Genomic DNA, 144,179 nt, shown 5'->3' on the forward strand with positions numbered 1-144,179 from the left:
CCACGGGGCTCGAACCCGGACCTTCTTGCTGTGAGGCGACAGCGCGAACCACTACGCCACCGTGCCGCCCCACAAAAATATTATACTTCGTCATTTATTTACTGAAGAAAATTATCCAATATTACATATCTGCGAGTGGCAAAAGTATGTGAACCTCCAGGATTAGCAGTTAATTTGAAGGGGCACCCTGTTTTATTTAAAGAACAGGGATCTATCAAAGTCTGATCTTCACAACACATGTTTGTGGAAGTGTATCATGGCACGAACAAAGGAGATTTCTGAGGACCTCAAAAAGCGTTGTTGATGCTCATCAGGCTGGAAAAGGTTACAAAACCGTCTCTAAAGAGTTTGGACTCCACCAATCCACAGTCAGACAGATTGTATACAAATGGAGGAAATTCAAGACCATTGTTCCCCTCCCCAGGAGTGGTCGACCAACAAAGATCACTCCAAGAGCAAGGCGTGTAATAGTTGGCGAGGTCACAAAGGACCCCAGAGTAACTTCTAAGCAACTGAAGGCCTCTCTCACATTGGCTAATGTTAATGTTCATGAGTTCACCATCAGGAGAACACTGAACAACAATGGTGTGCATGGCAGGGTTGCAAGGAGAAAGCCACTGCTCTCCAAAAAGAACATTGCTGCTCATCTGCAGTTTGCTAAAGATCACGTGGACAAGCCAGAAGGCTATTGGAAAAATGTTTTGTGGACGGATGAGACCCAAATAGAACTTTTTGGTTGAAATGAGAAGCGTTATGTTTGGAGAAAGGAAAACACTGCATTCCAGCATAAGAACCTTAACCCATCTGTGAAACATGGTGGTGGTAGTATCATGGTTTGGGCCTGTTTTGCTGCATCTGGGCCAGGACGGCTTGCCATCATTGATGGAACAATGAATTCTGAATTATACCAGCAAATTCTAAAGGAAAATGTCAGGACATCTGTCCATGAACTGAATCTCAAGAGAAGGTGGGTCATGCAGCAAGACAACGACCCTAAGCACACAAGTCGTTCTACCAAAGAATGGTTAAAGAAGAATAAAGTTAATGTTTTGGAATGGCCAAGTCAAAGTCCTGACCTTAATCCAATGGAAATGTTGTGGAAGGACCTGAAGCGAGCAGTTCATGTGAGGAAACCCACCAACATCCCAGAGTTGAAGCTGTTCTGTACGGAGGAACGGGCTAAAATTCCTCCAAGCCGGTGTGCAGGACTGATCAACAGTTACCGCAAACGTTTAGTTGCAGTTATTGCTGCACAAGGGGGTCACACCACTTTTGCCACTCACAGATATGTAATATTGGATCATTTTCCTCAATAAATAAATGACCAAGTATAATATTTTTGTCTCATTTGTTTAACTGGGTTCTCTTTATCTACTTTTAGGACTTGTGTGAAAATCTGATGATGTTTTCGGTCATATTTATGCAGAAATATAGAAAATTCTAAAGGGTTCACAAACTTTCAAGCACCACTGTATGTGTTGATTTGACACGCAACCTGATTCTGTGGGCAAACCGTCAACATGCCAAAGTGCTCACAGGTCAATCCAAATTTAGCACTCGGCCTCCAGGATATGCAATAAAAACACACGGCACCTCACAAGGGAGACGCAAAAAGGACTGATAACCTCACACCTCCCTCAATCCTTTCAACTCAACCCAGGGTTTAGAATTACTCTAATGAGTTACGTGTCGAGATGTCACAAAACAAAAAGTCATACATAATCAGCTTTTCCTCGGATACTGGAGACTCCTTCTATAAATGTTAAACACCTCCTTTACAGAAACCACACCATACGGACAACTGTACAGATATATAATTTTTTCTCTCTCTCTGTCAACGTACACACAACTTGTACTGCTGTTCACCAAAACCTTCTGATAAATCAGACTCGAGAGGATCATATTTTCTGCCGGACTTTCTGAATTCCACACAGCTCCTGAGTTTACATAGTTTTAAATAATTATTTTTACACCCCAAAAAAATATCCACGTTATGTCCATTAGAGAGCTTTAATCATCATTTTGCATAAGATTAAAACTAGATTAACCAGCTCGAGTTCTCTCAGGGGATTATTTTTATTCCTTGGTTGAATTAACACTTTTTTTTTTAATTAAAAAAAAAAAAAAAAAGGTTCCAACCTTTTTGGAGTGGTAGAGTATTAAGAACACCAGCTCGGTTTACATCTGAGATTACAAAATGAAATTATTTATATTAAAAATGCTGTAAAATGTTTTGCCAAAAAAAAAAAAAAAATCAGAACCACTAACATTTGATTCAAGTTGCTGTAATTCTGGAAATATTTTATTTTAAGCACTTCTTGGGGAAAAAGAAAAAAAAATTAACCATTTCTCAGATCAACCTTGTTCATCCAGAGTCAATGTTAGATTTAAAGCCATGATTTAAAGTTAGTTTTATAGCTACACGTGATTTAGGATTGTTAAGACTTTATGATTTAATATTTTAGAGCTTTTTAAGATCCTTTATTCTAAGAGTGATTTTAAACGATCCCTGTGTAACCTGACCTTCCTCCAGTGGAGAAGACACACACTTCTTTGCTAAGACTAAACATAGAATTGTCGTAAAAATATCTCGCATGCTTTGACGTGCATAAATGCTGAAATTGCTGAATCGCTGATATGAATATTATTTTGCTTATGATTGAAGGTTTTATTCCTTTGTAAGGATAAATAATTGTAAATATTTATTCTTGACCAAGAAGGCAGTAATTCTTAATACTGTCGTTAGAATGCCAGCTAGAAGGCATTGAATTCTGTGTAACTTGTAAGTTACTGTGTGACCTTCTGTCCAAGCTAGCCACATTGCTCGAGACGTGTTTTGGAACATTCTATCAGAACATGAGGTAAATGTTGATCTGTTAGAACATCTGAAAAGTATACAGGATATATTTTCACTTACACACATACATATTAAGGAATTGGAATTAAGATGTGATTTGCTGACTTAGCACAAGATATCCACACACACACATGCATTCGACAGACACTACTGAGGTATTTCACCCACGTGACCAAGTCATGCGATGCTGCCATTTTGGACGTCACGGCTCGAATCAGTTTGAATGCGAGGAAGGCGACGAACGAAAAACATAAAAGAAAAAGGAGCGAGATGCAGAAAACACCTTCACTATCCAGCGACGTAGGGCATTTACAGGGCGAGCAGAGGGAGAGGGATTTGCAAAAATTGAGTGTAAGAGACCCTACGTGTGGGTGGAGCACAGAGGACGGCAGAACAGAGATCAGGTTTTATAAAGGGCTTTATTGCCACACTTTTCAGTATAACAATGACAGACACACAACCGGCGTCTGGTTCAGGGCTGAGCTCCTTCTGCTCTCGCTCTCCCTCCTGATATAGGGCGCAGTCACTGGGAAGACACACAAACAGGTTAATTGCTCTCAGGTGGCGTGATTCTGCCACTTACCTTCCCTGACTCCGCCCTCCTGTCACAGACCGGCGCTTGACCACGCCCCCGCTGCCACATTGAGGTTAGCAGGCTTAGAGAACGACGTTTACCTGCTTCCACCAGGATTGTTCACTGACATACGGAAGTACACGAAGCCCTCGTCTTTACCTGACTTCGGCCCACATGATCTGTATACCTATGTCGTTAAAAACCCATCGCCATACACAGGTATTGATCTGAAAGCGTATAAGAGTTTGGACGCCTACAAATATTTTGTGTCAGGCTGGGTAACATGCCTACATCAGCGGGTCGTCCCTGGAGCCGGTGGTCGCCATCTTATTACAGCTAAGGTTTGTTCACATTTTCATTTACTTTCGGTCCTCAGGATAAACAAAATGTTATTAAATGTCATTGAAATAACTTCTTAGTCTGTTGAGACATGGCCCGTTATAAATTTGCTGTTACCAGGCAATGACCAAGAACTGTATTATTAGGGTCGGTGTCTGTGTTGTAGCAGTGTACTAGCAGCTAGCTGTTAGCACTAGCTAATGTCAACAACATCATAGCTGGTATGTTACTGTAGCAATGTTTACGTTCAGTCATTTGAATGACTGTTAAAACCTTTCAGTCTCAAGTTTTTCCTTTACTGGATTTACTAGTTTACTGAGCTAGCGCGCTCGGGCAAGCTGGGAGCCAGCGCGCGCTAGCCAGCCTAGCTAGCTTGACGTTCAAAATGGCGGACACCGGGGTGTCACGTGACCCTGTGACGTCAGGTGAAATACCTCAATAGACCCCTTTCACTGACGTCACCCGAAACCGGAAGTAAACAAACCCTGCGCCATATTGGAAGACCAACAAACTCGTGATTAGGGGGAAATAACGGCACCGCGCGGAATTTAAACCCACGAGGCACTTGGTTCATCAAAAACCTACGATGGTAAACTTTTGTGCTGTGTTAGGGTGTTCCAACAAAGCTGATGGGAAAGGTGAAAAGAAGTCTTTCTACAGAATACCAGCTGTGATTGAGACACAAGGGGAGCAAACCAAGGAGCTTTCTGCCGGGAGACAGAGAGAGGATTTAGCTGCTTTATGCAGAGCGGATCTGAATACTTCAAGTCTTCAACAGTACAGAATATGTTCAGACCATTTTGTTACTGGTAAGTCACTAGGCTAGAGTGTTGTAGAACATTTTTTTAAATGTTTACTGAATAAAAACATCCTTAAATTTATCACATTTATGTTATGCATTTCATTTCTTTCTTTTGTTTTAATTTTCCTCCCTCCATCCCTCTTTGGATTTTAAATATAGTTTTCCCCCCCCATGTCCAAATAATTCAAAGATATATAAATAAAAAGAGATAAGTAGTAAATTAAATATAAGTTATGAAATAAAAAAAAAAATCCACAACAGCATGAATACAGATTGCAATAGTGGTCAAGTGCTGTAATTTTTTTTTAACATGATAGTGGAGAATTTCATTTCATCTGCACTGATTATTATATGAAATATAAATGAACAAATTCTGGACAGGTCTTTCATAGAATGGAACAACTGTTAATGTAGTAAAGAAAACACTTAACATGTTAATAAAAGAAAATTTGCTGCTACATTTCAGGTGTAGTTTGTTTTATGTATGTATGTACTTGCATAGATGTGTACTTGGTCTTCCAATATGGCGCCCTAACAAAATCTCGCGGTGCAGTGACATCACGCGAAAGCCCTCTATGGACCCTTTTCACGTGACGTGACGACAAACGCGGCCGCCATTTTGGACGTGTACTACCAGTAGTTTACCACAGCCAGCATTGAGGAACGGCAGCAAAGAAAGTGTTTATTTTCAGCAAGACTTCCATCATGCCACTATATTGTTGTGCACCTGGATGTAGTAACCATCAACAAACAAGGCAAGGGTTATCATTTTATCGGATCCCGGTAGATGCTGACCGACGGAGAAGATGGATAGCAGCCATAAACAGGAAAGCTTGGCAGCCCTCGGCATACCAGCGCTTGTGCAGTGACCACTTTGTTGGAGGTAAGACGAATAAAATTAGCCAGAAAAGGCATTACATTGCTGTTAACATTCTGTGGCGACGAGTGTGTAACCAAATAGGCTAAAATAACCCATTGTAACCTCTTTGTTCTTCTGTAGTAGCTATTAGCTAACGACATTAGCTAGCGTTGTGTTCCTTTGCTGTTGGTAGACTGTAGGACAGATCAGAGGCAGTGTCCTACAAACAGCGCTTAATTTGAGGGGGAGCAAGCCGGAGCGCGCTCCGGAACCTCGGGCGTTGGCTCCGGCAGCTATTTACACTGGATCCGGTGATCCGACACCTCTTTTGACTATGTAACAAAAAAAAACAACCAAATAATTAAATAAAAAAATGCAAGTTTATTTAGTGTTCATGTCTGATTTTGATATCTGCCTTGTTGGTGATTTCTCTCATGAAACGACATCCACAAAATATCTGCAGATGAACTTAATTTGCAGTGTTATTACAAAACATGCCCAGAAGCGCAGTGCCGCGCCCCCTCCCCCCCTCTTTTTTTCCGCACCGCAGCCGCTCATCCTCTGCGCCCCGGGACCTCCCACTTTACAAATTAAGCACTGCCTACAAATAAGTGTTCAAAACAAGAGGAACATGTATTTGTCTCTTAAATCCAGGCCGTTCCCTGTAATCTGTAACAACGGTTGGAGAAAGTAATGGCAAATAGTGAGTGCACAAACCATAGAAGGTAAACTGTACACAGCGCCAGGGCAGTGTGATGGTATGTCTACTTTTAGATTGTGTTAGCTTATCAATGAACACACTCGTCACTCGACGAGTTTCACGTCTTTATGACGGATACTTAAATGTGTGTTAGGTATTATTGTTGCAGTCTTCGTGGCTTCGTGTACTTCCGTACATCTGTAAACAATCCAGGCGGAAGCAGATAAACGTTGCTTTCTAAGCCTGCTAACCTCAATTTTTGCAAATACCTCTCCCTCTGCTCGCCCTGTAAATGCCCTACGTCGCTGGATAGCGAAGGTGTTTTCTGCATCTCGCTCCTTTTTCTTGTATGTTCTCCGTTTGTCTTCTTCCTCGCATTCAAACCAATTCGAGCCGAAGTCCGCTACATGTCCAAAATGGTGGTCGCGTTTACGAAGGTCACGTGACTGAAAAGGGTCTATAGGCCGTTTAGAGAGATTATAATGTGTTATAAAAGGTGTTTGTAATATTTCAGCTTTGGCGAGAAAACTGTGAATAAACAGCAGTGAAACCAATTCTCTGTTTTTTTGCGGTGTTTTTTCGCCCCAGAACTCTGCAGGTGGCACGAGGGCATTGGTCTCGAGAAGTTGACCGTTCCAGCTGGGGGAACACTAACAGTCAATCAGAGCAGCACAAGAGTGGTGTTCTAAAGTATTTATTCGATTGATGCGGTCATGTTTTTAAATTGCAAAAAATACATACTGCAGCTTTAAACAAGGTAAACTATTCTCCAATACAATAACTCGACCCTCTGTGTAAGAAAATGTTCATTTCTCATCCAAAACCAGCTCAGAGACTTCCGACATTGCTTTCTTAGATTTCTCAGCGTTCCCAGATCCACTGCGTGATCAATTTCATCCCGGATCGCTCGGAAATCTCATCCCTGATCAACATAAAGCATATTTAAATCAAGATTATAAAATGGATCTCTGGGCCATGCTTTTGTCAAAATTCTATCCAACTACAAGTAGTTACTGGGAAGTTTCGGTTCCTAGCAACTCGATTACCTTTTAAGGAAAAGAGGTGGAGCTAAAATGTTCTGTTCTGAATAGGGGTGGGGCTAGGAAACCTGAAATAAAGAAGAGTTGACAAATCTATTCTACGCATATTCCAGCTTTTTAAGATCTCTTTGGAATTATGAGCACATGACCTTTTTTTTTTTTTTAAAGTTTGTGATAAACATAAAAGACCCACTTTACATGATGCTTGCTTGTATTCAATCAAACCCTGGATTCATCTTTAAGCTGTATAACAAAACAAAAAGAACTGATATGCAGTCTTGAATAATGGATCAAAAAAAAAAAAGCCGCGCGAGATTTTTTTTTCCCCCTCCGAAAATAGATTTAACGACCTTCCCACAACAGAACTTGTTCTAACATGTTGGAAAAAACTAAAATCCATGAAAAAAAACATCCTGATGGAGGAGATTTAAGTTGCTATGGCTGAAAGATGTTCTGTTTTCCCATCATGCGAAGTGAGAATGCGTTAGTTTTAGCGCCCTGAAGGATTTCGTTCCAATTTGCCAGCAAGAACACGAGTGACACGCCATGGCTTACTTTTAATCCGTTTTCATGATTTTGTGATGTGCGTGTTCGGGCAGCTATCAAAGATTCGTTCCCTTTTACAGTCTCTTTTTTCCTTCGTCTTAAAAGCTCAGCTTGTTACTTTACTGCAAAAAAAAAAAAAAAAAAGTGTAAACACTGGAGACTCCTTCCAAAACTTTCATGTCTCCTTCCAGAAAACTTCACATTTATACATTTCTCCTTGTTAAAAAAAAAAAACGTCATTATTATTAGCTTTACATTACACGCAGTATCCGCCGTCCGAGTCCTGTTCCGATAGAAACGGGAACTACTAATCAGAGCTGCTGTTCCAGGAAATTAATCACATTCTCACCAAATAAAATCAGGAAGTCAGCAGTGCTGCGTTATAAACATAACATCCTCATCCTAGAGGCCATTCTTGTTTCGCATCTCGCGTTTTAACTTCTCTGAATACTTGCTAGGATTAGCACGCTATTTCCAGGCTAGAAGAGCGTGTGACGTTACTGAAGTTTGGGATCCACCCACTGACCCACTCATCTTCACTCTGTTCAACTCCTTCACCGAAAACTACGCTTGAATAAAAATACCCTCCCTTTCGATTTAATACTTGCCCGTCTGTGCTCTTGACTTATCGGGGTCTCCACTGTACTGTGGATTGTTAAAAAATAAAATAAAATAAAATGCGCCAAACGAACACACTATGAAAGCTCACACAACCTGTAACGATGCCAGGATTGTCGTTAGACTCCGAAAGCGATTCGAATTCTTCACGATCGTCAAGAATTCCCGCCCGCGCAAAGACACTCTTTCACAGGTAGGGGGCGATGTTGATGTTTCGATCCTCACCTCACCTCAAGAGCGGAACGAGATTAACAAATCGTACAAAACCTTTACCGAAGCGCAAAAACCCTTTACTCGTTTACTTCATTAGAATTTTTCTTAAATAATACCCCAAACACCAAGACTTGCATGAGGAAAAACGTTTGGAGGAAACCTGAGCACAGAAACAAACCGTACGGCTGATTGTTGAAGACGACTGACTCGGTTGCCACATACTACTCCGTTTCAAAGGATTTCTAGTTTTTTTTTTTTTGTTCGAACAAAATCAATTAAAAAATAAGTAATAATCTTTACCTTGTGCACCGACTCAAAAATCTATTTCACTGTTTATATCGCAGCGCTTTTAATTATGAACTAAATGTGGATGCCATTTTGTTTATGTTCATTAAAAATACACCCAAATTAGGGAGGGGAGGGGGGGTTTGGAAGTAATCTGGCAACTCGAGTGCTTTTTGAGTGTGTGAACTACTTCTGAAATTATTTGTACTGGTTTATAAATAAATCACTTAAGTTTCTAATTTATGTTACATGCGAAGCACGTGATCATATTCCAAATTTAAAAATGACAAAAAATAAAATAAAATAAAATCAAGGATTGGTTTAACTGATGGTCAAGTTTTAAAATGTTTTCGACACAAACATTTTCAAGCTGTGCTCCAACTCCATCCTGGCATCCTTTTGCCGTTGGACCAAAGTGCTTTTTATATTTATAGAAGGTGCTAAATATACAAAATCCCACCAGAAGGAAAAAAAAAAAAACAAAAAAAAACACACATTACAAACACTGAAAGACGGACAATCTGGCGTTCTCTAAGTCGGTATGAGGAGAACCTGCGCCTTCCCATAAGGCATTGCGGCTTCAGGGCAACAGCTGTGTCTTTGAAAAGCGGCCAGCGGACTCAGGTGTGTGTGCGGGAGAAAAGGTGACTGAGGAGAAGCGAGGAGATCGGGAGAGGAGAACCAGGAGAACGAGGTGATGTTCTGAGCGCCGCACACGTAAAGCTCTGATGCCTGGGCGTCTGAATGAACGAGAGTGGAGAGGAGGGAGCTCCACAGGGAGAGGGCGGAGTTCGGATGGAGGGGAGGAGCAGAACTCGGGCCGTGACGGTGGCGGCGATGGTGCTGGTGGAGATCTGGGGCGTGTTCGGGTTTTTGGGTGGCGTTGGCGAGGACGCAGCAGCGAGGATGGAAGAGTGCGGGATTTACGGGGTCGGCGGCCAGGAGGTTGAGCTGGTGAAGAGCCGCGGAGGTGGCGAGGAGACCGGTGACGCTCGTTAGGTACAGGAGACCGAGCATACATGTGACCTAGAGAGAGAGAGAGAACATCTTATTACTGAATTCCTCTAGTTGCAATTTCATTTCATTCCCAATTCTGTTTTAAGCAATTGATTTTAACATATAAAATAACATACACCAAACACTGCATGCACATTCTCTGACAAGACCTTATAATAAGGCTAATCATTTCTGTATATATTACATTACATCATGTTTCAGGTCAGCTTTTCACTCCAGAACGATGGCACGATTATCAGTCGTACCTTGGCGAAGTGTTGGTAGATCGCGGCGAGCGCGTTCCTCCAGTTGGCCTGCTCCAGCAGCACACACAGGTCAGTGTACGTGTACCAGCCACGCTTCGTACCCTGCCGCTCCGCAATGCTGTCAGGACGACGCAGCAGATTCATGAAACCAACAGCACAGACCAAAAATTCATGAATTGATTTTTATTGGCAGCAGATCCACATACAGTACTGCGCAAAAGTCTCGGGCACCCTATCTTTTTGCTTCATCGAAACTTACATGGGTGCAAGTAGAAAATTTTCAAATCAGACGTACATGGTGCAGCCATGCGGGGGGGGGGGGGGGGTTTACAAAGGGAAGTGAGCCCCCCCTTAGGGCTCGAAAAAAAATTTAATTTCAAGTTAAAATGGTTGTCTCTCATACAATCTCATGCAAACATTTATAATATTAATAGTTATATGATTTGCATATTCACATCAAATGTTTAATACATTTCATCAATTCATCTGAAATAATATTTCAAGTACAAGGCTTGATATTTCAAAACATCTAGCAACTAATTTCAATGTTGAAACAACCGTTTTTAATATGCCTTTGCTGCGATACCTTTTTTACAATATATACACTGGAACAGCTGTGTTGATTTGGTCGAACAACGTGCTACATGCGTGAAACATGACACCACACTAGTCTGGCTAACGCGACTTCAAAGCTCTCCGAGCTATTGGTCTGGCCAAGATATTCAGCCCAACCGTTTCCCAGAGCCCGTGGTTGACCCGCCTCCCTGAAATGCCTCAGTTTGCTACTGGTCGAAGCCAGAAAAGGCTGTGACGAAGCTTAAACCAATCACATCACTCTTTCCTCTGACGTATGTGACGCGACGGGGCTAACTGGTAGATTAAACTCTTACCGAAGCCGGTCGGGAGCAAGGCGAAAACGTCCTTCCTTTCAATAAATACCTCCAGGGCTGCTCTTTGCTCCGTTTTCAATGAGAACTTGCTCCATGTTCGTAATGTTTCTAGTGAATGAAGCGCTTCCGGCATAGATTCTGTAAACAATCTATGGCTTCCGGTCGCAGTTCTACTACGTCAGTGCCTTGAACACGCCTCTACCCAGGGCCGTTGGAGATGCTCAAAGCTGATTGGTTCCCGATTTTTCGGGAGCTTGGAAGAGCTGGAGATAGCTTGCCTGGCCAGACTAAGTTTGCAACAGGCCCTCGTGTTGCGTCACGCTTAGGATGGGCGGGCCCAGGCTAACACCACACATGTATAACACCGTGAAACAACGGGCTAGTCAGGACCGCTCGTCGGTGAGCGGCGTATAAATTGAATGAGGTTTGTGGCGAAGACGAGATGAAAAGATTTGTCTCGTGCAGAGACTGTACCGCTGAGAGTAGAGCCAATGATTTTCCGTTTCAAAATCTGGCTTTTTCCGTTTCGGACAATGAAAATTTCCGTTTCACAATTTCAGTTCAAAATTGTTGTGTTTGGCTCCAATTTAGTAATTCTGGCTGGCATAATTTTACTTGGGTTTCAAAGTATTGCATCTCTAGACACAAATGGTCCTTTGCATGATGGTCATTCATGAAAAAAAGCATCTAATAAAACAATTACACTCAGTGCGTTTACATGCACATAGAGAAAATCGAATTTCTGCCGTTGCTCGACTGAAATCGAAGTTCTAAATGCCATGGAAACACCTTAGCTCGGCTGAAATTGAACCGAACTGGATTTCTCGTAATCGAGCTACGCGACCTAGATTATGCGATTTTTGCCGAGCTACTTAGTGCATGTAAACCCTATCGAGCTACGTAGTCGAGCTACTTACTTCAGCACTGCGCCTTCCGGAAGTGACGAGACCACAAGCGGGAAACACAACAGCCTCAGTTGGGGAAAAAAAAAAAAAACCCAGCCTCGGTCGGCATGACACTTCAGATCAACTTCAACTTAGTGCCCATTTTATTAGGAACACGTCTGTTCCTACATACAAACTACAAACACTCCTTGTGAACACGGAACTGATAACTTTGCTTATACTCTTGAACAATGTTGCCAGATACTGCTGACGTTTTCCAGCCCAAAATATGTTCAAAACCCGCCAAAATGCACTTAAAACCGCCCAATCTGGCAACACTGCTCTTGAATAGCTCTTCTTCATGACGACAACCGGAAGTGTACCAACACGATGGGGCGTGTAGCGCCACCTGTGGCTCGGGTGCATAATGTACCTCACACAATAGCTCGATTTCCTTGTGTGCATGTAGGACTGGATTTGTCTGGCACCCCTGCTGGGACCCTTAGCTCGATTACCAACAGCAGCTCGATTTGGATGTGCATGTAAACGCACTGACTGACAGGAAGCTGATAAATTGCATTAATAAAAAAAAAATTAAAGTGGGATCACAGATTGAGACAACTCAAAATATTTTACTTGACATACTGATAACAGATAAATCAAGAAACTAGGATCACCGTGAACTTAAAACCCAGTGTTTCCCACAGACCAGGTAGCAATTTGTGGTGCTCCACTGTGCCGATGAGGGAATCGTGCGCGGTGGTGTCGTGGCGGTTGGTGGAGTCGGTCATTGGGGTGTATGCAAAGTGTTTACAGCGGGCGGTGTTCAAACACACAGTATTTTTCTTCAGAGTCACCTGCTGGGACTATTTTAAAGCTACAAGAAGCATTTGAGATTATTCAGTTCAATCTCAATTCTTTTAAGTTCTTTAAGAGAAGACAGCTAAAACAATTTTTACCAGAACCCTGCCTGGTTTCATTCCTCGACCCAACTTTACATTACAGTGCAGGCCATTAGTTTGCTGGGCTTGATGTAGGTGGAAAACCTGTCTTTTAAATTTATGAAAATTACTCACCAACATTCAAGTTTTTTCACCTTAGTTTTTGCCTTTTTGGTGGCAATCTTTCAATCATTCTTTAGTTGACATTCAAGGAATAAATTGCAAAAAACAAGCTGGAGGTTTTTATTTTAAATATTGAACTCAACACTTACCACAACCAATACTAAAATGAAATAAATAGTATAATGTAACAACAAAATAATAAAATATCATAATTAGATGTAAGAAACCACTTAAGGTAACACCAAGGCAACTAAAGCTAGCCGCACACTATGCCGATCCAATCCACGCGGTACCAAACCGACCCATTTCAGAGCCGACTCCTGACAGGGCGCACATATCCCCCGACTGTTGACGAGTGCAGTCGCGATTGAAGCGACACCAAACGAGATTATGCGAACCAAGCATCATAAACATTCTGCTAAATATCACGTGACAACTTAATAGCTTTGTGATTGGCTATTGGATATAGTTACTGTTAAATCCAACACTTGAAGATGCTACAGGCTGAATTACAAATGACACAACATGGAATATGTAGCGCACTATCTAGGCTGCATGAGCTATTATTCCCAACCTTAAATAGTGCACTTATATAGGGGAGTTAAAGCGATTTGGAATTCAGCCACACAACTTGAGCAGAGTGGCTTTCCAGCCCACTGTGTCTATGGATAAAGCTTCAGTCTATGGAATTACAGTATATACCTGCATTAGGTGCTACCAACACGTATTTCTCGCACTAGAAATTGTGTTTAATGATGTCACGTGTTATATGTGAAAAAGATATGATTGGCTATTGCTAGCAACTCTCGCCGATCAGTCTGGCTCCCCATTACTTTTTCGAATAGGCTGTGAGATGAGTCGGTACCATCGAAAACTAGTCTTTACGCCTGACTTGCGACTTCAGTTGGCTCAGTACGCTGAAAATCGGCGTAGTGTGCGGCTAGCTTAACAATCAGACCCTCCAGGATTTCGCAATGTTGCGATTTGCAACTTCAACCAATCCCCGCGAATTCAGGGCGGTGTTGCAATTATATCCAATCACCGCAACTTTCCTGCAAATTTGACCAATCGTTGGCGTCGTCTTGAGGTGATGTCGACAAACTACCTTCCGCCTTACTTCCGTGTATACGTTCAACAGAAGCAGCATGTGCGCAGTGTTGCCAGATTGGGCGGTTTAAAGTGCATTTTGGCAGGGTTTGAACATATTTTGGGCTGGAAAAAGTCAGCAGTATCTGGTAACACTGCATGTGCGAGTCAGTGTTTATATAGTCGGTGTGTGCGCGTGAACGAGAAGAAAGAGCACTATGAATGAACGGAACGATACGCAACTGATTTTTTTTTTTCAAAATCGCAAGTCTGTGTGGCGATAGGAATCCATTGTGTGGCGCTGTGCCACACAATGGTCTATGTATGGGAAACCCTGAAACCCATCTCGTATATAATATATGCAGTATAATAGCATATATAATCTCAATATAATATTGAGAGTACTGATAAATTAATATTCAGTAATGCTTACTGAGCCTGTAATGACAATACTCATAACTGACTGTTTAAAAATATTACTCTATATCCATCTTTTTTAGTACACCACGAACTCATGAAACAATGTTTCCTAACAACACAGAACACACTCTCAAACAGACTAGAATAGTTTAACTTTGATTGTAATGACAGTCTTGAATATTCCTTGCAGATCAATCATTGCGCGCGCTCAGAGTTCCTAGAAACGCTGCTCGATATCGCCATTATGATAGAGCATCATAAGTTGTTTAGTGTCGGTCTCCGTGAGACTGAATCTTGTGTCATGTAGATGATGTTTATACATGGAAAAGGAGCGCTCAACGTCCACACTCGCCACTGGCAACCATATGGCGTCCTTGGCCACCAGAGCATTCGTTTCTTTTTCGCGGTCGCCATTCTGGTTGCGACGCGGGGAGCGAATCTGTAAACAAGCAGCTCATTGGCTGGCTCGGTGTGCCACAAGCCAATCACAATCACCGACAAAGCTGCCTTGACCGGAAAGGCATGTTGGCTTGGGCGTTAGCGGCGGTTACGCAGAAGCCTTCTGCGGCAGGTACACTTTGACACGCAAGCAATGTTTCACTATAAAAATTCCGTAATTTCCGTCTGTTTTCCGCGATTGTGGAAAATCACTGGCCCTATGAGAGTGAGACAGCCCCCCCCCAAAAAAAAATCTTAACGGATTTACACGATTTGGAAAAATGACTTTCAGAACTGAAAAAACCGGAGCTTCCGGCACATGCCGGAAAACTTGCACCCATGCTTCTACATTATCAAGTCAGTACAAAAGCGTTTTAGGAGTTCCAAATGTCTGTTTTCGAGCACAAAATTAACGTTACAAGAAAAAGAAAAAAAAATTTGTATCGGAGCAGCAGAGCACATAATGACGACTCCTGGGTTTTGGTGCAAAATGAAGGAGCGAGTCCGACACTCCAAGTGTCCAGAAGAACCGGGGCTGGTTCTGGAAGACGTTCAGGAAAACCTTCAGCTCGTTTCTGCATAAGGCGCCGTTTACACATACCCGGGTATTTTTAAAAACGCAGACCTTTGCCTTCGTTTGTGCCTTTCGTTTATACACAAACGGAGTTTTTTCCTCTGAAAACGATTCTTTCGAAAAACCCCGGCAAAAGTGGAGATTTTTTGAAAACTCCGTTTTGCGTTTGTGTGTAAAGAGACCAAAACGGAGTTTTAGGCAATCTTCGCGCCACAAAAGAGCGACCATTGTACATATGACAAGCATGGAAACACTCAGAGTAGCAGCATTTCTGTTATCAAGAGCTTTATTCGCCTGTTTGCTTTTGAGAATAAAGCTCATTGACCAGCAGAGACGCATTAGGGCTCGGAGGGCAACAATTGCGGAGCTTCTGGTGACCAAAAGAGCCCGACCGTACCACCGCCAGCATCGGCGATTTTGGGTTCGACCTGGACGGACTGCTATCTGGTGGGAGAATTTCGAGAATGGCGTTGTCGTCCCGGAGGGATGGCAGGAAAATTTCAGAATGTCGCGATCCTCACTCCTGTTACTCGCAGAGTTGGTACGTCCGTACATACAGGGTGAGTGTACTCACGTGCGCGCTTCTGTCGATGTCATCAAAAAAGTTGCCTGCACACTCTGGCGTAGTTTAACAGCTCTTGACAGCGTATTTATGCGGATCGATATAAACGTAATTTTTTAAAAAAAACGCAGCTGTGTGCACGAAGTTATTTTGGAAAACGGAGTTTAGAAAATATGCGTTTTTAAAAATACCCGGGTATGTGTAAACAGCGCCTAAAACTGCACTCACTGGACCTGAGACCAGGGCTTTGAACCGGTTCAAGGAACGAAAACCGGGAACTTTTTCTATTTCACATGGAACAGAAACGAAACCAGAAACTTTATTATTTTTTTATGCTCCGGAACAGAAACGCTTATTAAAAAGAATGGTAACCGGTTAATACCGGTTTTTATTTCGTTCCTCAAAGTTTCCGTAGCCTACAAATAAAAAAGGTCATTCTTCTCCTGCGCAAGTTTCTATGACCCGCTGGGGTTCACTTCCTGTGTGACGTTCGCTGACTGAATGGAGAGAGCGGGAGGGTGGACTACTATCACGTCTCTACATCTTAAATAAGAGGTAAATATTGCAGTCTATCGTTATTCAAAAACGTCAATTTCAAACACGATATCAATATATTTGTCCACGTTAATGAGAGGCTCGCGAACATTAAATGACGTTAACCTCTGTTAGCCTATCAATGCATAGGGCCTGACTAGCCTTTGGTAACACACTAAACGAATTAGCTTTCAGTTTTGGCACTTTTTCTGTTTGTGTAGATGGGAAGACATACTGAGAATCCAAATCGCCAACATTTGAAATAATAATTGTTTTGAATTATTTCTTGTCTTATTTAATGAAGGTTGTAATAGAATTAGCCTACATTTGGCTTAAGCTGGATGAGACAGAGACATAATTTTATAGCCATTTGTTAAACAGCTGGCAGGGAACGTAATTAACCGTTCCGGGAACGAAATTTTTTTTGTTCTAACTGGTTCGGGAACGTCTATTTAATGGTGGAACCCAAAACCGGAAACGTTAAAATTCCGTTTCTGTTCGGAACGAACCAATAGGAAAAAAATTCTGGTTCAAAGCCCTGCCTGAGACTATTTTTTTTTTTTTTTTTTAAACCAAAGGGGTCATCTGACACCAAATATTGACTAATCTTTCATTTATTTTTTTTTTTTAAACATTTAAACATTTCATTTCAAGCCATTTTTGGTCGACTGCATTTCTTTACACGTGCCCAAGACCTGTGTACGTACACAACAGTGCAAAATATCTAAATCAATCAATGAGGCTTTATATACAGTACATAGTTATAGAAATAATATCCTTTAGACAATATATTCAGCGTTTTTAACAATTAAAAAAAAAAAAAACTTCTTGGCTAGTTTAGCTCGTTTGAATTTAACCTTTCTGCTCTAAATGTAATAACATGGTGACGTTTTCTGACCAAAAAATAAAATAAAATACTAACCAGGTTTCGAGTTGGCTGAGCACATTAAAGAACTCCCTGGGCTCAGCAAACAGGCGCCAGTCCTAAAAAACACACACATTCAGGAGGTGTTAAAAAATGGTGAAAGATATATTTAAAACCTGTGAAGTCCTTGTTTAATAAAACAGGAAATGTTGGTGTACTAGGGGAAGGATGTTTTAAGTCGTTCACATACGATGGCACTGAGGAAGTTCAGCTCGAGCATGTTGACCGTCTGGACATCCAGCTTTCCAGCGGCGCCCCATTCGTCATTAAAAACTTCCTCCTCCTCACCTTCATCGTACAGATATTTACTGGCAACCATCTGCATGGGGAGGCGGAAAAAAAAAGACTTCATTGACGTTACTGATAGCAGGAGCGAACTGGTTTTGTTGATGTAAAACAACTGCTAGAAATTTTTAGAAATGTATTCCTTTTGTCTAGCGTGCTGGCAAAGCTATTCGGCACTGTGGACAGAATCATCTCACCATGGAGATCAGGAAGAGGTCAGAGGACGAGATCTGCTGCAGGTACTCAGGGTTTCTGTGTCGGAGTCTTTCGATGTAAACCAGGGCCAGCATCATCGCACAGGGGGAGATGCACGCTTCTCTGAGAGGAGGAGGGGGGGAGGGACATTTATACAACTTAAACGTACAACAAACGTATGAATGCGATATATTTATATCAAGTTTCATCGAGCTCTCATCACGTTCCTTATTCCACTACAAATGAAGTTTGATGCTGAGGGAAGTAAACACGCACTCACCTGGCTACATGGGCTGCGTACTTCTTGCGGAGTTTCCGTATCGGGCTTGGGGCTGATTTCTGGAGAAGTTCGACGGCGATATCTAGCGTCAACCACAAACAAACAAATCTCGTGGACCCAGAATACCCACAATCCTCATGCTTCACTTTAACAACGAACGTGGTCCAAAATAATAAAACACCAGGTTACGCAATATACAACCCCGATTCCAAAAAAGTTGGGACAAAGTACAAATTGTAAATAAAAACGGAATGCAATAATTTACAAATCTCAAAAACTGATATTGTATTCACAATAGAACATAGACAACATATCAAATGTCGAAAGTGAGACATTTTGAAATTTCATGCCAAATATTGGCTCATTTGAAATTTCATGACAGCAACATCTCAAAAAAGTTGGGACAGGGGCAATAAGAGGCTGGAAAAGTTAAAGGGACAAAAAAGGAACAGCTGGAGGACCAAATTGCAACTCATTAGGTCAATTGGCAATAGGTCATTAACATGACTGGGTATAAAAAGAGCATCTTGGAGTGGCAGCGGCTCTCAGAAGTAAAGATGGGAAGAGGATCACCAATCCCCCGAATTCTGCACCGACAAATAGTGGAGCAATATCAGAAAGGAGTTCAACAGTGTAAAATTGCAAAGAGTTTGAACATATCATCATCTACAGTGCATAATATCATCAAAAGATTCAGAGAATCTGGAAGAATCTCTGTGCGTAAGGGTCAAGGCCGGAAAACCATACTGGGTGCCCGTGATCTTCGGGCCCTTAGACGGCACTGCATCACATACAGGCATGCTTCTGTATTGAAAATCACAACATGGGCTCAGGAATATTTCCAGAGAACATTATCTGTGAACACAATTCACCGTGCCATCCGCCGTTGCCAGCTAAAACTCTATAGTTCAAAGAAGAAGCCGTATCTAAACATGATCCAGAAGCGCAGACGTCTTCTCTGGGCCAAGGCTCATTTAAAATGGACTGTGGCAAAGTGGAAAACTGTTCTGTGGTCAGACGAATCAAAATTTGAAGTTCTTAATGGAAATCAGGGACGCCGTGTCATTCGGACTAAAGAGGAGAAGGACGACCCAAGTTGTTATCGGCGCTCAGTTCAGAAGCCTGCATCTCTGATGGTATGGGGTTGCATTAGTGCGTGTGGCATGGGCAGCTTACACATCTGGAAAGACACCATCAATGCTGAAAGGTATATCCAGGTTCTAGAGCAACATATGCTCCCATCCAGACGACGTCTCTTTCAGGGAAGACCTTGCATTTTCCAACATGACAATGCCAAACCACATACTGCATCAATTACAGCATCATGGCTGCGTAGAAGAAGGGTCCGGGTACTGAACTGGCCAGCCTGCAGTCCAGATCTTTCACCCATAGAAAACATTTGGCGCATCATAAAACGGAAGATATGACAAAAAAGACCCAAGACAGTTGAGCAACTAGAATCCTACATTAGACAAGAATGGGTTAACATTCCTATCCCTAAACTTGAGCAACTTGTCTCCTCAGTCCCCAGACGTTTACAGACTGTTGTAAAGAGAAAAGGGGATGTCTCACAGTGGGAAACATGGCCTTGTCCCAACTTTGAGATGTGTTGCTGTCATGAAATTTAAAATCACCTAATTTTTCTCTTTAAATGATATATTTTCTCAGTTTAAACATTTGATATGTCATCTATGTTCTATTCTGAATAAAATATGGAATTTTGAAACTTCCACATCATTGCATTCCGTTTTTATTTACAATTTGTACTTTGTCCCAACTTTTTTGGAATCGGGGTTGTACATTTTATATAAGAAAATATACAAAACAAAAAGGTTACATCATAAACCAGGGTCCTAATAGAGGAGGCGTGGCCTATACAGCAGTCCATCTTCGTGAAGACATGACTTTTGTACCCATCCATACTAATGAAAGAAAGAGGTGTGGTTTCTGTGCCAGCTAGTCCTAATAAAAGAGGCATGGCCTATATATCAATGACTACCAGTGAAGGAGGTGTGGCGGCTTTGCCTGTCAGTCCTAACGGAGGTGTGGCCTATACATATATCAATTAATCCTTGACTGGCAAGTGACGTCAAAGCGAAATAGAAACCCGGATGTCGGCCATGTTGGTGGAGGTACAAACGCGGGGTCAAGCGACATTCCATACAAAACGGTCACGTGTGCGCGACTCTGTTTTTCCGCTGCTTTAAGCGTTCTTTCAGCTCTGCCATATCTTTGTGCTGGTCACAGCAGTACTCGAGACCGTGGCATGTTCCAATTTTTTCGAATTGCGTCCGTGATTCAGAAAAAGGGCGAGGAAACTCTGAGGCTGAGTACGGAGAGGCTGAACAGATCTAACAGAGGCTAAAACCAAAACAGCTCATGTTTGCGGTCATCGTTTTATCTTAGGTGAGATTCAAAAGCTCTCTCGATAAGATCATGGAAGCAATTTATTTCGTGCTGCTAGAATTTTGCTATAAAATGAGCGAGCTCTTGTCATGGTTCACTGGTTCACTCTAGAGATGAAAGTGGAGCAAAGAAAAAAAATCCTGAACTTTTGAAAGTCAAACTAAGATTTGTGTGTGTGTGCGGGGGGGGGGGAATGTCCCTCGAAAAAATTTTAATAACATAACACGCAAACCCCTGCCTTCTAGTGCATTTTAGTACTTATTTTCACTAAAACAAGTTATAACTTTTAAGCCTTTTTCTTTCATGTTCATTAATGATTAACATGTCAAAAATACCAAATTTAATTCCACTAATTAATGAGTAATTTTCAGGAGTGCATTTAGAAAACGCAGTGATTTTCCTGCTACACAGTTCATTACTTTGAAAAAAAAAAAAAGACAGTTGAAGGTAAACTCAGCAAAATCCCAAAACAGTACTGTTAAAAAGTAAAGGTCTGGCCATTATTAAAAAATGTTCTGTTTCCGGTCCACCGGCCGGGTGAGTGCCGTTTGTGCGGTTGAAAATTTTTTTTAACGCCGGTTTTTCGACATTTTTTTTGGGTTCGTAAACCTAAAATCGAACTTGACATTTCCGCATTCCCAGGGCGATTGATCAGTATGGGAAGGTTTTGGATGTACAAATCGTTTTGAACAAAACAGACATCAGATTTTTTTAATTTACCAAAAGTAATTCATCGCTGGTGGCGGCACGGTGGTGTAGTGGTTAGCGCTGTCGCCTCACAGTAAGAAGGTCCGGGTTCGAGCCCCGTGGCCGGCGAGGGCCTTTCTGTGCGGAGTTTGCATGTTCTCCCCGTGTCCGCGTGGGTTTCCTCCGGGTGCTCCGGTTTCCTCCACAGTCCAAAGACATGCAGGTTAGGTTAACTGGTGACTCTAAATTGAGCGTAGGTGTGAATGTGAGTGTGAATGGTTGTCTGTGTCTATGTGTCAGCCCTGTGATGACCTGGCGACTTGTCCAGGGTGTACCCCGCCTTTCGCCCGTAGTCAGCTGGGATAGACTCCAGCTCGCCTGCGACCCTGTAGAACAGGATAAAGCGGCTAGAGATAATGAGATGGATAATTCATCATTGGGGGAAAACTAGAGAGATTTCTAAATGTAGAAGGGGAAAATGGGGGGGGGGGAATTCAGCAGGACTCTGTGTTGAACGGAGAGGGCTCACTTCATTTTCATGAAGATAAGAATTAAAAAAATAATTCATTTCACAACTGCAGCGCAGTGCTCATTCTTATACAGTGACGTGAACATGAGCAACACAGCAGCTCTGCAGAGCCTCACCTTCACCGAGACTTAAAGCAGATACGCAGAGCCATGGCCTCACTTTCGTTTACAAACGCCTTGAGACCTCAAGAATGGCACAGGAATAGTTTTAAGCGTCAACAATAAATCTAATATAGTCATTTTTATGATTAAAGTGATTTATATACACTGGAGATCAAAATTAGAGAACAACTTATAAAAACTTGAATAATTTTGAAATAATACCATCTTCACTGCTCAACAGTTAAATGACATTTTATTGTGTCCATATCATGGTTCAACAACATTTTTTTCACAAAATGACTAAAGGCATTTCACAAAAAAAAATATTTTTCAGAAAACGCACTGATCAAAATTAGAGAACACACTGATCAAAATTAGAGAACAACAATCTGGAACAAAAATCTGAAGGTTACAACAGTCAGCAATTAGTAAGAAGTGTACAGGCCTCTGCTGTGAATGACTTCAGCACATCTGCGGCCACAGGATAGCACTAGTCTCTCACACTGCTCTGGTGTGATTTTGGTCCATTCTTCTTCCAGCCTCCTCCACAGTTCGGTGATTGTAGAGGGTTTCTTGACCATAACTTTGTCACCAAGGATTTTCCAGAGGTTCTCTATTGGGTTGAGATCAGGACTCTGGGCAGGCCATGCCATTAATTCAATGTTTTCACCTTCAAGGAAATTCTTTACCCGTTTTGCTGTGTGACATGGAGCATTGTCCTGCATAAAGACTGCAGGCTGATCGGGCGATGAACGCAAGTAAGGAACCATGTGCTGTTGAAGAAGGTTCTGATACACATTTACATTCACTCGGCCATGTAGCTGTACAAGAGGCCCAACTCCCGCAGCAGAAAACATGCCCCAAACCATGACACTTCCTCCTCCACCTTTCACTGACTTCTTTACACACTTTGGGTTTAGTCTTTCTCCAATGTGTCGCCGAACATAATGCTTCCCATCAGACCCAAATAAATTAAATTTGCTTTCATCACTGACGTGAACCCTGGACCAGTTCTCCTCTGTCCACACAACATGCTCCTCAGCAAAGCTCAGTCTAGCTTTTTGATTTTTTTTGCTAATGAGAGGTTTGGTCACTGCAGTGTGGGCCTTCAGTCCAAATGCTCTTAAACGGCGAGCCACTGTATGGCGAGACAGATCCTTACCATGTTCAGCACTGAACTGGTGAGCAATTCCACCTGCAGTATGGAAACGATTACCCATTGACATCCTTCGCAGTGACCTGTCCTCTCTTGCATTTGTCTTCCGTGGACGACCAGCCTTCTTGGGCGACTTGAATGAGTTTGTAGTTTTGTAAAGATTCAATATTCTTGAAATCACAGATTTGGAACGATCAACTTGTCTTGGTATGGCTGATAGGGTCATCCCTTTGGTTTTCATCTGGACAACCTGCTGCCGGAGGCTTTCAGTCACTTTAGAACGACCCACCATCTTGCAAAGTCAATGAAACTGGCAGTTAGAATGCCACTTAAATAGGGGTTGACTGATAATCAAGGAAATTAGCACCATGTGCTAGATTAGCACCATTAAGTGGGAGGCACCTGAAAGTGTTCTCTAATTTTGATCAGTGCATTTTTTGCAAAATGCAGGTTTTTTGTTGAAATGCGTTATCCATTTTGTGAAAAAGTGTTGTTGTAGCATGGTATAGACACAACAAAATGTCCTTAAACTGTTGAGCAGTGAAGATGGTATTATTTCAAAATTATTCAAGTTTTTATAAGTTGTTCTCTAATTTTGATCTCCAGTGTAGGTAGCGGTCTGAGTGAATGACCTTGACGTCCGTGACGTCACAGCAGGAAGGCTATCGGTCTCATCGCCATTTCCGCTAGACTAAAACACAGAGCTGGCTGCAACTCCGATCCTCCATTCTGAGCTGATTTATCGCCGTGCCACGTAGATGTGTTGCTGGCGGGTGCAGCAGCACGACAGAAGGTGGATGTACGTTACATTCATGACCCAAGAATGTTCAAACTGCAAAGATTTGGACGCGTTTTGCAAGAAGTTCACGGGCACATTGGGCGCCTATGAAGTGGTCTCTCCTCTGCTCTGCACATTTTACTGAAGACTCGTACGAGACCTCTGATCTGTTGAGGAACGTTGGCTATAAGCCCGTATTGAAAGAGGGTGCAGTACCAACAATTAAAGGAAAATAAAACTACAAGAAAAGGAAAGTATTTATTTAAAAAAAAAATTTTAAAAAGGAAAGCAAGTTCAGTTGCACCAGTTCTCCCGGAGTGTGAGCCGAGGGTTGTTGCTAAAACCCGGGACGGAACGGGACGTGACATATCGCTCGGGCAGTGATCTCCCCGCGGTTGTTGCTAAAGCCGGTGATGTCCCATCCCAGGTTTTAGTAATTGCCTGAGCCGAGCAGTAATGGTGGAGTACTCAGTATGGAGAAAATGGAGAATGAGTGGAGCAGCCGTCTGATTTCTCTGCCGGACATGCTCACCTCAGCAGCAATATTTCACCCTTGCGTGGAAGAAGCGAATGAATGGAGAACTGAACGAACAACTGAAAGTCAGATTGTTTCAAAACAGTCGGCCACAAGAAGCGAGAACGCAGACGGGTAAGCTCCGACTCTCATTTGGATTTAAAAAAAAAAAAACCGTTTACCTGCATTTAGATTAATACATGTAACTTGTATTGTGTTTAAGTTAGCGGTGTAAGATAATTTAATTTGCTTCAGAATGCGATTCTCAGTTGATCTGATTATTTAATCAGCCTTTTACGGTTTATCAATGAAAATGCATGCATGTACATGTCTGTTGCATAAGTTATAACACCCATCCTGTTTTAATGAGAGTCAACCCACAAATCAATGAAGTCAAATCAGTCTTAGTTGAGCGAGTCGGTGACGGGATTTCTTACCTTCACCGTAAATGTTTATTTATATGACTTTGGTCTATAGCTGTAAAAGGCCTCGGCCTTAAAACCGGTTCCCGCTGTGACGTCACGCACTCAGGGCTGGCTGGCTCAGCGGGGCAGCTCCAATACGCCAACTTTGCGGTCGATTTTAACTCTCAGAAATATACATTTTTATTCCCATTTATGCAGCGTACAAGAGTCAAGCATGGAGATACTATCCATACTATCGGGGGAGCACATTGCGTACGCACTTGGGAGCCAGTCATTATGGGAAACACCTGATACTGATTTGAGCGCAATCAGCACATGCATATAAGGACAGAGGCTTTGTGCAGTGTTATCATTACCACGGTCATGTTTGTTTGTAGCCAGGTTTATTATGACACTGCTTTTGGTTTCGCTTTTGTAAATATCACGCTTGCTAATAAATGCTCTTTCTGCACTTAGACCCGTCGACTACAACATACCGGAAGCAATACTTCACAAGGTACCTGTGAAAACAGCGCCCTTATATGCGCGTGCTGACTGCGCTCAAATCGTCATCAGGTGTTTCCCATAATGACCGGGTCCCAAGCGCACGCACAATACATTCTGAAGGACCGCCGGATGTAAACGCATGTTTTAAGTCTTGGTGAAGCTGAGGTTCTGCTGAGCCGCTGGGTTGAGGCTCATGCTCACTTCACTGTATAAGAATGAGCACCACGCTGCAGTTGTGATACATTTTTTTAGGAATTCTTACCTTTGTGGAAATGAAGTGAGTATACCATCGGGTTTTTGATCTCTCCGTTCGACACCGAGTCCTGCTGAATCTTTTCTTCTCCATTTCCCCTTGTATGTTTGGAAATCTCTCTAGTTTTTTTCCCCCCCACCCGATGATTGAATTACTTTTGGTAAATAAAAAAAAAAAAATCTGATGTCTTCATTTCGTTGAGAACGATTTGTACATCCAAAACTGCAGTAAAACCTTCCCATGCTGATCAATAACAACTAAGTCGGCTGAATGAAGCACTACAAGTGTGCCTCCTGTCGTGGCGACGTAGTTACCGTTGCTATGGGGTCATGTGACGGCACAAAGCCTTGATTGCGTTAAAGGACCAGTCCACCGTATTTCCATAATGAAATATGTTCTTCTCTGAATTGAGACGAGCTGATCCGTACCTCTCCGAGCTTTGTGTGACCTCCCAGCCAGTCAGACGCGCTGTCACTCCTGTTAGCAATGTAGCTAGGCTCAGCATGGCCAATGGTATTTTTTGGGGCTGTAGTTAGATGCGACCAAACTCTTCCGCGTTTTTCCTGTTTACATAGGTTTATATGACCAGTGACATGAAACAAGTTCAGTTACACAAATTGGAACGTGGCGATTTTCTATGCTATGGAAAGTCCGCACTATAATGACAGGCGTACTAACACCTTCTGCGCGCTTTGACAGCGCATTGATACCTTCACTCGGAGTTGTACCATTTTTTTTTTTTTTAGACAGGGCGGACGGACCAGGGCATTCGCCCGCCTGGCCGTGCCCGACAGGGAGCGCTCTCGGCCGGCTTGGGAGGCAGACGGCAGCCCCTCCTGGAAGTGTGGTTTTACCATGGGCCTCATGCGGAAAAATTACAAAGTCCTAGTTTTACCATGGGCCTTAGGCTGAAAAAATGACAAAGTCCCAGTTTTACCATGGGGCTCGAGTTGTACCATTCTTTTTAGACAGGGCGGACGGACCAGGGCATTCGCCCACCTGGCCGTGCCCGACGAGGAGCGCTCTCGGCCGGCTCGGGAGGCAGACGGCAGCCCCTCCTGGAAGTGCAGTTTTACCATGGGCCTGTGAAGGTATCAATGCGCTGTCAAAGCGCGCAGAAGGTGTTAGTACGCCTGTCATTATAGTGCGGACTTTCCATAGCATAGAAAATCGCTACGTTTCAATTTGTGTAACTGAACTTGTTTCATGTCACTGGTCATATAAACCTATGTAAACAGGAAAAACGCGGAAGAGTTTGGTCGCATCTAAATACAGCCCCAAAAAATACCACTGGCCATGCTGAGCCTAGCTACATTGCTAACAGGAGTGACAGCGCGTCTGACTGACTGGGAGGTCGCACAAAGCTCGGAGAGGTACAGAGCAGCTCGTCTCAATTCAGATAAGAGCATATTTCATTATGGAAATATGGTGGACTGTTCCTTTAACCTCTTACGTGTCTGATGTACTGAGCTGCACATCACATCATGCCAGGAGGATGCACACACGCACACTTACCAGTAACAGGACAGGAAAGCGCATCTAGGGACGCATCTTGATCCAGACCGTAGTACAGACGCTTCCTCACTCGCTCTGAAAGTCTCTGATGTCCCGGGACGAACTATACACAAGTAAACACAAGGTCAGTTTCATTAGTGGACTTTGACATTATTCATGTTATACATAGTGAAAGGAATTGGGGTCATGAAAAAATAAAAGCTTTTTTTTTTTTTAAATAAATCCTTTCTAAAATATATATATATGAAGCATACGAAAGGTATTTTTGAAATTAGTTCCAGCAACATACATTTATTTTGTCATGAAGATTAGCACCTTTTACCTCATTTGCATATTCACTTTACTAGAGCCGCAGCTAGTTATCGACACCTTTTCAGATTTACCAATAAAATTTTTTTTACAAAAGGTGGGTTTCAGTTCTAACAGTTATTATTGGTTAATTAATCAACAGTAAGACCCCCCTCCCCCTTTGATCTTGTCATCTGATGACACAGCTGAGACAGATTTTTTTTTTTTTTAGCACGATCAGCAATTTTTCAGAAAACCCAGATGTTATCGTCGCAGGTAAGCATGGTGGAAAGATCATGGACGTGTTTTTATCGATCGAATTCACCGATATTTTGTGATCTCCATGTCGAAACCTGCTTTGTTTCTTACTCTTTCATTTGACAGCCGCCATTTTGTATCTAAACGTGCGTTTGAGAGTCACGTGAGGTGTCGGTAATAGTGATCACTTTCACCGGTGTCCACCATTATCGACACCCTGTGGAATTAAGGGACATTTACAACTGTTATGGATCGATCTCTGTGTAACATTGTTGAAGTCGATGAAGTACTTTAAAAAATAAAAATGCTGTGACTTAGAAAAATTTTTTTTTCTGATTCATAACAGAATGGAATGTTTATAGAGTATTTGGAATCCGATTGCAATAAACAGACCAGAATTAAATATTAAAAATTACACGCTTGAAATATTCATTCACATTTTTCTATTCCATTCAGATTTTTTTTTTTTGCAGTTTGTTGTAAATCTCTACCACATATTACAATATCGGTAGACATTTTATATTTTGGTTCGAAGAATGACCTGCGACCTTCGACCTGGAGTTTCATGTGCTTACAATCTCAATTCCCCGTTGACATTTATTGGTGAACTACAAATTAATACAAACAACGAATGAACAAAACGTGATCTACGAAGATACTTAGAAAGTAGAACAAAAAGATTTTCTGACGCAGGTTCAACGTTATCAGTTCGTTTACAAACATTAGAATTACTTCCTCATTTATGTCAACACCGACATATTTATATAAAAGATAGTTTGTACTAAATATAAGTCTATGGAAAACAAATTTGGAAAAAAAAAACAACTGTTTTGTTCACTTAATACCACATACTGATTTTTTTTTTAAATAAATAATAACCTGGATGTCGATAATTACGGAACGGTGTCACAGTAACCAGGAATCAACTCATTTTTTCCAGTCGAAGTTTGAGTAATTATTCATGCACAATTCATGTATTGAAAGTCTTTTCTACTTTTGTAACAGCCAAACGATCGTTAAAAAGTGTCGATAACTGTAGCCGCCGCTGCTCTAAGAATGGAAAATAAACATAAAACAGTATTAAAAGGTATTACATCATTAAAGATTGTCTTTAATCCTGTTGTGTCCCAAACTGCCCTGAGTTCATTATTTAATCAATTTTTCTCGCTCATTTAGTGTAGGTAATCATATGGGGCCGAGAAAAATTAAGGATTAATTTCACGACTGATTTCGAAGGTTTGAAAATTTTATAACCACGGGTGAAATTGATCCTTAATTTTACGAGGAACCATACGATTACTTGTTTATAACAACATATAGGGCCAAATTCATACTTTGGAAGCCATTCAAGTTCACAACATTTGTCATTCACGTTTTCTGAACCAAAAAGGGCGCCAGACTTGTCTTGCACGTTTGAATCAGTTTCTAAAGCGTCTTTCATCATGACACGAGGATTTTAAAATCTTTCAGGATTGATCCCGGATATTTCTCTCGTCTCAGATGCCGATCCAATGTTGCCTGCATTACTTAAAGAGTCTGGTTCATAGTTTTCCCCATTTTCTTTCCTCACTTCTGCATAAAACCGCGATAGCACCTTGTCTAATGCTGTGTTCACACTTATACCGGTACGAAAGTGGTATAACTGTATCGATACAAAGTATACCTGTACAGTTTCGTGCATCTGTCCACACTAGCGAGAAATGTTTGCGGTTTTCTTTCATGGTAGTTGAAATGCGCGTGCGCGAAATGTTTCCGTGGTTACCGAGTAACTTCCTTCCGAGAATATATGGCATCCGTTATTTCGAGATCTCGAGAAAACAAAGCAATTATTTCATGATCTCAGCTGGATCACTGTATCTCCGTCGGTAGAGATGAAGCCGGGCCAGTCTTCTGCGGAGGTGCCGCGGACTAATTTTGAAATGATCCCTTATTAAAAGGCTTAATGCAATCTCTCCCTGTGTCAACCCCTGATCAAAATATTGCCTTATTAGGTGATGGATTATTCCAGACATTCTAATGACCAAAGTTGCGTCTATACAGAATGAGAAATAGCCCCAAAGTCAGCATATCACAAGTCTCTTGGCGCACCTGAATGAACCATTTCTCAGCTGTTTACTCGAGATCCTGAAATAATTTTGTTTTCTTGAGATCTCGGAATAATTGTGTTGTTTTCTCGAGATCCTGAATTAATTATGTCGTTATCTCGGGATAACAAGGTGAATTAAAAAAAAGGATCATATGAAGGGCCTCTCTCGGCTTCCGTACGGATGAAACAGCGTGTGTGTGCTTTTTGTTGTCAGTGTACAGTCTGTATTTCTGGTGGTCATTTATTCAGTCGAATCGTATAAAACGCGCGAGGCAGTTGAGAAAGAAACAAACGAATCTCCGTTCTTCACTATTTTATTCAGCGAAGACATCGATTGAGGTGTGTGACTTTGCACATTATATTTGTATCGATACAGACCCGCTTCATCTGTCCACACTACAGCGAAGCGCTACAGTACCGATACTGTTCCGGTACGAAACCCATACATTTGTGGGTTTCGTACCGATACAGTTATACCGCTACAGTACCAGTATAGTTGCTAGTGTGGACAGGTGTTGCGGTACGAAAGTAGTTTCGTATTGGTACGAAATCCCTAGTGTGGACAGGGTATCACTCACAGCATTCATACGTCACTACAGAGTCGTTTATTTGTCTTTCGGCGGCCCGTTTCTTAAACACGGAAAGCCAAAAATGCGTACATTTTTTTTGGTATTTTCATTTTCGCTTGCAGCTTTCAACTGGCTTTTCATTTCTTCGTCAAATATAGCGAAATGTGGCATTGCAGAGTCAGCCATTTTGTTGACAAAATTTGCTAATTTTTGTCACCGTAACCAAGCAATGAACTAGCCAATAGCATTTCAGAAATACAGCCCCGTGTACAGGAAAAAAAAAGCCCTCCTTGATTGACCCATCAGAACTGAGTACTACTACTTCTTGTGTAGATTTATTGGCGGTTAACAATCGATGTGTATTACCGCCATCTACCGGGCTGAGGTGTGATCTCAAGGGATAATCATCGTTGATCCTGTAGTCAGACCTTGAGCAGGTCACGTCCTGATAGAATGTTCAAAAAGATATCAATATTATGTCTCGAGCAATGTGTCATCACAACAATACAGTACACAGTGAGACACAAGGTCACAGAAGAATTCTAGCCTTCTCGCTGAAATAGTAAAATAGAATGGAGTAGAATATTAACAATATTAAGAGATGTATGCTCGAGTTAATCCTTGCTCTTCTTGACGAGTATTGGTGCTCAGAGGGCGGGCATGCCCTATCAGCCCTCGTCCCACCTCACCGGAGCTTAGAGAAACTCCAGCCAAATTGTCCCATGAACCAAACAAAATCTTCCCGTAAACCAATTACGAGGATAACCAAACAAAATCTTCCCGTAAACCAATTACGAGGATAACCAAACAAAATCTTCCCGTAAACCAATTACGAGGATAACCAAACAAAATCTTCCCGTAAACCAATTACGAGGATAACCAAACAAAAATCTTCCCGTAAACCAATTACGAGGATAACCGAACAAAAATCTTCCCGTAAACCAATTACGAGGATAACCGAACAAAAATCTTCCCGTAAACCAATTACGAGGATAACCGAACAAAAAATCTTCCCGTAAACCAATTACGAGGATAACCGAACAAAAAATCTTCCCGTAAACCAATTACGAGGATAACCGAACAAAAAATCTTCCCGTAAACCAATTACGAGGATAACCGAACAAAAAAATCTTCCCGTAAACCAATTACGAGGATAACCGAACAAAAAATCTTCCCGTAAACCAATTACGAGGATAACCGAACAAAAAATCTTCCCGTAAACCAATTACGAGGATAACCGAACAAAAACTTCCCGTAAACCAATTACGAGGATAACCGAACAAAATCTTCCCGTAAACCAATTACGAGGATAACCAAACAAAATCTTCCCGTAAACCAATTACGAGGATAACCAAACAAAAAATCTTCCCGTAAACCAATTATGAGGATAACCGAACAAAATCTTCCCGTAAACCAATTACAAGGATAACCAAACAAAAAAAATCTTCCCGTAAACCAGTTATGAGGATAACCAAACAAAAAATCTTCCCGTAAACCAATTACGAGGATAACCAAACAAAAAAATCTTCCCGCAAACCAGTTACGAGGATAAACAAACAAAAAAAATCTTCCCGTAAACCAATTACGAGGATAACCAAACAAAAAAATCTTCCCGTAAACCAATTACGAGGATAACCAAACAAAAAATCTTCCCGTAAACCAATTACGAGGATAACCAAACAAAAAAATCATCCCGCAAACCAGTTACGAGGATAACCAAACAAAAAAAAACTTCCCGTAAACCAATTACGAGGATAACCGAACAAAAACTTCCCGTAAACCAATTACGAGGATAACCGAACAAAATCTTCCCGTAAACCAATTACGAGGATAACCAAACAAAAATCTTCCCGTAAATCAATTACGAGGATAACCGAACAAAATCTTCCCGTAAACCAATTACAAGGATAACCAAACAAAAACTTCCCGTAAACCAATTACGAGGATAACCGAACAAAAACTTCCTGTAAACCAATTACGAGGATAACCGAACAAAATCTTCCCGTAAACCAATTACGAGGATAACCAAACAAAAAAATCTTCCCGTAAACCAATTACGAGGATAACCAAACAAAAAATCTTCCCGTAAACCAATTACGAGGATAACCAAACAAAAACTTCCCGTAAACCAATTACGAGGATAACCAAACAAAAAAATCTTCCCGTAAACCAATTACGAGGATAACCAAACAAAAAATCTTCCCGTAAACCAATTACGAGGATAACCAAACAAAAAATCTTCCCGTAAACCAATTACGAGGATAACCAAACAAAAATCTTCCCGGAAACCAATTACGAGGATAACCGAACAAAATCTTCCCGTAAACCAATTACGAGGATAACCAAACAAAATCTTCCCGTAAACCAATTACGAGGATAACCAAACAAAATCTTCCCGTAAACCAATTACGAGGATAACCAAACAAAAAATCTTCCCGTAAACCAATTATGAGGATAACCGAACAAAATCTTCCCGTAAACCAATTACAAGGATAACCAAACAAAAAAAATCTTCCCGTAAACCAGTTATGAGGATAACCAAACAAAAAATCTTCCCGTAAACCAATTACGAGGATAACCAAACAAAAAAATCTTCCCGCAAACCAGTTACGAGGATAAACAAACAAAAAAAATCTTCCCGTAAACCAATTACGAGGATAACCAAACAAAAAAATCTTCCCGTAAACCAATTACGAGGATAACCAAACAAAATCTTCCCGTAAACCAATTACGAGGATAACCAAACAAAATCTTCCCGTAAACCAATTACGAGGATAACCAAACAAAATCTTCCCGTAAACCAATTACGAGGATAACCAAACAAAAATCTTCCCGTAAACCAATTACGAGGATAACCGAACAAAAATCTTCCCGTAAACCAATTACGAGGATAACCGAACAAAAATCTTCCCGTAAACCAATTACGAGGATAACCGAACAAAAAATCTTCCCGTAAACCAATTACGAGGATAACCGAACAAAAAATCTTCCCGTAAACCAATTACGAGGATAACCAAACAAAAAATCTTCCCGTAAACCAATTACGAGGATAACCGAACAAAAAAATCTTCCCGTAAACCAATTACGAGGATAACCGAACAAAAAATCTTCCCGTAAACCAATTACGAGGATAACCGAACAAAAAATCTTCCCGTAAACCAATTACGAGGATAACCGAACAAAAACTTCCCGTAAACCAATTACGAGGATAACCGAACAAAATCTTCCCGTAAACCAATTACGAGGATAACCGAACAAAATCTTCCCGTAAACCAATTACGAGGATAACCGAACAAAATCTTCCCGTAAACCAATTATGAGGATAACCGAACAAAATCTTCCCGTAAACCAATTACAAGGATAACCAAACAAAAAAAAATCTTCCCGTAAACCAGTTATGAGGATAACCAAACAAAAAATCTTCCCGTAAACCAATTACGAGGATAACCAAACAAAAAAATCTTCCCGCAAACCAGTTACGAGGATAAACAAAAAAAAAAAATCTTCCCGTAAACCAATTACGAGGATAACCAAACAAAAAAATCTTCCCGTAAACCAATTACGAGGATAACCAAACAAAAAATCTTCCCGTAAACCAATTACGAGGATAACCAAACAAAAAATCTTCCCGTAAACCAATTACGAGGATAACCAAACAAAAAAAAACTTCCCGTAAACCAATTACGAGGATAACCGAACAAAAACTTCCCGTAAACCAATTACGAGGATAACCGAACAAAATCTTCCCGTAAACCAATTACGAGGATAACCAAACAAAAATCTTCCCGTAAATCAATTACGAGGATAACCGAACAAAATCTTCCCGTAAACCAATTACGAGGATAACCAAACAAAAACTTCCCGTAAACCAATTACGAGGATAACCGAACAAAAACTTCCTGTAAACCAATTACGAGGATAACCGAACAAAATCTTCCCGTAAACCAATTACGAGGATAACCAAACAAAAAAATCTTCCCGTAAACCAATTACGAGGATAACCAAACAAAAAATCTTCCCGTAAACCAATTACGAGGATAACCAAACAAAAATCTTCCCGTAAACCAATTACGAGGATAACCAAACAAAATCTTCCCGTAAACCAATTACGAGGATAACCAAACAAAATCTTCCCGTAAACCAATTACGAGGATAACCAAACAAAATCTTCCCGTAAACCAATTACGAGGATAACCAAACAAAAAATCTTCCCGTAAACCAATTACGAGGATAACCAAACAAAAAATCTTCCCGTAAACCGATTACGAGGATAACCAAACAAAAAAATCTTCCCGTAAACCAATTACGAGGATAACCAAACAAAAAATCTTCCCGTAAACCGATTACGAGGATAACCAAACAAAAACTTCCCGTAAACCAATTACGAGGATAACCAAACAAAATCTTCCCGTAAACCAATTACGAGGATAACCAAACAAAAAATCTTCCCGTAAACCAATTACGAGGATAACCAAACAAAAAATCTTCCCGTAAACCGATTACGAGGATAACCAAACAAAAAAATCTTCCCGTAAACCAATTACGAGGATAACCAAACAAAAAATCTTCCCGTAAACCGATTACGAGGATAACCAAACAAAAACTTCCAGTAAACCAATTACGAGGATAACCAAACAAAATCTTCCCGTAAACCGATTACGAGGATAACCAAACAAAAACTTCCCGTAAACCGATTACGAGGATAACCAAACAAAATCTTCCCGTAAACCAATTACGAGGATAACCAAACAAAAAATCTTCCCGTAAACCGATTACGAGGATAACCAAACAAAAACTTCCAGTAAACCAATTACGAGGATAACCAAACAAAATCTTCCCGTAAACCGATTACGAGGATAACCAAACAAAAACTTCCCGTAAACCGATTACGAGGATACAGAATTGAGTAATTTGGCTCTCTGTATTATAAGCACTGTGAAGAAATTCCCACAATGCACTGCTTTGGGTCAGCGTCCAAATACACACATTAAGTGCACTAGACTGTAGTGAATAGGGAGCATGAGTATCTGGAACACAGCCCGCTCCCATGTTACATTTATGAGTGATATTAAGATCTACTGAAATCAATCACGGGCTAATAAATAAGCGTAGATTAATATAAAACAGGTGTCTTTTAATGAGTTAATTTAGTTTGAAATAAAAATGTTCTTATTGATAAATGACAGTAATTCAAGCTAATCGAAACTGGTTTAGCTAGTTCACATTTTTCGCGCCACGAAATAAACGTCTGTAGTGCTAAATTTTTTTTAGATATATTTATAGGACACTTTTATTGCTTTAAATGTCACACATGGTGGTTTGTTTTAAAAATATATATATTATAAAACTTAATACAGCGACACTTTTAAGAAAAATGCAATAGCAAGAGCTGAGGTAGTTTGCTAACTAGCTAGCACAACCAGTCGCTGCTAAAACAGGTCTATTTTCACCACAAACACACCGTAAACTCCTGGAAATCTGAGAAAGGAAACATCCGCTCGTCGAATAAATCCCCAAAATCCATTTTTACAATTTAATTCTCCGACATGAAACAGAAAGAAACCCGATAAACACGCTTCAAGGCGTCGCCCTCAGACGCCTTATTCTTCCGCAACGGCGGCTACACCCAAACGCGACATCGCGGTGCTGTAGTGCCCTAGGTAGTGTCCAAATAACCGCTCACATACACGCTATGTAATGCGCTTGTATAGGGACTTTGTAGCTATTCGGGATGGAACCCATGACTCCAGAGGCATCCAGAATGGCGGAACGAGTTAATGGCTGATTTCACAGCTCGGTTTCAGTGGTGTTAAAGCATAAAGGGTTTAAATGTTTATCAAAAACAAATGTTTGTTTTTAATAAAACCATTAAAAATCCTGGTTTTATATAGAAAGAGAGAGAGACAATGTTTCACATGTTTTAACACTATAGATGCTGTGAGAAATTTCAGGAATAACACTAATAATAACTATAATAATAATAATAATGAACAAATATCAGTAAATTAATAATGTTACATATTCACCCAGTAGTTGGCATACCCGTATTAAATTCAAAATGAAGCCAAGGGCCATTTTCAAAATGATGCTAGCGCCACCATGCTTCATCTCATCTCATTATCTCTGGTTCAAGCTGACAGAAAGGTAACAGTTACTCAAATAACCACTCTTTACATCCGTACTGAGCAGAAAAGCAACTCAGAATGCGTAATACGTCAAACATCGAGACTACAAAGATACAGGCACCTCAGCTCGCCAAAACTCATCTCATCTCATTATCTGTAGCCGCTTTATCCTTCTACAGGGTCGCAGGCAAGCTGGAGCCTATCCCAGCTGACTATGGGCGAAAGGCGGGGTACACCCTGGACAAGTCGCCAGGTCAGCACAGGGCTGACACATAGACACAGACAACCATTCACACTCACATTCACACCTACGCTCAATTTAGAGTCACCAGTTAACCTAACCTGCATGTCTTTGGACTGTGGGGGAAACCGGAGCACCCGGAGGAAACCCACGCGGACACGGGGAGAACATGCAAACTCCACACAGAAAGGCCCTCGCCGGCCCCGGGGCTCGAACCCGGACCTTCTTGCTGTGAGGCGACAGCGCTAACCACTACACTACCGTGCCACCAAAGTGTAACTAATTTTAATAAAACTATTTAAAATGCTTGTATAAAAGATCCAAAACGTTTTCACACAATGTCGCTGCTGTGAGAAGTGAGAAAGGTCAGGAATGAAAAAACTCATGTCTCAGATGAATACATATTTATTTAACAAATGTTGCCAGGCAAAACAAACCTCGCCCGGTAGAATATGAAGGAAGATATTGTGGGGAAAAAAAAAATCGGTACCCTATGGGTCCGTGTGGCTACTGCTTCTAAACAAAATTGTTTTCTGATCCCATGTTCATACAGTAAATATAGCATATACACTACTGTTCAAAAGTTTGGAGTCACTTTGAAATGTCCTTATTTTTGAAAGAAAAGCACTGTTCTTTTCAATGAAGATCACTTTAAACTAATCAGAAATCCACTCTATACATTGCTAATGTGGTAAATGACTATTCTAGCTGCAAATGTCTGGTTTTTGGTGCAATATCTCCATAGGTGTATAGAGGCCCATTTCCAGCAACTCTCACTCCAGTGTTCTAATGGTACAATGTGTTTGCTCATTGCCTCAGAAGGCTAATGGATGATTAGAAAACCCTTGTACAATCATGTTAGCACAGCTGAAAACAGTTGAGCTCTTTAGAGAAGCTATAAAACTGACCTTCCTTTGAGCAGATTGAGTTTCTGGAGCATCACATTTGTGGGGTCGATTAAATGCTCAAAATGGCCAGAAAAATGTCTTGACTATATTTTCTATTCATTTTACAACTTATGGTGGGAAATAAAAGTGTGACTTTTCATGGAAAACGCAAAATTGTCTGGGTGACCCCAAACTTTTGAACGGTAGTGTATATATTTATGAGGCAGTAGCCACAAAAATGAAACGTAATCCAAAAATGAACAATTTAAAAATCACAGAAGTAAAATATACCAAGTGTCTGTACTGTATATTATTCTACTCTTACCTCTTACAGTTTTTGAAACTGAAACCTTTGAACCGAGGCTGACATACACACGCTGTCGCCATGACCCAAACTCTTATTTCCCGGAAATGGCTCGGCGCTAGAGCTCAGTGGAACGCGCTTTCGCTCTGTAATAAGCATAAACATGTCTGAAAGTGATTTCTTTAATCTAGTCCATTTATTTCGAATGGTGAACCGAATTGTATACACTCACCGGCCATTTTAATCAGAACACGTGTATGCACATGTGCAGTCCGCGATCGTTACACTCTTACAACACAATGACATCGTGCTTAGCGCCTCTATATGAGGCAGTACACACAACAAAAACGATTCTGACCTTTTTGGTGACCTTGACCAGATGACCCTTAAAATGTTGGAGGTTCTATTTGAGACCAATGCCCATCCATCCTGAAAGTTTCATGAAGATTGATCCAGCCGTTTTCCCGGAATATCGTTAACAAAAAAACAAAGAAACCTGACCAAAAACAATACCTCACCCCCTGGTGGACTCCGTCCTGGGCGATGTGGTAATAATAATAATAAATAATTATCCAATGTACATAATCATCTGAATACTCTTACTGAAATGGATAAAATGAAGCCAAGGGCCATTTTCAAAATGATACTACCACCCTGTGCATCATCAAATAGCTCAAGTTCGGTCATTTTAGTGTTTTAAGGTCCTGCATGTAGTTCAAAAGGATATCTTTTTCTAATAAAATTTGAAATCTATTTAAAATTTAACATGCTTCAGATATTTTAACAGTCTAAATGCTGTGAAACCCCAAGGGGTACTGACCCCAAGGGGTACCGCTGAACTCAATGCTACCACCATCATTCTTCACAGCCATCCTAATATAAATTGTGTTTTGGATAATTTCTAGACAAATAATTCACTGATTTATGGTTACAGTGGTGCTTGAAAGTTTGTGAACCCTTTAGAATTTTCTATAATTCTGCATAAATATGACCTAAAACATCATCAGATTTTCACACAAGTCCTGAAATGAGATAAAGAGAACCCAGTTAAACACATGAGACAAAAATATTATACTTGGTCATTTATTTATTGAGGAAAATGATCCAATATTACATATCTGTGAGTGGCAAAAGTAGGTGAACCTCTAGGATTAGCAGTTAATTTGAAGGTGAAATTAGAGTCAGGTGTTTTCAATCAATGGGATGACAATCAGGTGTGAGTGGGCACCCTGTTTTATTTAAAGAACAGGGATCTATCAAAGTCTGACCTTCACAACACATGTTTGTGGAAGTGTATCATGGCACAAACAAAGGAGATTTCTGAGGACCTCAGAAAAAGCGTTGTTGATGCTCATCAGGCTGGAAAAGGTTACAAAACCATCTCTAAAGAGTTTGGACTCCACCAATCCACAGGCAGACAGATTGTGTACAAATGGAGGAAATTCAAGACCATTGTTACCCTCCCCAGGAGTGGTCGACCAACAAAGATCACTCCAAGAGCAAGGCGTGTAATAGTCAGCGAGGTCACAAAGGACCCCAGGGTAACTTCTAAGCAACTGAAGGCCTCTCTCACATTGGCTAATGTTAATGTTCATGAGTCCACCATCAGGAGAACACTGAACAACAAATGGTGTGCATGGCAGGGTTGCAAGGAGAAAGCCACTGCTCTCCAAAAAGAACATTGCTGCTCGTCTGCAGTTTGCTAAAGATCACGTGGACAAGCCAGAAGGCTATTGGAAAAATGTTCTGTGGATGGATGAGACCAAAAAAGAACTTTTTGGTTTAAATGAGAAGCGTTCTGTTTGGAGAAAGGAAAACACTGCATTCCAGCATAAGAACCTTATCCCATCTGTGAAACATGGTGGTGGTAGTATCATGGTTTGGGCCTGTTTTGCTGCATCTGGGCCAGGACGGCTTGCCATCATTGATGGAACAATGAATTCTGAATTATACCAGCAAATTCTAAAGGAAAATGTCAGGACATCTGTCCATGAACTGAATCTCAAGAGAAGGTGGGTCATGCAGCAAGACAAAGACCCTAAGCACACAAGTCGTTCTACCAAAGAATGGTCAAAGAAGAATAAAGTTAATGTTTTGGAATGGCCAAGTCAAAGTCCTGACCTTAATCCAATGGAAATGTTGTGGAAGGACCTGAAGCGAGCAGTTCATGTGAGGAAACCCACCAACATCCCAGAGTTGAAGCTGTTCTGTACGGAGGAACGGGCTAAAATTCCTCCAAGCCGGTGTGCAGGACTGATCAACAGTTACCGCAAACGTTTAGTTGCAGTTATTGCTGCACAAGGGTTCACATACTTTTGCCACTCACAGGTATGTAATATTGGATCATTTTCCTCAATAAATAAATGACCGAGTATAATATTTTTGTCTCATTTGTTTAACTGGGTTCTCTTTATCTACTTTTAGGACTTGTGTGAAAATCTGATGATGTTTTCGGTCACATTTATGCAGAAATATAGAAAATTCTAAAAAGGGTTCACAAACTTTCAAGCACCACTGTATTTTTCATAATGTCATTTATTTATTTTGAAAAAATAAAGAATTTACAATGATTCATTTTTAAACTTTGACTCCTATGTACGTCGATTTTAATGAACAACCACACACACACACACACACACACACACACACACACACAATCCATTGTTATACTAAATCCAATATGCACAAAACCCATTTTCACAATCATGTTCAAAATCAGGCGGCTCATCCAAAAAAGTCAATTTTTCATTCATTCTACATTTCTCCCCCTGACAAAAAGTTTCCAAACATGTAAATGAATCACAGATTTACAAACTGCTTTACATGAAAACATACCAGGCTCTTACCTAATGAACATTTAGTGAGAACACACTGCTTTGTGCTCTTCGGATTTCTTTGGTATCATGGTACACAAATCCAGAGCGTGTACTGTATACAGAGGACCTGATGAGCTAAATATGGAAAAGATTCATAAAATAATAAAAGGAATGCGTCGACAAAATGTCTTGCACGGTTGCCCTTTTCAAACATGTTTACCAATTAAACATTTATTTTTTTCTTCTTATTTTTGCATTTTTAATTTGCCGAAGATTATTTTTTTTCTTTCACTGAATTCTTGTTCTACTTTACGTCATATTTAAATGACTTTCCTTTTTGCAGATCCGGTCCTCAATACACACAAACGCTTCTCAGCAGCAATTCCGCAAAAAAATAATAACTAATTCACAAATTAAAAACTGCAGTAGCTGAGCTATTTTCATACAGAAGGCCACATTACACAGATGTACGCGTTATCAATTCAGCCCAGAGACTGATAACTGGATGTTGTGTCATCTCCATGTTTAAACACACCCATCTGTCATAACAGCGTGTGTGGTGACCGTCTCTGAACACACACATACACTTTATTAAATAACAACAATAAAAATATTTCATAATTCAGAGCATCATCTTTAATAATGCAAGCTGACAATAACAAGAACACCCTTAAAAACAAATGAGCAGGCCATAAATAAGAAACAAAAACCCGGTCTACATACTGTACATAAATGTGTTTCAAACTTAACATTTCTTTCAAATTAGCAGCTAAAAAGAAAACAAATAGACCCAGTATCTAAACGATTCAATTACATTAAATACACTGAATATGTACTGTCTTATTTTTATTCCCATTTACCTGCTCCTGGATAATAGTCAGCTGTACGTGATAAATGTGGAATTTTTATTTAAAAATTCCGAATATATAGACTAGGGTGCATCAGTTGCCGTCACTTTCATAAAATCTGATGCGTTTTTGTCTGGGTGTTCCTTTTCACCAATAAAGACATCCTGTAAAATTTTTTGACCGTATTCAAAAGTCTAATGGTGGCACCATGAGGTTCATTTTTTGCCAAAAAACGCTTATTTTATGTTTTCGCGTAAGGTTTGAATCACAACGTTGGACTCCATTTATTGATTTCTTGTGACCCAGAGATCATGTTAAGAACCTTTGCAAGGGATTGAGAAGCATTAATGTGATTCATAATACATTTGTATTGTTTAAAAGTAATTGAACAATGATTCAATGAACAGCTAAAACTCAAACTGTGCTTGATAATGTATTTAGAATATGTACTGAAAATGTGTATCTAAGATATTTGGTATACTCTATAAGGTGCCATAATGTTTCATGAAAAGTGATCGAAATTTTGTCATAAAAGTCATAAAATAGCAGCTTTTTCCATAACTTTGAGCTCCTGGTGCCACCATTAAACTTTTGAATTTTGTCAAAATATTTCACCCAGTGTGTTTTCTTACCAAAAGGAACATAAAAACAAAAATGCATCATGATCGGAGGAACTTTTCATTTTTAGGGGGCAACTGATGCACCCTAATATACACACAAATTAAAAAATTCTATGAAACAAAGTCAAAGATTAAGCTCGGGGAAAAAAGGTACAGTTAGACTGGTACCAAAATCCAGAATTGTGACACCCAAAGGCATTTTTGAGACAAAGTCGCCAAACAGTCTTATTTTGTCGATTTGGGTGTGCCGAATTCAAATCTGCAAGATGCCGAGCTCTATCTGACCTCTGTTGACCTCTAGAGGTCATTGAACTTTGGGCCTGTAAACGTCTCAGCTGAACCCAGTTTCTCAGCTTTCTAAGGAATGAAATGTACTAAAATGATTAATGAAGTTAGCAAATGGCCTTGTTTGTTAAATGTTTGGGTGCTGAATTCATTTTTCATTTGTAAAACAACATATGACCTCTGATAACCTCAAGGTCATTCAACTTGGCCTATAGGCCTATGCATTTAACGGCATTTTTAAACCGACTTTACTCCCCCAAAAAGAATATGAACAGACAAAAAACAAATAGAAAGGAACAAATACAACATTAAATGCCAGTCCATGTACATGTGACTTACTTTTCACAATGAGAATGCCTCGGCGATCACCTTACATAACATTGCATTACATTTAGCGGTTATTGTTTATACAAAGCTACTGAAAAAAGGACAGATTCAGCAGCATACAAAATGTGGGGGCATACAGGGTATACAGGTTAATCAGCGTTAGTATATATGAGAGTTTTTTTCTTTGTTGTTTGTTTTTTGTAAAGGCTTTACCCCGTTTAAAACAAAACAAACAACAAACAACAAAGAAAAAAACTCTCATATATACTAACCCTGATTAACCTGTATACCCTGTATGCCCCCACATTTTGTATGCTGCTGAATCTGTCCTTTTTTCAGTAGCTTTGTATAAACAATAACCGCTAAATGTAATGCAATGTTATGTAAGGTGATCGCCGAGGCATTCTCACTGTGAAAAGTAAGTCACGTGTACATGGACTGGCATTTAATGTTGTATTTGTTCCAGGGCTTTGAACCGGTTCAAGGAACGAAAACCGGGAACTTTTTCTATTTCACATGGAACAGAAACGAAACCAGAAACTTTATTATTTTTTATGTTCCGGAACAGAAACGCTTATTAAAAATAATGGTAACCGGTTAATACTGGTTTTTATTTCGTTCCTCAAAGTTTCCGTAGCCTACAAATAAAAAAGCCATTCTTCTCCTGCGCAAGTTTCTATGACCCGCTGGGGTTCACTTCCTGTGTGACGTTCGCTGACTGAGTGGAGAGAGCGGGAAGGTGGACTACTATCACGTCTCCATGTGATAATAAGTGAGTAAGTGCATTACTGAGTATCTGAGCAAAGAAGAGCCTGAACGTTGCAACCTCCCTATTGGCTGTTTGTAAAAATGTATCAATTGTTGCCCTTCCCACGGGAATCATCGCGGGCTCGAGAGACGAGACCTGACGAGTTAGTTCGTTGGTAGCAGAAACGTCTGGACACAAATCGGGTTTTCAGAAAAGGAAAGAAAATAAACGGAGGGTCGAAAATACAAAAAAGGAGGCAGAAAATGCAAAACGAGTTTTAAGGTAGGACAAATGGTTACTTTTCTGAGGCAGCCCGCCGTGGCTGCCTGCAGGCTTATTTATTATAGCCCATTTAGTTAAAATAGTTGATATAAAATGTTTATAGTTATAGTTATGTGATGGTTGTCCTGATTTAGACTGGTGGGTTTTTTTTTTGGGGGGGGGGGGGGGGTTGCGCGATGTTGCACCCGGGTCCAGATTAGGGCAGAACCGGCCCTGGCTACATTTCAGGTGTAGTTTGTTTTATGTATGTATGTACTTGCATAGATGTGTACTTGGTCTTCCAATATGGCGCCTAACAAAATCTCGCGGTACGGTGACGTCATGCGGTAGCCCTCTATTTGGCCTGACTAGCCTTTGGTAACACACTAAACGAATGATCTTTCATTTTTGGCACTTTTTCTGTTTGTGTAGATGGGAAGACATACTGAGAATCCAAATCGCCAACATTTGAAATAATAATTGTTTTGAATGATTTCTTGTCTTATTTAATGAAGGTTGTAATAGAATTAGCCTACATTTGGCTTAAGCTGGATGAGACAGAGACATAATTTTATAGCCATTTGTTAAACAGCTGACAGGGAACGTAATTAACCGTTCCGGGAACAAAAATTTTTTGTTCTAACCGGTTCGGGAACGTCTATTTAATGGTGGAACCCCAAACCGGAAACGTTAAAATTCTGTTTCTGTTCGGAACGAACCAATAGGAAAAAAATTCTGGTTCAAAACCCTGATTTGTTCCTTTCTATTTGTTTTTTGTCTGTTCATATTCTTTTTGGGGGAGTAAAGTCAGTTTAAAAATGCCGTTAAATGCATAGGCCTATAGGCCAAGTTTAATGACCTTGAGGTTATCAGAGGTCATATGTCGTTTTACAAATGAAAAATGAATTCAGCACCCAAACATTTAACAAACAAGGCCATTTGCTAACTTCATTAATCATTTTAGTACATTTCATTCCTTAGAAAGCTGAGAAACTGGGTTCAGCTGAGACGTTTACAGGCCCAAAGTTCAATGACCTCTAGAGGTCAACAGAGGTCAGATAGAGCTCGGCATATTGCAGATTTGAATTCGGCATACCCAAATCGACAAAATAAGACTGTTGGCCGACTTTGTCTCAAAAATGCCTTTAACTCCTTAAATAAGCACTTTTTTGAATTTTGGTACCAGTCTAATTCTTTCTATGTCAGTATTTAAATTTTATGAAACAATTAAAATAGTCTGAGCTAAAATCACTTGGCTTGCTCGCATCTTATTTACTGGTTTTAAATCACACAATAAACGAACTTGTGTAACTCGGCTGGGTGGATAACATTATCGCTTTTTAGTATTTGTGTTGCTGAGCTATTATCGACATTTGGGGTGGGGGGGGGAAGAAAAAAACAAAACAACAACAACAACAACAAAAAAAAAACAGTTTGCTGATTGAATTAAACTTGACACCGACCCAGCTTTCGTTACCAAGCACTTATTTCTCCATGGGAACTGTTTATATTACAGATGCTGAAGATGTTTTGTTCTGCATTGAACACGAACACAGCTTTCAGCAAATGCTGCCACCACCATGTATCAAGTAAACTAAACAGCTCAGCATAAACTCTTCCCAATCGGAAGTTTCCTTCTCCCAGCAAATTCCCACATGACGTCAATGTGGTATTATTCTCCTTCCTTTATATTATATATAAGGCTGCACTGCCGATTCAGTGACTCTTGACAGACTGAAAGTAATGACGGCTCTATATCTGTTCTAATACAGAATGTGTGCGTGTTCAAATGTGGGGTTTGTTCATACGCCACCTCAGTAAAGATAATACGTCTACACAACATAGATCTGTTTCATTATTGGTATAATGCTTTGAAAAAAAAAAAAAAAAACACACCCCACTTCTTACTCTTTTCAATAGTACCCAGAATCCTCTCTGCACGTGCTGTTCGGCTCTCAGTGATGCCCGTGTTTTGCAGTGGACGATGGGGGTTGGAGTTTCTCAGGACATCGGTCTTTGGTTTCCGAGTCGGAGGCCGAGTCCGAGTCGGAGGCCTGCTGCTGTTTCAGCCACATGTCCGCGTAGAGCCCTCCTTTAGCTAAAAGCTCCTCGTGTCTATGAAGAGATTAAAATAGAGAGTGGAAAAGGTTGACCAGAACGTCGTAGCTCATCTGGCCTGCCATCAAAACAACCATGACTAACGAAACTGAAATGTGACCCCGTGAGAGAGGACCAACCAGTGGCGGCTGGCTCATAGGGGGCGCTCGGGCGCCGCCCTCCCAGATGTGGAGGGGAAAAAAATATATAAAATATATCGATATATATTTTTACAAATTTTATTATCAATGTCAGTTTTACTTAATAGTGTGTGCCTACATGCGATCTGAATTATTTAAACAACATTTCCACCAACTGACTCTCATTCAATGGTGAATTTCCACCGACAGACGCGTATCATTTCTCTTCTTGGGCGCTCGACAAAGCGCCTCAGAAGTGCAGCGGAATAGCCAATCGTGTATGGTTGCTCGGGAAAAATCATAAATATTTGGCCAATCAGCATCGCCGAATTTAATGGTTTTGGGGCGCTGGAAATTTCGCCCCGCTACAGAAAATGCATCTCTCTCTCTCTCTCTCTCTCTCTCTCTCTGTCTTTGATGTTCAAAACTAGACTTTTGGTTCATATTGGACAATAATCACACAGCTTTCTTGTCATAGTTTGTATTCACAAGAGTGTCAACACTGTGTTTCGCTCCCCCTCTCACTGTCTCGTTTCACAGAAATACACCGAGCTCAGAACACACACACACACACACACACACACACACACACACACACACACACACACACACACACACACCTCATTTCATAGCCACTCTCTCACACAGAAATCTTACACTCACCTTAGAATCACACACACACACACACACACACACACACACACACACACACACACACACACACCACCTCACTCAGTCCCACACTCACCTTAGAAACCTTCCTCCCTCTCTCTCTCACACTCACACACACACACACACACACGCACAGTTGATTTGTATAGATTCAGCTGAAATCATACCCTTGCTGTAAACTTCTCTCAAGAACTTGAGTATTGTATTGTATTTGAAACCGTTCCTTTCCAAAGCATAAATGGAGCCTAATATAGCTGTAAATTGTTAATTTACTTTATCTGTGAAACTGCTGATTTTGAGAAGGAAATTATATTATTATTGTGGAATTGTCATTTTCTGACTGTTCATTTGAATGCTTATACTGGACTAGGCAGGGAACTCTACTGGCACACACCAAGAATTTTTTTCACCAGCTGCCACTGGGACCAACCTCCACGACGAATCATTTACAACAGGAAAAATCAACAAAGGTCGAAATTTTGTTCCTCGAGAGAAGATCGACCCAAAACATCCATCAGAACTGAATTTGCATGATGAGAGAGGAGATGCGATTCTCGTCAGAAGAAAAATGTCTTCAGTTGATCGAATTACTAATTTGTTCGCAAAAAAAACCCACAATACAACGACCAAATGTTGTGCAGAATGACTAGTTCTTTCAAACTAAGCAATCAGAACTGAAATCCATTGAGAACTGAAGGAGGGAGGAGACACGATTTCACGGAAAATAAACCAAGTTGTAAACAAATTGCTTACAACAGGAAAAATCAAACAAACGAACGACCAAGTTTTGTTCCCTGAGGGAAGATCGACCCAAAACATCCATCAGAACTGAAATCGGAGATACAATTCTAGTGAGAAGTCCAAAAACTCGTGAAGTCAACCGAATTAGCGGTTGGTTAGCAAAAAATTGACAATACAACGACCAAGTGTTGTGCAGAATGAGTAGTTCTTTCAAACTCAACAAATCATCCATTGAGAATTGAGAGGAGATATGATTTAGCTGAAAATAATCAAAAGCTGTCAACAAATTGTTTACGACAGGAAAAATCAAACAAAGAAATGACCAAGTTTTGTTCCTCAAGGGAAGCTCGACCCAAAACAGCGATCAGAACTGAAATCGGATGAGAAATGAGAGCGGGCAGATAAAATTCCAGTGAGAGGCCTGGAAAATTTGTTAATTTGGCCTGATTACTAACTCGTTAGCAAAAAAAAAAAAAAAATCACAAAACAACCAAGCTTTGTGCAGACTGGAGTTCTTTCAAACAAAATCAGAATGGAAATCCGTGGAGAACTGACGGAGGAGATACGACTTAACTGAATTGCGGACGATGGATGCCACACGATGGCAACGGCTCATCGGCTTTATGGACGGATGAGCTAATAAAGTGACGCAGAAAGTCAAGAATACTCAGATATGCGCTGGCATTCCAACGATGCTTAACTGGTCTCCAAACGTGTGCCGAGAAAACGATCCCCACGTCGTTACACCACCACCACCACCACCTGCCTCAACTGTTAACACAAGGCAGGTTGTGTTGTTGCTGTTGACACCAAATTCTGACTCCACTACCAAGTCTCAGTGCCCAGACAGCCTCAGGTTCCTGATTTTGGCTCACAGTAGTGGAACCCAATGTGGTTATGCTGTTGTAGCCCATACGGTATCACATTTGTGATCTGTTGAGATGCTTTTCTGATCACCATGGTTGTAAAGAGTGGTGATTTGAGTTCCTGTCAGCTCGAACCCGTCTGGCCTTCGACCTTTCTCAATCAACAAGGTGCTCCCACCTGCAGAACTTGATTTTGTGTTTTGTATCTGCACGACTTTATCTATTGTGCTACTGCTATGTGTATTTTTCTACACAGATACCCTTGATAAGCTACCCGTAGCATCACTGCAATATTGTTGGGACTCAAACTCACTCAGGTCAATTGGGGATGCAAGTTTTGATTTTTTAAAACAAATATAAAATCACTTTTCCAGGGCTATGATGGTTCTAGGACTACACCCCTCCCCCGCCCCAACCCATTTATACATAGTTTGCACATGACGTCACAGAGTCGGGGATTCCCTAGTGGCGGCCATCTTGCGGGTCAAGCTTACCGTACGGGTCACTGAGCACACATTGTAACGCGCGAGTACAAAGTCTTCAAAAGAACCCAAGCAGGCTATTTAAAGCTAGCAATGGTGCACACCTGTTGTATTCACGGCTGCCGTAATAGGTCAGATGATGACGTCAAGTGGAGCTTTTATGGAATTCCCACTGTACGGGAGCACGAAGGCGAGCAAACAAAGAAACTCAGCATACAAAGGAGAAATCTATGGCTTGCGAGAATCAACCGCAAGGATTTTCAGCCTTCCAAACACAGCAAAGTCTGCTCCGATCATTTTATAAGTGGTAAGTTGTTTAAATAAACAAACAATTGTGTTTAAGTTTGTTTTTGGAAACCAAAACATCATGTAAAAAAAATCTCTGGAGAATGCCTAACTGGAACCGCTGAGTGTACGTTTACATTGTAATGTACACTTAATATCGCTCATTTGTCACGTTTCTATTTGAAACTCGTCACTTCACTCATGCAAGGGTCATTTTTGAAAAACATTTTAGGTCTATTCTGTATGATTTGTGTTTAAATCAACTTATTACGGTTGCATAACATTCAACAGTCTATTTAATGCTAGAATATATAAAGTTGTATATATCAGACAGCCTTTAAAGTTTGATGAAGTCAGTTTCAGGCTTTGGCAGTTTCAGGCTTTGGCAGCCCTGCATAGTCACTTGAAAATGCATCTTTGTCCACTTCGTAGGGGTCAATTCCCCCAATCAAGGCCAGTTTGGCTGCATACCGTTGTCGTGAGATGTCGTCTAATGTATCTATATACTTCCGTTTGCTTGATTTTGCCGACATTGATCTTTATTTTAGAAAACTGACTATATAACTTCATAAATTCGTCCGAGATAACGTAGCCGGTAATGGCGATGGTCCGTTTTGTTTGACCCACAAGATGGCGGCTGGAGGGCGTTCCCCGGAATGCTGTGACGTCAGTGAAGACTATGTATACATGACTATTATAGATCATGCTTGTTATCTCATGCAAAACCAATTACAGTAACTCTAAAGGAAGTTAAGCCACCATTTTCTCTCCTCACCTCCCTCTCTCGGCTATCTGTCCATCCCGCAGAACGAGGATCTGATCGGCTCCAATGATGGTCGACAACCTATGACAGACACGAACGTTAACGAGACAAGTAACGGACCAGCGGTGTAACCCAAACACACCTGTCTAAGGTAACTTGTGCGAAAAGCTGGCTCTCTTACCTGTGGGCCACCACAATGGTGGTTCTGTTGGTACACACTTTCGCCAACGAGGCCTGAATGTTGCGCTCCGTCTGCGTGTCGAGGGCAGAAGTGGCCTGAAAGAGAGCGACATCGGTATCAACACATGAACTGTGTCAAACTGTGAGCTCAGGAATAATAACCCAGGTCTAATGTGCATTTTACATGTTTATGTGGCCAGATGGATCTCTGTGGAAATCGTTACTATAGAAACGATAAACGTGTTAGAACAAGTGCATGAATACGAACACGCGATTTGCCCCGAACTTTACAGAGCTGCTGTTCTGGAAAATAAACCAGAAACTCATGACCAATCAGAACTGGACACCGATGTGGGTATAGACTCACTCACCTCGTCCAGCAGGATGATCTGGGGTGCTTTGAGGATGGTGCGAGCGATGGCTACCCTCTGTTTCTCTCCTCCACTCAGCTTCAGACCCCTCTCACCTACTTGTGTGTTGTAGCCTGAGTACAAATTAAAAGACAAAAAGCATGAGTATTAATGAAAAAAAAAAAGAAGTTTGGAAGGAAGCTTAGAAATTAATCCGCAGAGAAGATTGAGAAGTTGCTCGTGGAGCCTAACAGCAACAGCAGGGAGGTATTAAAATTGGCTGACTTGAAACCAGATCACAGCTTGGCAGTGGGCGATCATACAGGAAAACGTGAACTGTCGTCTTTTACTCGGATTTTTGGGGGCCAGTTGACGCCGCTGCAAAATAAAATCACTGTGTTCAGATTAGCTAGCTTCAATAAGCCAACTGACTGCAACATCAACTGATGATCAACGGATCAAGCCCAACGTCTATAAAGTAGACCGTCAGAGTCCGAGTCACTCACTGATGATCGGTCCGTTGAACGTAGCCGTCCTGTATAATACGGGATCGTCCTGTATTTGAACATAAAATGCTGCGTCCTGTATTAAATCGATACGGAACGCAATTTGTCCCGTGTTTTTGGACACATTGTTTCAGAGTGCTGAGAATAGCATACTATCAAGTAAAATCAAACCAGGATTGTAGTACTCGAGTCCGACTCGTGCACCAATTTTAAAGGACATGGGACATGGATTTTTACCTGGGCATAATTATGTATAAAGGACATAAGAAATGCCATCTAAATCACTGCAGGGCGTCAAAAATGTGAAAATCATCACATTATTCAAGTTTTTTTATACATCAGCGTAAAACAAGGATTCGTTAATGAGCTAGGTGGTCACGTGACCCGTGACGTCACAAAAACTTTCCAAGGAGCCAGCGCTTGGGAATCTAATGTAAACAGGTTACCGAAATGGACACCATTGACAGTGACATTCCCGATGTTTCACAGAGATGTGAAGTTAGACCCTATCAATTCGAACCGATAGCTGGAAATTCACATGAACATGGATCTTGTCTTTACTCTGACGGGTCAGATGATTCTGAGAGTGAGAGTTCATTCAGTCCCCATGAAACTGAAAGCGGTCGGCTGGATAACACTTCCTGGTAAGTTAAAAACAATTCTGCTCAAAGGCTAATGATCTGTTGAAAGAAGTATTATTTTTGTATCATACATTGAAAGTTCATCATAGATCTAGCTAAAGTCCGTTGCAAGCTAGTTTTTTTTTTGCTGATATTTTTCGAGATCGATTGAGATACAATGCTTCCAGAGTCCGAGATGAAAACATTCAAAATGGCGAAACGAGTCAGAATTATGATAATCAATAATTGATACACCCAAAATTATAATACTAATCCTTACCTCGGCTTTCAGTCGCTTAGCGCAGAGGTCTTCAACAGGGGGGTCGCGAAATCGCACCGGATCACTCATATCAACAAAAATATTCTTGCCCTGTCCCCTGGCCTCCGTGCAGGGATACAAACAGCGCGCCTTTCGGCGGATGCCACCTTTTTCACGGCTGAATCGCGCAGATCCGATTTAAAAAAAAAAAATAGCGATATTAATTCATGAAACATGAAGTATAAGGATGAGAAAAAAACAGTTTAAATCGGGAAGCCGCGCACATTTGCGCCAGGCTGCACAAATGTGCGCAGCTTCCCGATTTAAACTGTTTTTTTTTCTCATCCTTATACCGTATTTTCCGGACTATACGTCGCTCCGGAGTTTAAGTCGCATCAGCCAAAAAATGCATTATGAAGACGAAAAAAACATATATACGTCGCACCGGACTATAAGTCGCACTTTTTTGAAGGGTTATTCTATCCATAGAATCTGTGATTGTATCTGATAAGCGGCGCGTGGTTACTGCGCGACTGCATTGTTTATTTAATAAACGAACAGCTGAGCAGTGATAACGCGCCCTTTGCCCTGTAAGTAGCCTAGTCTGATTATTTTAAATATCTACTACTATCTTTAATACTATCACTATCGTTATTACTAATAGCCTATATTATTATTATAACTAATATTAGTAGCCTATTACTGATGCATTAATCAGTTTGCTTTTAGAATATTTTTACCGGTAGGGCTTATTATCGCCCCATGGCTCTTTCATCTGTGTTATTAAAGCTGTAGTCATCATCGAGGAGTGTCATTCTTCATTTTTGTCCAATTTTATTTCATCAAATCAGAGGTCAAGTAGGCTATAGGTATATCATCTCCAAAGACAGGTACGGTAGTAAAAACAACCGTCTAGTGAAAAAAAACAACAACAACCGCTTTTAAATCCCCTACTTAAATCCTTAAAATGAGTCATTTAACTCATGTCTTGTGTGATCTGATCTCCAATGGTGAAATAAACCGGTTGTGATGAGTACAGTCTGTTATTTTAGAAGATAAATGTAATATATAATTTAATATATAGACTAATAAAAATTAATATTTTATAATATAAAATCACGACATATTACTGTCTGTAACTGTTTGTCACTAAAGCGTTTTCTAAGATCATAATGTCTGATATTATTATTATTTTACACACACAATAAGCGCATGTGCGTAAAGTTATAGGAAACCATCCCCCGCCTTTTTTTTTTTTGAGTCGCCGGACCCACCCACCTCCTGCGTTCTGGGACCTCCCACTTCACAAATTAAGCACTGCCTAAAATCACGACATAACTTATTTAAATAACTATAGGCCTATCATTAATAATAAAACACAGGTCAATCAAGTTTATCAAGCTGATGATTTCACTCCAAATCAGCAAATCCATTTAATTCCTCATCCTCGGTGTCGCTTCTGAACAACTCTGCCTCCAGCGGCAGACGAAGCGCCGTTTCCTCTTCTTCTGCGTGGCTGTCGTCAGACTCAGCATCAGCTCCAGTTATTCCGCGGTGAAAAAAAAAAAACCAAAAAACCATATATACATCGCACCGGAGTATAAGTCGCATGGCCAGCCGAACCATGAAAAAAAGTGCGACTTATAGTCCGAAAAATACGGTACTTCCTGTTTCATGAATTAATATCGCTCAGTACCTGAGTATTAATGTTGAAAGAATCCTCAGTGAAATGGTCCGAACACAGTCTGTGGGAAACAGTAGGTGCAAAGTTTTTTCAACAGGTGTTCTGTAAAGTTATCCTACCTCTTGGATTTGTCCTACCAAGCCTACTGCGCATGCGCAAAGCCTACTGCGCATGCGCAGGTGAGCCCACACTTTCCTCAGCTTCGGGTCCTTGGGGAATGCAAAAAAACTTACTCCAGGGCATTTCCCATTGGAATTATTGCAACCATAAGCAGCACAATACACCATGATGTTCAATGTACGTTAAAGACGACAAAAACAATTTTCTTGTCATCCACTTCTCCATTCATCTACCCGCTTGTGCTGTGCCCGAAAGTTTTTGTGACGTATGATCACATGACAGCGGCTCTTCCGGTTGCAAAAAAAAACACATATCGGAAGTCAAGCAGAAATGCCATATAATCATCACGAATATAAAGATTTTGCTGAATTTAATAGATGATGTTGTATTTGTTGATGCAATTAATTTATATTTTTAATGGAAAGAAACTGATATAGCGTGCATTTATGTTTCATGTCCCATATCCTTTAAGGACTCGTGATTTGACTTGGACTCATAAATTGGAGACGAGGACCTGGATTTTCTCTTCGTTTTTTTTTAATAACATGCCATAATAATTTGGCATAAGATATTTATATCTACATTCATTTTTATACTAATTTTGTGCAAGAGGATGCACATTCACCTGTTCATACGTCATGTTCAGGAACAAACTAACGCTAATGGCGCTAAAATGCCTGGAGAGAAGCCCCGAGGATTGTTCGCTTTGCTTATACAGACTTCTCGTGCAGTGGGAAAAAAATGCACTGCTGCGTGTTCCGTGTGTAGAAGAACTATCGAGGAGACGACGGGACGACCTCGAACTTCAATCGTCATTTGGCAAGACTCCACCCAGAGAAGGAAGTGACACGCTATGTTCGTCGCCCTGTTGATAGCGGGACTTGCTTGCTGAGCGATGAACTAGCTAGTGTTAACCCTCTCTCATGTTATTTGCCCTGTTGATAGTGGGCGGGGCTTACTGAGCAACGAACAAGCTTTTTATCTGGAGCCTATTAACTAAAACGTCCAACACAGCAGCAGAGACGCTTTCGCAAAAGCAGCAACAGACACCGTCAAATGCTGTGGATGGAGTCTTGTTCTCGGACTCGACTGGAAATTTTCTTTAATGACTTGGACTTGAACACTGGGGACTCGAGACTGGAGGTTTAGTGACTCGACTACAACGCGGAATCAAACCTACAAGTGAAGAAGTGAAGGTGTTTAATTTTAGTGGTGGCTGACGAGCTCTGCGTGCTGTGTGAAATTGCACATCACGTGAGGTCAGCGTCGGCGGTTGCCTTGTACAGTTAAACACAGCAGTAGCGCCTCAGTTGCTGGTTTAAAATTATGTCGGCGAGTCCGCCCGTCAAACGTAAGAGGCTATCAAGATATAGGGCTGAATGGGAGACCGAGTACCAGTGGGTCAGCTCTGTCCCTGGCGATGAACAACAAGGCAAACTGTAGAATTTGCCGTTGAGCTTTGTCAGTCGAGCATTGAGGGGTGTGTGACCTAAAGCCTAGGTCACAACCGGACGTACGATTTTTTGGCCGTGCGATTTTTGGCGTTTCCCAAATCGCTGCGTTTTTTTTGTTCGTGGAGAAAGATGCACGTTGGCCGTAAGTTTGTCTTGCAACCTGAAAAAACGTAAGCGCTCGTAGAGTTTGTCTGACATGACAAAGAACCTCTGCGGCTGGTCTGCGGCCAGTCTACGGCTCGAAAATCAGCACATCACACGCGCGCCCTCCGTGCGTTTCTTACACGTAGACCGGCCGTAGGAGCACGTACGGCCGGTTGTGACCGAGGCATAAAGCAGTACGCTGCAGGTACTACCCATCTCCGAGCAGCTAAAGAGCGGACTACACAGAGTGGAATCGCCCAATTCCTTATACCTCCTCACACTTTCCCTGAAACGAACATGGTATATTGCTTCATAAGTATATTGCCTATATTTCCACGTACAGTGGATATAAAAAGTATACACACCCCGTTAAAATGAGAGGTTTTTCTGATGTAAAAAAAAAACAAACGAGACCATGATAAGTAATTTCAAAACTTTTCCCACCTTTAATGTGACCTATAACCCGTACAATTCAGTTGAAAAACAAACAAACCTGTTAGGGGGAAAAACATTTATTAAAAAAAAAAAAAATTACAATAAGTTGGTTGCATAAGTGTGCACACCCTTAAACTAATACTTTGTTGAAGCACAAAAGCCAGCATTCACAGAGAGCTTACAAAGCATCAGAGGGATCTCATTGTTGAAAGGTATCAGTCAGGAGAAGGGGACAAAAACATTTCCACGGCATTAGATATACCATGGAGCACAGTGAAGACCGTCATCAAGAAGTGGAGAAAATATGGGACAACAGTGACATTACCGAGAACTGGACGTCCCTCCAAAATTGATGAAAAGACAAGACGAAAACTGGTCCGGGAGGCTGCCGAGAGGCCGACAGCAACACTGAAGGAGCTGCAAGGATTCCTGGCAAGTACTGGTTGTGTACTACAGTGGTGCTTGAAAGTTTGTGAACCCTTTAGAATTTTCTATATTCCTGCATAAATATGACCTAAAACATCATCAGATTTTCACACAAGTCCTAAAAGCAGACAAAGAGACCCCAGTTAAACAAAATGATACAAAAAATATTATACTTGTTCATTTATTTATTGAGGAAAATGATCCAATATTACATATCTGTGAGTGGCAAAAGTATGTGAACCTCTAGGATTAGCAGATGAAATTAGAGTCAGGTGTTTGTCATCCCATTGATTGAAATCAGGTGTGAGTGGGCACCCTGTTTTATTTAAAGAACAGGGATCTATCGAAGTCTGATCTTCACAACACATTTGTGGAAGTGTATCATGGCACGAACAAAGGAGATTTCTGACGACCTCAGAAAGCGTTGTTGATGCTCATCAGGCTGGAAAAGGTTACAAAACCATCTCTAAAGAGTTTGGACTCCACCAATCCACAGTCAGACAGATTGTGTACAAATGGAGGAAATTCCAGACTATTGTTTCCCTCTCCAGGAGTGGTCGACCAACAAAGATCACTCCAAGAGCAAGGCATGTAAAGCCTAGGTCACAACCGGACGTACAATTTTTTGGCCATGCGATTTTTGGCGTTTCCCAAATTGCTGCGTTTTTTTTTGTTCGTGGAGAAAGACGCACGTTGGCCGTAAGTTTGTCTTGCAACCTGAAAAAAACGTAAGCGCCCGTAGAGTTTGTTTGACATGACAAAGAACCTCTGCGGCCGGTCTATGGCTCGAAAATCAGCACGTCACACACGCGCCCTCTGTGCGTTTCACGCGTGCCCTCCGTGCATTTCTTGCATTTTTTGCACGTAGACCGGCCGTAGGAGCACGTACAGCCGGTTGTGACCGAGGCTTAATAGTCGGCGAGGTCACAAAGGACCCCAGGGTAACTTCTAAGCAACTGAAGGCCTCTCTCACATTGGCTAATGTTAATGTTCATGAGTCCACCATCAGGAGAACTGAACTGAACAACAATGGTGTGCATGGCAGGGTTGCAAGGAGAAAGCCACTGCTCTCCAAAAATAACATTGCTGCTCGTCTGCAGTTTGCTAAAGATCATGTGGACAAGCCAGAAGGCTATTGGAATAATGTTTTTGGTTTAAATGAGAAGCATTATGTTTTTATTGGTGCCAGTGGGGGTAACTCAACCATGTACATTAAAGAAAAATGGGAAAAAGAGCTGGGCATAGAAATAACAGAAGAGAACTGGAACGATGTATGCACATCCCAACAATCAACAACGGGTTCTAGAGTATGGCAAGAATTTGGGTGGAAGAACATTATAAGGTTTTTCATAACACCAAAGATGACTGGGAGATACACACCACACAAAAGCTTATGTTGGAGACTATGTGGACAGGCGGAAGCAGATCATGCACATGTGTTCTGGAAATGCCAAAAAATAGAGACTTACTGGAAGGGAGTGTGGTGCGAACTAAAAAAAATACTGGGATATGAGATACAAAAAACATCTTTGGTACTGTATTTGGGATATATACCACAAGACGAGGTCCAAGGAGAAGATGTATACCTGTTAAAAGTATTACTTGCAGCTAGCTGAAAAGCAATTACAAGAGCATGGTATAAGGAAGACCCCCCAACTCTAGAACAGTGGTTTAGTATTGTGGAAGAGATTTACAGCATGGAAAAGCTATCATACATTTTGAAAATGAGGGAAGAACAATTTGAAAAGAAATGGGAGAAATGGTATTGGTACAAGGAGGAAGATGATACCACGGACTGAATGATAATGTGTCAGACTTGACTGTTTACATCTACAACAGTATAAATGAAGGGACCCATAAGCTGTTCATACCTTATTTCTTTTATTTTATATTTTAATGTTATTGTTATTACTATATCTTTTTTACATGTTATTTTTCTGTTCTTTTATTCTTGTACATTGTATTTGGATGTAAAAGATCTAATAAAAAACAAAGTTTAAAAAAAAAAAAGAGAAGCATTATGTTTGGAGAAAGGAAAACACTGCATTCCAGCATAAGAACCTTATCCCATCTGTGAAACATGGTGGTGGTAGTATCATGGTTTGGGTCTGTTTTGCTGCATCTGGGCCAGGACGGCTTGCCATCATTGATGGAACAATGAATTCTGAATTATACCAGCAAATTCTAAAGGAAAATGTCAGGACATCTGTCCATTAACTGAATCTCAAGAGAAGGCGGGTCATGCAGCAAGACAACGACCCTAAGCACACAATTTGTTCTACCAAAGAATGGTTAAAGAAGAATAAAGTTAATGTTTTGGAATGGCCAAGTCAAAGTCCTGACCTTAATCCAATGGAAATGTTGTGGAAGGACCTGAAGCGAGCAGTTCATGTGAGGAAACCCACCAACATCCCAGAGTTGAAGCTGTTCTGTACGGAGGAACGGGCTAAAATTCCTCCAAGCCGGTGTGCAGGACTGATCAACAGTTACCGCAAACGTTTAGTTGCAGTTATTGCTGCACAAGGGGGTCACACCAGATACTGAAAGCAAAGGTTCACATACTTTTACCACTCACAGATATGTAATATTGGATCATTTTCCTCAACGCATAAATGACTAAGTATAATAATTTTGTCTCATTTGTTTAACTGGGTTCTCTTTATCTACTTTAATGACTTGTGTGAAAATCTGATGTATTCAGTCATTTATGCAGAAATATAGAAAATTCTAAAGGGTTCACAAACTTTCAAGCACCACTGTACATGTCACAACAATCTCCCTTATCCTCCATACGTCTGGACTATGAGGTAGGGTCAAAGAAAAACATCCAGGCCCGGCAAAATTTTGCAAAAAAAAAAACGTCAACTCTCCCAAAAGCATGTGGGAAAATGTGTTCTGGTCTGATGAAACCAAGGTTGAACTTTTTGGCCACAATTCCAAAAGGTATGTTTGGCACAAAAACAACACTGTGCATCACCAAAAGAACCCCATACCCACGGTGAAGCATGGTGGTGGCAGCATCATGTTTTGGGGTTGGTTTTCTTCAGCTGGAACAGGGGCTTTAGTCAAGGTGGAGGGAATTATGAACAGTTCTAAACACCAGTCAGTTTTGGACCAAAACCTTCAGGTGTCTGCTAGAACGCTGAAGATGAAGATGAATTTCATCTTTCAGCATAACCGTGACCCCAAAACATTTTGGAACGGCCCAGCCAGAGCCCAGACCTAAATCCAATTGAAAATCTGTGGGGTGACCTGAAGAGGGCTGTGCACAAGAGACGCCCTCGCAATCTGACAGATTCGGAGCGCTTTTGCAAGGAAGACGGGGCAAATATTGCCAAGTCTAGATGTGGCAGGCTGATCGACTCCGACCCAAACAGACTGAATGCTGTAATTAAATCAAAAGGTGCTTCAACAAAGTATTTAAGGGTGTGCACACTTGCGCAACCAGCTTATTGTACGTTTTTTTTTCCTCCAAACAGGTTTGTTTGTTTTTCAATTGAACTGTACAGATTATAGGTCACATTAAAGGTGGGAAAAGTTTTGAAATTATTTATCGCGGTCTCCTTTTTTTTTTTTTAAATCAGAAAAACCGATCATTTTAACGGGGCGTGTATACTTTTTATATCCACTGTACATCACCCAGTCTTATGCAATATCGGTAGCTTTGTAATAATCAGCAAATTGATCACGTCCCCATTCTGTGCATTCTCATAAGGTTAGGATGGCTATTTTATAATTAATAAATATGATACAAATAGTGGGCGGCACGGTGGTGTAGTGGTTAGCGCTGTCGCCTCACAGCAAGAAGGTCCTGGGTTCGAGCCCCGGGGCCGGCGAGGGCCTTTCTGTGCGGAGTTTGCATGTTCTCCCCGTGTCCGCGTGGGTTTCCTCCGGGTGCTTCGGTTTCCCCCACAGTCCAAAGACATGCAGGTTAGGTTAACTGGTGACTCTAAATTGAGCGTAGGTGTGAGTGAGAGTGTGAATGGTTGTCTGTGTCTATGTGTCAGCCCTGTGATGACCTGGCGACTTGTCCAGGATGTACCCTGCCTTTCGCCCGTAGTCAGCTGGGATAGGCTCCAGCTTGCCTGCGACCCTGTAGAACAGGATAAAGCGGCTAGAGATAATGAGATGAGATGAGATGATACAAATATGTAAATGGATGTGGTGAAAAGTTTGACATCAGAAAGACCTCCCACTTTTTCAGGGGTAGGGGTGTTGCTCGGGGGCGTCCCTTATTTCTGCACACAGAAGGTGACAACCCTAGTTGAACACCACCACCTCAACAAAGTCGCTAAATATGGTCGAAACGCCCTCTCTCGCGCCCGAAAACTATGGTTTTCATTATTTTGCATCTCTACACTTGGCTTACTGCGATAATGCTGCTGCAAGTATTTATTCAAGACCAAGGTTTCCATTACTGACAACCCTGCGTACAAAAAAAACCCCCCAAAAAACGTGGATACCATGACTTGAGAAGGCAGAAAGTAAGTCACCTACCACATAATTTGCTCGATGGCGTCGCTCTCTGCCGACTACACGCTTGGTCAAAAGGTTCAAATGCAGTAATATATACATACACACACACGTGTAGTGCGTGAAAATCTTGCGAACAGGAGAATACACAAACCCAAGAGTAACTTTTGTGAAGACTAGCACTTAACGAGAAGTCAACAAATGAAACCGTAGCTGTTGTGAAGAACAACGAGATCTTCAAAAGAAAAAAAACAATCAGAATCAAAACGCACTGAAAACTCAGGAAGGAGTGGCGAGTTTCCTGAAAGTTCGTTAACGAGAAATCACAAAGCCAGGGAGTAATGGTGATGGCAATAGTTCGTCACCTTACAGCGGGTGAGCTAATGAGACAATTCATATAAACCTGTGATTCGTAGCTGCAATGCTGTTTTAAAAATAATTAACGCTGTTAACGTCGTGAATCTGATTGGTCGGAAAGTGTTATAATTTAGTCAAGGTGTGTTGTGTCTTAAGTGCAGCGATGAGTTACTGACCATCCAGGAAGGAGAGAATTTTGTCATGGATGTCAGCAGCGACGGCGGCGTCCTCCACTTCCTGGTCGGAGGCGGAGATTCGGCCGTAACGGATATTTTCACGAATGTTATCGTTGAAGAGGACGGTGTCCTGGGGAACGACACCGATGTGGGAACGCAATGAGGCCTGCTTCACCTGCCCACACACACACACACACACACACAATTACTTCTCTCTTTATATTATATTGATGTGACACTCCAATATTTCATCATGCGTCTTACCTGAGAAATATCCTGGCTGTCGACGCGGATGCAGCCGCCCTGAACGTTGTAGAAACGAAAGAGCAGACGGATGATGGTGCTCTTCCCCGAGCCCGACTGTCCCACCTGTGCACGCGTGTTCACATGACACACAATTAATACCGTATCTCTCATGAAATCATGTTTCTCAGCAAAAATTATTAAAGTTAGACCGCCCTTCGGATTTTTCAAGTATAGGTCATAAAAATAATTTTCCCCCCACCGATATCCGACTGAAAGCTACTGAATTCGAATTTTATTAGTTTTTTAAAAATAGAACAATTAACGAATTTAAGGCCACGTGGCCCTAAACTCTCCGCTATTTTTTCCTGCTTCACCATGACCCAATTCAAGATACTATGTCATGCATGATGTGGTGGGCTTTCCCCGTTCGCGCAAGGCATTGTGGGATACAGATTTGAAACAGGAAAGAAAAATGGCAGACGTGAGTGCGAGAATGCAACGCGAAAGACCGACGACAGTAACGGAAAGCGAGAAGAAAAGACGTTATGTTCTATACGAAGGAAAAGAAACGCAGGACAAAACAAATAAATATTAGCGCTCAGCGAGCACCTCGGTGTGATCAACTGTTCGTTTAGCGACAGAATGATGGAACTGTCAGTGCACGCTCAAAGGTAAACCTGTGCATGTGTATACACACGGACTTCCTCTGTCTGCTTGACTGCACGAAGCGAGTGATTTCATGCACATTACTTGCTTTAATCCCTCAAATTAAATAACTTCCCAGTCACAGAATGGCCTGGGTTTAAAAAAAAAAAAAATTATATATATATATATATATATATATATATATATATATATATATATATATATATATATAGGTAGGTACAGTCCCTTTAAAAAACTACATTTCCCATCAGCCAAACTTCCGCGTTGACCTACGTCACGCGTGGGCGGGATCATCTACGTCACTTCCTCCACGACTCCATAAGGGACCCGGAAATCCGCTATACTTTCTCTTTTCCGTCTTGGACTTCAAGCTGTCTGGACACAGAGAGATTTGCTCTGACCGAGCAAACCAGATAAAGATGTCTTTTCTTTTCTTTTCCTCAAGAATCAGAGTTTCGCGCTTTCCTCTCACCTTTGGCCACGGTAGATTCTCGGATCGCGCGATTTTAAACTCAGCTTGAGTTACAACCGGTTTTCAGTTATTCATTATACGTACGTATGGACTGCAGCCCAAGCAGTTAATTCAAGTTTAGAAGCGACCGGATCCTTCAAATTAAAAAGTTGTGCACATTGTCTGATCAGAGAACTTCTTTTCAGCACGAGCGACCACGCGTCGAACCCAGAAATCCTCTGCTTTCCATGGAAGCGACTCACGTGCTCCACCACGGTGAAACTCCAAAAGTCTCGGAACATCTCATAATCTCGCGTAGAAGCGAGATACTGAAGTAAGACTGGCAAATTTTGGGCATAAAACTAGTCTTAGGAATTAGCTTTATTGAAGTAGTGTGAATTTAAACTCAGGAACGGTTTAATTGTGTACACTGTAGACACTCGGTGTTGAATTGATTGTTCTATTTTGTTTTGATCTCTCAATTGCTTAATAGATAGGCTTTTGCATGCTTTTCTCTATTCCTTTCTAACACTTTAATTTCATTCTCACACATATTTTGACCTTATCAAGATTTCAGGGGATTTAGTAATGCTATAAGCTAGTGGGTTAGCTACACAGAGCTAATCTTTTGTCTCCAACACGTGGTCATCCTCCCCCACACCTTAGATAACATTCCTTTGTTCTTAACTCCACGAGGTAGTGGGCCTTAGCTACCCACACGGCTAATTCTTTTGTCTCGTTAGCAAGCTAGGCTAACCTTTTGTTTAGGCCACAGGCCACACACACAGGCCTCACAAACACATCTTAGCTAGCATTCCTTTGTCTTAGCTAGCGACACAAGGCTAATCTGTGTCTCCACACGTGGCCAACACATCTCAATTAGTAACCAAAGCTAACTCTCTTGCTGTACTTAGAAACACGTGGTCAGAAGGCCTCTCACACACACACACCATATCATATTTGTATATAATGATTCCAACTGATATTATCCATTTTTATCTTTGTTATAATAAATTCATTAATTATTGAAACTGTGTTTATTTGTTGTTCCGATATTTTTGAAGTACCCAACCTCAAAGAATTCCAAGGTGCATATGAGTTATGTAATATGGTAAGTGATCATAATAATTTGGAATATACCATAATTTTAGCTGTTTGGTAATTTATTATTAAGCACCAGAATTAATGGTATTAATTAATGAGATTGATCCAATGAGACTGATTCCATGAGTGATAATATAAGACTGATTTAATGACAATAATTAATGAGACTGATTTAATGAGATTGATCACTTAACCACCAATTGCACCTACATATATATTACAGAAATTTCATAGAGAACTAAATTTCACCGATTTAATGAAATCGAAAGACTGTCTACTTTTAAACAATATTAGAATGCTTCAATTAACAAGAAACTTAAATTTATGACTATAAAACATGAACATATTAATGTCACGTCCACTTCCCAGAATTCACAGCAGCCTTTAAAGGATATACGCAGAGCCATGGCCTCACTTTTGTTTATAAATGCCTTGAGACCTCAAGAATGGCACAGGAATAGTTTTCAGCGTCAACAATAAATCTAATATAGTAATTTTTATGATTGAAATGATTCATATAGGTAGCGAGTCGAGTGAATGACCTTGACATCTGTGACGTCACAGCAGGAAGGCTATCGGTCTCATCGCCATTTCCGCTATACTAACACAGAGCTGACTGCAACGCCGATCCTCCATTTTGAGCTAATTTATCGCCATGCCACGTAGATGTGTTGCTGGCAGGTGCAGCAACACGACAGAAGGTGGATTTACGTTGCATTCATGGACCAAGAATGTTCAAACTGCAAAGATTTGGACGCGTTTTGCGAGAAGTTCACGAGCACATTGGGCGCCTACGAAGTGGTCTCTCCTCTGCTCTGCACATTTTACTGAAGACTCGTACGAGACCTCTGATCTGTTGAGGAGTGTTGGCTATAAGCCCGGATTGAAAGAGGGTGCAGCACCAACAATTAAAGGAAAAGAAAAGGAAAATATTTATTTTATTTATTTATTTTTAAAAGGAAAGTGAGTTCAGTTGCACCAGTTCTCCCGGAGTGAGCCGAGGGTTGTTGCTAAAACCCGGGACGGGACATATCGCTCAGGCAGTGACCTCCCCGCGGCTGCTGCTAAAACCGGTGACGTCCCATCCCGGATTTTAGTAATTGCCTGAGCCGAGCAGTAATGGCGGAGTACTCAGTATGAAGAAAAGTGAATGAGTGGAGCAGCCGTCTGATTTCTCCACTGGATATTGCTGCCATCTTGCCCTTACATGGAAGAAGTGAATGAACGGAGAACTGAACGAACAACTGAAAGTCAGATTGTTTCAAAACAACTGGCCACAAGAAGCGAGAACGCAGACGGGTAAGCTCCGACTCTCATTTGGATAAAAAAAAACACCACGTTGTTTACCTGCATTTAGATTAATACATGTAACTTGTATTGTGTATTTAAGTTAGTGGTATAAGATTATTTAATTTGCTTCAGAATGTGATTGTCTCAGTTCATCTGATTATTTAATCAGCCTTTTACATTTTATCAGTGAAAATGCATACATGTACATGTCTGTTGCATAAGTTATAACACCCATCCTGTTTTAATGAGAGTCAACCCACAATCAATGAAGTCAAATCAGTCTTAGTTGAGCGAGTCGGTGACGGGATTTCTTACTTTCACCATAAATTTTTATTTATATGACTTTGGTCTATAGCTGTAAAAGGCCTCGGCCTTAAAACCGGTTCCCGCTGTGACGTCACGCACTCAGGGCTGGCTGGCTCAGCAGGGCAGCTCCAATACGCCAACTTTGCGGTCGATTTTAACTCCCAAATATATATATTTTTATTCCCATTTATGCAGCGTACAAGAGTCAAGGATGGAGATACTATCCACTCAGAAATTTATTTAAAAATAAAGGCTCTGCATATCTGCTTTAAGTATGGCCACCTCAGACTACAACATTCATCCTTCACCTTGCCGCTCACAATCCCTCGAGTTCTAATCACACACCAGGACTCAATCACCTCCCAGTCTCACAGGTCAGCGAGTTGAGGACTTGGCTCAGTTCTCTTCATAAAGTAAACAAACACTCAGTCCCTTGGGTCAGACTTTACCAAGCTGTTGGTTTATTGCACTGCTTATCTGGGTTGATTTTGCTTGTACTTCGGATTTTGCTCTTTTGTCTTTCGCACTGATGCCCTGTTTGTGCCTCGCCCGACTATTGCCCGTTTTTGATTCTGTTTTCTGCCTGACAATCTGGATTTGTCTGCCAGTTTCTCTGAATAAACTTTCAGCTTTGACAGCCGTCTGTCGCCTGCATTATAATATTAATCATAACATTCATTTACTTAACTTCAGAAATCATATTTTATATTAATTTATCCATCATATAGTCTCATATTACTACGTTATTACATATTTATATACTAAAAGGGCTCTTAAACAATACTAAAATGTTAGATTTGTTCCATTACTTGTTAATTATTTTATTAAATTAAATGTGGAATGTAGTATGCTTTAAAGAATTTGAAAATGGAAGAGTTACCGTATCATGCAAACATGCATATTTACCCATTTCACTCCAAAAATCTAATTAATTGGAGTTTAATTTACTGAAAATGTGTATATTGAATAAAAAATTTGAGGTTTTTTTATATTAGGTTAGGCTAACATGGGGCGGCCTTGGGGCTGAAGTGCCCTTGAGCAAGGCCCCTAACCCCCAACTGTGTGTGTGTGTGTGTGTGTGTGTGTGTGTGTGTGTGTGTGTTCACTGCTTCAGATGGGTTAAATGCAGAGAGGGGATTTCACTGTGCATGTGACAAGTAAAGGCTTTAAAATAAATACAAAATAATAATTAAAAAAAAGACCCATTATCAATTAATTATAACGTTAATAAAAGTATTATACACTGTTATAAAATGTGATATTCAATTGTCAAATGATATGTATACACACACACACACACACACACACACACACACACAAATTAAATAGATATCTTTAAATTGTTAGTACTGAATTCTGAAATAGTCATAAAAACCCCCATTTCATTAACCTATATCACGTAACACATAATATAGATTTAATATACATATTTATTTACAGATTTGTATGATTCTATTAAATAAATCTAATCACATGATGTGCAAATTAATCATCTAAATGTAATACCATGTCTGAAATCAAATTACTTTATTAAAAAAAAAAGTGGCATAAGAACAAACACTAAAAATATTTTAAAAGCTGTATAATAAGTAATTTTTAATATTTATTCATAGTACTCACGAGTGCTACAGTTTGGCCGGGCAGGACCGTAAACGAGACGTCCTTCAGAACCTCTTTCCTGTTGAGCACAAACTGAATGTTTAAAAAAAAAAAAGTCGATAATTTCAAACACCCCCCCCATGTTTCCATGAGAATATTTACCCTTCTACGTAGCTAAAGGAAACATTTTCGAACTCGATCTTTCCGTGTTTGTAGTGCAGGATTTGGGCGTTCACGTCATCCTTCACCTGAAATCAAAACAAATTAAACAAAAAACACATTATAAAATCTGCTGTGAAATGAAACACGGTGCAGCTTTCTTCCTCACCTCCTCCTCTTCATCAAACAGCTTGATCATGTTCTCCATGTCAATGAATGACTTCTGAATGACCCTGAACAGAACAAGGGAGGAGGTTTCTTTTTCTTGGTTGCACACTGAACAATAGAATAAACACACTGGTGTGTGTGTGTGTGTGTGTGTGTGTGTATACCTGTAGTATGTGCCGAACCAATTGAGAGGTGTATAGAGCTGGATGATGTATGTGCCAAACAGAACATAATCTCCAATCTGCACGCACACACAGACAAAGTACAATTATAGCCAAATATAGATGAGCCATTCCACCGAATCGGTGCCATTTCCGTCCCTAGAAAATTATATGCATAAATGCACATAAAAATGTACTTTAAAATACATTTCCTTATTACGCAGAATGTTCTGCACATTGATCTGATTTCAAATTTAAGATATATAATTGTAAGGATTAATAAAAACTACCTAAAACACTGAAAAATAGCATGTGTTACCTGTCCCCACACTCTAACTTTATACTTAACTATGAAATATTATGATTAAAATCCTTCAGAAACAGTATTTCTTTTGCACTGTTGTGTGACTCCATATCCTATCCATGGTTTAAATATTTTTTTTTCATAAGAAATCCACAATATCTTAGTGCAAATACACATTTTAGTCGTGTCCCTGGGTTTTCACTCAGTCCTGTTACCCAAACATATTACCCCATCTGGCAAATTTGGAACATTCCATAAATCACATGCTCAACAGGAAGTTACCGTACATCAGTTGTGTCTTCTGAAGGCCATGGGAAGACCAAAAGTTAGTTCTCTCATTTACTTTTCTGTATATTTGATGATTTTTTAACTTTGACTGATAAGGTCAATGTCAACATACTGTCCTGTTACTTAAATTATTTCTTAGATGATATTTGTTTATTTTAAAAATACAGATTTTTGGTAAATCACTAGAATGTGCTAAGTGTGGTCATGCTATTAGCGATGATGCCATGTGGCTTAATTCCATGTATTAGCTAATCCTAGGCTAAAAACTCAGTCCTGTTACTTTCAGAGTTTTGGTAACAGGACTGAAAAAAAAATGCAGCCATCTTTGACTTCCAAACCTTGTAAAAAAATAAATAACGTAGCCTGAGGTTGACCAATACATATTTTGAATAGTTAAATGTGTGTGTTATAAAATATATCAGTGTTGAAAAGATATAACAAATTAAGTTTAATTTGGGAGTGGTACAACAAGCAAATGGCACCCATTTGGTGGAATGTCCTATATGAGAGAGAGAGAAAGAGAATTAAACAAATAGAAAAATGTAGTTCGACAATGACAGACAGGTAAAACAAGATCAGCTGAGTTCCTGCTCACTTACGTATCCCCCCCCCGCTCTCGCTTAAATCACAATGCGAGCAATCGAAGGAACAGGACACTCATTATGAATGTTGACTTCAACAAATAATGAACCCTGAAACAAGTAAATAAAGAGCAGTATCTCTCCCCAGGGATTTCAAATAGCATCCTGGTAAACTGTCATTTTGAAATAGCGTTTTGCTTCTTGAAATAGCGTCAAAATCCACCGTACATGTTTCGTAAATGGGTCTGTCTCAAAAACTGGGTACTGTGGGGGTCCCCCACTAAATATACTCCCAGTCAATAAACTATACGGTTTTGAATGGTGATGTTGGTTTGAATTTGAAATAAAATGATGAAAGAAATAATCCAGATAAAACTAAATCTTTGATGTGAATACTCTGTTCAGAATTTGGCGAAAATTCTGCAAATTTGTGGAAAAATGGCGGCTTGATCTGGGACATGATAAACGGTTGACTACATCGCATTCCCTTACAAAGGTTGAAGTCCACTGAAAAGTCTACAGTTATCACTAATTGTATTTTAAGTTGTAACTTTATCCGCCTAAGGATGGGTGCGCTCACAGAATAATCATAACCGTAATAAAACACCGTGCAAAATATTTCATCACCGTTGTAACTCCATTTTCCGCAAACCCAAAACCAATACGATCGTGTGTTTTGATCTAAACGGAAAGCCTCAGGGTCAAGGTCACGACCTCACCAAAAGTAGTAACTTAAAATCACTACGCCATATAAACATTTAGTTATAAATCTGCGATTTTGTTTTTTAAAACGAAAGCTGAAAGTTAGATATAGAATATGTTTCTTACAGAATATGTTACGATGGTAGCTGGTCTTGTATGAGTTTCTGAGCTATAAAATGAGTTGTGGTCTATTTTTTACCGTAGCGTGTTATTTGTGTGCGGGGAAGGACACACATTAACAATTTGCATGTGTAGAATGGAATTTTCCACTCCAGCAGTTAGAAGATGATCGTGCTTCCATTTGCGGTCTTTCTGTTACACGGGTGATCTGTTCGGACGTTATCGCTGAAAAGGTGAGTTTTGACAGTTTTATTTTGTTTTAGTCTTGCAGTATAAGGCAATAGAATGTTTCTTTTTCATCTTACTTTCAGATTTCGTAGTGTTTGCGTATTTTTGGCCGATATTTTGCAACCATGGTCAATTTAGATCGAACTTTTGATAGAATCTACGGCCAGTCATTTTGCCCCGCCCCCGCCTCGCGCTCCGTCCGGTGCGGTAGTGATGTCCCGTTGCTCTCGCACCGCAGCAGAGACCCGCGCGACCTTCAGCCGGTACAGTCGCTGTTCTTTTACCACCGCGGTTATTCTCATCTTTCCGGTGTGTTCTTGATTTTTCCATTGTGTCCTATTTCGCCATATCAAATACCCAAAATGTATCATACTATTCATATTTAAGCGAACAATCAATTCAGTCATCATAACTTGGCATTTTTAACCCAAGCAATCAAAAAGAGGAAATGTATTCAATATTTTCACTCATCTGTGAAGGAGGGGCTTTAATTCTTCATGATGGAGTTATTTTATATGGAAATCAATTTTACAAAAGCATTTGAATTGGAATCAAAAATATTTTCCATAGTGGAGGCCAGATAAAGCAAGATACTATCTTTATTCTTATTAAACATGACAAAAGAAACATTGAGTGTTAGGCAAAGGCAAAAATAAATAAATAAATAAAATTAGAAAATTTATTTTTTGACCATAATTTCCCAAATGAGAGAGCAGTTTCTGAGACGGACCCAAATACATTCAGTCGGTAAACAGGAAGTTAATGTGCGACAGACCTGAAAATGGTACACACGGTATAGAACCCCCAAGCTGAAGCTCGGTACCAAGTGGCGATGATTTGTGGTTGCTGAGAAAAAGGGTGTTTCGGTCAGACGGAGATACGGACGGACTGAGGCACAACAACAAGTTGCCAGGCAAAACAAACCTCACCCTGTAGCATTTATTTTAGCGCTATAACAACTGATTCAATCTCACAAGCGTGGTCTCTGTTCTTTCAAGGCCACTAATACGAATGAGAACACTTTGCTGTAGTGTAAAGACTCTAAATATCTGCCAAAAAGATTAAAAACCCCTTACAAAACTTTTTGGACCTTTCAGAAGGACCAGACAAAAGCTGTGATAATCAAAAAGGTACATTTTCTTCAAATAAAAACACCACTTACTTGATAGTGAAATCAGTAGCCTCGGTGAATTTCATTTCTCTGTTGATTATCTTCCGATACTACGAAGTTATAACGAGGTTTCTCTTACAACCCCGATTCCAAAAAAGTTGGGACAAAGTACAAATTGTAAATAAAAACGGAATGCAATAAATTACAAATCTCAAAAACTGATATTGTATTCACAGTAGAACATAGACAACATATCAAATGTCGAAAGTGAGACATTTTGAAATTTCATGCCAAATATTGGCTCATTTGAAATTTCATGACGGCAACACATCTCAAAAAAGTTGGGACAGGGGCAATAAGAGGCTGGAAAAGTTAAAGGTACAAAAAAGGAACAGCTGGAGGACCAAATCGCAACTCATTAGGTCAATTGGCAATAGGTCATTAACATGACTGGGTATAAAAAGAGCATCTTGGAGTGGCAGCGGCTCTCAGAAGTAAAGATGGGAAGAGGATCACCAATCCCCCTAATTCTGCGCCGACAAATAGTGGAGCAATATCAGAAAGGAGTTCGACAGTGTAAAATTGCAAAGAGTTTGAACATATCATCATCTACAGTGCATAATATCATCAAAAGATTCAGAGAATCTGGAAGAATCTCTGTGCGTAAGGGTCAAGGCCGGAAAACCATACTGGGTGCCCGTGATCTTCGGGCCCTTAGACGGCACTGCATCACATACAGGCATGCTTCTGTATTGGAAATCACAAAATGGGCTCAGGAATATTTCCAGAGAACATTATCTGTGAACACAATTCACCGTGCCATCCGCCGTTGCCAGCTAAAACTCTATAGTTCAAAGAAGAAGCCGTATCTAAACACTATCCAGAAGCGCAGATGTCTTCTCTGGGCCAAGGCTCATTTAAAATGGACTGTGGCAAAGTGGAAAACTGTTCTGTGGTCAGACGAATCAAAATTTGAAGTTCTTTATGGAAATCAGGGACGCCGTGTCATTCGGACTAAAGAGGAGAAGGACGACCCGAGTTATCATCAGCGCTCAGTTCAGAAGCCTGCATCTCTGATGGTATGGGGTTGCATTAGTGCGTGTGGCATGGGCAGCTTACACATCTGGAAAGACACCATCAATGCTGAAAGGTATATCCAGGTTCTAGAGCAACATATGCTCCCATCCAGACGACGTCTCTTTCAGGGAAGACCTTGCATTTTCCAACATGACAATGCCAAACCACACACTGCATCAATTACAGCATCATGGCTGCGTAGAAGAAGGGTCCGGGTACTGAACTGGCCAGCCTGCAGTCCAGATCTTTCACCCATAGAAAACATTTGGCGCATCATAAAACGGAAGATACGACAAAAAAGACCTAAGACAGTTGAGCAACTAGAATCCTACATTAGACAAGAATGGGTTAACATTCCTATCCCTAAACTTGAGCAACTTGTCTCCTCAGTCCCCAGACGTTTACAGACTGTTGTAAAGAGAAAAGGGGATGTCTCACAGTGGGAAACATGGCCTTGTCCAACTTTTTTGAGATGTGTTGTCGTCATGAAATTTAAAATTACCTAATTTTTCTCTTTAAATGATACATTTTCTCAGTTTAAACATTTGATATGTCATCTATGTTCTATTCTGAATAAAATATGGAATTCTGAAACTTCCCCACATCATTGCATTCCGTTTTTATTTACAATTTGTACTTTGTCCCAACTTTTTTGGAATCGGGGTTGTATAATCGAACTTGATCAGGATAAGTGCGGATTGGTTACAAACGCTGTGTCCTAAATCACTCACTCGTTCACTACGCCCTAGTGCTAGAGCTCATTGATTAAACGATAAAACAACTTCTTTGCCGCGGCACTATTTTTCGTGATGCATCATGAGGTACTTTGAGTGCACTATATAGGGTGTAATGCTGCTCACTATACATTCGGACAGCACTACAAAATGGCGACCTGACTAGACAGTCCACTGTGTAGGGAGTAGGGAGTGATCTGGGCCACCGTTTGCACCAAAAACGATTTTGACCTTTTTGGTGACCTTGACTGGAAAAAAAAGTTTGGAGGTTCTATTTGAGACCAACGCCCATCTGTCCTGAAGGTTTCATGATGATTGGTCCAGCCGTTTTCCCGTAATGTTGCAAACCCCCCCCCCCCCCCCCAAAAAAAAAAACTAGTAATAATAAATTTTTTGATATAAAAAGAGACAGAATTATTATAAATAGACAAAAAGACTATAGTTAGTTATACAAACAGACAGACAAGTGTATTTCGACAGATAGAATTTGACAAATCCACTCATACGCACTGAGTAAATCAGAAAATAAGACCTCCAGATAGACAGACAGACAGATATGAAAAGAGAAAAGTTAACCAAATTAAAAATACAGCATTAACTAGTTGCGAATAAATAAATATCGTCATGCACGGCTGCGAAAATTCAGCTGAAAGCATCTGGTTGACTCGAAACTCAAACGTAAATGAGTGTAAACTTGGTGTCGGACCTGTAACTTGCCCTCGGTGACGAAGTACGCGCAGAGCAGCGAGCCGGCCAGCAGACCCAAGCCGATGATCAGATTCTGGGTCTGATTCAGCAGAGCCAGAGACGCGCTGGTCAGCCACTCCAACGACTGAACACACAAACACGATCAGTTTACAACACAACACAACACAAGAACACCCCACCACCACCACCACACACTGATGTTACCTGGTATTTGAGAATGGCTTCCTCAAAGCGACCGACTTCATAATCCTCCGCGTTGTAGTATTTCACCTGTGCAACGTTGACACTCTGTTAAACATTTCACGTTCAAGGTTTCACTTCAGCGCATTAAAACTTACGGAGAATCGTCAGCGAGCAGAGGACGACAGTAACGAAGTACATGTACTTGAGGGTTTTTTTTTGTGTGTATGGAAACTTATGACTTTAACTTCACTCCATTTGAAAGGAAAATATCGTACTTTTCACTCCACTACGTTTCTATCCAGGTCCTCGTTACTCTGAAGCGGCTCTGAAAGTGGACGTTTTTTTCTTTTCTTTTCTAAAACGTGATTGTTTTTTTGCAGGTGACACTGAGACAGTCTATCAGTAATCACTCGGGTCACGTCCATAGACTGGATAAAGTCAAGTTCGGCGATTTCTCAGCAACATTATTTGAACATGATCAGTTGACGGCAGAATGGAAGGAGGCGGTTCTTCTGGGGAACGAACACACACTCATGGCTATACCTAGAACCCAGGGCTTTCCACAAGCGCCGGCTGCCGGCCATACAGCCGACTACACAATTAAGTCCAGCCGGCTACTTTAATGACTTATTTTTGTAGCCCACAGGCTCTAAATATTAATTTTCGATTTTAATAAAATTAAATGTTTATCTAACGGACTGACAATAATGTCAAACTGAACCGCACTCATTTAAGTTGTGATTCGCGCTGTTTGTACCAATAATAACCACAAATTCCCCGTTATCTCCGCACTCGGCGGAGGCAGTAGTGTGTTGGAGGGGACAGAAGCAGAGATGACGCTTATTTTGTCTCCGGTAAACCAGTCTTCTCTCGTTCAATTACGTGCTGGCATCAAAAGACACCGTTGGTTGTAAATGAAGCCAAACTGAGTCATTGGAGTGTATTTTCATACACAAATGGAGAAATGTTGGCTGAGTGTGTAATTGTGTAGCCGCCACTGCAGACCGTTGTCGTTGTTAATTCATAGCATGCTCAGCTGCGTGAATGTGTCATGCACTGAAATTAAGAGATTTACAAGCCAGGAACGCCTCATGATGCAATACGCAAGAAAAGAAAAAAGCTTTACTGCCATTTTACTTTGTATTTGAGTAAAGTGAATAAATAAATGGTCTGTGGAAAATACATTTAATCCTGGGAACTGCATGCACAGGAGTTTTTGTGTTTACTCCCCCCGGCTGGCTACTTATTTGTCATGGCTGGCTAGTATGAGCCTTAGTGGAAAGTCCTGAGAACCCATGTTTCGGTTTTCTGAAAGGAATAAAGAGTCGTTTTCAATGCTTGCCAAAAATGAACCGCATCACAACCTACAAAAACTCACCGTCCAAGCAAAACCGTGGAAGCATATTGAGTTACAGAAACGTTTTACTCCAAGAGAAAGCTTGCAGTGAAGTTGTCTACGCTTTTAGAGCTAGCGATGACGTTGCAAACGTAGCTATGCAGTCTGGTTAGTCAAATAACTTTCGATGGATTTTCCCGCCAAGCTGCCGTAGCCTTGTCCACGGCTAACGTTAACACATACAGCGGCATGCAAAAGTTTGGGTACCCTTACTGAAAATGCCTGTTACTGTGAATAGTTAAGTGAGCAGAAGATGAACTGATCACCAAAAGACGACATTTCTTTTCAGCGTTTTCTGCAAGGTTTGTGTATTCGTTTTGTTTTGTACAATTGGAGAGTGAAAAAAGAAAAGGAACGCCATGCGGAAGTTTGGGCACCCCAATACGTTTGAGTTCTCAGGTTCCAGACCTTAATTAGCTTATTGAGCTGTGGCTTGTTCAAATTCTTCGTTAGGAAAGGTCAGATGATGCAGATTTCAAAGCTGTATAAATTCTCTGACTCCTCAAACTTGTCCCTAAAATCAACAGCCATGGGCTCCTCTACGCAACTCCCTCGCATTCTGAATAATAAAATAATTGATGCTCACAAAGCAGGAGAAGGCTACAAGAACGTAGCAAAGTGTTTTCAGGTAGCCGTTTCTTCAGATCGTAATGTTATTAAGAAATGGCAGAAACAGTGGAGATCAAGGTGAGGTCTGGAAGATGAAGAAAACTTTCTGAAAGAACTGCTCGTTGGATTGCTAGAAAGGCAAATAAAAACCCCTGTTTGACTGCAAAAGACCTTCAGAAAGATTTAGCAGACCCTGGAGTGGTGGTGCACTGTTCTACTATGCAGTGACACCTGAACAAATATGAACTTCATTGGAGAGTCATCAGAAGAAAGCCTTTCCTGCATCCAAGCCACAAAATTCAGCAGCTGAAGTTTGCAAATGAACATCTAAATAAGCCTGATGCATTTTGGAAACAAGTCCTGTGGACTGACGAAATCAAAATCGAACTTTTTGGCCACAATGTGCAAAGGTATGTTTGGAGAAAAAAGGGTGCCAAATTCCAGGAAAAGAACACCTCTCCAACTCTGAAGCATGGGTGTGGATCAATCATGCTTTGGGGTTGTGTTGCAGCCAGTGGCACAGGGCACATTTCATTGGTCGAGGGAAGCATGGATTCGAATAAATACCAGTACACTCTGGAAGCAAACATCACACCATCTGTAAAAAAGCTGAAGTTAAAAGGAGGATGGGTCCTACAATAAGACAATGATCCAAAACACACCTCAAAATCTACAATGGAATACCTCAAGAGGCCCAAGCTGAAGGTTTTGCCCTGGCCCTCACAGTCCCCTGACCTAAACATCATTGAAAATCTGTGGATAGATCTCAGAAGAGCAGTGCATGCAAAACAGCCCAGGAAACTTGTAGAACCGGAAGCCTTTTGCAAGGACGAATGTGTGAAAATCCCCCAGGTAAGAACTGAAAGATTATTAGCTGGCTACAAAAAGTGTTTACAAGCTGTGATACTTGCCAAAGGGTGCCCAAACTTTTGCTTCGGGCCCTTTTCCTTTTTTGTCATTTTGAAAATGTCTCATCTCATCTCATTATCTCTAGCCGCTTTATCCTGTTCTACAGGGTTGCAGGCAAGCTGGAGCCTATCCCAGCTGACTACGGGTGAAAGGCAGGGTACACCCTGGACAAGCCGCCAGGTCATCACAGGGCTGACACATAGACACAGACAACCATTCACACTCACATTCACACCTACGGTCAATTTAGAGTCACCAGTTAACCTAACCTGCATGTCTTTGGACTGTGGGGGAAACCGGAGCACCCGGAGGAAACCCACGCGGACACGGGGAGAACATGCAAACTCTGCACAGAAAGGCCCTCGCCGGCCGCTGGGCTCGAACCCGGACCTTCTTGCTGTGAGGCGACAGCGCTAACCACTACACCACCGTACCGCCTCATTTTGAAAATGTAAAAGATGAAAATAAAAAAAAATTGTTTTTGCTTAAAATATAAAGGGAATGAGTCGTCTTGAACGTTCTGCCTTTTGGAGATCATTTCATCTTCAACTTGCTTAACTGTTCACAGTAACGGCAATTTTGACCAGGGGTGCCCAAACTTTTGCATACCACTGTAGCTAGTTAACTTGGACACTGTTAGTTAGCATGTAAACACGGAGTTACGCTAACATGAATAACGTTAACTTATCTGAAGTCCTTTCAGAAATATGTTTCAGCATAATCTTGCCAAATAAACAATGTACAGTAGAAATCTTTCTTTTCTCGTAACGTTAGCTACCCAATATGATTCCGAGTTTGAAAAGAGTTTGCTAGCGTCAGGTGGCGTTTCACTGACTAGCTAGCTTAATGTTAAACCACCATGATGGCACGGCATGTGTTCATTTTGTGAATTCACATTTCTGTCTTTGGGAACGGCGTTAGGTTTTGTAAGTGTTGTGGCAATAATACAACAATGTGTTGACAGAAAATGTACGTTTAATACTTTAGTATTTTTAAAAGCGAGTACTTCAGTAAAAAATTTGACTGGACAACTTTCACTTGTATCAGAGTAACAGTTAACCAGTGGGATCTGTACTTTGACTTAAGTAATGCAGTTGGGTACTTTGTCCACCTCTGTAAGCGAGCCAACTTTCTCCGCAACTGGTAACTAGCTTGCGAGGTTATTTATTTACACGTCATGGAAGCAGGTCACACAAAAGATTAAGGACTACGTGTGAGAGGAATACACTGTACCGTCTCAAAGTTCAGCAGGGAGTCCACTGCTTTGGCCTTGGCATTGTTGTCCTGAGTGTTCATTTCTCGCCTGTACTTTGTCCTCCATTCAGTTATTACGATGGTCAGAGCTTTCAGATGAAAAATAAATAAATAAATAAATAAATAAATAAATAAAGCCCCATACAAACTGAAATAATAAATGTACTTTAACTCCTTATTGTATAAAATCTACAGTGTGGGAAAATGGCGTTGTCGTGAGGAATAAACGGGCTCGAGGCACACACTCACTGAGGTAAAGCACCATACAGACGAAGACGATGAGGCCGAACCAGGCGTTGAAGTTGGACGTGAAGTAGACGATGGCGATGATGATGTCAGCGAATGTGGGTAAGATGGTGAAAACAAGGTAGCTGAAGAAGAGAAAAAAAACAAAACAAAAAAACCACCCCCTCAATCTCAAATTTTCTTTCCCACCAATTGTTGAATTCTGGATTCTGATTGGTCGGAAGGTGTTGATTCATTTCCCGTAGCAGTAGCTCTTTCTAATCATTTGTTTACAGCAGGAAACTAACGAGGTAAAGCTGGAACGAAGTTTTCCGACAGAAGATTTTACACTTTCTTCAGTTTCTTGGTACCATGACGAGCTGCATTTATTAACAACTTGCATTTGAAAAAAATGTTGGATTTCTAATGCAGATGCTCCAAGAGCTTTTTCTGGAACAGAAGAAGTGACGTCTTGGCTGTAATACAGTGTCTTGCAAAAGTATTCATCCCCCTTGGTGTTTGTCCGGTTTTGTCGCATTACAAGCTGGAATTAAAATGGACTTTTGGAGGATTCGCACCATTTGATTTACACAACATGCCGACCGCTTTAAAGGTGCATATTGTTGTTTTATTGTGACGCAAACAAAAATTAAGAAGAAAAAACAGAAATCTGGAGTGTGCATAGGTATTCACCCCCCTTTCATTGGTCCAACCAATTCACTTCATAAGTCACAATTAGTTGATTAAGATCCACCTGTGTGCAATCAAAGTGTCACATGATGTCTGTATAAATCAACCCGTTCTGGAAGGACCCTGACTCTGCAACACGACTAAGCAAACAACATAAAAACCAAGAAGCCTCCAAACGGGTCAGAGACAAAGTTGTGGAGAAGTATAGATCAGGGTTGGGTTATAAAAAATATCCCAAACTTTGAATATCCCAGGAAGCACCATTATAGCAACATGGAAAGAATATGGCACCACTACAAACTCGACAAGAGAAGGCCCCGCCCACCAAAACTCACAGACCGGGCAAGGAGGGCATTAATCAGAGATGCAACAAAGACACCAAAGATAACACTGAAGGAGCTGCAAAGATCCACAGCGGAGATGGGAGGATCTGCCCATAGGACCACTTTAAGCCGTACACTCTACAGAGCAGGGCTTTATGGAAAAGTGGCCAGAAAAAAGCCATTGCTTAAGAAATCCCATTTTTAATTTGCCCAGCAGCATGTGGCAGACTCCCCAAACACATGGAAGAAGATTCTCTGGTCAGATGAGACAAAAATTGAGCTTTTTGGCCATCATGGGAAACGCCATGTATGGTGCAAACCCATCACCCTGAGAACACCATTCCTACAGTGAAGCATGGTGGTGGCAGCATCATGCTGTGGGGATGTTTTTCATCTGCAGGGACAGGAAAGCTGGTCAGGACTGAAGGAAAGATGGATGGCACTAAATACAGGGCAATTCAGAAGGAAAACCTGTTTGAGTCAGCCAGAGGTTTGAGACTGGGACGAAGGTTCACGGTCCAGCAGGACAATGACCCTAAACATACTGCTAAAGCTACACTGGAGTGGTTTAAAGGGAAACATTTAAATGTCTTGGAATAACCTTATCAAAACCCAGACCTCAATCCAATTGAGAATCTGTGGCATAACTTGAAGATTGCTGTACACCAACGCAACCCATCTAACTTGAGAAGTTGGAGCAGTTTTGCCTTGAGGAATGGGCAACAATCCCAGTGGCTAGATGTGCTAAGCTAATCGAGACATACCCCAAGGGACTTGCAGCTGTAATTGCAGCAAAAGGTGGCTCTATAAAGTAAAGTATCGACACACTCCAGATCTCAGTTTTTTCATCTTAATTGTTTGTGTCAGAAAACAACAATTATTTTCACCTTTAAAGTGGTAGGCATCTTGTGTAAATCAAATGGTGCTAACCCCCCAAAAATCCATTTTAATTCCAGCTTGTAATGCGGCAAAACAGGACAAACACCAAGGGCGATGAATACTTTTCCAAGGCACTGTAGTCTGAGGAGTGGAGGAGATGTTTGGGAAGTGTTCGGGACCTGAGCAGGCTGTCGATGGACGAGGTTCCGCGGTTGATGCTGCACAGGACTTCGCCGGTGCGCCGCTGCAGGTGCCAGCGTAGAGACAGAGAGTGTAAGTGGGCGAAGAGGCGGACTTGCACCACACGGCCGGTGTACTGCTGCACGCGGATCCACAGGAACGTACGCAGGTTGCTGATGAACCCTGAAGAACCTGATGGAGGACAGAAAGACAAAAGACACAAAGCATGAAACGTGTATACATTTAAAAATAAAATAAAATAAAATTTCAGGAAGAAAAAAAAATAGGGGGACAAAGACTTTTGCACAGTACTGTATGTGATGTAGCTGAACACGTAAATAAAACCACCAATTTCCTCACACGTACCAGCACCACCTCCTTGCAGGAACTTGAACAGGACGAAGATGCACACTGTGGTGGCCAAGGTCTTCCAGGGACTTCCTGCGGTCAGCTCGTTCACTGCCAGACAACAACAAGAGCGTAAACATTTAATAAAGAATACACATCACTGACGTGTGTCCATCACCTCGATTTTTGTCGTAGATGGCCACTCTGTCTTTATCCTCCCTATTCCTACTTCCTTCTCCTCCTCCATTCTTACTGTCCAGATTTGATTCCTAGTTTCTACACAGCTATAAATCCTGGAGACGTGAGGCACGTGTGCCAGAGATGTGTACATCACCTATGTTTTTGTAGTAGATGGGGACGAAGACGTTGATGGCGCGTTCGGCTGCCAACAGCCCGAGACACAGCAGGACGACGAGCTGGAGGAGGACGCTGCCGCTCGGCCACATGTACGGCAACAGGAGACGCAGCTTCCTTCTAAAGTCGCTCCATGCTGACTGGTTCTGTGCCGCGTCACCTAGCAACGGCTAGAGAAAACAACATTCGGTGCTGTCGTGTTGGAGGAATAAAACACTTGGGCACAAGCTGTTAAAGGAAAATAATCAACTTCAGGATGGTAACAGTTGCTCTACTTCGTCACACCTTTCTGCTGTTGATTGTTTTCCCAGAACAGCACAACACGCGGTGTTTTACTCCTCAGGTAATGTGCTATGCAACGTCTAAGTGCATAAACTTTTAAATAAACACGTCACAAAATCTAAAGCAGTCCAACACACACACCTGTCCGACACTTTCAACATCACGTTCGTCCTCGTTAACAAGCAGTGCATAGGGTCTTCGTGGCAGTCCTGGAGCTTTGAGGCCGATGAAGAACAGGGTCCCAGAGCAGATATAGCGAAACAGCCAGAACGCAAATTCCACCTACACACACACACACCTCTCATTACACACCAGGGCTCGAAATTCGCGGTGGTCCGGTCGCCCGAGGCGACTTAATTTGTCATTTGGCGGGTAATTCCTGTCACTAGGCAGCCCAGCTGGCTAGTTGAAAATAAAAAATATATATGAAGCGAAGATTCAGACTAGGGCTGTGCGATATATCGAATATACTCGATATATCTCCAAAAATTCTGTGTGAGATACATATAATTATTATATTGTAACTATAGAGTATTTTATGGTCATCTGCCGACTTGCGTTTGTTTCGTGTTTGTTGCGTTTGTTTAAAACCTTTTCCGGTGGTTTTCTCCCTGTCCCTCAGGCAGTAACGTGAGAGGCTGCCTAAGGGTAAAAAAACAATAACGTCACGCACTCGCCAACCAATCCCGGGTGACATCTTGATGCTGAAAGGAACTTGCGAGAAGATTTTCTAGTTTCGGTTTACAGCGCTGACTCAGTTCGTGCAATCGCTGGTGTTGCATAGGCCAGTGATTCCCAACCACTGTGCCGCGGCACATTAGTGTGCTGTGAGAGATCATCAGGTGTACCGTGGGACATTATCCAATTTCACTTAATTGTTCCGAAAATTATTTATTTACTGCAAATAATTTGTCTTTGTTCATCTATGCCAGCGACGTATAGTGACCGGCAGAACAATTAAATACTCTTCCAATAGATGGCAGCAGGTAGCTAATTAACCTGTGTATCTACCTGTTGCCATTCAAACAATAGAATTAAGGGGTGTTCACACGGCACATATTTGCATCGATGCTGCACCGATGTATTTTGTTGCGATATATCTTACACCGGTGTAAATTTTGTGGAGCGTTCACACGTCACAAACCTGCTTACTCGAGAGAAGCGTGTTAGCACCAGTGCAGCCCCACTTGCGTTCACACGGCAGTTTTTGCGACCGTGCTATACGATAGTAATAATGCGGAAATGAAATATGCGCATGCGTGAAAATGTACTTCCTTTTCCCAGTTGTCATGGCATCACCAAGTGCCGGGAAAACAACGTGGATGAAGACACCAGTGTTGCCAGATACTGCTGACGTTTTCCAGCCCAAAATATGTTCAAATACGCCAAAATGCACTTAAAACCGCCCAATCTGGCAACACTGGAAGACACGCAGTTCTGTTGTTGTTGATATTCGCCATTTTGGAAGCGCAAAATACCAGGATGCAAATTATGCAATGCCCGTATGTAATCAACTCTCCTCACGCGTAGCGAGTCTACCCCTGTAGCGTTCAGACGTCCCATTTTATATCGGTGCTACCCCGCAAACTAGCATTTACTCCGGAGTAAATTTCTTAAACCACCTCCCGAGCAGGGTTAGATTTGCACCGGTTTAAGCAGCTTTCAGGGGCGACACCGGTATAACTTTGTACCATGTGAACGCTCTACCGGGGCAGCCCCGGTGCTACACCGGAGTAAAAGTTGCCGTGTGAACCCCCCTTTAGTAATGCTTCGGGTGTGACAGTGGTGATAGCGATAGATAAATATTTGAAGAGAAAAAGTACACAATCCAAACTGGGCCCTGGAGAAAATTCTGACCCAGATGAAGGCCCTAGTATGAGTAGAGGTCAGAAGAAAGCAAAAAAGGTGATTTTCCACAACCTATCTATGCGAGCTGGGCTTTTCAAGCATGACTGCTATAAAACTAAAAAAGGAGAGAGACTCAGAGCTGTTGAAGATCATCGTGTGTGTCTTTCTTCAATTCCTACGAGTATATCAGCTTTGTGTTCAACTAAACAGGCCCGGGTTTCCCACTAAGGAAACTGTGAGTAAATTGAGACTAGATTATCATTTTATATATATATATATATATATATATATATATATATATATATATATATATACACACACATTTTTTTTTTTGTTTGGTGGTGTGCCGTGGGATTTTTCAAATGTAAAATATGTGCCGTGGCTCAAGAAAGGTTGGGAAACACTGGCGTAGGCTACCGTGTAAGCTCTGTCAATTTCAGCGACAAATTAAAAATGGAAGCGGACAAATTGGTTCCTAAAAGAACTAGTAAGGGGTCAGTCATCTGGCATTTTTTTGGATTTTTTTGGATTATATTATGGTGCTCTGTGTTGTTCTCATTTATGTATTTAACAACAGTATCAAAACACTCGGGTCTTGAAATAAATGCACATTAGTCATGAACAATGGTACTGTAACTACTCTCTTTTGTGTTATTTTTGACAGAAGTAAAATTCATACATGAACAAATTTTGGCGAGTTGATTTTCTGTTTGGTGAGTTACTTTGGAAGGTAACTAGTCTGGCTGGCTGGTGAAAAAATATATGAATTTCGAGCCCTGCACACTCCAAAGACTCCATCTCGACTCTGTCCTCTGAAAAAAAAACAGCTTCCTGTTTTTCCTCGAATCAGACAAACCCTTTTTTTTTTAAGGGCTAATATGCAAGTGTAGTAGCATGTTAGCTTGAGGTAGAATTATACAAATATGTCAATTTATATTTGTGAAATCAGCTGTTAATGACAAATCAAGGATTATTATAAAAGTTCAGGGTGAGATTTATCCCTTTCTCGCATGTCGCTTTGGATAAAAAGCTTCATTATTCTCAAGAATCCACGTTTCAGTTCAAATTTTGTCACGTCATCCCACTTGTGTCAGCACAACTGGCTGTAAACTGCTGAGTCAGTGGGCGTGGCCTTGCTGAGAGGATGCGTTTTTCTGTCAAACATTGGGGCGTGGCTAAAATAAGCCTCTCCCCTTGTTATTGGATGTTATTAATCAGGAAGTGGAGAAGTGCCGAGTCATCCCTGCTGATTCTGAGTCATAATGTGAGTTGACTCACGTGTCAAATGTTGTTCTTAATGCAGAGTGACTCAGTTATCTTACTCCCCCCCCCCCGGATTAATCGCTGAATCAAGCAGAACATTAAGGGTTCTAGTTTCCTAAGTGGGTTCTACTTTGTATCTTCTCAGTCATAAAAGATCCTATTTACGAAGCTAAAACCCTTAAGGTGCTGAGAAAGATCTGATTATCTTCAAACTAAACAACATCACGTTCTCTGGTTTGTTGCTTCTGCAATCCAAATGTCAAAATCATCATCCAACAAACCCTAATGAAGATGGTGAGATCTTTCTCAGCGGTCTTTCAAAAACGAGAATTCGCTCAGGAAGCAAGAAACCTTAACACAGAACCAACGTGAAAATAGTTAGAGCTTCTGTTAGGATGTTTCTCCAGTACTCACCAGCTGCTCGGGGTTCTCGAACCCCCACCACCACCTTGGGCTCTCCCAGGACACGAACGCCAGGTTCTCAGCGACGAATGCCACCGTCCAGTACAACAGCAGCACAGCACTGTGTCCTCTCGTCCTGTCCGTCACTAGAACCCTCTTTCTCTCCACTCTCAGCAGCGCGGTCGCCCATGCCCACGCCAGGGCATAGAGACAGCCACAAAGCACCACATATCCAGGCACCGGCGTGTCCCGTACCAGCCGGAATATCATCCAGGCCAGCGCCTGGATGCCGAGCAGAACCGAAAGAGCCAGCTGCAGTTTGTAAAGGCAAGAACGTGGCACGAATCGGGACTCCATTTTGGTGCCATAGCGAGCGTAGCACACGCAGTGGAGGGTGCCAAGAAGGGCGGCGAGTGTGCCGAGGACCGAGGGGACGAGGGTGAAGAAGAAGCAGGGTGTAAATCCACCATCAGTCCACACTCGCTGCACAGACACGCCAGGCTCACAGTAGCGCCAGCGTTCCACCATTTTTCCCCCCACAAAAGCCTGAGATGAGGAAAGGAGTTGGTTACTTTCCAGCTTTCGCCAAGTGTTTTATTCCTCTTACACCACAGTAGTTTGTCAATCGTTACAATTCTCATTAGTTCATGTTCTCATTTATGTTATAGCAGCTATAAACGGTCATTCCCTCAGCAGAATCTGTTTTTCTCTCTTTCGAAGGTAAGACAAAAAAAAAATGTCCAAAACAAACGCCGACACTGGAGACTCCTTACACAGATGTTACATAAACATCTTATTTCACAAAACCTCACCATTTCAGCAATTACACATTTAAAGGTCATAGGCAAAGGTTTTAAATTTATGCGCATTTGAAACTTTATATGTTAAAAAACCCTCTGTAATTTTCTTCTGGTCCAAAGAAGTATTGTTAATAAGTAATAATTAAAATAAGTTAGCGCGGATCGCGGCGAATTTCCGCTCGGCGATTTTCGTGACCGCTTGGCGTGTGACGTCATTCAAGACAAACAAATCGCTTGAGTTGAGTCCACTTCCGTTTACTTACATTGCCGTTCGGCTTGAGTGCAGACGTGCGTTCAGGAATTTCCAAAGAAAAACCATGCCCTATTGTTGTGCAGTGAACTGTAACAACAGGACCGGTTCAGGAAGAAGTTTTTACCTTTTTCTGAGAGAGGGGAAGAGGCGGAGAGAGTGGATTGTGCGCGTGAAGCCAGAGGGTTGGCTTTTTCCGAGAGAGGGGAAGAGGCGGAGAGAGTGGATTGTGCGCGTGAAGCCAGAGGGTTGGCTTTTTCCGAGAGAGGGGAAGAGGCGGAGAGAGTGGATTGTGCGCGTGAAGCCAGAGGGTTGGCTTTTTCCAAGAGAGGAGAAGAGGCGGAGAGAGTGGATTGTGCGCGTGAAGCCAGAGGGTTGGCTTTTTCCGAGAGAGGAGAAGAGGCGGAGAGAGTGGATTGTGCGCGTGAAGCCAGAGGGTTGGCTTTTTCCGAGAGAGGGGAAGAGGCGGAGAGAGTGGATTGTGCACGTGAAGCCAGAGGGTTGGCTTTTTCCGAGAGAGGGGAAGAGGCGGAGAGAGTGGATTGTGCGCGTGAAGCCAGAGGGTTGGCTTTTTCCGAGAGAGGGGAAGAGGCGGAGAGAGTGGATTGTGTGCGTGAAGCCAGAGGGTTGGCTTTTTCCGAGAGAGGGGAAGAGGTGGAGAGAGTGGATTGTGTGCGTGAAGCCAGAGGGTTGGCTTTTTCCGAGAGAGGGAAAGAGGCGGAGAGAGTGGATTGTGCGCGTGAAGCCAGAGGGTTGGCAGCCGGGTAAATACACCACTCTGTGCTCCGATCACGTTTTGAAGAATCCCCCATCTGTTGGAGAGTTTAGGTGTCAGTGTCGGACAGAGAAGGCTCAAACCTGACGCTGTTCCGACAAAATTTGAACACAAACTCAAGCAGCCAAAGAACAAACGGAGCAGCAACGCTCAAGCAAAAAGGAGAAGATTCGAGGTAAACATTTTTACTTTTACTTGCAATTGACAAGTCACGAATCCTGAGGGCTCCTGTAGATTCATTGTGGAAATGAGGCAAAGGGATATTTCCTCGCTCAGAGTCGGCTATAAATAGTATAATGCCGCAGATGGCAGGCTAATGTGGCCTACCGGCACACTGTCAAGTAATCGTTCCCTATATCCACTAGGGAGGGCGGTTTAATTATTCTTCAAAAGGGCTCTTATTTAGTATTACGACGAAAGTAGGAATTTATCATAACTACCAGGATAAATCGTTTGGGCGCGAGTCTTGTTGAGGTCCAGGGTCACCGCGATCAGAGTCGGCTGAGTCGCTGTCCGATTCCGAGGCCGCGCGGTCAAACCAGTGAGCCACATTCACCGACTGCTTCGCAACGGCCATAGGTTCATACATATATGCGGCTGTGCAGGTGGTTTGGGACGTACTGGCGCTCGACGTGGCAGTGCTTCTGTGCTCGCTTTGTGGATCCATGGCGTGGTGTTCCGAGTGATGTTGCTGGCAGCGTCACGGCGGCTGTGCTGGTGGTGTGGGACTTGTTTTCGTGCGCCTTTTGGTGGGATTGTGGCTGCTACACCACTGGAATGACATCCTGGCCTCTATTTGGTGGACTTACTTACTTAATTTATTTATAACTGTAAAGCGACCTTGGGTTTTGTGAAAGGCGCTATATAAATGTATTATTATTATTATTATAATCTATGCTTTCACCTCTCGAGATTCAATTTGGAGACTTCCTTTTTCAAAATCGCTATCAGACATTTTACACAACCTCTCACGACCAAACGCCAGTATCTCACTGGGCTTTGCGACAAAATTGCGAACGTCATTTGCGAGAGAGTTTCAAAAGTGTCTTGAAACATTCGCGGGGCTTCTCAATTTCCTCGCAAAGTGTCGCTCCTTCGTCGCTGAAATTTTGAACGTGTTCAAAAAATTCGTGTGACAAAATTGCTCTCAAAATAGCCGCAAACGCGTCGCAAACCCTTCTCAAGTCTTTCCGTGAGGCTTCCTTTACTTCCCTGCCTGCCGAGGGAAACCCGGGCTGCGACAGCCTGCGACTATTTGGAGACACAACTATTGCGGTAAAATACGCGAATATCGATTCAGTGTGATTCCAAGTGAAAATTCTCGCTAATTCGCATATTTTATCGCAATTGTTGTGTCTCCACCTAGTCGCAGCCCAATGAGATACGACCCAAAGTCTGTACACGTGTGCTCGGTTCGCAAGTAAACACAGAACTGCTCCCGGTCTGTTTGGCTTGAACACAGACGTCACGACGACGGTCCCCTGGCGGCGAAAGTGCGCATAAAACCTAGGTCACAATCGGACGTACGATTTTTTGGCCGTGCGATTTTTGGCGTTTCCTAAATCGCTGCGTTTTTTGTTGTTCGTGGAGAAAGACGCACGTTGGCCGTAAGTTTGTCTTGCAACCTGAAAAAAACATAAGCGCCCGTAGAGTTTGTTTGACGTGACAAAGAACCTCTGCGGCCGGTCTGTGGCCAGTCCAGTATATTTTAACCGTTTTATTCAATTTTACGATGCAAATTAGACACCTGGAAGACTGAATTCGCTTTTTGGATCGTTCTTCTAGACAATAAAGTTGATATTCTGCGTTCCTCCTCAGCCCCTTGCCTATGAGCTTTAAGAGTTCCTTGTACTTTGATTACGTAGATAATCAACAAATACTAACAATACATCCCTGTGTACATGGTTGCTATAGAAACGATATGACGTTAGAACGAGCGCACTGATATAAAGCTGTGATTCGCCGCGGAGCCGGAACTACTGTCCGAGCGACACCTTCTGACCAATCAGAATCGAGAATTATTTTAAACGCATAAGTATAAACTCTGAGTGCGCGGTTTGGGACGCGACCCCAGTCCTGGGGCTCTGATCAACTCACCTTCTGTAACGCGCTGTGCTTTATCCACGATATCCTCAATCACAGATGAACTACAACTGCGCAATAAAGAGCCACATTTCAGCTGCACCCTCTCTGTCCTTGTGTTCCTCGCAGGAGCTTGATCGCATCCCGCTCTCCCATCAGCCCCACGCAACAAAACATACCGGAAGTAAACATCCCTACTGTATACTGTAAACATCCCTATTTTATATTTATTTTCAGATTAAAATAATTCAGAACTCTTCCTGGATTATCGTTCGTCTTCTAATGACGCGACTTATTCACTACAATCCGAGATTTTGCATGAAATATAACTACACAGAGCTCATAATTCATTTTGTAGTCCATTTTTAAGAACTACATATCCCACAGTAACGTGAATGACGTCACGACAAATCAGAGCCTTCTGGTACATCCGGGTATTTTATTTATTTTTCAAGCCTGCCTTTCTATGAGCTGTGCTCCAAACAGAGGAGTACTACACTAAATAGTGTCAAAAAGGTTCGCTAGCCGATAATAGCGCACTATTCTGACGCACTATTTAGAAAAATTAAAACATTATAGGACATAGCCGGCTCGTTAGGGTGATTGCTAAAAAGCTAACGTTAGCAAACGTAAAACGAATATTTTGTGGTTTTCAAACATGCTAAACTAAAATAAACAATTCGGAAATAATAATAATTAAAAATAATAATAATAATTTGTGTAGCTGAATTTTCCGGAAATTACCATTCATTTCCGGCGTCGCTGTGACGTAATGACACGGTTATTCAAAACCTACATCGCCCCCTAGCGTTCACTTACTGGGGGATGGATTGGGGTTTTAAAGTGCCATTCCACCATTGGATGTATTCTTTGGCATAAAATACAATATATTTTATGACAACATGACTAGACAGAGAAATCTTTTAGCTTCAAAATGATATATCAAACATAATTTTTTGACAACGACAAGTATATTAATTTTGCGACCAAAGTCACCTACCCTTTTAATTTCCGCGCGGTAGTGAAACGTGATGTCATCGGCAGGTTCCCCTTCTTGTGTACCACGTCACGTGTGACGTGGCACAGATTATCAGCAATGGCGGATAGAACGCGATTGTCAGCTTCGGAAAAGAAGCGAAGGAAAATAGCAAGTGATGCCCAAAGGAGACGGTCGATGGTGAATATCGGCACAGCAATCGACAAGTGGAAATCGCGTTCTATCCGCCATTGCTGATAATCTGTGCCACGTCACACGTGACGTGGTACACAAGAAGGGGAACCTGCCGATGACATCATGCGCGGAAATTAAAAGGGTAGGTGACTTTGGTCGCAAAATTAATATACTTGTCGTTGTCAAAAATTTATGTTTGATATATACTAAGTAACTTTAAAAACGCACAATGGAATTCAACACGATATCACTTTAGATCCATGCATATATTTGAAATTTATGATATTGTATGTAATGCACACACATCTTGAAACATCGATAAAGGACATTTATTGTCAAACTCAAGAATTAATTCACAATAAAAAAATTCAAAGTGACAGTTGGTCCATGTTCGGACCGTCATGCTGGAGATTCTGGGTCTGTGTCGTCCAGGGGTCTCAGCAGCAGTGACTGAGGGGGTCAGGAATCTGTCACGGAGGTGAGCTAGCCTGATGTGCTGATCCTGAACCGGCGTCGTGACTCGAGGCTGACCAGGGCGTGGACGATCCCTGGTGCTCCCTGTCTGTCTGTAACGCTGACTCAAACGGGAAATGGTAGAATGATGAGCACCGAAGTGCCGGGCGACCTCTGTCTGTGTACTTCCGGCACGCAACACCCCGATGGCCTGTTCACGTTGATTTTGGCTTAGGCGTGGCATCTTCAATAATGACAATTTTCCCATCATTTCCCCCGGGTATTTATAGGCAAGATTGTGTGTGTACAGTGTATGCAAAATTTGTTTGAAAATTAAAGCCTGTCCATGTCATTGACTACCCGAGTCATATTGTACATTATTGAGTACAACTCCCTTAAATTCTGATTTGAGCACAGATTTGGAACTTATTCGGGCGGAACGAAGTTATTTTTCCATTGTGATATATTTCTTTTCTTCTTGAGATGAATTCAGCAAGTTTTATCAATGTGCGTTTTTAAAGTTACTTAGTGTATCATTTTGAAGCTAAAAGATTTCTCTGTCTAGTCATGTCATAAAATATATCGTATTTTATGCCAAAGAATACATCCAATGGTGGAATGGCACTTTAAGTTCTCTGTGCAAAAATCTCAAGTGATGTACTTCACGAGGAAAAAAGTCTCAGACGATTTTCAAGTTATACTCTATAATCACCCGCTTGAAAGAGGAAATAAATTTAAATACCTGGGTATTTGGTTAGATAGTAAGCTCACATGGAAATGTCATATTGAATATGTTGAAACAAAATGTAAGAAGGTTCTAAATTTGATGAGAACGGTTTCTGGTCTTCACTGGGGTGCAGATAGACAATCTCTGCTCAACATTTATAAAGCATTGATAAGATCAACCATTGAGTATGGCTGTATGGTATAGCCTGTAAAACATCCCTACTAAAGCTGGAAAGAGTGCAATTTAAGGCCCTGAGAATAGCTCTGAGAGCTATTAAAACAACTCCTACAAGTGCTCTTTTGGTGGAATCCCCTCTTAACCTGCGCTTTATGAAACTTGCCTTGACATACTGGATCAGATTGCAGGGTAGTGCTGACAAGCCAGCTGTGACAGTGCTCAATGATTGTTGGGAGTATTGTAAAGAATATAAGGGGTTTGGATGGAATATTAAACAGGCTGTAAGACTATGTGGGCTAAACAGCTTGGGGTTTAGTCCTGCAATGGCTATTAGTAGTGTCCCTCCATGGATCCTCCCTACACCTGATGTCAGTATTGCACTTCTTACAGAAAAGAAAGAACACCCAAATGATCACACTTTTGCAATATATTGCAAAAACTATTTGTCTTCTTCCTTCCAGGAACATCTGCAAATATTTACTGATGGCTCTAAAAACATTCAGGATGGCCAATGTAGTATAGGGGCGGCACGGTGGTGTAGTGGTTAGCGCTGTCGCCTCACAGCAAGAAGGTCCTGGGTTCGAGCCCCGTGGCCGGCGAGGGCCTTTCTGTGCGGAGTTTGCATGTTCTCCCCGTGTCCGCGTGGGTTTCCTCCGGGTGCTCCGGTTTCCCCCACAGTCTAAAGACATGCAGGTTAGGTTAACTGGTGACTCTAAATTGAGCGTAGGTGTGAATGTGAGTGTGAATGGTTGTCTGTGTCTATGTGTCAGCCCTGTGATGACCTGGCGACTTGTCCAGGGTGTACCCCGCCTTTCGCCCGTAGTCAGCTGGGATAGACTCCAGCTTGCCTGCGACCCTGTAGAAGGATAAAGCAGCTACAGATAATGAATGAATCAATGTAGTATAGGACTTTACATACCAGAACTGAATAAGACATATGGATATAAATTGAGTAACTTTTTATCAATCTACACTATTGAACTAACTGGAATAATTACTGCCTTAAGATGGATCGAGGAAGTCAAACCCCTCAAATCAGTCATATGTACCGACTCATTATCTGTATTACAAAGCTTTTCCTCAGGTAACTCAGCAAGAGATGATTTAATCATTGAGATGAAACACCTTCTAGCTCATTTGAGAAACCTTGGACTTGCTGTCAGCTTCTGCTGGGTCCCAGCTCACATTGGCCTTAAAGGATATGGGACATGGATTTTTTTCTGGGTATAATTATGTATAAAGGACATAAGAAATGCCATCTAAATCACTGCAGGGCGTCAAAAATGTGAAAATTATCACATTATTCAAGTTTTTTTATACATCAGCGTAAAACAAGGATTCGTTAATGAGCTAGGTGGTCACGTGACCCGTGACGTCACAGAAACTTTCCAAGGAGCCAGCACTTGGGAATCTAATGTAAACAGGTTACCGAAATGGACACCATCGACAGTGATATTCCCGATGTTTCACAGAGATGTGAAGTTAGACCCTATCAATTCGAACCGATAGCTGGAAATTCACATGAACATGGATCTTGTCTTTACTCTGACGGGTCAGATGATTCTGAGAGTGAGAGTTCATTCAGTCCCCATGAAACTGAAAGCGGTCGGCTCGATAACACTTCCTGGGAAGTTAAAAACAATTCTGCTCAAAGGCTAATGATCTGTTGAAAGAAGTATTATTTTTGTATCATACATTGAAAGTTCATCATAGATCTAGCTAAAGTCCGTTGCAAGCTAGTTTTTTTTTTGCTGATATTTTTCGAGATTGATTGAGATACAATGCTTCCAGAGTCCGAGATGAAAACATTCAAAATGGCGAAACGAGTCAGAATTATGATAATCAATAATTGATACACCCAAAATTATAATACTAACCCTTACCTCGGCTTTCAGTCGCTTAGCGAATGCACCTCGGCATTTTTCCGCATGAGGCCCATGGTAAAACCACACTTCCAGGAGGGGCTGCCGTCTGCCTCCCAAGCCGGCCGAGAGCGCTCCTCGTCGGGCACGGCCAGGCGGGCGAATGCCCTGGTCCGTCCGCCCTGTCTAAAAAATAATGGTACAACTCCGAGTGAAGGTATCAATGCGCTGTCGAAGCGCGCAGAAGGTGTTAGTACGCCTGTTATTATAGTGCGGACTTTCCATAGCATAGAAAATCGCCACGTTTCCATTTGTGTAACTGAACTTGTTTCATGTCACTGGTCATATAAACCTATGTAAACAGGAAAAACGTGGAAGAGTTTGGTCGCATCTAACTACAGCCCCAAAAATACCATTGGCCATGCTGAGCCTAGCTACATTGCTAACAGGAGTGACAGCGCGTCTGACTGACTGGGAGGTCGCAATACACCATGATGTTCAATGTACGTTAAACACTCTAAAAACGAAAAATTTTCTTGTCATCCAAGACAAAAAAACTATTTTGTCGCATTCGTCATCATCACGATTCACACTTCTCCATATTCATCTACCCGCTTGTGCTGTACCTGAAAGTTTTTGTGACGTATGATCACGTGACAGCGGCTCTTCCGGTTGTAAAATATGCATATCGGAGCTCGAGCAGAAATGCCATATAATCATCACGAATATAACGATTTTGCTGAATTTAATAGATGATTTTGTATTTGTTGATGCAATTATTTCATATTTTTAATGGAAAGAAACTGATATAGCGTGCTTTTATGTTTCATGTCCCATGTCCTTTAAGGGCAATGAGATAGCAGATAAAACTGCTAAGAAAGCTTTAGATCGTGTGTGCACTGATATTTATATTCCTTTAGGAAGAGGGGAAGCTAAATCCATGATAAAAACAGATATCATGAAGAGATGGCAAGAAGAATGGGAGACAGGAACAAAGGGTAGACAATACTTCAGTGTACAGCGTCAGGTTGGGGGTAAAAGAATTATAGGACTTGGCAGAAGAGAAGAAGTGACATACACAAGATTAAGGTTGGGACACACTGGTCTCAATGCCACATTACATGTATTAGGGAAAACTGATGAGCTCTGTGTAGAGTGCCAGGTCAAGGAAGATGTGGAGCATGTTCTTTTCCACTGTAGGAAGTACAATGTCCAGAGAGAAACACGGACAGATAGATTTACATAGAAGACTAGATTCCTCACCGCGTATTCCAGAACGGCCACACAGGGCGGCCATCTTACCACAGACAAGGGGGATGAAGACTTACGCCAGCACAGCACAGTAACATACTGTTATTAACTATTTACAGGCCTCCGAGACATTCAGCCAAAGTTTTTCTGGAAGAGTTTGGTGAACTGTTGTCAGTCATTTGCTTAGAGTTTAACTGTCTTATTATATCTGGGGATTTTAACTTGCATGTAGATAATCCTGAAAACACTTATGCCAATGAACTACTTGCACTTATTGACAACTTCAACCTAGTACAACATGTACAGGGGCCGACCCACTCTCGTGGTCATACCCTTGACCTCGTCATCGCAAAGGGTCTTACTGTTTCTACTACTGTTGTTGACCTGGCCTTATCTGATCATTTTTGTGTTTTCTCTGATGTTTCTATGTCTCCTCACATTCAGAACAGCTCAACGACTATGGGTAGGAGAGTCATAAACGACAACACGTGTTCTCTTTGAGCAAGCTCTCTCTCGGATCTCAACCAAAATGTCAGACTCTGTAGATGATTTACTGGAAATTTTTAATTTAAATATGACCCAAATTATGGATGATATTGCTCCATTCAAAATCAAAAGAGTCAATGATAAGCAGAAAGCACCATGGAAGCAATACCCAGCTGTTAAACTGTTAAAGAAAGAATGTAGAAAGACCTAGGGTGTAATTTTGGGTAGGGACGCTAGGGACGTGTCCCTACCAATATTCAGCCACTACTGTGTAATCACGATCAATAAAACCAATGTCCTAACATGAGCAATGATTATATGGCACACAAAGGGTTAAATGTATGACACTGCTAATAATCCCCCCTCTAACGTAGATATCATTCTCTGATTAGCTGCCTGTTTCTCACTAACCTACATGGTTGGCTATCCCAGCTGTCACTCCATCTGCTGTAAAAGCAGCACACTTCCCACAGCAGCCGTGACTACCCGCCCATCAACCCCCCGTATCTCACACGTACACACCTGACCTACCCCACGCACCCCCCATTCTCCGTCAGCCTACAAATTGAGCTGGACTTCGATGTCCATGCATGCTTGCCCTACGACTCGCATGCTGACTTGAATATCATGGATGACGGCCCCCCTCCCAAGAAACAAGACATTCGTTCATTCTTCTTCAAAGTCAAGAATGTAAGCGCAGGGTTTCCGTCGAGCTTTAAAAACTCAACAAAATCCTTTTGATGTAATGGAAACCCTTCATAAAAGTATTGCTGCGGCTCCTTAGGCAGGTTTAGCAACATGACAGGATGCATCAGAGCTAGGTTACAGTCCCTGGAGCAATGTTGGGTTAGGTGCCTTACTCAAGGGCACTTCAGCCATGGATGGAGATGTAGGAAGAGGTAAGGGTGGGATTTGAACCTGCAACCCTGGGATCCAAAGACCAACTCCCTAACCATTAGGTCACGGCTGCCTTCATTAACCTATAAGATCTGCATGACATGAAATTATGATTTATGATTGCTAATGGAAAAAAAAACACCTTTCGGAAGCTCTGCCTTGGATCACTTTTGTGTCCCCACCAATGTCAAAATCAAAGTTACTCCCTTGAGAAAGACTGAAAGAAAATGGCGCAAAACTAAACTTCACATCCATTATCAAATCCATAAAGAGATGCTTTGTAAATATAATTATGAAATTCGTAAAGCAAGACAGTCTTTCTTCTCCAACATCATCAACAGGAATATGAACAATGCCCGTGTGCTATTTTCAACAGTAGAGAAGCTAACTAATCCCCCACCACAATTAGCACCTGAACTTCTCTCAGTTAATAAATGCAATGAGTTTGCATCCTTCTTCAAAGGTAAAATTGATAAAATACGGCAGAATATTGCTCATAATATATCTCAGTTGCAAATAATTGAAAAAACTGCAATCACCAGTGACACAGACAGATAACTTCAACACAATGTCAGAATTTTGTTTAATTGATTATGATACTCTTGAAAAAACTGTACAAAATCTTAGTTCCTCAACATCTGAATTGGACATTCTGCCCACCAACTTTTTTAAGTCTGTTCTACATCTTATGTATGTGCTTCAAATGATAGATGTGCTTCAAATCATAAATACATCCCTAGAGACTGGCATTGTTCCTGTGTCTTTGAAAAAAGCCGTTGTAAAGCCCCTACTTAAAAAGAATAATCTGGATGCTTCAGTATTAAATAACTACAGGCCAATACCAAATCTACCATTCATCAGGAAAATCCTTGAAAAAATTGTCTTCAATCAATTAACTGCCTTCTTGATATCAAACAGCTGTTTTGATAACTTTCAGTCAGGATTTCGTGCCAATCACAGCACTGAAACAGCGCTGATTAAAGTTATAAATGACATACGTCTTAATACTGATGCAGGCAAAACATCGGTCCTGGTATTACTGGACCTCAGTGCAGCTTTTGATACTGTTGATCACAACATACTGCTATATCGACTTGAACATTGGGTTGGGTTGACTGATAAAGTTATCAATTGGTTAAAATCATACTTAAAAGATAGAAGCTTCTTTGTTACCATGGGAAATTGTACCTCAGCGTCAGTGTCCTTGACCTGTGGTGTCCCCCAGGGGCCGATTCTTGGACCATTACTATTCAACGTTTATATGCTCCCACTTGGGCAAATTATCAAGAACAATTCAATTTTATATCACTGCTATGCAGATGACACCCAAATTTATCTTGCTCTATCACCTAATGATTATGCCCCCCTTGAATGTCTCTACCAGTGTATCGATCAAATCAACAACTGGATGTCACAAAATTTTCTTCAGCTGAACACAGATAAAACAGAAGTAATTCTATTTGGAAAAAAAGATGAAAGACTCAGGATTACCACTATTCTTGACACAAAAGGGATTAAAACTAAAGAAATGGTTAAAAATCTTGGTGTTTTCATTGACAGCGAGCTAAACTTTGACAGTCACATGAAAGCAATCACTAAAACGGCATTTCATCACCTAAAAACATTTCCAAACTAAGAGGACTTATGTCAAAAAATGATCTGGAAAAACTAATACATGCCTTCATCTCTAGTAGGGTTGACTACTGCAATGGCCTTTTCACAGGCCTGCCAAAAAAGACCATCAAACGACTTCAGCTGGTTCAAAATGCAGCGGCGAGGGTTCTCACACGAACAAAAAGAACAGAGCACATTACTCCAATTCTAAGGTCCCTTCACTGGCTCCCAGTAAGCTACAGAATTGACTTTAAAGCATTGCTGCTGGTGTACAAATCTCTAAATGGCACAGGGCCCAATTACCTCTCTGATATGTTGCGGCGGCCTAACCCAATCAGATCTACCAGATCGCAGCAGAAAAATTTACTGGTAAAACCTGTTGTTAAAACAAAGTGTGGTGAAGCAGCTTTTAGCTACTATGCAGTACAGCTATGGAACCAACTGCCAGAGGACATCAAAAATGCTCCTGCTGTTGGCAGCTTCAAATCTAGGTTAAAGACCAAGCTGTTTTCAGATGCTTTCTGCTAAATTATTAATATTGCCATCTCTACATGTTTTAAACTCTTTACTTTTACAGTCTCTCCATGTTTTAAATTTTACTTAACTTTTATTCTATTTTATTCTGCTGTTTTTTTTTATTGAATTTTTATCTCATTTTATTATTTTATTTCTACTATTGTTTAATTCTTATTCATTTTCTTCCCCATTTATTTTATGTAATTTTATTTTCTATTGTTTACTGTTTTGCTTTTACTTCTGTAAAGCACATTGAACTGCCACTGTGTATGAAATGTGCTATATAAATAAACTTGCCTTGCCTTGCCTTGTGTGCTTGAGCAAGCACACTAATAATTTCAGTTCCGCCTGGGTTTAAGACGACCACCAGAGGGCGCTATTACTCTGTGCAAAAATGTCAGCAAAGAAACTTTTTTTTTGCACCTTTTCTTACATTCAATGCTGAAAAGCAATAAAATAAAGCTTATTTCTAGGGGTTGCAAGAATGTAATATTTTTCATTTATTTGTTTTTAATTTTATAAATTATATTGGAGCCTAGTAGCACAGACAAGATATTATCATTTCAATTCAACCAAAAAAGTGTGGAAAAAAATAATTCCACACACACAAAAAATCTCATCTCATCTCTAGCCGCTTTATCCTGTCCTACAGGATCGCAGGCAAGCCGGAGCCTATCCCAGCTGACTACGGGCGAAAGGCGGGGTACACCCTGGACAAGTCGCCAGGTCATCACAGGGCTGACACATAGACACAGACAACCATTCACACTCACATTCACACCTACGGTCAATTTAGAGTCACCAGTTAACCTAACCTGCATGTCTTTGGACTGTGGGGGAAACCGGAGCACCCGGAGGAAACCCACGCAGACACGGGGAGAACATGCAAACTCCGCACAGAAAGGCCCTCGCCGGCCACGGGGCTCGAACCCGGACCTTCTTGCTGTGAGGCGACAGCGCTAACCACTACACCACCGTGCCGCCCTCTGTCATTTTTACATATTTATTGATGTTGCTACTGTCACCACCATGACGTCTCAACACTGTCTCTTTTGTATCGAAAGAGTTATTTTAAATGATGTCACAAATTTCTGCATTTTAAGTAAATTAAGATGGCTCCTGGATACAACTCCTGAATGTCATGGGGGAAAAAAAAGTGTGGTTTTGTCAACACTGTCAGGTTTTCTAACGGTGGTGACTCACAGTTTGACGGTGTTGGCAAAAACATCCAAATCATCCTTAAAGGAGACTTGAATATAATATATGATCATAACAAACAGTAACTTGGCCCGTAATGTTCATTCCAGAATCATTTTATAAAATATCACCAAATGAACAATCATTAAATTCATAGTAATTGTGCACAACTTTGCACATCGTAATTCCTTCCATTAAATTCTGACCTCCCTTTTATGTATTTAAGTCATGGTTCGGCAGCAGATATCAGTGGAGAAGTGAAGGAGAAGAAACAGTGAACACAAAAAAAAAGTGGAGAGCGAAAATATATAGTGTGCCAGAGTTAAAAGAGGAATACTTGCGGAAGGAAAAGCAAAGATGGAAGAAGATAGTAGAGGATGGGAAGATAAAAACTATCAGTGATTTTCATGAAAGGGAAAAGAGGAGTAAGAGAAGGGCATGGAAATGGAGCCAGCAAGAGTCAAGGGAGTGTTTGAGAAAGGGCTCAGAGTGAGATCCCCCCACAGTCAGATCAGTAATGTTCGCTCACTGACTGCAGTGAAGTCTCACGTGTCCCACTAACTGATGGAGTCATCATCACCGGGTCATGCAAGCAAGACAACAGAGAGCTACCACCTGTCTGCTGAAGTCATAGAGGAGGAGCATATTAATCATCTACTTCCTGATAAAGCTGACTGAACGTTTTCAAAGATTTTCAAACCCAGGATGGATGGAATTTTTGTTTTGTTCTTGGTGTGTTTTCTGAGGTTTACACTTAAAAATTACAGTTGTACTATAGGTTCTATGTTGTTGGTTATATTGTTGTCACAAGGATAACATGTACATGACAAATTGTTACTTGCTGTAGCAAATTGCTCAGTAAAGTTGTTAAGCAAGGAAGCATTGACTAATTAAGTCTCAGTCACCACCGTCAGATTGCAGACACCACCATCAGGTCTCAGTCACCACTGTCAGGTCTCAGTCACCACTGTCCAGGTTTCAGTCGCCACCATCAGTTGGCAGTCACCACTGTCCAGGTTTCAGTCACCACCGTCAGGTCTCCATCACCACCATCAGATGGCAGTCACCACCATCCAGGTCTCAGTCACCACCGTCAGGTCTCCGTCACCACCATCAGATGGCAGTCACCAACCGTCAGGTCTCAGTCACTACCATCAGATGGCAGTCACCACCGTCAGGTCTCAGTCACTACCATCAGATGGCAGTCACTACCATCCAGGTTTCAGTCACCACCGTCAGGTCTCCGTCACCACCATCAGTTGGCAGTCACCACCATCAGGTCTCAGTCACTACCATCAGATGGCAGTCACCACCATCCAGGTTTCCGTCACCACCATCAGATGGCAGTCACCACCATCCAGGTCTCAGTCACCACTGTCAGGTCTCAGTCACTACCATCAGATGGCAGTCACCACCATCCAGGTTTCAGTCACCACTGTCAGGTCTCCGTCACCAGCATCAGATGGCAGTCACCACCATCCAGGTGTCAGTCACCACCGTCAGGTCTCAGTCACTACCATCAGATGGCAGTCACCACCGTCAGGTCTCAGTCACTACCATCAGATGGCAGTCACCACCATCCAGGTCTCAGTCACCACCGTCCAGGTTTCAGTCACCACCATCCAGGTCTCAGTCACCACCATCAGATGGCAGTCACCACTGTCCAGGTTTCAGTTACCACCATCCAGGTGTCAGTCACCACCATCAGGTCTCAGTCACCACCATCAGATGGCAGTCACCACCGTCCAGGTTTCAGTCACCACCATCCAGGTCTCAGTCACCACCGTCAGAGGGCAGTCACCACTGTCCAAGTCTCAGTCACCACCATCCAGGTCTCAGTCACCACCATCAGGTCTCAGCCACCACCATCCAGCTCTCAGTCACCACCGTCAGGTCTCAGCCACCACTATCCAGGTCTCAGTCACCACCGTCAGATGGCAGTCACCACTGTCCAGGTTTCAGTCACCATTGCTCCCAGGTCCACTCTGACCCAGAGTGGTAGCACCTGCTTGGGTTCCAGCTATGGGTTAAATAGTACATCACCAATAAGGCGTTGGCAGCAGGGCACTTTTCGGTGTGATGTGGCGGATGAACCCAACAGGGTCAATGGCGCGCCACCAGATGGCATGCGGATGGCATCACTCAGCAAGTCAGTTGTCACCGCGGGGCAACTTCAATATCCATCAGGTCTGTGGCACTTTTGTGCACCACTTGGCATCAGGTCTGGAGGTCCAGAGAGACAACACAATGGGGGCACAACATCGTTTATCTTACCTTACTGTGCAAGGCACTTCATTAGGAGAGGAGGATAGTATACGAGAGCTCACGAAGCTAGGCATTCCATGACGGCTCAGCCGGGCTGTTCGTGCCGCCGCTGAGTACGGCTCTGTCGCTCTGGTGTGGGCTTCGTAGCCCATCTGCATTTCTGCGCATCCTAATGAAGCAGTCATCGTCGCTAGCGATGGACAGCTGCCGCAGACGATATCCTTCCTGGCAGCTCGAACCAATCTGGCCATTTTCCTCTGACCTCTCTTATCAGCAAGGTGTTTGTTTCCACCCACAGAACTGTCACTCACTCAGTGTTTTTTGTTTTTCGCACCATTCTGTGTAAACTCTAGAGACTGTTGTGTGTGAAAACCCCAGGAGATCAGCAGTTTCTGAAATACTCAAACCAGTCCATCTGGCTCAAACCAACACCCATGCCATAGTGAAAGGAAGTCACACTTTGAGATCACAGTTTTTCCCGTTCTGTTGCATGAAGTGAACATTAACTGAAGCTTTTGATTTGTAGCTGGATGATTTGATGTATTGTGCTGCTGTCAAGGGGTTGGTTGATGGGTGTACGTGTACCTATAGTGTAGACACAATGATTTAAAAGCTCTAAATCTGTATAAGGTTCAATAAATTGGAATAATTAGCCTTTAATTGTGTTTGACTGCATTAAAAAGTGACAAAATCCAAAGGTTGGATCAAAATATTGCTTGATTGCTTGTTCTAAAAAAAATCTAATGAAAAAAAGTTTCTTCTCAAAAGTAAAATCTATTTTATCCAAATGCATAAGAATCATTATTTTTTTCGGGGTCCAAATCCTGCGCTCTGATTGGCTGGTGAGCGGGTCCGTATCCTATGGTATGGACCCCAGTTACGGACCTCTGGCCACTCGCTCGTTCACAACAACAATAAACATAGTAGAATTTTTTGTCAACATTTATCTTTTTTTTAAATCAGATTTATTTATAAGATTATCAAAAATCTTATAAATGTTTGCCAGCATTTCTCAGGAGAATAGCATTAATTTTACAGCATGGATAGTGATAACGACAGTGTTCACAGCGAAAGCGAGTTTTACTACCCCGAGGAAGAAGAAATAAAATAAAACATTTCAGGAGAAAGAGGCGGCACAGTGGTGTAGTGGTTAGTGCTGTCGCCTCACAGCACGAAGGTCCGGGTTCGAGCCCCGTGGCCGGCGAGGGCCTTTCTGTGTGGAGTTTGCATGTTCTCCCCGTGTCCGCGTGGGTTTCCTCCGGGTGCTCCGGTTTCCCCCACAGTCCAAAGACATGCAGGTTAGGTTAACTGGTGACTCTAAATTGAGCGTAGGTGTGAATGTGAGTGTGAATGGTTGTCTGTGTCTATGTGTCAGCCCTGTGATGACCTGGCGACTTGTCCAGGGTGTACCCCGCCTTTCGCCCGTAGTCAGCTGGGATAGGCTCCAGCTTGCCTGCGACCCTGTAGAAGGATAAAGCAGCTAAAGATAATGAGATGAGATTTCAGGAGAAGGCTAAAAACCTGTAACTGTTGCTAACGCCGAGCAAAAACATGGCTGAATCCTGAATGACTCCTATTTGTATAAATAGGGGACTACATAGGCGGCAAAATGTAGTTTTTTTCCTGCCATGGAAGTGCACTTGTATACCGAGGAGGAAGCCAGTTGCATGACAGCCGTGAATGAGGATTCAAAATGGCGGCTCAGCTTGGTTTTCCCTTTCGGGCGCTCTCGTTTTCTGTTAGAATTTGGTAAAGAAAAAAATAAATACATTATTTACCAGCTTAAGGTCGGTCTGTATGGTGAAATACCGTGACCTCGGCCTTGAACACTGACCTCGACCCAGAGGGCCTCGCTCAGTACTTTCAAGACTTCGGTCACGGTATTTCACCATACGGACCTCCCAGCTGTTAAAGAACATATATGTATTTCGCAAGTCATAACTCAAGGTATCAGTCTTCAAGAAGTCATAATGTGCTCTTGACCAAATTTAAGGCAAGATTAATAATAATATACAACCCCGATTGCAAAAAAGTTGGGACAAAGTACAAATTGTAAATAAAAACGGAATGCAATGATGTGGAAGTTTCAAAATTCCATATTTTATTCAGAGTAGAACATAGATAACATATCAAATGTTTAAACTGAGAAAATGTATCATTTAAAGAGAAAAATTAGGTGATTTTAAATTTCATGACAACACCACATCTCAAAAAAGTTGGGACAAGGCCATGTTTCCCACTGTGAGACATCCCCTTTTCTCTTTACAACAGTCTGTAAACGTCTGGGGACTGAGGAGACAAGTTGCTCAAGTTTAGGGACAGGAATGTTAACCCATTCTTGTCTAATGTAGGATTCTAGTTGCTCAACTGTCTTAGGTCTTTTTTGTCGTATCTTCCGTTTTATGATGCGCCAAATGTTTTCTATGGGTGAAAGATCTGGACTGCAGGCTGGCCAGTTCAGTACCCGGACCCTTCTTCTACGCAGCCATGATGCTGTAATTGATGCAGTATGTGGTTTGGCATTGTCATGTTGGAAAATGCAAGGTCTTCCCTGAAAGAGACGTCGTCTGGATGGGAGCATATGTTGCTCTAGAACCTGGATATACCTTTCAGCATTGATGGTGTCTTTCCAGATGTGTAAGCTGCCCATGGCACATGCACTAATGCAACCCCATACCATCAGAGATGCAGGCTTCTGAACTGAGCGCTGATAACAACTTGGGTCGTCCTTCTCCTCTTTAGTCCGAATGACACGGCGTCCCTGATTTCCATAAAGAACTTCAAATTTTGATTCGTCTGACCACAGAACAGTTTTCCACTTTGCCACAGTTCATTTTAAATGAGCCTTGGCCCAGAGAAGACGTCTACGCTTCTGGATCATGTTTAGATACGGCTTCTTCTTTGAACTATAGAGTTTTAGCTGGCAACGGCGGATGGCACGGTGAATTGTGTTCACAGATAATGTTCTCTGGAAATATTCCTGAGCCCATTTTGTGATTTCCAATACAGAAGCATGCCTGTATGTGATGCAGTGCCGTCTAAGGGCCCGAAGATCACGGGCACCCAGTATGGTTTTCCAGCCTTGACCCTTACGCACAGAGATTCTTCCAGATTCTCTGAATCTTTTGATGATATTATGCACTGTAGATGATGATATGTTCAAACTCTTTGCAATTTTACACTGTCGAACTCCTTTCTGATATTGCTCCACTATTTGTCGGTGCAGAATTAGGGGGATTGGTGATCCTCTTCCCATCTTTACTTCTGAGAGCCGCTGCCACTCCAAGATGCTCTTTTTATAGCCAGTCATGTTAATGACCTATTGCCAATTGACCTAATGAGTTGCAGTTTGGTCCTCCAGCTGTTCCTTTTTTGTACCTTTAACTTTTCCAGCCTCTTATTGCCCCTGTCCCAACTTTTTTGAGATGTGTTGCTGTCATGAAATTTCAAATGAGCCAATATTTGGCATGAAATTTCAAAATGTCTCACTTTCGACATTTGATATGTTGTCTATGTTCTATTGTGAATACAATATCAGTTTTTGAGATTTGTAAATTATTGCATTCCGTCTTTATTTACAATTTGTATTTTGTCCCAACTTTTTTGGAATCGGGGTTGTACAGTACTATTAATAATAATTAGTGTAGTCAACTTGTGCAAATCATTGAGGCTTTGTGAAACTGGTGTTGATCATCTCAGCTCGGTTTGCCCTTTGCACTGGGATTTGGAATGAGGCATTTGAGACTGGATCAAGTCTTTTTCGAGTCCAAGCACCATCAGGAGTCAGTGATATTGAAGTCAAAGTCGAGTCACAAAAGTCAAGTAACCAGATCACAAAATGTAGGCTTATTAATGAAGCGTTCACCAGAACGTCTACCAATAATGAACAAAAGTAGGTTTTAAAAAAAGATAAATATTTTTAAAAAATTCTGACCACCTCGAAATGATGATGGTATAATTTTATCGCTGATTATCTTCCTGTAACAGCACGAGTGTGTTTTATTCCTTACTTATCATATATTGTACCATTGAGCCCTAGTCATGCAGACGTGTGTGTGTGTGTGTGTGTGTGTGTGTGTGTGTGTGTGTGTGTGAGAGAGAGAGAGATGAGTCGAGATAAAGAGACTTGTCATGGCTGAAAGAGATAAGGGCAGAGGTTATGAAGGTGCCTGCGCAGAAAATCCTGTTTGCACATCAGACAAAATCAGGAACTGGGTTAATTACATGACTTCATTCAAACAGGAAAACTTTTCTCTCATAAATATTCCACAGGAAGACCACGGAAAGTCAGACCTCACGAAAGAAAAGCAGGATATGATTATTTTTTATTTTTATTTTATTAACCATAAAAATACTGAGAGGAGTCATTTCTGAAATTCATTATATTTTCTATCAGGAATGACGAAACGATAAGTCAGTCATGAATATTATTCACTTTTCCTGATTGTCAAGCTTGCATAGTAAGTATGCAATATTTAAAAATGCTAAAAAAAAAAAAAGTAAAGCTCTTTTTTCTCATCTCATTCTCATTATCTCTAGCTGCTTTATCCTGTTCTACAGGGTCTCAGGCAAGCTGGAGCCTATCCCAGCTGACTACGGGCGAAAGGTGGGGTACACCCTGGACAAGTCGCCAGGTCATCACAGGGCTGACACATAGACACAGACAACCATTCACACTCACATTCACACCTACGCTCAATTTAGAGTCACCAGTTAACCTAACCTGCATGTCTTTGGACTGTGGGGGAAACCGGAGCACCCGGAGGAAACCCACGCGGACACGGGGAGAACATGCAAACTCCGCACAGAAAGGCCCTCGCCAGCCCCGGGGCTCGAACCCGGACCTTCTTGCTGTGAGGCGACAGTGCTAACTACTACACCACCGTGCCACCCAAGCTCTTTTTTAAAAAAATGTATATAGTTTCAGGAAAACATATGATGTAAATCATCTCCAAGTCACTTCATACCATTCATTTAATTTAAAAACAGAAACTCTCAAAAATATTGCAATAACAGAACTATAATATTCCTCCCACAGAAAAGAAATTGGATCACTTTCTGTAACTTCCCTTCAACATCGGACCTGCCTGATCCATCCTGGTGCCCTGTGTCTGGTTGGAGTCTCATCGCATCGCTCCTGTGGAGGACGGCCCCATGTGGACAGTTAGGGGTTGCGCCTGGAGGACACTCTGGACTCTTGCAGTGGTGCTTTTGTGGCTGGGGACTAGGGTGCCTCAGTTGCCCTCACTTTCATAAAATCTGATGCATTTTTGTTTGGGTGTTCCTTTTCACCAATAAAGACATCCTGTAAAATTTTTTGACCATATTCAAAAGTCTAGGGCGGCACGGCGGTGTAGTGGTTAGCGCTGTCACCTCACAGCAAGAAGGTCCGGGTTCGAGCCCCGTGGCCGGCGAGGCCCTTTCTGTGTGGAGTTTGCATGTTCTCCCCGTGTCCGTGTGGGTTTCCTCCGGGTGCTCCGGTTTCCCCCACAGTCCAAAGACATGCAGGTTAGGTTAACTGGTGACTCTAAATTGAGCGTAGGTGTGAATGTGAGTGTGAATGGTTGTCTGTGTCTATGTGTCAGCCCTGTGATGACCTGGCGACTTGTCCAGGGTGTACCCCGCCTTTCGCCCGTAGTCAGCTGGGATAGGCTCCAGCTCGCCTGCGACCCTGTAGAACAGGATAAAGCGGCTAGAGATAATGAGATGAGATGAGATAAACATTACAATCCAGTGATTTTTAACTAATTAAAAAAACAACAACAATTTGCGCATGAAAGGGTTTCGTATAACATCCCATTGCTACGACTTTAGTATCTCATGGCCACAAATTATTATTAGCGGAGCTCCCAGCGGAGCACCATCTCATCTCATCTCATTATCTCTAGCCGCTTTATCCTGTCCTACAGGGTCGCAGGCAAGCTGGAGCCTATCCCAGCTGACTACGGGCGAAAGGCAGGGTACACCCTGGACAAGTCGCCAGGTCATCACAGGGCTGACACATAGACACAGACAACCATTCACACTCACATTCACACCTACGCTCAATTTAGAGTCACCAGTTAACCTAACCTGCATGTCTTTGGACTGTGGGGGAAACCGGAGCACCCGGAGGAAACCCACGTGGACACCATGCAAACTCCGCACAGAAAGGCCCTCGCCGGCCACGGGGCTCGAACCCGGACCTTCTTGCTGTGAGGCGACAGTGCTAACCACTACACCACCGTGCCGCCCGCGTTGAAAATGTCGGGCGAAACTATAGTTCCCTCAAGAGGACCAAAAGGTCAATGCCGTGAAAACTGCGTAAAAAGATTTCAAGCAGGTTAATAACCTGAAAAGTATAATAAACATGAAATATTTTAATTTTATTTTCCATAAACTTCTAGCTTATTGCATTGATAGAAATCAGTTCAGACCTTTTCTTTAAAATTGCTGTTGTTTTTTGATGTTTTCATTGTCTTTTGTGAACCAGGATAATACTAGTAACGAATTTTAAACAGTCAGCCAGTTTGTTAGACAAAATACTTATTCTTAGTATCAATTTTATTGAATTTGACAACCAAATGCTTCATATGAAGTTTCCATGACAACAACCAAACAGCGTGTTAAAAATCGCAGACCGCCAGTAATGCAGGTTGGGATTCTAAAGATGGTGGATGAACTGAAGAGTCCATTTTTTGGACTGATCAGAAAAGAGTGAGAATTATTTATTCTACCGTTCAAAAGTTTGGGGTCACTTTGAAATGTCCTTATTTTTGAAAGAAAAGCACTGTTCTTTTCAATGAAGATCACTTTAAACTAATCAGAAATCCACTCTATACATTGCTAATGTGGTAAATGACTATTCTAGCTGCAAATGTGTGGTTTTTGGTGCAATATCTCCATAGGTGTATAGAGGCCCATTTCCAGCAACTCTCACTCCAGTGTTCTAATGGTACAATGTGTTTGCTCATTGCCTCAGAAGGCTAATGGATGATTAGAAAACCCTTGTACAATCATGTTAGCACAGCTGAAAACAGTTGAGCTCTTTAGAGAAGCTATAAAACTGACCTTCCTTTGAGCAGATTGAGTTTCTGGAGCATCACATTTGTGGGGTCGATTAAATGCTCAAAATGGCCAGAAAAATGTCTCGACTATATTTTCTATTCATTTTACAACTTATGGTGGTAAATAAAAGTGTGACTTTTCATGGAAAACACAAAATTGTCTGGGTGACCCCAAACTTTTGAACGGTAGTGTATATTACGTGAAAGCTTCGTCGCTAGAGGTTAAAAACGATGTCTGGCGTATAGCTCGGTTTTCCTGATCGCATGTTTTGGAAATTACCAAAATGCTCTAGAAAACCCATGTACACTTGATAAGAGTCCAACATTATAAGGGACTGTTCATTATTTATAGGGAGGGTGGGGCTGGTAAACGGGAAAAGGGATTGGTAAAAACTTTTTGTACCCCCCCCTCCAAAAAGCGCATCAAAACTTTTTTGTCCCCTCTCCATTAAAACTTTTTTGACCCCACCCCCTCCCCAGACACACACATACATACAACCTTTAATACAAACCAAAAAGACAAAAAGTTTGAAGAAAATTATACTACCTTAGTATCAATAGAAGAAATAATCATTTGGCTCAGTACATCTTACCGTTCGTCCAGAACGTGTGCGGATATGTGCCTTGTTAATATTCTGCAACCCAGAAACAGATGGGAGCTCTGCTTTTAGGCAGTGCCTAAATCTATATATTATTTTGTTTAAGAATAGAAAAAACAAACCCCATCAGGCCTTATTCCAATTTTCAGCTGTCCAGTTTTGGCGAGGGCGGCACAGTGGTGTAGTGGTTAGCACTGTCACCTCACAGCAAGAAGGTCCTGGGTTCGAGCCCCGTGGCCGGCGAGGGCCTTTCTGTGTGGAGTTTGCATGTTCTCCCCGTGTCCGCGTGGGTTTCCTCCGGGTGCTCCGGTTTCCCCCACAGTCCAAAGACATGCAGGTTAGGTTAATTGGTGACTCTAAATTGACCGTAGGTGTGAATGTGAGTGTGAATGGTTGTCTGTGTCTATGTGTCAGCCCTGTGATGACCTGGCGACTTGTCCAGGGTGTACCCCGCCTTTCGCCCGTAGTCAGCTGGGATAGGCTCCAGCTTGCCTGCGACCCTGTAGGACAGGATAAAGCAGCTACAGATAATGAGATGAGATGAGTTTTGGCGAGCTGAGGTGCCTGTATCTTTGTAGTCTCGATGTTTGACGTATTACGCATTCTGAGTTGCTTTTCTGCTCAGTACGGATGTAAAGAGTGGTTATTTGAGTAACTGTTACCTTTCTGTCAGCTTGAACCAGTTTCTCATCAGAACTGGATGTTTTCCAAAGACAAATTAGTATACGATTTTATTTTTGAAGATTTGCTGCAAAAAAAAAAACATTTTCTGGGGTGTAGAATTTAAGCTAGTGGTTCATAGATATTTGGGTTGTATCTTGGCAGTTTGGTAATCTAATCATTTCAGTTATAGTAAGTGATATTAATATGAAGGTTGAAAAGTACAAATATAAATTTTTTTGCTTTTTGATGACCATAAATGATGGCTAACACCAAAGAGCATATCAGTTGATGCTAGGCTAAGTGCTAATGTTAAGTGATGTAGGACTTTTTCTGACCTGGCCTCCATAAATGACTATCAGGAGCAAAGTAGAATAAAAAAACAACTGCATCTGTTGGTTAAGTTGGTGAGTAGCGAAATTGGCCCCTGAGGTGTTCTGGTGTTTTGAGAGGTTTCTAGGTCATTTTTCAGGCGTGTTCATTTCCTGTTCACACAGGAAGCAGACCAGAGGAAATGTCTCGCAGGAACGAGGCAGCTCATTTGCACCTCGTTTTCACTGAAACACCAGAGCATCGGAGTTTTTAATAAGGAAGTGAGATATGAATCTATCGTGACAGTGTATAGCACTGATGTCAACGAACTCAAGCTTCTCGCTGAATCACTTTATTTTTTCCTTTTTACCTCATAAAAGCAAAGATCCACAAAACTTTGAAAAGACTCTTTAGCGCTAATATGAAATAATTAATGAAATATAGCTACAGTGGATATAAAAAGTCTACACACCCCGTTAAGATGATCGGTTTTTCTGATGTAAAAAAAATGAGACCACGATAAATAATTTCAAAACTTTTCCCACCTTTAATGTCACCAATAACCTGTACAATTCAACTGAAAAACAAACAAATCTGTAGGGGGGAAAACATTTTTAAAAAAAAGTATAATAAGCTGGTTACGTAAGTGTGCACACCCTTAAACTAATACTTTGTCGAAGCACCTTTTGATTTAATTACAGCATTCAGTCTGTTTGGGTCGGAGTCGATCAGCCTGCCACATCTAGACTTGGCAATATTTGCCCACTCTTCCTTGCAAAAGCGCTCCAAATCTGTCAGATTGCGAGGGCGTCTCTTGTGCACAGCCCTCTTCAGGTCACCCCACAGATTTTCAATTGGATTTAGGTCTGGGCTCTGGCTGGGCCGTTCCAAAATGTTTTGGGGTCACGGTCATGCTGAAAGATGAAATTCCTCTTCATCTTCAGCGTTCTAGCAGACACCTGAAGGTTTTGGTCCAAAACTGACTGGTGTTTAGAGCTGTTCATAATTCCCTCCACCTTGACTAAAGCCCCTGTTCCAGTTGAAGAAAAACAACCCCAAAACATGATGCTGCCACCACCATGCTTCACCGTGGGTATGGGGTTCTTTTGGTGATGCGCAGTGTTGTTTTTGCACCAAACATACCTTTTGGAATTGTGGCCAAAAAGTTCAACCTTGGTTTCATCAGACCAGAACACATTTTCCCACATGCTTTTGGGAGAGTTGATGTATTTTTTTTTTTTTTTTGCAAAATTTAGCCGGGCCTGGATATTTTTCTTTGACTCTACTTCATAGTCCAGACATATGGAGAATATGGGAGATTGTTGTCACATGTAGTACACAACCAGTACTTCCCAGAAGTTCCTGCAGCTCCTTCAGTGTTGCTGTCGGCCTCTCGGCAGCCTCCCTGACCAGTTTTCGTCTTGTCTTTTCATCAATTTTGGAGGGACGTCCAGTTCTCGGTAATGTCACTGTTGTCCCATATTTTCTCCACTTCTTGATGATGGTCTTCACTGTGCTCCATGGTATATCTAATGCCGTGGAAACATTTTCGTCCCCTTCTCCTGACTGATACCTTTCAACAATGAGATCCCTCTGACGCTCTGTAAGCTCTCTGTGAACGCTGGCTTTTGCTGCAGGAGCAACTGAGTAAATGTCTGAACTTTATTTGGGGTTAATCAGAGTCATTTTAATTGATGGCAGGTGTGAACCCAAAAAGACTGAATGCTGTAATTAAGGTAATTAAGGCCCTGTCCACACGGCAACGGATTCAGGTGACTCCGATACAATTGCTTATCGTTTAGGCCTGGCGTCCACACGGCACCGGCGTTTTGGGTGCCCAAAATGCAATCTTTTTGAGAACGGGTTCCAGAGTGGAAAGATCTGGCAACGTTGCCGTTGTGAAGTCGTCTGGATGAGTAGAACGGATTTGTTTACGATGACGTCACAACCACATGACTGTGAGTGCTTCACGCCGGGTAGAAGTGTAACGAACTCGATGCAAGTTGTCAACAAATCCTATAACTTGGTTCATGAAACGCGCTTACAAAATATTTTCACTGTGAATATTTATTGTGTAATGGTGCAAAGTGAGAGAGAGAGAGAGAGAGAGAGAGAGAGAATAGCCCTTAGGGCAGAGTCAATCCCGCCAGCAAAAATAGGGAAAAAAAAGGAGCGATCTCACCTCTTCAGATGTTGGTTTAAATCCTACAATACATTCCTCAAAAAGGGCGTAGAACAACAAATTAATCCATCAATGTGTAGCATTCAATTTATTCCGGACCATTAAAGACGCCGCCTTCCGCGTAGAATCATACGTCATCCTCGCCGCCATATTGGATAGGTCAAAGCGGAGAATAAAGATTAGCTGCGTTTAACTGTACCAACAGGTTTACCGTCCAAATGAGATCACATGGGATTACCTTTCACAGGTGGGAAACAACAAGTTAATCCATCAATGTGTAGTATTCAATTTATTCCGGACCATTAAAGACGCCGCCTTCCACGTAGAATCATACATCATCCTCGCCGCCATATTGGATAGGTCAAAGCGGAGAATAAAGATTAGCTGCGTTTAACTGTACCAACAGGTTTGCCATCCAAACGAGATCACATGGGATTACCTTTCACAGGTGAGACTGGAAAAATACTTTTTATTGTATTTGGTCATTATAACGTAATTTTACAAACAGATTTTCCTGACTTTGTGGCTAATATGAAGTCTCGCGCATAATAGTTTATGCGCATGCATCCTTACTTCTTCTATTGTTCTGGTGTCTCCGAAGGGACCGTCTTACAGCGCCCCTAGAGGTGTGGCATGTGTATTGCATCGTTTTCAGCAAGCGTTGCGTTGCCATATGGACCTGATATTTTACTGATTGTTGCCCATTTGGACGCGATATATTTTTAAATAACATCTCGTTGCCGTTGTCGTGTGGATGTAAATCAAAAGGTGCTTCAACAACGTATTAGTTTAAGGGTGTGCACACTTACGCAACCAGCTTATTCTACGTTTAAAAAAAAAAAAAGTTTTTCCCCCTGAACAGATTTGTTTGTTTTTCAATTGAATTGTACAGGTTATAGGTCACATTAAAGGTGGGAAAAGTTTTGAAATTATTTGTCATGGTCTCATTTTTTTATGTCAGAAAAACCTCTCATTTTAACGGGGTGTGTACACTTTTTATATCCACTGTATGATTGCTAGCATAAACTAGTAACCATATGAGTCATGCTAATTCTAATTTATGAACTTTTGTAATGCTAAATACATATCAAGTCCTGTTTGTGTTGTATATTTCAGTTTCTTTTTCTTTATTTATTTTTTGCTACTCGCAAACAGATTGAAGACATGCTAGGAAGTCACTTCGACTTCTTCCCTGCCTTTGTTTGGCCATCACCGAACAACAAAAAAAAAGATTAGCTGCACCATTTCCTAAATGGTTCTTGATGTCATGCCTTCAGTGGCCAAAGATTCCTCATCGTTTATGGGTTATTAATAGAATAAGGATGAATAAGCCGGACTCGGGGTCATTAGGCACGCTAAGAGGGACTTAATTGTTTCCTGAGTGTCTGGAAGTAGGGCATGGAAGAGGAGGGTAATTAAATTGCTCCCTCCATTATCAACCTCCCTTTTTTGTTGACTCAGGTCTCAATTAAGGCAGTTTGTTAGGACAGAGGCCTCGTCTCCATCCGAGACAGAAGGCCTTTTGTCTTTCTGTGTCTTCTGTCTACTTTCTCCGGCCAAATCGAAGAGGTCGTCTTCCGCGGTCAAATGAAAACAAGAGTCATTGTTTGAGCCTTTGTCATGTGATACAGCTGAAATCTAGTTCTCTAGTTTGGAAGAATACTGAACATACAAAAGGAAATAATCACCGTCTTTAAAGATACAAAAGGTTCAGTTTCGGTGCTTTTACTTTTCAATACTGGTATGACATTGTAGGGAATTTGCATCTTTAACCAGTATTCTATATAAAGTTGTGACATTTATAATCTATGAACAACTCTGCCAGAGGTTTTAGTACACAGGTGAACTAAAAAATATGCAAAGTTGTTTGGCTGTAAATAAAAAAGGTACATTAAACTAAGAGAGTATTCCAGAGTATTCCATCCATCTATTATCTGTAGCCGCTTTATCCTGTTCTACAGGGTCGCAGGGAAGCTGGAGCCTATCCCAGCTGACTACGGGCGAAAGGTGGGGTACACCCTGGACAAGTCGCCAGGTCATCACAGGGCTGACACATAGACACAGACAACCATTCACACTCTCATTCACACCTACGCTCAATTTAGAGTCACCAGTTAACCTAACCTGCATGTCTTTGGACTGTGGGGGAAACCGGAGCACCCGGAGGAAACCCACGTGGACAAGGGGAAAACATGCAAACTCCGCACAGAAAGGCCCTTGTTGGCCTCTGGGCTCGAACCCAGGACCTTCTTGCTGTGAGGCGACAGCGCTAACCACTACACCACTGTGCCACCCTCCAGAGTATTCCATACGAGGGAATTGGAGACCAATGAACCTCAGGTGCAAGTTAAGGTGTAAAACAGAAATTTCACATTTATAAAGTGTTCTGCAGATAAAAAGTGGCTTAACCATGTGTTCTTGGTGCATGTTGTCTTTTTATCCATTTATAGTTACATATTATGGAATGACTACAGAAACAAGGTCAGAGACATTCTTCAATATTTGATTTGATTTATTTATTTGGTTAAAATGCAGGACATGCAAAATACAGTATGAGCATGGCATAAAAACCAGGATTACACAAAAAAGTGTGAACGCTTGTTTCCATTGTGGTCCCAATAAAAACAAACAATAAACATGAAAAAAAATTCTGTTTCAGTACATCTTACTTCTAATAGTTCTGGTGCAGTCTCTAACCTTTAAGGAATGTTAATGTCTTATCGGGGGGAAAAAAAACCCCAAAAACAAAATAAAACAAGTATGCAATAGAACTGTAATGCAGCACCATTTTATTCACACAGTTCCTTATTTAGCACTAAAACAAATTTGACCGACGTCTACAATGTTAGTTTTGTCACAGTTCAATGCTTTCACAGCTTACACTGCCAGACGGAGACGGTCCTCTGAACTTCACGACAAAACTCATGTTAAAATACATACTGAGCTCATTCGCTCACATCACTGTGGATGACGGCACTTTCTGGATTTTAAGTGAGCCAGATGACAAGGTTAGGCGATTCGCCAAAACTAATAACAACTCGGATTTAGATCTTGGAGCATATGAAAATATAGAATACATTATTTAAAAACCTCAGTTTGTGAATTGATTAATTTGAGGGCTCAAAATACAGCATTGACACAGACGCATGCACAATTATATTGGTAAATATTTAAAAAACAAAACAAAAACCTTGACACCAACCTGCTCTCTGTGACTTGTACAATTTGCCAAACTTCGGAGAGGTACAACTTAAAGTTAAATATTAAATTTCACTGAAAAACACTGTAAAACTACGAAACTAAACACAGAATAGGTGAACACACAAGGAAAACAAATAACAGGAGGGGCGGAGAGGTGGAAGTGTCTGCAATCAGATGGTGGAAGTTGAAGGAGGAAGACTGTCAGTCAGAATTTAGGGATCTGGTGAGACAAACACTGGGTGAAGAGGTATTAGATCGGGGTGCCAGGGTGAAATTGGTCAGGGGGCCAGATTGTTTTCAAGTGGGACCTCAGGGGGCCACATTACCAGTGTGACAAGACCAAACACTAAACAAATAGACATACTATTTGATATCATTTATGAATATAAATATTATTTATAAATGTTTGTTTTTTTAAATAATAAAAAAACAACAAAATGGACAAGGACACATAAAAACACAACTAAACTGTAAATTACTTTGATCAGATTTATTGACAACTTGCACATAAAACCATGTCAATACACAGGCCTAATTAGGCCAATTAAAAAAGATGGCCCTAAGTAGCCCTAAAGAAGTCAAAAGATGTGCCAAGGTTAAGTACTCCACCAACAGGCCAAGTGACTAAATATTCACTAGAACTTAATAATAAAAAGACATAAATAACAGATGGTACATTAACTTAAACAACTCCCACAAACTCCCACAAACGTACCCTCCCAATCATTACTTCACAGCACTATGTTACATGGGCAGACAAGCCAGCTACATTTTACATGTTGAAGCCAGAAGCCTTTTATTTTTCACCAGCTTGTCCACATTGGGGGACAGGCTCTGGGCCGTGGCTATTTTCATGACATCATTGAGATGTCCATGTGTCATACGATTGCGCATTTTCGATTTATTAATATTCATAACTGAAAATGCCTGCTCACATAAATATGTTGTCCCAAACATACAGAGTATTTTACCTGCAAATGCAGTGATAGTCGGGTACTCAGGTGGCAACGATTGGTAGAATGATTCAATACCAACAGATTTGTACATGTCCTTCAACCGCGTGCAGCATTGCAAGTCTATCAGTTCCATTTGCATCGCCTCGGGGACCTCGGAAGCATCCGTGGTGAATGGAGAGCCAAAAAACACAAAGTCCTTTTCCAGTTCAGTGAAAACCGTGAATCGATTGGCAAACTCGTGCATGAGACCGGAAAGCAAGTTTGCATACTTGTCCATGCTCTGATGACTGACAGACAGAGATTTCAAACAGGGGAAGTGGGCTGCATTGCGCTGACAGAGCTGTGCCTTCCATAACGCAAGTTTACGTTGAAACGCACGGACACCGTCGTAATACTCGGTAACGAGTTTGTTGCGACCTTGCATATTAACATTCAATAAGTTCAGGTGTTCGGTAATGTCCACTAAAAAGGCAAGGTCCCTGGTCCATTCGGTGTCGTCCAATTCCTCCACAGGCTTCCCTTTAGCCTGCATGAACTCGGCTATCTCTTTGCGCAATTTGTAGAACCGTTTGAGCACTGCGCCTCGGCTCAACCAACGCACATCGGTGTGATAGGGAAGGCCCTGGTGGATGTCATTTTCAGATAAAAAGGCATCGAATTGCCGGTGGTTGAGCCCTCTTGCTCTGATAAAATTGACAGTGGCAATATAATTTAAAATTTAAACAGTCTGTGGCGCGAATTGGACCGATGCAAATGGCAGGGCCATCAGGCAAATCTCCGCCTCTGACGTCAATGCGATCGGCAGTGAAAGACAGGTAATTGTTCTGTAATAATTGTTCGATGGGGTGCGGCAGACATTGATGGCTCTCTGCCGGCCGAACGATTAGAGGGCCATCAGCAAGGGGGCCGGATTAGATGTTCATTCAGGCCGGATCCGGCCCACGGGCCGCCACCATGGCACCAGTGTATTAGATGATTGGTCAACTATGGCAGAAGTGGTGAGGGAGACAGCTAGGAAGGTACTGGGAGTGACATCAGGACAAAGAAAGGAAGACAAGGAGATTTGGTGGTGGAATGAGGAAGTCCAAGAGAGTATTGCTGGGTTTCAGTCACGTGACTTTTCTTAGCGGTTTTACCGGAAGTGAAATAGTTGGTGGTCTAAACGGCTGCCGTCGTGCAAACAACTAGCAACAACTTATCAGAATATGCTCATAATCTAGAAGCCACTGCTGGCTTTAGATCTATTCAGAAGATCGCTATGTGCCATGGAATCGACCCCTACAGTCTGGGAAAGAAGGATTTGTCATACGATCTCGAAAACTACCCTTCAGTCGAGATCGCCGACATCTCGAACTATCTGGTGTTGCAGACATCCTTCTACACCGCAAAACAGATGAAAGCCTGGAAGAGTATGGAGGCTTACAACTGTTTTGTATGTGGCTGGGTAAAGGACCTCGGTATCAAGTTGCTGCCGAATGAATCCTGTATTGTTTTTGCCCGTATAAGTATGTTTTTTTAAAGCTTTTCATTTGCGTCTTTACAACGAAACGCTGCAAGTTGAAGTGTAAACAAACAACAGTTCACTTGATTCTCACTTGTGTTGGCTCTTATCTCTCAGCTAAATCATTCACAAAGATCATCAGAAACCCCTTTAAAGACCTGGATCTTAGGCCCTGTCCACACGGCAACGGATTCAGGTGACTCCGATACAATTGCTTATCGTTTAGGCCTGGCGTCCACACGGCACCGGCGTTTTGGGTGCCCAAAACGCAATCTTTTTGAGAATGGGTTCCAGAGTGGAAAGATCTGGCAACGTTGCCGCTGTGAAGTCGTCTGGATGAGTAGAACGGATTTGTTTACGATGATGTCACAACCACATGACTGTGAGTGCTTCACGCCGGGTAGAAGTGTAACGAACTCGATGCGAGTTGTCAACAAATCCTATAACTTGGTTCATGAAACGCGCTTACAAAATATTTTCACTGTGAATATTTATTGTGTAATGGTGCAAAGTGAGAGAGAGAGAGAGAGAGAGAGAGAGAGACTCTGCCCTTAGGGCAGAGTCAATCCCGCCAGCAAAAATAGGGGAAAAAAAAGGAGCGATCTCACCTCTTCAGATGTTGGTTTAAGTCCGACAATACATTCCTCAAAAAGGGCGTAGAAGAAATTAATCCATCAACGTGTATCATTCAATTTATTCCGGACCATTAAAGACGCCGCCTTCCGCGTAGAATCATACGTCATCCTCGTCGCCATATTGGATGGGTCAAAGTGGAGAATAAAGATTCATGTGCTGCGTTTAACTGTACCAACAGGTTTACCGTCCAAACGAGATCACATGGGATTACCTTTCACAGGTGAGAAACAACAAATTAATCCATCAACGTGTATCATTCAATTTATTCCGGACCATTAAAGACGCCGCCTTCCGCGTAGAATCATGTCATCCTCGCCGCCATTTTGGAGAGGTCAAAGCGGAGAATAAAGATTAGCTGCGTTTAACTGTACCAACAGGTTTGCCGTCCAAACGAGATCACATGGGATTACCTTTCACAGGTGAGACTGGAAAAATACTTTTCATTGTATTTGGTCATTATAATGTAACTTTACGAACAGATTTTCCTGACTTTGTGGCTAATATGAAGTCTCGCGCATAATAGTTTATGCGCATGCGTCCTTACTTCTTCTATTGTTCTGGTGTCTCCGAAGGGACCGTCTTACAGCGCCCCTAGAGGTGTGGCATGTGTATTGCATTGTTTTCAGCAAGCGTTGCGTTGCCATATGGACCTGATATTTTACTGATTGTTGCCCATTTGGACGCGATATATTTTTAAATAACATCTCGTTGCCGTTGTCATGTGGATGTAGCCTTAGGCTTACAAACGCTTTGTCAAGTGAGTTTTGGTAGACCACCAGCTAAAGTTCTGAATAACTAATGAGGCGGCTGTGACGTCATGTGAAACCCAGCAATAAGGAGGAAGAAGTTAGCAAAGCAAAACTGGGATAAAAAGAGAGATCAAGAGAGCAGACAAGAATACAAGGAGATGCAAATGGAAGCAAAAAAAGCAGTGAGAGCAGTGGCAAAGGAAAAGGAAAAGGCGTATGATGAACTATATGAAAGGTTAGAAACTAAGGATGGAGAAAAAGACCTGTACCAATTAGCAAGACAACGAGATCAAGCTGGGAAGGATGTGCAGGCTAGACTGATCAAGGATGCAGATGGAAATGTGCTGACAAGTGAAGAGTGTGTGTTGTGAAGGCGGATGGAGTACTTTGAGAAGCTGATGAATGAAGAAAATGAAAGAGAGAGAAGGTTGGCCGTGGTGGAGATAACGAATCAGGAAGTACGGCAGATTAGCAAGGAGGAAGTAAGAAGATCTATGAAGAGAGTGAAAAGTGGTAAGGCACTCAGCCCAGATGATAGGCATGGAGATGCTTAGGAGAGATGGCAACTGACTTTTTGACCAGATTGTTTAACAAGATCTTGGAACGTGAGAGGATGCCTGAGGAGTGGAGAAGAAGTATACTGGTACCAATATTCAAGAACAAGGGCGATGGTCAGTGCTGCAGTAACTAAAGAGGCATAAAGTTGACCAGCCACAGCATGAAGTTATGGGAAAGGGTAGTGGAAGCTAGGGTAAGAGGAAAGGTAGAGATATGTGAGCAGCAACATGGTTTCATGCCAGGAAAGAGTACTACAGATGCAATATTTGCTTTGAGAATGTTGACGGAAAAGTATAAAGAAGGCCAGAAGGATTGTGTGTTTGTGGATTTGGGGGAGGCATATGACAGGGTGTCGAGAGAGAAGCTGTAGTACTGTATGAGGAAATCAGGAATGGTGGTGAATGGTGGTGTGTGAGATTGGTGCAGGATATGTATGAGGACAGTGTGACAGCAGTGAAATGTGCAGTGGGAATGACAGAGGCACCTCTGTGGAGGTGGATGTTGGATTGCACCAGGGCTCGGCTCTAAGCCCTTTGCTGTTTGCAGTGATAATGGACAGGTTGACAGACGACATCAGGCAAGAGGCCCCATGGACAATGATGTTTGCAGATGATATTGTGATCTGAGGTGGTCAAAGCAGGTGAGTTCAAATATCTGGGGTCAGCTGTACAAAGTAATGGAGAGTGCAAGCAGGTTGGAATGGATGGAGGAGAGTGTCAGGAGTGATTTGTGACAGAAGGTTGCCAGCAAGAGTGAAAGGGAAAGACAGGAGTAAGAGCAGCGATGTTGTATGGTTTGGAGACAGTGGCACTGACAAAAAGACAGGAGGCTGAACTGGAACTAGCAGAGCTGAAGATGCTGAGATTTTCACTGGGAGTGACAAAGTTGGACAGGACAGTTTTAGAGGGACAGGACATGTAGGACGGCTTGGAGACAAAGTGAGAGAGGTGAGATTGAGATGGTTCGGACATGTACAGAGGAGAGATCCAGGGTATACTGGGAAAAGAATGCTGGAGATGGAGTTGCCAGGTGGAAGGAGAAGAGGAAGAGCAAAGATGAGATTTATGGATGTGGTGAAGGAGGACGTGAGGACGGCTGGTGCTGCAGAAAAAGATACAGAGGACAGGAGGAGATGGAAGGACATCATTCGCCAAAACAGCCAAAAGAAGAAGAAAAGAACAGCAGGGGTGGAGAGAAAACAAAAACAGGAACGAAGACACATAACAATGTAAACAAAAACAAAAAAACAGTTGACATGAGAATAGAGGAACCTTGATCACAAGTGCCTCTATCTCAGCTTCAGTGAAACTGACTTCTGTTAGGACTGGGACTGTTTCGGCCTCTAGAGGCCGCTGTTATTTCCATCTTGTCATGTTTGTTTTGGCCTCTAGAGGCCGCCACTGTGTTTTTGTGTTTGTCTTCATTGCCTGTTTCCTGCCCCGCCCTGTTCCTTAATTAGTGTGTGTATAAATACCCCTCTGTTTGTTCCCTTGTCATGGAGTCTTTTTCCTATGCTATGCCTGTTAGTGCTAGTTTCCTCTGTTCCATGCTCCTTGCCTGTGTCTTTGTGGTTTTTGTACTTTGCTTTCTTTTTGGACCTTTTTGAATTTTGTTTGTACCATTTTTGAGATCTTCTGAGCGTTTGCATTTTTGCCTTTTCTTTTCTTATTTTTGGACTTTGAACTTTTGGATATTTTTTATTTTCCCTTTATCTTCTGAGCTTTTGGATAACTTTTGTTTTTTGCCGTGGATTGTACATTTTGTAAATAAACTTTTTGATGCTTTTCTACTCACGCCTCTGCACTTGAGTCATCCCCCTGGTGGCCTAGTGGGGGTTTGCTGGATTATCACACCAGCGAACCGGGTTTGAATCCCAGCAAAACCCTAGCAACTTCTTTGAAAAAGTATATTCTTCTGAATGTTTTCCTTTTATTGGATAGCTGTCTCAACCCTGGCATAAAAAGGGCGCGTTTATGTAAATTAGATGTATATGAGGGTATATTAGTGCTTGTTGTATGTATAAGACGGACATGAGGATTTAGTGGCTGGGACCTTGTGTTCACGTAGCTGAAGCTGATTCAGCAGTGCTTAAATTTGGATGTTTTCACGAATCCGATGTCGATTTTATTTCGAGTATTGCATGATAAAGATGTTTCAGCTTGCTTTTTTTCAGGGTGCTGCATTTTGCTGTCCAGTTTCATAATAATAAAGTTCAGCTTTGTTTATTGTCTCTAATTATAGCTATTTATCATCGTGGACGTGTTCACTGACGCAAGCTATTTTAGCAAATGTAAGGCACGGACCATAAAGCTCAGCAGCATAGTGATAAAGCCCATTTCCTGCCACATTGGTGACTGAATACAATATCTGGTGAATTTTCCCCATTTTTGCTAACAGACAAGACAGAAGGTAAATTACCACGAGGTAATAAGATTGCACTCCGGAGTAGGCTTTTCTTTAAAATGTAGATTCATGCAACATTAAACCAAATTTACCAACTTGCACTTCAGCTACAAATGAGTTGATAGATTTATGAGTTACACTGCTAATGTTTCTGGCTTGAATGGGATTGAATAGCATTCTGTTGCACCATTGGATTGCCAAGAAGGACAATGCTTAAATGTCCCATGGCATGAAATTTTCACTTTGAGGTTTTTTAACGTTAAAATGAGTTCCTCTGACCTCCTTAAGTCACCCCAGTGGCTAGAAATTTCATAATGTGTAAACCAAACTATGCCCAACATTTGAGAATGGCGCGTCAAAACGGCGCGTTGATAAGCTCTTCCCTTTACTACGTTAGCAAGGGAGATGATCCCCACGCTCCCCCTCTGGATTCCCACCCACTGTATGGATTGCCCCGCCCAGTTGTAGTGAGGAGACCATAGAGGACACAACAACATGGCATCACCTAAGCGAGCGAAACATGGAAATTGCGCTGTACATGGATGTGACAACACAGAAAAGAGTCTCTTTTTACTGCCGACGGGAGAGCCCCTGAAGACGCAGTGGCTTAATTTTATTTACTTCAATAATACGCCGTCGAGTCTACCTAAGACGGTGTATGTTTGTCGGAAGCATTTTCCTGAGAAATGTTTCCACAACTTGGGACAGTACAGGGCAGGTTTTGCACATCAACTGTCACTGAAGCCTGGGTCCGTACCAAGCATCCCTGCCGCATCAGCCACAAACACCGAACAAGTAAGTGTATAACTGTTAAGTCGTTTTGCTGTGTTTTAAAATCGGTGCATTTGCAATGGCTACATTAGCTGTGCAGCTAACCGCTTCCTGCAGTTAGCCAGGTACTCTGCGCTACCTCTGTTATAATAGCCAATCAAAACAGTTTTTACAAAGACACCCACATTCTTTTTTTTTTAAGTCACTCGTTCATTTTATTTGTTTGTTTGTTCAGTAAAAACCCAAACATTTGTTGAATTTATTTTATTTCCTCGCGTCGCACCTTAATGACGTCAGCGCGCGGTATTTTTCCCTGATTCTGGGCCGGGGCGTCGTGAGTGGCAGAGCAGCTCCATCGCTGCGATCCATTGAAAGTCAGCCCTAGATCCAATCTTTTGTCGGGAGCCGAGGTCGTGCGGGCGGCCCTCCAGGGGCACCGGCCGCCCGTGGAGGCAGCGGTTCTCCCAGGGGCGAGTTGGGGGGAGGAAACGGCAAAGTCCCCACTCCTCTATGGTAAAACTGCTCAGTTTTACCATGGGCCTCAGGCTGAAAAAAACCCGACAAAGTCCCAGTTTTACCATGGGCTTGAGTTGTACCATTTTTTTAGACAGGGCGGACGGACCAGGGCATTCGCCCGCCTGGCCGTGCCCGACGAGGAGCGCTCTCGGCCGGCTTGGGAGGCAGACGGCAGCCCCTCCCCCTCCCCCCATGGCACGCCCCCACCCTCTACCCTTCCCTGCCTCCTGCTTCTCATTAGCAAAATGACGCACTGGGAAAAGTGCTGAAATGGGGCTTTCTCCCAGGAGGCTATATCTACGTTCCGAGGGTTCATTTCGAGAAAGGCTGCGGATATAACATCCGGAAGCCTCCACGATCCCGTTTAAAGCATCAGCAAACCACCATGCCATGGGACCTTTAATATTTTGGATTAAACCCCAAAAGACAACATTTTCTCAGTTACGTTTGAAACCATTAAAACACTCAGAATTTCTTTTAACTTCAAAACATTTAGATTTGCTGGCTTTTAGCTGCTGCTAAAAAGGTTATTCTACACAAAAATGTGAAGAATCCACCATCACAAATGTCGCAACGGTAGTATTTAATGGATAACAATATCGTTGAGGTAGTGCAACTAATGCTGCGATGAACACTGCTTTCACGCTAGCACGCGATGAAGCAACGGCCAACATGCGAGTCGAGATTTTGTCAACTTTATTCCAATTAGGTTGGACGTCGTAAAGTGTCAAATCCGAACGATTGGATGGTCGATCCGAATTAATTTACGTAAATTTAACAGTAGTTTTGTCTCATCCTATCATATACAGTGTGTACAGAGACAAAACGAAGAAAAACGAAGCTTGGGAGAAGTAACAGATCAGTGGTGCCTGTGGAGAGTGTTTGTAGCGAGTGTAGTCAGATTATGCTGCTAGCTGTATTTAGCTACCGAACTCAAACAACCAGTTTTCTACACATTTTGGCTAGACTTGTAATAATAATAGTAATAGAATGAAAACTAAACCAGCTACGATATCAGTATTGGTCACGGAATATTACCTCATTAACAAGTACATGACATTTAGTAGAAGCTCTTATCCAAAGTCAAAGAGTCCCATATACGTTTTCATACGTACATTGGGGAGTGCCTGTTAGAGAGCACACTCTGTCTAGGCCGTCGGCATGGTGAGGTAGGGTGGCCAGTTCCTTTCCTCGCCGCCTTCCCCAGTGTTTCCACCAGGTCCCCATTCACTGCTGGGTGGACAGGAGGCGAGCCCCAGATCACCGTCTGAGGCGAGGCTCGAACCGGGGACCGTTCGCTTGGCGGTCAAGCGCTCTAACCACTTGGCCACCTTGCCTCTAGCTCTTATCCAGAGCGACGTATAACACACCCAGAGCAGCCTGGGGAGCAGTTGGGGGTTAGGTGCCTTGCTCAAGGGCACTTCAGTCATTCCTGCTGGTCCAGGGAATCGAACTGGCAACCTTCTGGTCCCACAGATGCTTCCCTAAGGCCTAAGTACCCAAAATAATCCACCATGTTGATGTGTACTTTGGTGTTTTTCTATTGTTATTTTCCAATCAACTGATAGTGTGAGGGGCGGCACGGTGGTGTAGTGGTTAGCGCTGTTGCCTCACAGCAAGAAGGTCCTGGGTTCGAGCCCCGGGGCTGGCGAGGGCCTTTCTGTGCGGAGTTTGCATGTTCTCCCCGTGTCCGCGTGGGTTTCCTCCGGGTGCTCCGGTTTCCCCCACAGTCCAAAGACATGCAGGTTAGGTTAACTGGTGACTCTAAATTGACCGTAGGTGTGAATGTGAGTGTGAATGGTTGTCTGTGTCTATGTGTCAGCCCTGTGATGACCTGCCGACTTGTCCAGGATGTACCCCGCCTTTCGCCCGTAGTCAGCTGGGATAGGCTCCAGCTTGCCTGCGACCCTGTAGAAGGATAAAGCGGCTAGAGATAATGAGATAATGATAGTGTGAATGAGTAACATAAAATAAAAAGACAGATTTTATACCCAGAGTGGTGTATCTCTCTCTCTCTCTCTAACATGCCTTCGATTCATGCCTTCAAGAGAGTTCTCTTTCACTTATAATACAATCCTATTCTATCTATTCTCCATGGCATCCTTGAAATGCTTAAAAAATGATTAGTGGCTTAATATGAGTGTTCTAGAAATATCTTTGAGTGTATATTCATCACAAGGTCAAAGCCCTCACAAAAAACACCGGCGCGATCACGCTAACACAGTAAACGTTTGAATTAATATTTGTGCACCTTCATCAAATGCATTTCACATTGATCGAGGGTCGATACCAAATGAACAAAATCTTTATTTCAAATCTTGTTATTTGTTACGATTGCATCAGAGGCGGGGGATTTACGGTCAACCATGCCATCTGGGATCATGGTGGTGGGCGTGGAGGGGAAGTGGGCTTCGGGTGGATGGTTTCAGCTTCTCCGATATATAACCTCCTGAGACGAACTGAAGTCTGACACTCATTAGATTTCCTCGCTTATTTACTTTAATGTAATGTTTGCCGTCTGTAATTATGACAAAACTATTATCCAATTATCCAGTTAGCTGATTAGCCCATTAGTCCAGTCGATACATGAAGGACAAAGACATGAATATTATAGAGAGGAACAGCGATTAGATATTGCTCAAGCAAATCAAACATGATACACAGTCATTGAGATAAACCTTCACAACACTGCTAGAGGTAAAGAGCTAGATTTCTCAAACACTTGAAATACAGTGGTGCTTGAAAGTTTGTGAACCCTTTCGAATTTTCTATATTTCTGCATAAATATAAATATAAAACATCAGATTTTCACACAAGTCCTAAAAGTAGATAAAGAGAACCCAGTTAAACAAATGAGACAAAAATATTATACTTGGTCATTTATTTATTGAGGAAAATGATCCAATATTACATATCTGTGAGTGGCAAAAGTATGTGAACCTCTAGGATTAGCAGTTAATTTGAAGGTGAAATTCGAGTCAGGTGTTTTCAATCAGTGGGATGACAATCAGGTGTGAGTAGGCACCCTGTTTTATTTAAAGAACAGGGATCTATCAAAGTCTGATCTTCACAACACATGTTTGTGGAAGTGTATCATGGCACGAACAAAGGAGATTTCTGAGGACCTCAGAAAAAGCGTTGTTGATGCTCATCAGGCTGGAAAAGGTTACAAAACCATCTCTAAAGAGTTTGGACTTCACCAATCCACAGTCAGACAGATTGCATACAAATGGAGGAAATTCAAGACCATTGTTACCCTCCCCAGGAGTGGTCGACCAACAAAGATCACTCCAAGAGCAAGGCGTGTAATAGTCGGCGAGGTCACAAAGGACCCCAGGGTAACTTCTAAGCAACTGAAGGCATCTCTCACATTGGCTAATGTTAATGTTCATGAGTCCACCATCAGGAGAACACTGAACAACAATGGTGTGCATGGCAGGGTTGCAAGGAGAAAGCCACTGCTCTCCAAAAAGAACATTGCTGCTCATCTGCAGTTTGCTAAAGATCACGTGGACAAGCCAGAAGGCTACTGGAAAAATGTTTTGTGGACGGATGAGACCAAAATAGAACTTTTTGGTTTCAATGAGAAGCTTTATGTCTGAGAAAGGAAAACACTGCATTCCAGCATGAGAACCTTATCCCATCTGTGAAACATAGTGGTGGTAGTATCATGGTTTGGGCCTGTTTTGCTGCATCTGGGCCAGGACGGCTTGCCATCATTGATGGAACAATGAATTCTGAATTATACCAGCGAATTCTAAAGGAAAATGTCAGGACATCTGTCCATGAACTGAATCTCAAGAGAAAGTGGGTCATGCAGCAAGACAACGACCCTAAGCACACAAGTCGTTCTACCAAAGAATGGTTAAAGAAGAATTAAGTTAATGTTTTTGAATGGCCAAGTCAAAGTCCTGACCTTAATCCAATGGAAATGTTGTGGAAGGACCTGAAGCGAGCAGTTCATGTGAGGAAACCCACCAACATCCCAGAGCTGAAGCTGTTCTGTACGGAGGAACGGGCTAAAATTCCTCCAAGCCGGTGTGCAGGACTGATCAACAGTCACCGGAAACGTTTAGTTGGAGTTATTGCTGCACAAGGAGGTCACACCAGATACTGAAAGCAAGGGTTCACATACTTTTGCCACCCACAGATATGTAATATTGGATTATTTTCCTCAATAAATAAATGACCGAGTGTAATATTTTTGTCTCATTTGTTTAACTGGGTTCTCTTTATCTACTTTCAGGACTTGTGTGAAAATCTGATGATGTTTTAGGTCATATTTATGCAGAAATATAGAAAATTCTACAGGGTTCACAAACTTTCAAGCACCACTGTAATTGAACAAAACATGATTCAGTGTGAGAAATGTAAACACAAAGCTGTTATATACTATTATCTACTACTAGTTGCATTAAAAAAAACAGTCACATGCTAATAAAGATGCTAGCTAACTTTGAACCACAAAGAAAACATCCTTTTCTTCTCGTTGTAAATGATAGCTTATGAACAATGTCCTTTAACGTCCTGAACACATTCACGTCGAAGAAACATTTGGACCATTCCACAACTCGCACAGGAATTCAAACGTTCATCCAAATTTCTGAAGGATCCCGAGAAGAAGAAAAGACCATTCACTCACTTCTTTTTTTCCCATCATTTTCAGTGATACTCAGGTCAGATGAGGTCACTTTAGAATTATCTTAACTCCATCATGTCATTGATGTCATCTTAGCTTTAGCATGGATGCTAGTTAAACACACGTGTACTTGCTAATTCTGTGCTAAATATTCTACCTTGTTGCTCATTTAAAGGTAGACCACCTTTCAGAGTTTAAGTGTAGGTCATAAAAAGAATTTCCCCCACACCCAATTATTTATGTTTGTTTAGTGGACCGAAAGCGACTGAATTCGAATCATAGACTTCCAATTTATTTGTTTTTTTCATAGAACAATGAATGAATTTAGGGCCATGTGGCCTTAAATTCTCCGCTATTTTTTCCTGCTTTACCATGATGCAATACAAGATACTACGTCATGCATGACGTGGTGGGCTTTCCCTGTTCGCGCAAGGCATTGTGGAATACAAATTTGAAACAGGAGAGGAAAACGGAGGACGCGAATGAAACGTGAAAGACCGACTACAGTAACGGAAAGCGAGAAGAAAAGGCGTTACGTTATATGCGAAGGAAAAGAAACGCAGGACCAAACTAATAAATATCAGCGGTCAGCGAGCACCTCGGTGTGATCAGCTGTTCGTTTAGCGACAGAATGATGCGACTGTCAGAGCATGCTCAAAGGGAAACCTGCGCGCATACACACACACACACGGACTTCCTCTGTCTGCTTGACTGTGCGAGGCGAGCAATTTCATGCACATTATTTGCTCAGGAATCCCCTCAAATTAAATACCTTCCCAGCCACAGAGTGGCTTGATATTTTGTGAGATATTACAGAAATAAACATCTACCACAATGACCAAATTTCAGACGGGACTACTGTAAATTTCACCGATTTTATGAAATCGAAAGGCCGTCTAGCTTTAAGAGCAAAACATAGCAAAGAAACTCATCTCATCTCATTATCTGTAGCCGCTTTATCCTGTTCTACAGGGTCGCAGGCAAGCTGGAGCCTATCCCAGCTGACTACGGGCGAAAGGCGGGGTACACCCTGGACAAGTCGCCAGGTCATCACAGGGCTGACACATAGACACAGACAACCATTCACACTCACATTCACACCTACCGTCAATTTAGAGTCACCAGTTAACCTAACCTGCATGTCTTTGGACTGTGGGGGAAACCGGAGCACCCGGAGGAAACCCACGCGGACACGGGGAGAACATGCAAACTCCACACAGAAAGGCCCTCGCCGGCCACGGGGCTCGAACCTGGACCTTCTTGCTGTGAGGCGACAGCGCTAACCACTACACCACCATGCCACCCAGCAAAGAAACTGAATACAAAAAAAAACCCCTCAAATGCTTTGCTTTTAGAATCTCCTGAGCCGTAATGACATGAGAAATATTATATTATGTCATGTCTGTGACTGAACACTGCAGAAGGGATTTAAAAAAAAAAGCGATTAATCTTCATTCCCAGATGAACCAAAGAGGTGGTACAGAGGATCTCTCCCAGGACTGAAGTCCTGTCAGCAGCTGTTAATTAAAGCCGCAATAAATCAGAGCAATATTTTCATATTTATTGCACAAACGCTCAATTTCTTTCTGCATCTCATGGGAAACACACACACACACACACCGGTTGATATCGAGGGCACGCGGTCAGAGGCGCATACATTATCCTGTCTCTTTATACGTCCTCAGAAAGGGAAGTCTACAGGATCCGTCTCTATTACAATCCACATCGGGCAGGTGGTCTGTTGTCTCATTTCAGCGCTCAGACAAAAGAGGAGTGCTGGCAGGTCTCGGATCAGCTGGAGACACTCGTCGTTTGCTTTTCTGCTAGTCTGTGAGTAACTTAGTTAATGGGCTCTAATTTGGCCTGCAGGGAGAGCTTGTGTGTGTGTGTGTGTGTGTTTTGGGGGGGATTTTAAACAGAACTGGCAGCGTCTGCGGTGCCAGAAAGTACAGGCCATCTGCTGGGGACGGCAGGAAGCCGGTACCTGCTGACAAATACCAGCTGCTCGGAGCATGAAGTGCTAAAAGAAACAGTGATGAAAGCTCCCACCACTAGGGGGCGGAAGAGAGTTTCATTCCCGAGAGCTAACAATCAGGTTTTGATCACCTGCACCAAGAGAAAAGCTGAAAATTGATCAGATTAGACATTCTAGTTTTCTAAACACGATCCACGCATCTCCTGTTCATCCAATCCTACGCATTTATGTCAATTATTTCGCTCATCAGACCAGAGACCCCTAGCTACTCGGGGTGTATCCGACAATTTAAAAAGCAACGACTGAAATGAAATGATTTGCCATGTAACTTTGATACTTTTAAAACAAAGTTGATTCTATATTGATCAGAGGCTACAAAATCATGTAGTATTGTATCATATCGTCACAAATCCATCAGTATTTCATCAAATATCAAATCGTTGCTTTATGAAACAAAATCGCATCGTATTGCGCAGAAGCCTGAGCTTTAGCTACAGGTTTAGTTAGAAACATTAAGTTCAAAAATTAAGGCAGATTTCATCGTTTTTTCTTTATGGTTTAATTAGTGTACTAGCTTGTTTGTTTAAAAAAAAAAGTTGATGATAAAAACAACGTTTAAAGAGACGTATTCATTTATTCTCCACGCATCAAATTCAAAATTATATCCAGAATCCGTGACTCGAGACAAAGCACGGAGCGCCGCTACGAAACAAACCAAAACCACTTCAGATTGTTTTATTGATATCCATAAACTAATTGTTCATATTTACGCATTCAAATCTAGCTGTTGTCGTCGTTAATTCATGTAGCTTAAGTTCAAAATATCCACTTGCTAATTTTCTCTATTAGCAAGTTTCTCGAAGGCTACGCTCACAATACAGTGTAGCATACTTGGCGATGAAAAATCGGTAGCATTGCCACCAATCGTGCGAATGTTCTCCGAGCTTCGCGAGCTGTTTTTGGGTGTGTCTCTGCCAAAAACATCATGAAAAATTTCAGTGCTTGCCTTGAAATTTGATGACGATGTTTTTGTCAAACTAAGCGACGAATACTCACAGATGTGTTTGGGAATACTTCACCACAAAACGCCTCATTTTCATCAAGAACCCATTGCAAAGCATCACGGGCTGTAACATGACCATAGCCTAAGGAGGCGTTTGCTTAACATTTATGGAAGGAGTCTCCAGTTCCAGTGTCAGAAATTTGTAACAAGTCTTCAGGACAGATGCGTTTTTCCGCTTAATGTGACGTTTTGTTTTTTTTGTCTTGTTAACGGGGGCGGCACGGTGGTGTAGTGGTTAGCGCTGTTGCCTCACAGCAAGAAGGTCCGGGTTCGAGCCCCGTGGCCGGCGAGGGCCTTTCTGTGTGGAGTTTGCATGTTGTCCGCGTGGGTTTCCTCCGGGTGCTCCGGTTTCCCCCACAGTCCAAAGACATGCAGGTTAGGTTAACTGGTGACTCTAAATTGAGCGTAGGTGTGAATGTGAGTGTGAATGGTTGTCTGTGTCTATGTGTCAGCCCTGTGATGACCTGGCGACTTGTCCAGGGTGTACCCCGCCTTTCGCCTGTAGTCAGCTGGGATAGACTCCAGCTTGCCTGCGACCCTGTAGGACAGGATAAAGCGGCTAGAGATGATGAGATGTCTTGTTAACTTCAAGATAGAGAAAAAGAGGCTTCTAATAGCTGCTACAGCACAAGTTACAATGTAAATATGAAGACAGGAAAAACTATGTTGGTTTTAATAAAATAAAATTTGTAATCATTGGAATAAAACACATGAGGTTGTACTGTTCTAGGAAATCTCAGGGTAATTGTTTTTACTATAACCGCACAACCTGAAGTGTATTATTCCTTACCTATCATGGATATTTTGTCTTTGTGGTGTGATGTGGTGTTAAGGAGGAATGGGCCTCAGCTGTGCTCTGGTGGAGAACTGTTTATTGAAGATCGGTCCATTTCGTACAGCCTGGCCTGTTTTATCGTTGCTGCTGGGTTTTTTTTTCTTCCCCACATTCTCTCTAGGCTAATGTCCATGTTTATCATCTCTCCGTGTTGCAGTCCACATGTTAACTCCTGAGTTATTTCCCAAACGCGCTCTCTGTCTGCACCATCTCGCATCATTAACCTGATGTACTCAGGCGTCCGATGCCCTCGCCGGTGATCCGTGCAGCCGAACGTGACACCGTCAAGATACGGTGTAGAAAGGCAAAAAGAACAAGAAGGGGAAAAAAATCCCCACGAAAGCCTGTCTGCAGCCCCACATGACATATAAAGAAGGTGAATCTGTGGCTTTATGAGGCCGATGAGTGATCCGGTGCCTGCTGGTCTGCTACATGTACTTTGTCTAGCCTCTGTTTCAATGATTGTCGAATCGCTCCAAAAACTGTTCATCTGATTGGGTTTTTTTTTCTTCTCTTTCTTCAAAATAAACAGATCTGGAAGGAATTCTGGGGATCATGCTGAGAATCGAATTCCCTGCACTGGTCGGAAAATGTTGTTCTTTTTTTTTCTTTGAGAGAAAGAGAGCAATAAAGTCGACACCAGCAGTGAAGAGAGCGTCTTGGCAAACGTTGCGGTGAAACGACAATGTACAAGGGTTGAAAAGAAAGAAAGAGAGATGGAGAACAAATCAAACCTCTGGTTCATGAACCATTGGCCCTCGTTTCCAGCAAATTGCCTGAAAAGAACAGACTGCCTGTTACACCACAGCAGCGTTAATGGCCTGTTATTAAAGACATGCATCACACGGCGTCCCTGTGGAGCAGACCACACACACACACACACACACACACACGTTTGTCAGATTCCTGGAGAGACAAGCAAGGAGAACAAGGATACTAGCCACGTCCTGGTAAATAACCCGAGGTCTCCAAGCTAGCTGTTTCAGTCGTGCATTGAGAACCATTAGCCACATTACAGTCCCAGTTAATTAGCCTGGAATTAGCTAGCACCAGGCTTAACAACTATTTTCTCTCCTGAACCTTAATGTGACAGAGACGAATGGCTGCCACTCCTCCCCCGCAGAGAGGCAGCATTCGACTCGAACGCTTGTTAGCAAAGCGGTTCGTACACTGTCACCTGCTAACACTAAAATGTCATGCGCTAATCAACGCCAGAGGTGACAGTTAGCCAGACAGGAGCGTTAAAGCACCAGACACACGAATCACTGAGCTCCTGCTGTTTCCTTTAATAAACTGATTCTCTCTGGTTTAGCTACAAGAAACTAACAGAAAGAAATGAACTAGGGGTGTGTGTGTGTGTGTGTGTGTGTGTTCGTTCATCCCCATGAAAAAAGCTACAAAAAGCTCTCATATTTCTCTCCGCACATTAAAGAACAAGCTGTCATTTCTTTCTTTCTTTGCATTTATTTCTCATTTCTTCAACCAACTTCCTTACTTTCTTTTCTTTCACTTTTTCTTTCTTGTCTGTCTTCTTATTTCCCCCATTTATTTCTGTCTCTTTCTATTCCTTTCTTTCATGTTTCTCTCTTTCTTTCACATTTCTTTCTCAAAGGAGACATGAGAGGTTTTTTTTTTAATTTATTATTGTTTAAAGGCAGAAAACTCTTGCACGTCTGTGTATCATTTTATTTTTATAATGAAAAGAAATCTGAGTGAAGCGTACAGGAAGTGGGCTACACACACGACTTCAGACCTTTTATTTCCACAGAACTGCTGAGTGTGTGTGTGTGTGTGTGTGGGGGGGGGGGGGTTTGTACTGTTTGTTTCTGAGCAATCACTCTAAAACAAACTAATCAGAATTAACAGAGAAGTGCAACATGCGAACACAAGTTCAATTAACTGACAATGTGTAATTGTTGTTGTGCACAGAGAGAGAGAGAGAGAGAGAGAGTGTAAATTGGTATAATCATTTACCCCCCTTCTCTTTATAACCCACAGCATAATGAGGATTGGTTTATTTTTCCATCTAGAAGGCATTGTGTCCGATGAAAAATGATAATGAAACACGGATCCCTTAATGAAGAAGGCCAATAACGTGAAATCAATAAAAGAGGAGTAATGAGCAGCGCAGAGAGAGAGAGAGAGAGAGAGAGAGAGAGAGAGAGAGCGAGCATACATTACACAGAGTTCATTAGCAAAGTTCAGCAGGACAGATCACAGACACTCAGACGATCGTCTAAGAGTAGAAGCCATTTAACTTCAGTACACCGTCTACAGGTACAGAACAGGTACACTGTCTCACTGTCTACAAGTACAGTACAGGTACACCATCTACAGGTACAGTACAGGTACACCGTCTAGAGGTACAGTACAGGTACACCGTCTCACTGTCTACAGGTACAGTACAGGTACACTGTCTACAGGTACACCGTCTAGAGGTACACTGTCTCACTGCCTACAGGTACACCATCTACAGGTACAGTACAGGTACACTGTCTCACTGTCTACAGGTACAGTACAGGTACATTGTCTCACTGTCTACAAGTACAGTACAGGTACACCGTCTACAGGTAGAGTACAGGCACACAGTCTCACTGCCTACAGGTACAGTATAGGTACACCATCTACAGGTACACCATCTACAGGTACAGTATAGGTACACTGTCTCACTGCCTACAGGTACAGTACAGGTACACCATCTAGAGGTACAGTACAGGTACACTGTCTCACTGTCTACAGGTACAGTACAGGTACACCGTCTAGAGGTACAGTACAGGTACACTGTCTCACTGTCTACAGGTACAGTACAGGTACACCGTCTATACGTACAGTACAGGCACACTGTCTCACTGCCTACAGGTACAGTACAGGTACACCATCTACAGGTACAGTACAGGTACACTGTCTCACTGCCTACAGGTACAGTACAGGTACACCGTCTAGAGGTACAGTACAGGTACACCATCTACAGGTACAGTACAGGCACACTGTCTAGAGGTACAGTATAGGTACACTGTCTACAGGTACAGTACAGGTACACTGTCTCACTGCCTACAGGTATAGTACAGGTACACCATCTAGAGGTACAGTACAGGTACACTGTCTCACTGTCTGCAGGTACAGTACAGGTACACCGTCTAGAGGTACAGTACAGGTACAACCTCTCACCATCTACAGGTACAGTACAGGTACTCCGTCTACAGGTATAGTACAGGTACACTGTCTCACTGTCTACACGTACAGTACAGGTACACTGTCTCACTGTCTACAGGTACAGTACAGGCACACAGTCTCACTGCCTACAGGTACAGTATAGGTACACCGTCTACAGAAACAGTACAGGTACACTGTCTCACTGCCTACAGGTACACCATCTAGAGGTACAGTACAGGTACACTGTCTCACTGTCTACAGGTACAGTACAGGTACATTGTCTCACTGTCTACAAGTACAGTACAGGTACACCGTCTACAGGTAGAGTACAGGCACACAGTCTCACTGCCTACAGGTACAGTATAGGTACACCATCTACAGGTACACCATCTACAGGTACAGTATAGGTACACTGTCTCACTGCCTACAGGTACAGTACAGGTACACCATCTAGAGGTACAGTACAGGTACACTGTCTCACTGTCTACAGGTACAGTACAGGTACACCGTCTAGAGGTACAATACAGGTACACTGTCTCACTGTCTACAGGTACAGTACAGGTACACCATCTAGAGGTACAGTACAGGTACACTGTCTCACTGTCTACAGGTACAGTACAGGTACACCGTCTATACGTACAGTACAGGCACACTGTCTCACTGCCTACAGGTACAGTACAGGTACACCGTCTACAGGTACAGTACAGGTACACTGTCTCACTGTCTACAGGTACAGTACAGGTACACCGTCTAGAGGTACAGTACAGGTACACCATCTACAGGTACAGTACAGGCACACTGTCTAGAGGTACAGTATAGGTACACTGTCTACAGGTACAGTACAGGTACACTGTCTCACTGCCTACAGGTATAGTACAGGTACACCATCTAGAGGTACAGTACAGGTACACTGTCTCACTGTCTGCAGGTACAGTACAGGTACACCGTCTAGAGGTACAGTACAGGTACAACCTCTCACCGCCTACAGGTACAGTACAGGTACTCCGTCTACAGGTATAGTACAGGTACACTGTCTCACTGTCTACAGGTACAGTACAGGTACACTGTCTCACTGTCTACAGGTACAGTACAGGCACACAGTCTCACTGCCTACAGGTACAGTATAGGTACACCGTCTACAGAAACAGTACAGGTACACTGTCTCACTGCCTACAGGTACAGTACAGGTACACCATCTAGAGGTACAGTACAGGTACACTGTCTCACTGTCTACAGGTACAGTACAGGTGCACCGTCTAGAGGTACAGTACAGGTACAACTTCTCACCGTCTACAGGTACAGTACAGGTACACCGTCTACAGGTATAGTACAGGTACACTGTCTCACCGTCTACAGGTACAGTACAGGTACACTGCCTCACTGTCTACAGGTACAGTACAGGTACATTGTCTAGAGATACAGTACAGGTACAGTACAGGTACATCATCTAGAGGTACAGTACAGGTACAGTACAGGTACACCGTCTACAGGTACAGTACAGGCACACAGTCTCACTGCCTACAGGTACAATATAGATACACCATCTACAAGTACAGTACAGGTACACCGTATAGAGGTACAGTACAGGCACACTGTCTCACCGTCTAGAGGTACAGTACAGGTACAGTACAAGTATGGGGATGGGTTCCCTTTTGAGTCTGGTTCCTCTCGAGGATTCTTCCTCATGTCGTCTGAAGGAGTTTTCCTTGCCACCATCACCACGGGCTTGCTTATTGGGGAGAGATTAGGGATAAAATTAGTTCATATTTTAAGTCTTTCAAATTCTGTAAAGCTGCTTTGCGACAATGTTTATTGTTAAAAGCGCTATACAAATAAACTTGACAGTACGGGTACACCGTCTACAGGTACAGTATAGGTACAATGTCTCCAGGTAGTACACTGTCTACAGGTACACCATCTACAGGTACAGTACAGGTACACCATCTCCAGGTACAATACAGGTACACTGTCTTACTGCCTACAGGTGCAGTCCAGGTACACCATCTACAGGCACAGTACAGGTACACCGTCTCCAGGTAGTACACTGTCTACAGGTACATTGTCTACAGGTACAGTACAGGTACACTGTCTCTAAGTAGTACACTGTCTACATTTACACCATCTACAGGTACAGTACAGGTACACTGTCTTACTGCCTACAGGTACAGTACAGGTACACCGTCTACAGGCACAGTACAGGAACACTGTCTCCAGGTCGTATATTGTTTACAGGTACACCATCTACAGGTACAGTACAGGCACACTGTCTTACTGCCTACAGGTACAGTACAGGTACACCATCTACAGGTACAGTACAGGTACACTGTCTCCAGGTAGTACACTGTCTACAGGTACACCATCTACAGGTACAGTACAGGTACACCATCTCCAGGTAGTACACCATCTACAGGTACACCATCTACAGGTACAGTACAGGTACACTGTCTCACTGTCTACAGGTACAGTACAGGTACACCGTCTACAGGTACAGTACAGATACACCATCTAGAGGTACAGTACAGGCACACTGTCTCACTGCATACAGGTACAGTACAGGTACACTGTCTACAGGTACACCATCTACAGGTACCATACAGGTACACTGTCTCACTGTCTACAGGTACAGTACAGGTACACTGTCTAGAGGTACAGTACAGGTACACCGTCTCAACATCTCCAGGTAAAGTACAGATACAGTCTCACTGTCTACAGGTACAGTACAGGTACACTGTCTATAAGTACAGTACAGATGCACCGTCTCACCATTTACAGGTACAGTACAGGTACACCGTCTACAGCAGGGGTGTCAAACCTGATCCATAAAGGGCCTTGTGGCTGCAGGTTTTCATTCCAGCCATGCAGCAGCACACCTGACTTGGCTCATTCAATCAACTGAACTGTCTTCACACAGTCAAATACTTGCAGCCACACCCACCCTTGATTAAAGGGTGGGTGTGTCAGTTGATTGAATAAGCCAAATCAGGGTGCTGCTGCATGGCTGGAATGAAAACCTGCAGCCACACGGCCCTTTATGGATCAGGTTTGACACCCCTGGTCTACAGGTACACTACAGGTACACTGTCTCCAGGTAGTACACTGTCTACAGGTACACTACAGGTACACTGTCTCACTGTCTACAGGTACAGTACAGGTACACCATCTACAGGTATAGTACATGTACACCTTCTCACCATCTACAGGTACAGTCCAGGTACACTGTCTACAGGTACAGTACAGGTACACTGTCTACAGGTACAGTACAGATACACTGTCTCCAGGTCGTACATTGTCGACAGGTACACCATCTGCAGGTACAGTACAGGTACACTGTCTCCAGGTAGTACACTGTCTCCAGGTACATCGTCTACAGGTACAGTACAGGTACACAGTCTCCAGGTAATACACCGTCTACAGTTACACCATCTACAGGTACAGTACAGGTACACCGTCTCCAGGTAGTACACTGTCTCCAGGTAGTACACTGTCTCCAGGTACATCGTCTACAGGTACAGTACAGGTACACAGTCTCCAGGTAATACACCGTCTACAGTTACACCATCTACAGGTACAGTACAGGTACACCGTCTCCAGGTAGTACACTGTCTACATTTACACCATCTACAGGCACAGTACAGGTACACTGTCTCCAGGTAGTACATTGTCTACAGGTACACCGTCTACAGGCACAGTACAGGTACACCGTCTCCAGGTAGTACACTGTCTACAGGTACACTGTCTCTAGGTAGTACACCGTCTACAGTTACACCATCTACAGGTACAGTAGAGGTACACCGTCTCCAGGTAGTACACTGTCTACATTTACACCATCTACAGGTACAGTACAGGTACACTGTCTCCAGGTAGTACATTGTCTACAGGTACACCATCTACAGGTACAGTTCAGGTACACCATCTCCAGGTACAATACAGGTACACTGTCTCCAGGTAGTACACTGTCTACAGGTACACCATCTACAGGTACAGTCCAGGTACACCGTCTACAGGCACAGTACAGGTACACCGTCTCCAGGTAGTACACTGTCTACAGGTACATCGTCTACAGGTACAGTACAGGTACACTGTCTCTAGGTAGTACACCGTCTACAGTTACACCATCTACAGGTACAGTAGAGGTACACCGTCTCCAGGTAGTACACTGTCTACATTTACACCATCTACAGGTACAGTCCAGGTACACCGTCTACAGGCACAGTACAGGTACACCGTCTCCAGGTAGTACACTGTCTACAGGTACATCGTCTACAGGTACAGTACAGGTACACTGTCTCTAGGTAGTACACCGTCTACAGTTACACCATCTACAGGTACAGTAGAGGTACACCGTCTCCAGGTAGTACACTGTCTACAGTTACACCATCTACAGGTACAGTAGAGGTACACTGTCTCCAGGTAGTACACTGTCTACATTTACACCATCTACAGGTACAGTACAGGTACACTGTCTCCAGGTAGTACATTGTCTACAGGTACACCATCTACAGGTACAGTTCAGGTACACCATCTCCAGGTACAATACAGGTACACTGTCTCCAGGTAGTACACTGTCTACAGGTACACCATCTACAGGTACAGTACAGGTACACCATCTCCGGGTAGTACACCGTCTATAGTTACACCATGTACAGAAACAGTACAGGTACACTGTCTCCAGGTAGTACACTGTCTACAGGTACACCGTCTACAGGTACAGTACAGGTAGACCGTCTCCAGGTAGTACACCTTCTCCAGGTACACTGTCTTCACTGTTCTCCAGGTACCTTGTCTGCAGGTAAGTTATTGGCAGATACACCCCCTATTTCATCTCTTTCCCTCTTTCTGTCTTTGTTCCTCTTGCTGTCTTTCTACCTTTTTCTGACTCTTTCCCCTTCTCTGTCTTTGTCTTTCTGTTTATCTGTCTGTCTGTCTGTCTGTCTGGCTGGCTGGCGTTCTCTCTCTCTCTCTCTCTCTCTCTCTCTCCTTTTTTCTTTTCTTCCCACCTTTAATTCCTCTTTTCCCTTTATTTATTTTTTGTTCTCTCTCCACCCAACTTTCTTTCTTTACTTTACTCACTACTCTTCATTTCCTTCTGTCTCCTTCTCTTTCTTCTTCCCACCCTTCCTTCCTTCTTCCCTCTATCCCTCCATCTCTCCATCTCTCCGTCCCTTCCTTAGTCTATGTTATATATGAAGATGTAGTTGATGTTAGTATCAGTATTAGTCAGGTAGATCAGACAGTGGCCTATAGATGGCATTGTCTACCTGAGCAGCAGTGATACATTATTACAAAATATCTGGATGCAGTGCCAAGAAAAAGTATTTGCCCCCTTCCTGATTTCTTCTATTTTTTTGTCAACGTGAGTAAACACAATATCTGATAAATGATCAAATTCATTTATTGTTGTAAAAATGTCAATCCAATATCAACTTGCCCCATGTAAAAAAGTAATGACCCCCCAACCAAAAACAAGCAAGGTACACCAAAACACTTTTTTTTGGTTGAACCAAAAAAAAGCAAGATGCTGTTGATCAGAGACTGAAAAACCAGAAATGTGAATAAATATCACAAAAAAAACCTGCACACAATTTCCATCTCACAATTAACTAATGCCACATGACCTCAATACTGACGAGCTTTCATCCAGAAGTGATGAAAGAAATGAGCAACTTGATAGATAGCATCATACTGTACTGTAAACTTGTAATGTTATCTACAGTAGTCTGACTTTTCTTCTTCTTTAGTGTTCTGCCTGATGGCAGGTCCGCTCTGACAGCTCCAGCCATCAAAGTTTCCAGGGAAGAATTACAGTAGTGGTTTCCCATTGCCTTCTACTGGATTATTATAGAGGTTTTCTCCTCTCAACCATTCACACACACATTCACACCTATGGGCAATTTAGAGTAGCCATGTCTTTGGACTATGGGGGAAACAGGAGCACCCGGAGGAAACCCACGCAGACACGGGGAGAACATGCAAACTCCACACAGAAAGGCCCCCGTCGGCCACTGGACTCGAACCCATAGCCTTCTTGCTGTGAGGCGACAGCGCTAACCACTACACCACTGTGCTGTCATAGTAGTCTGTAAGGAACAAAAAACCCACTCACACCACGTTGTGCTGTTACAGGAATATAATCAGCGGCATCAGTGGAAACACATCACTAAAAGGTAACACTGAATTTCTGCCTTCTTCTGTAGACAGGATTCACAGAACTCACAGTGAAAGATCTGCCTCAAAAGAGCCACGCAATCCAAATCTGACATTTCCAAGACATTTGCTTGCTAAAGATCTTGACATTTCCATGTGCTTTCCAATAATACGCTGCGTGGTGAATAACTGTGTTAAACGTCTTCCAGTCTGGAGCCTTTTCACAGAGCGTGTTATTGATCCGGAGACGGATTAACAGTGAAATGCAGATGGAGAATTATTAAAAATGATCTTTCATACACACAATACTGTATTTATTAAATGACACTGAATAATACAGTGCTTACTTTACGAGTTTCACTGATATTTACAGTCATTTTGACATAAATGGTTTTCTGGCACTGTGAAATATTTGAGCTTTGAGGAAAGGAGCAATGATTCATTTATTTGTGTTTTTTTAAAATGATTCATTTATGTTCAAATGATTCATTAATTTTCACATGATTCTTTGGAACATGATTAATTTATATTCAAATAATTAATTTTCACATGATTCAATTTGGGCGGCACGGTGGTGTAGTGGTTAGCGCTGTCGCCTCACAGCAAGAAGGTCTGGGTTCGAGCCCCGTGGCCGGCGAGGGCCTTTCTGTGCGGAGTTTGCATGTTGTCCACGTGGGTTTCCTCTGGGTGCTCCGGTTTCCCTCACAGTCCAAAGACATGCAGGTTAGGTTAACTGGTGACTCTAAATTGACCGTAGGTGTGAATGGTTGTCTGTGTCTATGTGTCAGCCCTGTGATGACCTGGCGACTTGTCCAGGGTGTACCCCGCCTTTCGCCCGTAGTCAGCTGGGATAGGCTCCGGCTTGCCTGCGACCCTGTAGAAGGATAAAGCGGCTAGAGATAATGAGATGAGATTCAACTTATTTCCACGTGATTCTTTCATGATTCATTTATTTCCCCATGTGATTCTTTTGAACCCTATTCAGTTATGCTCACACAATTCATTTATTTCCAAACGATTCATTTAATTTCACACGACTGTTACGTGATCCATTTATTTTCAAATGAATCATTTCAAATGGTTCATTTGTATTCACATGTGATTTTTACATGACTTGTTTATTTTCAAATGATTCATCTATTTTCACGTGAGATTTCACATATGAATTTTCCACGATTCATACCCTTTTGAAGGCTGATTTTTTCCAGATGATTCATTTATTTTTAAATTTGCTTTTTTTTGTACACATCTTTCATTAATCTCAAGATTGTTTTTTGCTCGAGGTAGATGCAGGAAACATATCGGTCCTTTGTTGTTTTTATGAGAATGAGCTGTTTTTTTGTCCAAGGCACAGCTTAGTCAGGGGGTAATGAAAATGAGAAACAGTTGAACCTTTTGATGGGAGAGAGAGAGAGAGAGAGAGAGAGGCAATTCTTTCCTAAGAGCTCCAAACAAAGCCAATTAGCCAAGCTCCTTTTATCTCTCATTGTTTGAATGTGGCTGGCTGTGATAGAGCTGAAGGCGAACGTATTTTTGCTGCCTGCTTTGATTTCGTTCCTGTTTCACATCACCACTGATTATTCAACAGTGATGCATTGTTGTACGTTTTTGGAGGAAAACAATTGCAAGATGATGAGTTGATAAAAAAAACAATAGAGACACAGATATTATAAAATATTATTATACATACAGGACACTTTTTCAATGGAATAAAATCATTTATTTTTTTTCGCGGTGCGGTTTCCATCAAATCCTGCGCTCTGATTGGCTGGCGAGCGGGTCCGTATCCTACAGTACGGACCCCAGTTATGAACCCCGGTTACAGACCTCTGGCAACTCACTCGTTCACAACAACAACAAACATAGTAGCAATTTTTGTCAACATTTATCTTTTTTTTATAAGATTTATTTATAAGAATTTTATCAAAAATCTTGTAAATTTTTGCCAGCATTTCTCAGGAGAATAGCATTAATTTCACAGCATGGATAGCGATAACGACAGTGTTCACAGCGAAAGCGAGTTTTACTACCCTGAGGAAGAAGAAATAAAAGAAAGCATTTCAGGAGAAAGCTAAAAACCTCTAACTGTTGCTAACGCCGAGCAAAAACATGGCTGAATCCTGAATGACTCCTATTTGTATAAATAGGGGACTACATAGGCAGCAAAATGTAGTTTTTTTCCTGCCATGGAAGTGCACTTGTATACCGAGGAGGAAGCCATCTGCATTACAGCCGTGAATGAGGATTCAAAATAGCATTAATTTTACAGCATGGATAGTGATAACGAGGGCAGCATGGTGGTGTAGCGGTTAGCGCTGTCGCCTCACAGCAAGAAGGTCCAGGTTCGAGCCCCGTGGCCGACGAGGGCCTTTCTGTGTGGAGTTTGCATGTTCTCCCCATGTCCGCGTGGGTTTCCTCCGGGTGCTCCGGTTTCCCCTACAGTCCAAAGACATGCAGGTTAGGTTAACTGGTGACTCTAAATTGACCGTAGGTGTGAATGCAAGTGTGAATGGTTGTCTGTGTCTATGTGTCAGCCCTGTGATGACCTGGCGACTTGTCCAGGGTGTACCCCGCCTTTCACCCGTAGTCAGCTGGGATAGGCTCCAGCTTGCCTGCAAGCCTGTAGAACAGGATAAAGCGGCGAGAGGTAATGAGATAGTGATAACGACAGTGAAAGCAAGTTTTACTACCCTGAGGAAGACAAAATAAAATAAAACATTTCAGGAGAAAGCTAAAAACCTCTAACTTGCTAACACTTTGATCTCATTAGTTAATGAGGCCCATTTTGGACCATGTTATCCTAATACATAATATTACGTTAGGTAAAAACTTTAAACCAGTACAATCTCTTCTTCAAAGTTTCACCAAATGGTTTTATTTATGCAATATAAAGGTCATAATACTGTATAACTTTTGTCCAGCAAAAACAAGGGCAAAAACATGGCTGAATCCAGAATGACTCCTATTTGTATAAATAGGGGACTACATAGGTGGGAAAATGTAGTTTTTTTCCTGCCATGGACGTGCACTTGTATACCGAGGAGGAAGCCATTTGCATTACAGCCGTGAATGAGGATTCAAAATGGCGGCTCGGCTAGGTTTTTCCTTTCGCGCGCTCTCGTTTTCTGTTAGAATTTGTTAAAGAAAAAAATAAATATATTATTTACCAGCTTAAGGTTGGTCCGTATGGTGAAATACCGTGACCTCGGCCTTGAATACTGACCTCGGCCCAGAGGGCCTCGCTCAGTACTTTCAAGACCTCGGTCACGGTATTTCACCATACGGACCTCCCAGCTGGTAAAGAACATATATGTATTCTATTCCCTTCCAGCAGGTTCCATTCATTTGGTTTGATAGCATTCAATATTGTTATCATATCACTTTTCCTAGGTGTATTACGTCACTCTACCCAATGGAGAATGAGCGTTGAATATGGTTTACAGTATTGCACGGTTGTCAAGACAACATGATGTCACACATCAGAGCTGATGCGAATAATCAGTGAGAAAGTTTTCTGCTGTGCATGCGCAGAACCATTTCTTTGTTCACTGGCAGCACCCGCAGTAAACTGTTGCAGTGAATTGAAAATGGCATAAGATACGTCTTACGCGTAAAACTTCCGCGTTAGTGAGCG

General features: G+C 42.0%; 2 protein-coding genes across 3 annotated transcripts; both read right to left on the reverse strand.

The window, feature by feature from the left end:
- Positions 1-6,809: 6,809 nt before the first annotated feature.
- On the reverse strand, positions 6,810-35,910 carry cnppd1 (cyclin Pas1/PHO80 domain containing 1). Its single transcript, XM_060898490.1, has 8 exons — positions 35,745-35,910; positions 27,083-27,185; positions 18,233-18,314; positions 17,955-18,075; positions 17,663-17,791; positions 17,470-17,531; positions 10,096-10,213; positions 6,810-9,859 (listed from the first exon to the last, which is right to left on the reverse strand). The coding sequence occupies exons 1-8, from the start codon at positions 35,805-35,807 to the stop codon at positions 9,365-9,367; spliced, it is 1,173 nt and encodes a 390-aa protein (XP_060754473.1). The 5' UTR covers positions 35,808-35,910; the 3' UTR covers positions 6,810-9,364.
- An 8,935-nt stretch (positions 35,911-44,845) lies between these two features.
- On the reverse strand, positions 44,846-96,918 carry abcb6a (ATP-binding cassette, sub-family B (MDR/TAP), member 6a). 2 transcript variants are annotated; one of them, XM_060898491.1, is made up of 20 exons: positions 96,734-96,918; positions 84,136-84,669; positions 80,752-80,892; positions 80,309-80,498; positions 79,993-80,085; positions 79,626-79,818; positions 77,579-77,700; positions 77,309-77,418; positions 73,183-73,248; positions 72,977-73,102; positions 67,129-67,205; positions 66,966-67,029; positions 66,800-66,885; positions 66,659-66,716; positions 61,240-61,344; positions 60,976-61,150; positions 50,343-50,455; positions 49,973-50,067; positions 49,804-49,872; positions 44,846-45,860 (listed from the first exon to the last, which is right to left on the reverse strand). In XM_060898491.1, the coding sequence occupies exons 1-20, from the start codon at positions 96,737-96,739 to the stop codon at positions 45,701-45,703; spliced, it is 2,583 nt and encodes an 860-aa protein (XP_060754474.1). In that variant the 5' UTR covers positions 96,740-96,918; the 3' UTR covers positions 44,846-45,700. The 2 variants fall into 2 exon arrangements, with proteins under 2 accessions (XP_060754474.1, XP_060754475.1); XM_060898492.1 differs by lacking the exon at positions 96,734-96,918 and adding an exon at positions 88,046-88,305.
- Between the last annotated feature and the right edge of the window lie 47,261 nt (positions 96,919-144,179).

This window comes from Neoarius graeffei, chromosome 18, assembly GCF_027579695.1.
Source record: "Neoarius graeffei isolate fNeoGra1 chromosome 18, fNeoGra1.pri, whole genome shotgun sequence".
Lineage (NCBI taxonomy): Eukaryota > Metazoa > Chordata > Actinopteri > Siluriformes > Ariidae > Neoarius > Neoarius graeffei.

Excerpts from the sequence above, each read along its gene's own strand:
- cnppd1 (XM_060898490.1), bottom strand. The coding sequence starts at position 35,807 with ATGGATTTTGGGGATTTATTCGACGAGCGGATGTTTCCTTTCTCAGAT. Across the intron at positions 27,186-35,744 it reads CAGATTTCCAGGAGTTTACG|TTCGTCCCGGGACATCAGAG; the intron begins GTGTGTTTGTGG and ends ACTTGTGTATAG. Across the intron at positions 9,860-10,095 it reads TCTACCAACACTTCGCCAAG|GTCACATGTATGCTCGGTCT; the intron begins GTACGACTGATA and ends CTCTCTCTCTAG.
- abcb6a (XM_060898491.1), bottom strand. Across the intron at positions 73,249-77,308 it reads CCCTGCTGAACTTTGAGACG|GTGAAATACTACAACGCGGA; the intron begins GTACAGTGTATT and ends AACGTTGCACAG. Across the intron at positions 67,206-72,976 it reads TCACCGAGGGCAAGTTACAG|ATTGGAGATTATGTTCTGTT; the intron begins GTCCGACACCAA and ends GTGTGCGTGCAG.